This window comes from Schistocerca piceifrons, chromosome 11 (assembly GCF_021461385.2).
Source record: "Schistocerca piceifrons isolate TAMUIC-IGC-003096 chromosome 11, iqSchPice1.1, whole genome shotgun sequence".
In the NCBI taxonomy this organism is placed as follows: domain Eukaryota; kingdom Metazoa; phylum Arthropoda; class Insecta; order Orthoptera; family Acrididae; genus Schistocerca; species Schistocerca piceifrons.
In genome coordinates this window covers 38,887,551-39,031,729 of record NC_060148.1, presented here as the reverse complement: position 1 = coordinate 39,031,729, position 144,179 = coordinate 38,887,551, and the positions used below count along the sequence as shown (strand labels likewise).

The 144,179-nt window shown below is 41.8% G+C and overlaps 1 protein-coding gene across 1 annotated transcript; it reads left to right on the top strand.

Moving 5' to 3' along the window:
• The first annotated feature begins 35,340 nt into the window (after nt 1-35,340).
• Nucleotides 35,341-138,212, top strand: LOC124720023. Its single transcript, XM_047245273.1, has 10 exons — nt 35,341-35,669; nt 58,448-58,531; nt 61,731-61,823; nt 83,489-83,560; nt 90,662-90,718; nt 97,021-97,062; nt 109,742-109,798; nt 114,152-114,192; nt 122,421-122,491; nt 137,366-138,212. Exons 1-9 carry the CDS (start codon nt 35,343-35,345, stop codon nt 122,422-122,424), a joined length of 777 nt encoding a protein of 258 aa, XP_047101229.1. The 5' UTR covers nt 35,341-35,342; the 3' UTR covers nt 122,425-122,491; nt 137,366-138,212.
• The last annotated feature ends 5,967 nt before the right edge of the window (nt 138,213-144,179 follow it).

Here is a 144,179-nt window from a genome sequence, read left to right as displayed (position 1 = left end):
GATGCTTTGTTAAACAGTGAAAGAGGAGGCATTTACGATGGCATTGACTGATACTTTTATTTAATTTTGTATCCGTTGTGAACAACTTAAGTTCCAGAATGAAAAAAATTATACATAGTTAACGTCATATTGTTAGCAATGAATGACTGGCAGTTGGAGCGTATTCTACTTGGAAGCAGTTCGAAAGGTAAGTTTATGCTCGTTTTTACTGCTTGCAGTAAATGTGCCAGAAGAGTTACTGCAATACAGTTAGCTTCATTAGAAGGGTTAGCACCTGCAGTAATCAATATGTCAGTGCAAATGAAGGGACCTAGTAAAGGCCTTAACAGTGGTTTGTGTTACCGAAAACCTGAATCTCTTTAAATCTGCAGTTAACTGGCCTTAAAAAACAGCATAACACGCATCCGTCAGAAGCAGTCGCTGGAACTCGTAAGATCCCTAGTAGAGGGGAGACGCCGTGACGTCACAGCTGCGAAGCTATGCGAAGCCGAGGGTAGCCATCTCAATCCGACCAAAGCATTGCTGCTGTAAGCTTGTGTGCATAGGCTTGTCGCTCGCTTTTGGAAGGATTTTGCGCTTTTATGGTGACTTGTGTGGTGTTCGGGTGTACGAATCGTTCTGATTGTGATGCGAAATCGAAGGGAATAACGTTTCATGTGTAAGTTGTCTCGCTAAATGTGATTTTACAACTTCATTGTGAACGAACGTGTACAACATCTCTACTTGTACTATAGTGTATTTTTCTCCTTTGATTTTAGATTCCCGAAAGATGGAAGTCGGAAAGCTCTGTGGGAGAATGCCGTGAGGAGGGGGAGAATGCCGTGAGGAGGAAGAATTGGCTTGCGTCTAAATGGAGCACTATATGTTCTCAGCATTTTCGAGATGACATTGACCGAACTTCCCTTTCAACAGTAAGGCTTCGAGAAAATGCTGTACCATCAGTTTTCCCTACACACCCAAAACATTTGCAAAAGGTATGTTAATTCAAAGAATTAAATTCTTAGTTTTCAAGTTCACGTTTCAGTATAATACGTACGTATCGTCGATAACCGAAGTGTTGAGTAACTCACTTTGTCTTCATCACGTACCAAATTAAAAGCTAACACTACATTAACTGGCGTAAAGTATAGGCCTAAACAGGACACTGTGTAGATTTGCCATTCTATGTACCGTATTTCAGTGAATATTGGTGGTAATGAACAGTGTTTCCCAGTAGTGTAACGTAACTGAAATGTCCCAGTACGTATTACAAACAAGATGTATTTATGGGGCTTTGGGGGGAGGGTATAGCTAACTTAGTTTTCAGTTTCTATTATTTAGCTCTAATTCCGAAAGTAATTGAATACACACGTGACGTAAATGTTATCAGTTATGTGAATTTACCACTAAATACCTGTCAGCTTGACAAGAAAGGCTTGCATTTAAAAGAATGAAAATTATAAAATAGGGAATGACATAAACAAAGCACAATGTAAAATGGTTTATGCCTAAGCCACCTAAAAACATTGGGATATTGTTGCCCTGTTAAGAAATCTCTTTCATACCAAAATAAGAAATTGGGACCTAAGGTAAGTAAGCAATAAGTAGAACTCCTTACTAATATTAAAATGACTCCCATAACAGATGAAAATTGGAACACTGTTATACTGCCTTGGCTAACAGACATGTCATGTAAGTGCTGCTGCCGCAGTTGATTTGTTAGTTACTAAAAAAAAGTGCCCTAGCCTCATACTAGAGCTGCTGCGTACCACTTAAGAGAAGAAATGTGGGTATGTGTTGAAGTGTGTATGAACTGTATGGAAAAGAGTTTTGTTTTCTTCCTCAGGGTCAATGTTATCCAAACTGAAAGTACCTTTTTTGTGTTTAACCAACACCTAATGTATATTTCTTGGGATTCCCCGCAGTTCTATTCCACTTGACAACAGAATTAAGTTGTGCACAATGTGACAGGTTGTTGGCTAAACATTAACTCACATTGAGTTATTTTATCAGACTTATTTATCTGCTGCTTCATTGTTTAAATAATTAACAACAAAGAGCGTCTTCAGATATGTGTGGTGGTCAGAACCGCAATCAGTCTGTTACACATTAGTAAATAGCTGCTACAATACATCATTCTGAACTCAAACAACTGAAAAGTTTTGGTTTGTATGTCACGAAAATCGGAAAAGACGTCGTCACTATTCGTAAATCTGACATTGCTTCGTCCAATCAGATGGTTGTATCAGGTGATCGTAAGAAAAAGTAAAGAAAGAACACGAGTTTGTGATACACGTTTATTACTGAATTAACAAAATTGTATCATTTACATTGAAGACCGGCATATACTACTAGCTATTCGTAATATTACATTAAAAACTATTTTTAATCAGAAGAAACGCTGAATTTCGCCTTTACGAGATTTTATTTTAAACAACTAATTTGATGATGTTACATGCGTATGTGGTGCAATTAGCGACTTTAATAGACACAGCGCTATAGCACACTGGCAATGTTTGTCAGTGTGTCATGGCAGCGAGCCACGCCCCCATGGCTTCAAAACGTAGTACGGCTGGGGTACGTAGCGCCATCTCCCCTTGCATCTAAAGCTAGCGAAATGAGGGATGCTCAACTACCTGACCTACCGATAGATGACTCTAGCGTCAAGCTACCATGATCCTTTGCGAGTCCAGGTGTCTCGGGTCACGCTCAACTACAGGATCTACCGATAGATGACTCTACTGTCACGTTACCATGATCCTTTGCGACGCCTGTAATACTGACAAGGGAACCTCTCCATCGCACCCCCCTCAGATTTAGTTATAAGTTGGCACAGTGGATAGGCCTTGAAAAACTGAACACAGATCAATCGAGAAAGCAGGAAGAAGTTGTGTGGAACTATGAAAAAAATTAGCAAAATATACAAACTGAGTAGTCCATGCAAAACATAGGCAACATCAAGGATAGTGTAAGCTCAGGAGCGCCGTGATCCCGTGGTTAGCGTGAGCAGCTGCGGAACGAGAGGTCTTTGGTTCAAGTCTTCCCTCAAGTGAAAAACTTACTTCTTTTTTTTTCGCAAAGTTATGATCTGTCCGTTCGTTCATTGACGTCTCTATTCACTGTAATAAGTTTAGTGTCTGTGTTTTGCGACCGCACCGCAAAACCGTGCGATTAGTAGACGAAAGGACGTGCCTCTCCAATGAGAACCGATAACATTTGATCGCAAGGTCATAGGCCAACCGATTCCTCCACAGGAAAACACGCCTGACATATTCTATACGACACTGGTGACGGCATGTGCGTCACATAATTGTCTGAAAATAAAAAATTAAAATTTTCACTTGAGGGAAGATTTGAACCAAAGACCTTCCGTTCCGCAGTTGCTCACGCTAACCACGAAAGCACGGCGCTCCTGAGCTCAGATTGTCCTTGATGTTGCCTGTGTTCAACATGGACTACTCAGTTTGTATATTTTGCTTATTTTTTTCATAGTTCCACATAACTTATTCCTGTTTTCTCAATTGACCTGTCTTCAGTTTTTCAAGGCCTACCCACTGTGCCAACTTATAACTAAATCTGAAGGGGGTGCGATGGGGAGGTTCCCTTGTGAGCGACAAAGAAATTTCAACTCCTGCTTATTCTGTAGTCTGATCTATGAATGATGGCTGTTCGCGCAGATTGAGATATGGATGGGGATTGCACTGTTTGCCGGTTTCAACCGACGATTGCCGTAAGCGCATAGACGTGCTCTGGGCTAGAAAAAAGCGTGGTTGCTGCAAATTATGATTCTCACTTGCCTGCGCGGAATTTGTTGCTTATCTCTACCATCGACCGTGACAGCTCGCAAGAAATGGAATAAAATTTTACTGAATAGCTCGCCACGGTCGCGTTTAATGCTCACGATGGCAACCACTTTCACAGCAGAGATCTGAGAACAGTACTGAACGCATATTGGTTGTCGGAGAATGCGTGACGTAGATGCGCAGAACAGGCTTGACGCAACTATAGTGAAAAAATCTTGCAAGGAAAGGTTCCTTTCCTAGTTCCGCCACACAGTTTCGACCTAAATTCTGTAGAACTGGTCTGGAGTCTTGGAAAGAATAAGATCTGTAGTTGTAATGCATAGAGCATCTCGCTCACTAAGCCGAAAAAATTCAGGCTGATGCTTCTGCTGTTAACAAATGTCGCCTATTCTGAAGCAAGCCTTTCACGTAAACAGTTAAGTTAGCGATTTGCGCATCAGTTTTGCCCCTTTTACATTCAAGTAGCTTTCCTGTTGGTTTCCCAAGACGGAAGGAACCTTCTTCCAAATCTTTCCACCAGATAAAAAACTTCAGTGAGTAGGTATTGAACCCATGACCTTGACATTACTAGCAAAAAACGGTAGTCGTTACGCTACGACGCCATTAGCGATATTTGGGCATTGTAATTGTAAGTAAACTACTATAGTATGGATCAAGACTAGGGTGTCTATTCGTCCCGTTTTTCCCGGGACAGTCCCGTTTTTTACCAAAATGTCCCGCTGTCCCGAAAGTTTTTTTGGGACGCTCAAATGACCCGTTTTTTTTATGATTCCGCTTGGCTAGAGTATTTTACGCTAGTGGTTGTTTGACTTGCTATTAACTGCGCAATTATTTACGCTAGGAAGCGTGTGATGACTTTCAGCATACCCCAAACATGTACCGAACTGTCAAAAGTCGCAAGTAATTATGAACGCACTATAGGTTACGAATAAGAACGAAGATTCTTCTCTTCTAAATCGATCCACTGAATCTGTCCTTTCCGTCCAGAGATACTCTACACCACTGATACTTGCTCTCTGGCTTTCGTCATCACACGGTTAATGTTTTGCACTGTGCAATCACTGTTTCATTATGCCAAAACGAAAGTGTAACTTTAACAGCAATATAAAAAGCGAGTTTCCTCTTATCACTGGTAGTGGAGAAACTAGAATGTACATTGTGCAGATCAAAATTTGCTATTGGTCATGGTGGAAGCTCTGACATTGTGGATCACATTAAGACGAAGAAACATCGCATGAGTGATCAAACGAAAAGAGCAAATAAATGCGTGAGTGACTACTATGTAAGCTTAAAATCAGTAACGGAAATGGATAGGCAGCTGGCAGCACAAGAAGCTACGTTTGCATACCACAGTGCAATGCATAACCATAGCTTTAAGTCAATGGACTGTACTACAGCAGTTGTTAAAAAACTTTTCAATCCTAAATTCACATGTGGACACACAAAATGTAATGCAATCGTTTCAAATGTTATCGCACCGTATGCAGCTCAGCAGGTTTTAAATGAACTGAAAAGTGCTCGTTTCATTTCTGTAATGATTGATACATCGAATCATCTGGATTTGAAGTTGGTTCCTCTCCTTATCAGGTATTTTCACCCTGAAAATGGCATCACGGTGAAAGTGCTCGAATTGGTTAATTTAGGTGAAGAAACTTCAGATTTACTTCAGAATCATGTGCTGGCGGTTTTAAAGAAATATGATCATGAGGGAAAGGTGATTGCAGTTTCTACAGACAACACTTAACACCAATTTTGGTGGTAAGCAGAGGAAAGGAAAAAACAATTTGTTCTATAAACTGCAACAGACCACAGTGAATAATATAGTAGGTGTTGGCTGTCCAGCACATGTGGTGCATAATTCCCTACAAACTGGCTGTAAAATATTTGCTTATTTCAAAAGTAAAAACATTAACATGAAAAACATGATTCATTTGGTGGAGTTTTGTCTGGCAATTCCTGGGTCAAATGCTGCTGCGGAACGTGTGTGTTAGTTTGTGAACTCTTTGTGGTCATATGGAGAGAAAAAAAAAAACAATGAAAGTTGAAACAGTGAGGGCCTTGCTCATTGTCAAAACACACGTTAATGGTGTATCAAGAAGTGCACTTTCAAATGAAAGTGCACTTCTTGATAAAGTACATGAAAGTGTAAAGTACGGTGATAGTGTGGCAGAATACTTGTAAAAAGTGATTTGGGATCATCTGAGAGCACGTTGTAAAGGTAAACTTGTATGTGTATTAAATTTAGTCAATACAATATTTATGTCCCGTTTTTTCCTTCATTGTCCCAGGTTTTTCTCTAATTTATTTCAAATGTACCCTTTTTCAATGAAAATGAAATGGACACCCTAATCAAGACTGTCACATACACAAAAATGGTGTGTGCTAACTATTGGAGAAGAAATACTTTGACGGGCAAGGGAACTAAAAATATAACAAAATCACTCGGAATAGATTCAAGCAACGGATCGGCGTTATCATTCGCGACGAATCAACATTCACAGCTATAAAAAATAACTACATCACCAGAGAAGATAAGTTAACTGCGGTTTTGACGGATACTGCCAGTGAAGAGTCGTTAGCAGCGAAATTAAGGTATACGTACTGTTTCTGTTGTCTTAAAAAATGGGCACCTATTTGTGTGGCGCATACAGACACAGGCGTCTACAGCTAGCGGTAGCTTGACGCTAGAGCCATCTATCGGTAGGTAAGGTAGTTGAGCAGCCCTCATTTCGCTAGCTTTAGACGCCTGTCTTATTCTTACCTCGCTGCGTGGGCAGGAGGAGGGCAGATCCACCTAGCGGCAGAAGCTGAAGCTCAAAGGTGTCGGCGGCGGATGGGGGGGACGTAGATGTGACGTCACGCAGCGAGTTAGGCGGGTCCTGAGGCGGCTGCCATGCACGTGACACTGCAGGTCTTACGAGTTCCAGTTGCCGTCTGCGGGGAGCGAGTAACTGTTTCAAACGGTTTAATAATTCGTATCTCCGTGTTTAAATACGCTCTAGCTCTCAGTAACACACGTTACGACTTTTGGTATGTACAGTTTGACATACTGATTTCCGTGGACCCTGCACGGGATACATTGTGCAACGCACCGCGAGGCCCACGTGAATGGCACGTCACGGAGTGTACGTCACAGCACGTGACGCAGTAGGAGAGCGAGTAACTGTTCCAGAGCAGCTTAATAATTCGTAACTCCGCGTTTAAATGCATGCGAACTCTCGCAGCACACGACTAAGTTAAGACCTGTAGGGGGAACTTTTTCATTGACATATTGATTTCCCGCGGGCCCTGCACCAGCCGAGCGTTCGCGAAGTATGGCGGACAAGGCGACTAGCGTGACGTCACAAGATCGTTGCGGGCCCGTAATTTCCCGCGGGGCGCCGTGTATTCGTGACCGCATCTCCGATAGTCAGTGCTGCGAGTTGCCGCGTATAAACCACGCGTGTGCGTGGATTGCCCGCTGTTTCTTAGACAACTTAATGCGCCTGTTGGGAGTTGATTACGTAGTATTTACTCGTGTGTATATGTCGTTATTGATTCCTGCGTTTCAACTCCGAACTGCGTAACAGCATATTCTTTTGTGAGCGGCGTGTGTGTATTCTGAAATCTTTTTGCAAAGGTTTTCCAGCTACGTCGCACGTTCTGCGGTAGAATATGGAGCTTTGCTAGTTCGTTGTGATGGATACTGCGATATTCTGTTTGTTAGCCTTGGTGACACCTCAAAATGCCGCACAGGTGTAGTGTGTTTGGATGCCGATCTAATTACGACAAAGAAACTAAAAGAGTGACGGTATTTTCATTGCCAACTGACGTCACACGGCGAAAGGTGTGGCTGGACCACATCCCGACGGACTTCTCCAAGATAAAAACACCTGGCGTGTGCATAAAACATTTCGACGAGTCATACATCGTTAGAATAGACCGAGTTATGGATAGGGGACAATTGAAGGAATATCCCAGAATAAGGCCGAAACTGACTGAAAACGCAGTGCCAACTATTTTCCCGAGTATATCATCTACTTATAAGGTAAGTGTCTAAAGGACAATTTGGCAAAAACGATTCGAAACAATATAGACTAGAACGCTAAGCGCGCAATTCTTTAAAAAAAGAAAAAATCGTACTTCCGTGGATAAAATGTTTGTAACTCCTTGATTACTTTACAAATGGGTTTAATATTTCATGTTAAGCATGGAAGTACGAGAAAACGCTCGAAATAAAATAAATTTTTGATGGTGTACAGCAACCAACTGCAAATGGGTTTCATGTTACTTTTTTAATAAAGTACGGTTGCCAGTTTCGAATTTTTTGCCATTCATCATCAGACGTTTTTTTCATACTTTCATCACAACAAATTACACATTTTCCTGTGAGTTGCTCTAGGATAAACAATTCACAATGATCAATGTGTAACCAAATGGTTACGCTACATGTCGGTGTTGGAATGCGGCTTATGAAATTTTCATCTGGCGCATTTGTTTTCGCAGTTTTCTTGCAGGCCAGCCGAAGTGGCCGAGCGGTTCTAGGCGCTACAGTCTGGAACCGCTACGTTTGCAGGTTCGAATCCTGCCTCGGGCATGGATGTGTGTGATGTCCTTAGGTTAGTTAGGTTTAAGTAGCTCTAGGGGACTGATGACCTCGGAAGTTAAGTCCCGTAGTGCTCAGAGCCATTTGAACCTCCCTTTTTTTTTGTGAATACATTCTCAAAGATGTTTGTATTTTCGGAGTCACAAACGTTGCGCTGCATTGTAAACCACTTTCGTTCGGTCACAAAACGAAGTTTCAGTGTGCACCACATGTTTTGATTTACAACATACGAAAACAAATACACACTGTAAAAGGTACATGAGTGTCAAAAATTTTGCAATGCAATGATGGCATATCTTTGTATTTTTCGGGAGAGGAAGCGTAAAGTATTTTCATGTTAGAAGGACAAGGTGTTTCACATTAAGTCTATGGCATTAAACGCAGAATATAAACTTCGATGATGAACAACGGATGAAATAATTTTTAAGGGTAGCGGATATTGCTAAGTGGTCTCAAAACAGAAACAGAGGATGTGTATAGGCTGTCTAATTTGCGCTCCATTTTAAGCAAACCCAAATTTTTCACACTTGTCAGTGTTTATAGTGTCAAATATAATTTGGCGTGTACATTCAGTGGTTAATATGTGGATAGTGACTGCAGAATGTGCTGTGAATATGAGTTAGTACTAAAGAAGTAATAAATTAAAACGTTGTGCCTGATGCTGGGAATTCACGGCCTGATTACCGAAAATGAAGTAAGCGAGAAGCTATTTTTCTTTCATCGTTTAGTGAGAGGTGTCGACGAGGGGGAAAAAACTCGAAATTGTATGTAAAGTCTGTCGGAAGTCGCTAAGTTCTGTCATTCTCAAGTATGCTGTATGAGTAAAGTTTGGGTATTTGGGCGCCAGTGGTTTTACATAATAACTGTTGTGTTGAAGCTTAAACACAAGCTTATACCTCTAGATGTATATAAGTTTAAATTGCGTCAATAATTTTTTGTTGCCTCTGGAAGCCATTAGGCATTGGGACTGTGAACCACGAACCAGATTAGCAGCTTTTTGTAGTGGCCTTCAGATATTAGACAGGTCCAAGGTATCTCCCGTTCTTGCAGCATTACCTGTTAATAACTGCAGAGGGTAGTAAAATCTCCGGAAAAAATATTAGACATACCTGTTTTTAGTCTCGAATGTGATGGACTACTTTCCAAAAGAAACTTATTGCCTGTTGAACCGCAAAAAACACGTTGCAAAAATTTAAAAAAAATTACCTCACGGCATTGAAAAAAAAAGCCTAACCTATTTGGAATTAAAAAATTCGAAGTTTCTCGAAGTTTATAGATGCGTCATACATATTATATCGTGAAAACAAAAAAAATACTCTGAAATAAAGAATAAAATAGGTGTGAAACTGTTTCGCCCGTGTAACAAAAATTACCGTCGCTAATGAATTCGCATTCTGTTACCCTCGTAGAAACTTCAGCGGAAAAGTTGTTAGGGAAAATATAAAATTAATTTTGGCAACTTGTAAGGCGTGATCACTATATCTTGTCACCTGTGAAAGCAATTTATTTACAGAAACTGTGGGCGACAGCGCGCGAGTATTTGCATCTACATCTACGTGATTACTCTGCTGTTCACAATGAAGTGCCTGGCAGAGGGTTCAATGAACCACCTTCATGCTGTCTCTCTACCGTTCCACTCTCAAACGGCACGCGGGAAAAACGAGCACCTAAATTTTTCTGTGCGAGCCCTGATTTTTTTATTTTATTTTGACGATCATTTCTCCCAATGGAGGTGGGTGCCAACAGAATGTTTTCGCAATCGGAGGAGAAAACTGGTGATTGGAATTTCATGAGAAGATCCCGTCGCAACGAAAAACGCCTTTGTTTTAATGATTGCCAGTCCAATTCACGTATCATGTCAGTGACACTATATGCCCTATTTCGCAATAATACAAAACGAGCTGCCCCTCTTTGTACTTTTTCGATGTCATCCGTCAGTCCCACCTGATGTGGATCCCACACCGCACAGCAATACTCCAGAATAGGGCGGACAAGCGTGGTGTAAGCAGTCTCTTTAGTAGACCTGTTGCACCTTCTAAGTGTTCTGCCAATGAATCGCAGTCTTTAGTTTGCTCTACCCACAATATTATTTATGTGATCGTTCCAATTTAGGTTATTTGTAATTGTAATCCCTAACTATTTAGCTGAATTTACAGCCTTCAGATTTGTGTGACTTACCTCGTACTCAAAATTTAGCTGATTTCTTTTAGTACTCATGTGAACGACTTCACACTTTTCTTTATTCAGAGTCAATTGGCACCTTTCGCACCAGACAGATATCTTACCTAAATCATTTTGCAAGTCGTTTTGATGATCTGATGACTTTACAAGACGATAAATGACAGCATCATCTGCAAACAATCTAAGACGGCTACTCAGATTGTCTCCTATGTCGTTAATATAGATCAGAAACAATAGAGGGCCTATAACATTTCCTTGGGGAACGCCGGATATTACTTCTATTTTGCTCGATAACTTTCCGTCTATTGCTACGAACTCTGACTTTTCTGACAGGAAATCACGAATCCAGTCGCACAACTGAGGCGATACTCCGTAGGCACGCAGTTTGGTTAGAAGACGCTTGTGAGGAACGGTGTCGAAAGGCTTCTGGAAATCTAAAAATATGAGATCAATTTGACATCCCCTGTCGATAGCACTTATTACTTCATGAGTATAAAGAGCTAGTTGTTTCACAAGAACGATATCTTCTGAAACCGTGCTCACTACGTGCAGATTTATCGCGTCAGCTGTAACTTAACATCCATGCACGCTATACAGTACTTCTTTGGTACTTTCAGACCAAGATTTCCATATGTTTGGATGGTTTTATGAAACGCAAGTTTCAAAAATGGCTCTGAGCACTATGGGACTTAACTTCTAAGGTCATTAGTCCCCTAGAACTTAGAACTAGTTAAACATAACTAACCTAAGGACATCACACACATCCATGCCCGAGGCAGGATTCGAACCTGCGACCGTAGCGGTACTGCGGTTCCAGACTGTAGCGCCTAGAACCGCACGGCCACCCCGGCCGGCAGACGCAAGTTTCATCAAAGTGTACAAGAAGACTACTGCCTCAGCGTGCAATACGTCCATTGTGCGCAAATACTTCGCCCTCCCAGCTGCAGCGTGTCTGCATTCCGTTTCAGATTTTCGTCTATTCCACTTGCGGGATCGAAAACCAGAGAGAGAGTGGAACAGGCGAAGAACGCAGTTCTCTGAGCCAGAATAATTATTTTCTTTGTTGAGATCACCCTGTATTTTACTGGCTGGCCTCTATCTTAACGAAGTACAGTTCTCCGCGCTAACTTTATGTTTAATTCGCCAAATGCCGTAGATATCCGTTCTCGCACGTATCCCTTTGTTGGAGAATGAAAACGCGCGCCCACATCCGAAGACTGGTGATGTTAGAGCGCAGCTTTGCCACCGACAACGGTCGTCAGAGGTCACCCGATAACATCGGGCGACAACTGGTCATGTTGTTGTTGTTGTTGTTGTTGTTGTTGTTGTTGTCTTCAGTCCTGAGACCGGTTTGATGCAGCTCTCCATGCTACTCTATCCCGTGCAAGCTTCTTCATCTCGCAGTACCTACTGCTAAATTTGTGATCCCTTGATGCCTCAGAACATGTCCTACCAACCGATCCATTCTTCTAGTCAAGTTGTGCCACAAACTCCTCTTCTCCCCAATTCTATTCAATTCTTCCTCATTAGTTATGTGATCTACCCATCTAATCTTCAGCATTCTTCTGTAGCACCACATTTCGAAAGCTTCTATTCTCTTCTTGTCCAAACTATTTATGGTCCATGTTTCACTTCCATACAAATACTTTCAGAAACGACTTCCTGACACTTAAATCTATACTCGATGTTAACAAATTTCTCTTCTCCAGAAACGCTTTCCTTGCCATTGCCAGTCTACATTTTATATCCTCTCTACTTCGACCATCATCAGTTATTTTGCTCCCCAAATAGCAAAACTCCTTTACTACTTTAAGTGTCTCATTTCCTAATCTAATTCCCTCAGCATCACCCAATTTAATTCGACTACATTCCATTATCCTCGTTTTGCTTTTGTTGGTGTTCATCTTATATCCACCTTTCAAGACACTATCCATTCCGTTCAGCTGCTCTTCCAAGTCCTTCGCAGTCTCTGACAAATTACAATTTCAACGGCGAACCTCAAAGTTTTTATTTCTTCTTCATGGATTTTAATACCTACTCCGAACTTTTCTTTTGTTTCCTTTATTGCTTGCTCAGTATACAGATTGAATAACATCGGGGAGAGGCAACAACCCTGTCTCACTCCCTTCCCAACCACTGCTTCCCTTTCATGTCCCTCGACTCTTCTAATTGCCATCTGGTTTCTGTACAAATTGTAAATAGCCTGTCGCTCCTTGTATTTTACCCCTGGCACCTTTGGAATTTGAAAGAGAGTATTCCATTCAACATTGTCAAAAGCTTTCTGTAAGTCTACAAATGCTGGAAACGTAGGTTTGCCTTTCCTTAATCTATTTTCTAAGATAAGTCGTAGGGTCAGTATTGCCTCACGTGTTCCAACATTTCTACGGAATCCAAACTGATCTTCGCCAAGGTCGGCTTCTACCAGTTTTTCCATTCGTCTGTAAAGAATTCCTGTTAGTATTTTGCAGCCGTGGCTTATTAAACTGATAGTTCGGTAATTTTCACATCTGTCAACACCTGCTTTCTTTGGGATAGGAATTATTATATTCTTCTTGAAGTCTGAGGGTATTTCGCCTGTCTCATACATCTTGCTCACCAGATGGTAAAGTTTTGTCAGGCCTTTCTCTCCCAAGGCCGTCAGTAGTTCCAGTGGAATGTTGTCTACTCCGGGGGCCTTGTTTCGACGCAGGTCTTTCAGTGTTCTGTCAAACTCTTCACGCAGTATCATATCTCCCATTTCAACTTCTTCTACATCCTCTTCCATTTCCATAATATTGTCCTCAAGTACATCGACCTTGTACAGACCCTCTATATATTCCTTCCACATTTCTGCTTTCCCTTCTTTGCTTAGTACTGGGGTTTCCATCTGAGCTCTTGATATTCATACAAGTGGTTCTATTTTCTCCAAAGGTCTCTTTAATTTTCGTGTAGGCCGTATCTATCTTACCCCTGGTCATAGTGCGTCCGATCTCCATTGTCAGGTTTTGAACGTCTCAAAGGAGGTTAGGTTAGAATTTATTCTGTGTCTGAAGTAGGTTATAATTTATTCTATGTCTGAAGTAGGTTAGATTTTAACCTCTGGGGGTGGATACGACATTCCTGAGTTTGGACACGAGTGCTGCGTAGCGGCTTTTGCTATCAAAGAGACGCCGAATGCATGTGAATGAGCTTTCCTGTCTCGCACAGAACGTGGCGAGTGCTATTCACTGGGTCGTCAGTTATCGGAATTAATGGACAAGTGAAACGTCACCTTAGAAAACTTAATTAATTCTGTGCTGATAAAACTCTTACGCTATTTGATTTTCAAACAGCTGAGCAGAACTGATCGTACTCAGACATCACTCTCTTTACCTATTCTGATCATCACTAAACTGACACACAATATTTTTAGCGCAACGCAGTCTGACTTTCAGTAATCCCTACAAAAGAATGGCCCTGACTAACATTAACCTACACCTTTCACAAATCACTTACCTCACAAAAATCTTCGTTACTCGAACTACTGCAATACAGCGAGCGCCACTACTGCCAGCTAAATAAGAGATTCAAACTACTGAAGGCACTAACTACTGATAGGCATAGTTAGCAAATGAAAGATTTTGATAGAGAACAAACAATGTATTTACCTTAATAGTCTTCAAAAGTCATAATATATATATAGCAGTTCATGACATCCAGTCTTACAAAATTTACTGTCTGTGATGGGCACACGTCCAAATCGTACGCTCTCAAAACTCCGCCATCTCTCTCCCCACATCCACCACTGCTGGCGGCTCACCTCCAACTGCGCAACGCTGCGCGCTGTTCACATCCAACTGGCAATATTCTTCAAAACTCCGACTGACTCTGCTGTGGGTTTGCTCTGTTGTGGCCCATTACCTGTCTGCATGTCAAGAGTCAGCACTGTCTTTCTGTTGGAAGGACAACACTACTTATTCAAGACTGCATGGAAATCCACTACTTCCGTGCGCATTTTCTTTTACTGCTCAGACTTTGTGCATAAAATTGTAATTAATATTGTGATGAATGATCGGGACTGTCTTTATGGACTGTGAGAAAATCTGCTTATGACCAACATTGTATCGATAAGTGTGTGCATTTGATATCTTTGTTATTGTAATTATGAAATTTTTTTTCAAATCTGTATAGACCACTGCCCAAAACAATTTGTAAAATTCTTTTTGGGGAGCATGGGGGCTATGTAAGTAGGCTGTTTAGGTTTTTATGTTGGTAACGCCAGGTAGCGCTCTGTATGAAAATCACTGGCTGTGCTGTGTGCAGTCTGTGACTGGTTGCCATTGTTGGAATATTCGCTATTGTAGTGTTGGGCAGTTGGATGTGAACAGCGCGTAGAGTTGCGCAGTTGGAGGTGAGCCGCCAGCAGTGGTGGATGTGGGGGGAGAGACGGCGGAGTTTTGAGAGCGGACGATCTGGACGTGTGTCCGTCAGAGACAGTAAATTTGTAAGACTGTATATCATGAACTTATATATGATGACTTTTGAAAACTGTTAAGGTAAATACATTGTTTGTTCTCTATCAAAATCTTTCATTTGCTAACTATGCCTATCAGTAGTTAGTGCCTTCCGTAGTTTCAATCTTTTATTTAGTTGGCAGTAGTGGCGCTCGCTGTATTGCAGTAGTTCGAGTAACGAAGATTTTTGTGAGGTAAGTGATTTGTGAAAGGTGTAGGTTAATGTTAGTCAGGCCCATTCTTTTGTAGGGATTACTGAAAGTCAGACTGCGTTGCGCTAAAAATATTGTGTGTCAGTTGTGTTGATCAGAATAGGTAAAGAGCGAAATATCTGAGTACGTTCAGTTCTGCTAAGCTGTTTGAAAATAAAATAGCGGAAGAGTTTTATCAGCACAGTAATTCATTAAGTTTTCTAAGGGGACGTTTCACAAGTTTTATGAATATATGCGGTGACGGGAGAAATGTCGTTCCGCTACATTCTCGAGATAATTCGTGGTGACCTGGAAAACCGAGGTATAAACACTCTAGCTGTATTTATTCAAAGTCGTACTGACGTACGTGAATAACCCTCAGGAACTGTCGTGTAGTACACGAGTGAAAGACGAGCACAAAATGTAGCATAAGGTACTCTGAAAACCTAAAGCACTTGAAAGTGGAAATACATACTATACACCACAATTGCAAACCACTTCATATTATAACAAGATCACTACCCTGCTGGCATAAAACGCCAGACATCTAATGACAACCATTACAGTAGCTGTAAGCACATAACACACGCCATCCTCTTCAATTGAACAAATTAATTTTTGAGGTTATAATCCATGCCCTCAAAAATTAATTGTTCCATTGAAGAGGATGGCGTATGTTATGTGCTTACAGCTACTGTTTGAGATATAATCCATGTAGAAATATAAACTTTGAGGTTCGCCGATGGCATTGTAATTCTGTCAGAGACAGCAAAGGACCTGGAAGAGCAGCTGAACGGAATGGACAGTGTCTTGAAAGAAGGATATAAGATTAACGTCAACAAAAGCAAACGTAGGATAATAGAATGTAGTCGACTTAAATCGGGTGATGCTGCGGGAATTAGATTAGGAAATGAGATGCTTAAAGTGGTAAGTGAGTTTTGCTATTTGGGGAGCAAAATAACTGATGATGGTCGAAGTAGAGAGGATATAAAATGTAGACTGGCAATGGCAAGGAAAGCGTTTCTGAAGAAGAAAAATTTGTTAACATCGGGTATAGGTTTAAGCGCCAGGAAGTCGTTTGTGAAAGTATTTGTATGGAGTGTAGCCATTTATGGAAGTGAAACATGGACAATAACTAGTTTGGACAAGAAGAGAATAGAAGCTTTCGAAATGTGGTGCTACAGAAGAATGCTGAAGATTAGATGGGTAGATCACATAACTACTGAGGAGGTATTGAATAGGATTGGGGAGAAGTTTGTGGCACAACTTGACAAGAAGAAGGGATCGGTTAGTAGGACATGTTCTGAGGCATCAGGGGATCACCAATTTAGTATTGGAGGGCAGCGTGGAGGGTAAAAATGGTAGAGGGAGACCAAGAGATGAATACACTAAGCAGATTCAGAAGGATGTAGATTTGCAGTAAGTACTGGGAGGTGATGAAGCTTGCACGGGATAGAGTAGCATGGAGAGCTGCATCAAACCAGTCTCTGGACTGAAGACGACCACAACAACATAATCCATGCGTAAAATTTCCAATAAAGATTTTGCCTATTTGAAGTTTCGAATAAACCTGCGATTTCAGTCCATAGATTCCGAGCTATATCTGATTATGATTTTTTTCTTCCTCCGGATGCCACAAGCCACTCTTTCTCAGACTAAACTGACCAATTTCTCACGCTCCATATTTTGTGCGCGAGTACGTCGATCGATTTGACCGAAGAAAACAAACTGATTTGAATTTCACCTAGTGTCGTCCGAAGTCTGTACATTCTGACGACAGGGTCGGCTATAGTGTGACGCCGCGTGTAGCGGGAGAACTGATTTGGGAAGATCGGTCGTCGGCGGAATCCACCGATACCGGAGCCACAGTGACCGCAGCATAATACGGTGTAATGTGGATTCCGAAGTACCGCAAGCTTTTACTGTCAGTTTATGAATTTTACGCAAAATTCCTGTTATTCTTGGCTTCTCCGTTCAACAGATCAATTAAAAAAAAACTTTCGATGGCACAAGTTTACTTTTTTTAGAATGTGTAGTGCTCGCCTTTTCTCAGAGTCTGCGCATAACTCTGCAGGAAGATCTTTTGGTAAAACCATGTGGTATCGCACAGGAACTCTGAACATTACGCACAGCTGGCGCTTCACCTCCGTCACTACTACTCTACGTTCATCGTAAGAATAAACCTGATGTAAACACAACGCTACGCATTCTTCCGCGTTTGCTGGAACTATTTTTTGATTTCACGCCACCTACATCTTCCTGGCTATTAGGCCGTGGTCGACGTATAAAGCTCTCTCCTGACGTTTCCTCACCGACTACGGGAGACATCTTCAGAGGTAAAATGGCGAACTGCGTCCAGAACTCGAGGGAGCAACGAATATACACTGAAGAGGCAAAGAAACTGGTACACCTGCCTTCCATCGCGTAGGGCCTCCTAAAATCTGAAGTAGTGCTGAAGGGAATTGAAACCATGAATCCTGGAGGGCTGTCCATAAATCCGTAAGAGTACGATGTGGTGGAGATCTCTTCTGAACAGTACGTTGCAATGTGTCCCAGATATGTTCAGTAACAGTCATGTCTGGGGACTGTGGTGGCCAGCGGAAGTGTTGAAACTCAGTGTGTGTACCTGCGCCCACTCTGTAGCAGTTCTGGACGTGTGGGGTGTCGCATTGTCCTATTGGAGTTGTCCAAGTCTGTCGGAATGCACAATTGACACGAATGCATGCAAGTGATCAGACAGGATGCTTACGTACGTGTCACCTGTCAGATTAGTATCTAGACGTTTCAGGGGTCCCATATCAGTCCAACTGCACACGCCCCACGCTATTACAGAGCGTGCACCTGCTGGCACAGTCTCCTGATGACACACAGGGTCCACGGATTCATGATGTTGTCTCCATACCTGTACACGTCCATTCGCTCGGTACAGTTTGAAACGAGACTCGTCCGACCAGGCAACATGTTTCTAGTCATAAACAGTCCAAAGTCGGTGTTGACGGGCCCAGACGAGGCGTAAAAAAAGCTTTGTGTCGTGCAGTCACCAAGAGTACACGACTGGGCCTTCGGCTCCGAAAGCCCATATCGATCATGTTTCGTTGAATGGTTTGCGTGCTGACACTTGTTGACGGTCCAGCATTGAAATCAGCAGCGATTTGCTTAAGGGTTGCACTGCTGTCTCCTTGAACGATTGTCTTCAGTTGTTGTTGATCCTGTTATTGCAGGATTTTTTTTCCGACCGCTACCATGTCGGAGATATGACGTTTTACCGGTTTTCTGATATTCAGGTTAGAGTCGTGAAATGGTCGGACGAGGAAAATTCCCACTACAGCGCTACGTCGAAGGTGCTGTGTGTTATCACTCGTGCGCGGCCTGCAACACCACGTTCAAACTCACAAGGGGACCCTCCATACTGTAAATAACGGATTTTGATGCGCTTCAAATATGTTGTAGACGCACTTACCCTGAGTACGTGGCTATCCGGTTTTTTTAGCGCCGGGCCTTGGTTTTTGAGAAAATTGATTTTGAAGTTCATTGCGCGCATTGGATACCCGTAATATTGCATGAATGCCGAGCAAATCAGCGTAGCGCAGCGGTAGAGATTTCACGGCTACCGCGTAGGAGGTTCTCTGTTCGAATCCTGCTCTTGTACTTTCTGTTTTTCAAAATCGACCGAATTTTTCAATTTTATTTCAAAGAATATTAACAAACAGTGTAAGGTGTGCGAAATTATAAAGATATATACAATTTTTAACTTTTTCTGTCATACAATATTACAAAATCTTATTTTTTATCGTCCACATTGCTTGATGTGCCAGATCAGCATTGTGGGTGATACTTCTCATAGAAAAAACCGAAGCACAAATTTTCGCAGCACCACGCACATTTTATGAAAGCAACCATCTTGCAGGCGCACGGTTTCTTCATGACCGATACTGGGAAACGCAATTCATTTGCATTCAAAAAGATTTGTCTTTCAGCCGCTAATTTCGATGCGAACCATGCGTATCTAATTATCCTTTCAAAATTAGGTGCGCTGAATTGATGTAAGTTTAGCGAATGTAATTTTATCGAATCTTCTCTAGAAGCGATCCCTCTATTGTCTTTCATCAAGTTGTGGGGCAGCGGGTGGAATAATAGAATAAATGTTTTGTATTTATGCTGTTGTTTGCCGTTCTCAACACTGGCTCTCTAACTGCAACATTGGCAACCAGAAAGTGATTAGCAAAACGTGAAGCCTGTAATTAGAATTCCTAGTGCCCACTTCATCTGAGAAATACATTTATAGCTACAGCTTATAGCTCTGAGGAATTAGGAGATTGTCTGGGATTCATAATCAAAAACCATTCTCTCTAAAACAGCTCTGAGGAATTAGGAGATTGTCTGGGATTCATAATCAAAAACCATTCTCTCTAAAATGTTCACTACATTCAGAAAGTCACAGACCAAAAAGAATCCACACAATCCAACTACCAGAGCAGTTCAGAGTCTATTGCGCTGATGCAACTATAACTGTTGAAATTAAATGTGTAAGGGAATGCTCGCCATAATTTGATGATAATGTTCATCAAACGCCACGCTAATAATGGTAGAATCTGCAGCGGCTCGTGAAAATACGACATACGCAAACTAAAGATAGATCATTAACGTCATCCCAAAATTAACACTTCACTCGTAAACGATTTCATGGTTTCGCGTATCCCGAGTAACTTATCACTGCATCCGAGGCTGTTTATAGCAATGATACCGACGAGACGCGACTCCCGGCACAGGCGGAGCGCTAATCAGCGTCTGGAGAGAACTGGGGCCTTCTTCTTTCGCGCAGCGTTCTTATATACAGGGTTATTACAAATGATTGAAGCGATTTCACAGCTCTACAATAACTTTATTATTTGAGATATTTTCACAATGCTTTGCACACACATACAAAAACTCAAAAAGTTTTTTTAGGCATTCACAAATGTTCGATATGTGCCCCTTTAGTGATTCGGCAGACATCAAGCCGATAATCAAGTTCCTCCCACACTCGGCGCAGCATGTCCCCATCAATGAGTTCGAAAGCATCGTTGATGCGAGCTCGCAGTTCTGGCACGTTTCTTGGTAGAGGAGGTTTAAGCACTGAATCTTTCACATAACCCCACAGAAAGAAATCGCATGGGGTTAAGTTGGGAGAGCGTGGAGGCCATGACACGAATTGCTGATCATGATCTCCACCATGACTGACACATCGGTTTTCCAATCTCCTGTTTAAGAAATGCCGAACATCATGATGGAAGTGCGGTGGAGCACCATCCTGTTGAAAGATGAAGTCGGCGCTATCGGTCTCCAGTTGTGGCACGAGCCAATTTTCCAGCATGTCCAGATACATGTGTCCTGTAACGTTTTTTTCGCAGAAGAAAAAGGGGCCGTAAACTTAAAACCGTGAGATTGCACAAAACACGTTAACTTTTGGTGAATTGCGAATTTGCTGCACGAATGCGTGAGGATTCTCTACCGCCCAGATTCGCACATTGCGTCTGTTCACTTCACCATTAAGAAAAAATGTTGCTTCATCACTGAAAACAAGTTTCGCACTGAACGCATCCTCTTCCACGAGCTGTTGCAACCGCGCCGAAAATTCAAAGCGTTTGACTTTGTCATCGGGTGTCAGGGCTTGTAGCAATTGTAAACGGTAAGGCTTCTGCTTTAGCCTTTTCCGTAAGATTTTCCAAACCGTCGGCTGTGGTACGTTTAGCTCCCTGCTTGCTTTATTCGTCGACTTCCGCGGGCTACGCGTGAAACTTGCCCGCACGCGTTCAACCGTTTCTTCGCCCACTGCAGGCCGATCCGTTGATTTCCCCTTACAGAGGCATCCAGAAGCTTTAAACTGTGCATACCATCGCCGAATGGACTTAGCTGTTGGTGGATCTTTGTTGAACTTCGTCCTGAAGTGTCGTTGCACTGTTATGATTGACTGATGTGAGTGCATTTCAAGCACGACATACGCTTTCTCGGCTCCTGTAGCCATTTTGTCTCACTGCGCTCTCGAGCGCTCTGGCGGCAGAAACCTGAAGTGCGGCTTCAGCCGAACAAAACTTTATGAGTTTTTCTACGTATCTGTAGTGTGTCGTGACCATATGTCAATGAATGGAGCTACAGTGAATTTATGAAATCGCTTCAATCATTTGTAATAGCCCTGTATAAAGCCGCGGTGCGGACGGCTAAGGGAACGCCTGATCAAATCTGCTCTCCTGACTAGCCGCTGGGATAGTAATGCACCACTTTAAGTTATCGAATAAATCTTTGCTTCCTTTGCTGATGGCCGATGAAGCTCTCAATTTAAATGTGTAATCAGCACACAGGTAAGTAATCATAATAAAAGTCTGACGTGGCTAAGTCAAGTATTTTGGGCGAGAGAATTAATTTAATTACACTACACGCAGTAGACGAGCTCTGAACTTGCCCTTTGGAGATACGCTATCGCTATAGTTTTATAGTTATTCAGTTGAAACTTCTCACAGTTTTATGAATATAGCGGATCTCCCTTGTACTTAAATTTAAACATCCTAACTTTATTTATTCGCCTACTTAATCTATCTAGCTTCCTTAATTTTTTAAAACAAAAACCAGAAAATCATGAATTTCAACTAAAATTTTAATTTGTGAGATCCAGAACACTGTTTCTACTAAATTATTGTGCAAAAGGAATCTAAATATAAATTTTTAAGTTTCTAGCTCTTTTCTGTTGCGCCAATGATTTTTACAGAAAAACGTCCAAATTTCGAAAATGGTTAAAGTTATTGAACTGACATTCAACACATATTGATTTAGTACACAATGGAAGGACTGATGTGAATTTTATAAGGCGTGAGTAGGCTGCTTCCCTACAAAGTCGGGAGCATTCTGAATAATTTACGTGAAGATTTCCACCTGTCGGTAAAAATCAGCATCGCAGAGCTGGCAATAAGGAGTGCACTTTGGTGGGACCACGTGCTCGCTTTCCTTTCATCAGTGAATAGTTGAATCGGTTTGCCCACCCCACGAGTCGATAACGTACAAAAAATTTTTGTCCCACGTACGGAAGAATTGCAGAACGCAAAAATTCTTCCTACACAAGTTTCGTGAACTTCCCGTATTTCGTGTACTTCCCAGTTAATTGGTCTACTCGTTTTTGAACGTTAGGACCAAATTTTCCGGACGGTTCTTGCATACATGAAAAAACATATGGGAGCAGGATTCGAACACGGTACGTCCAGCGCGGTAGCCGTGAACCTTTACCGCGGCGCTACGCTGACTTGCTCGGAATATATCTCCATTCCTTCCGAACTGACTATGCAAATGTAGACAAGATGTGGCTCAAATTCAAATATATAGTAGCAGCAGCAATTCAGAGATTCATACCTCATAAATTGGTAAGAGATGGAACTGGTCCCCCGTGGTACACCAAACAGGTCCGAACGCTGTTGCAGAGGCAACGGAAAAAGCATGCGAAATTCAGAAGAACGCGAAATCCCGAAGATTGGCTAAAATTTACAGGCGCGCGAAATTCGGCACGGACTTCAATGCGAGATGCCTTTAATAGGTTCCACAACGAAACATTGTCTCGAAATTTGGTAGAAAATCCGAGGAAATTCTGGTCGTATGTAAAGTACACAAGCGGCAAGACGCAGTCAATACCTTCGCTGCGCAGTGCCGATGGTACTGTTACCGACGACTGTGCCGCTAAAGCGGAGTTATTGAACGCAGTTTTTCGAAATTCCTTCACCAGGGAAGACGAATGGAATATTCCAGAATTTGAAACACGAACAGCTGCTAGCATGAGTTTCTTAGAAGAAGATACCTTAGGGGTTGCGAAGCAACTCAAATCGCTTGTACGGGCAGTCTTCAGGTCCAGATTGTATACCTATTAGGTTCCTTTCAGATTACGCTGATACAATAGCTCCCTACTTAGCAATCAATACAACCGCTCGCTCACCGATAGATCTGTACCTACAGATTGGAAAATTACGCAGGTCGCACCAGTGTTTAAGAAGGGTAGGAGGAGTAATCCATCGAACTACAGACCTATATCATTGACGTCGGGTTGCAGTAGGGTTTTGGAGCATATACTGTATTCAAACATTATGAATCACCTCGAAGGGAATGATCTATTGATACGTAATCAGCACGGTTTCAGAAAACATCGTTCTTGTGCAACGCAGCTAGCTCTTTATTCGCACGAAGTAATGGCCGCTATCGACAGGGGATCTCAAGTTGATTCCGTATTTCTAGATTTCCGGAAAGCTTTTGACACCGTTCCTCACAAGCGACTTCTAATCGAGCTGCGGGCCTACGGGGTATCGTCTCAGTTGTGCGACTGGATTCGTGATTTCCTGTCAGGAAGATCGCAGTTCGTAGTAATAGACTGCAAATCGTCGAGTAAAACTGAAGTGATATCAGGTGTTCCCCAGGGAAACGTCCTGGGACCTCTGCTGTTCCTGATCTATATAAATGACCTGGGTGACAATCTGAGCAGTTATCTTAGGTTGTTCGCAGATGATGCTGTAATTTACCGTCTAGTAAGGTCATCCGAAGACCAGTATCAGTTGCCAAGCGATTTGGAAAAGATTGCTGTATGGTGTGGCAGGTAGCAGTTGACGCTAAATAACGAAAAATGTGAGGTGATCCACACGAGTTCCAAAAGAAATCCGTTGGAATTCGATTACTCGATAAATAGTACAATTCTCGAGGCTGTCAATTCAACTAAGTACCTGGGTGTTAAAATTACGAACAACTTCAGTTGGAAAGACCACATAGATAATATTGTGGGGAAGGCGAGCCAAGGGTTGCGTTTAATTGGCAGGACACTTGGAAGATGCAACAAGTCCACTAAAGAGACAGCTTACACTACACTCGTTTGTCCTCTGTTAGAATATTGCTGCGCGGTGTGGGATCCTTACCAGGTGGGATTGACGGAGGACATCGAAAGGGTGCCAAAAACGGCAGCTCGTTTCGTGTTATCACGTAATAGGGGAGAGAGTGTGGCAGATATGATACGCGAGTTGGGATGGAAGTCACTAAAGCAAAGACGTTTTTCGTCGCGGCGAGATCTATTTACGAAATTTCAGTCACCAACTTTCTCTTCCGAATGCGAAAATATTTTGTTGAGCCCAACCTACATAGGTAGGAATGATCATCAAAATAAAATAAGAGAAATCAGAGCTCGAACAGAAAGGTTTAGGTGTTGGTTTTTCCCGCGCGCTGTTCGGGAGTGGAATGGTAAAGAGATAGTACGATTGTGGTTAAAAAAAAAGGTACAAATGGCTCTGAGCACTATGGGACTTAACATCTGAGGTCATCAGTCCCCTACAACTTAGAACTACTTAAACCTAACTAACCTAAGGACATCACACACATCCATGCCCGAGGCAGGATTCGAACCTGCGACCGTAGCAGTCGCGCGGTTCCGGACTACAGCGCCAAGAACCGCATGGCCGCCTCGGCCGGCCGATTGTGGTTCGATGAACTCTCTGCCAAGCACTTAAATGTGAATTACAGAGTAATCATGTAGGTGTAAATATGCAATGTTAATTCATGGAGAAGAAATAAAAACTTTGAGGTTCGCCGATGACATTGTAATTCTGTCAGAGACAGCAAAGGACTGCAGTTGAATGGAATGGACAGTGTCTTGAAAGGAGGATATAAGATGAACATCAACAAAAGCAAAACAACGCTAATGGAATGTAGTCTAATTAAGTCGGGTGATGCTGAGGAAATTAGATTAGGAAATGAGGCACTTAAAGTAGTAAAGGAGTTTTGCTATTTGGGGAGCAAAATAACTGATGGTCGAAGTAGAGAGGATATAAAATGTAGGCTGGCAATGGCAAGGAAAGCGTTTCTGAAGAAGAGAAATTTGTTAACATTGAGTATAGATTTAAGTATCAGGAAGTCGTTTCTGAAAGTAGCCATGTATGGAAGTGAAACATGGACAATAAATAGTTTGGACAAGAAGAGAATAGAAGCTTTCGAAATGTGGTGCTACAGAAGAATGCTGAAGATTAGATGGGTAGATCACATAGCTAATGAGGAAGTATTGAATAGGATTGGGGAGAAGAGAAGTTTGTGGCACAACTTGACCAGAAGAAGGGATCGGTTGGTAGGACATGTTCTGAGGCATCAAGGGATCACCAATTTAGTATTGGAGGGCAGCGTGGAGGGTAAAAATCGTAGAGGGAGACCAAGAGATGAATACACTAAGCAGATTGAGAAGGATGTAGGCTGCAGTAGGTACTGGGAGATGAAGAAGCTTGCACAGGATAAAGAAGCATGGAGAGCTGCATCAAACCAGTCTCAGGACTGAAGACCACAACAACAACAACGGATATACAAAACGCGCAATAAACTCCAAAATCGATTTTCTGAAAAACCAAGGGCCGTCGCTAAAACACCGGATAGCCAAATACTCAAGTTAAGTGCCTAGTGCCTGTACAATATATTTTAAGCGCATCAAAATCCGTGATTTACAGCATGGAGGGTCCCCTTGTTAGATCTTGATAACGTGCCATTGTAACAGCGGTAACCGATCTAACAACTGCGTCAGACAGTTGTTATCTTATATACCGCAGCGCCGTATTCTGCCTGTTTACATACCTGTATTTGAATACACATACCACTCTGGCGCTTCAGTGTAATATACACTGAACACGGCCTAATAACCCGGAAGTCGTAAGTGATGTCAGTATCAGCTTTGAAAGCTTACACTGTATGATCTCATTTGATTTCGTTTCACGTGGAGCGGTAGCCGAAATGTCTCGAATAGCCATGTGCGATAATACGGATAGGTTTTATGGTGTGCGTTACGCGCACGTAGACTCGGCGATAATACGAGGCAACAGCTCTACCGACGCATTTAACTCTGACAGCACTGGTCCACCAGCTGGTTCAACTAACTTGCAAGCAGGTGCAGTCACGATGTAAAAAAGGGACGAACAGAGAAACAGTATAGCGTCGAATATCATTTAATTTTGAAAAAGAACGAAATAACATACAGGGTGTCTATGAAGTCCCTTTACAACTTCAAAATATTATTACAACCACAGTTGTTGAAATATTTTAACATCCAGCCACACATGGGGAAGACCGACACATGCATTAAGGACTCAGGACATTTCATTGAGAAGCTGAAGAAACTGAAACTTGCAGCAAACGACATCCTGGTCAGCTTTGACGTTGTTTCGTTGTTTACGAAAGTGCCACTCAGCGACGCTCTGGAGCACATCGGTTCCATTTTCCCGCAAGTCATGACAAAGCTCTTCCACGCATGTCTCACCACGAGCTATTTCACGTGGAATGTCGATTTCTACAAACAGCTGGAAGGCGTGGCCATGGGTAGTCCTCTCAGTCCAGTGGTAGTCAACTTCTTCATGGAACATTTCGAAGCACAGGCACTGGACTCGGCGACTTGCAAACCTAAGGTGTGGTACAGGTACGTCGATGATACTTTCGTGGTGTGGAGCCATGGTGAAGAACAGCTCGGTGACTTCCCAAGACACTTGAACAGCCTCCATGCCAACATAACATTTACAATGGAAGTAGAAAAGGACAAGAAACTGCCATTTCTAGATGTGCTGGTCACAAGGGACGGCGAAAACCTGGGACACAGCGTGTATCGAAAACGGACACACACTGACCAATACCTGCACAAACTGTCAAACCACCACACGAGCCAGAAAAGAGGCATGATTAGTACGCTCGTAACGAGAGCAGGACGAATATGTGAGCCGCAACACCTCAAACGAGAAACGCAACACCTGGAAAGTGTTCTGAGGAGCAATGGGTACTCCACAAATTATATTAGAACAGAGCCAAACACTCGGCGAAGTAAGGAACCAGAAAAAGAAATGTCGGGTACGGCCTTTCTGCCATACATTCCCAGAGTGACGGACAGAATCGGCCGTATATTGCGCAAACATGGCGTAAAGACGATTTTCAAACCGACAAGGAAGATCAAAGAGTGTCTTAGATCGGCGAAGGAGAAGAGAGACCCACTTGCAATGTCGGGAATATACCGTATACCGTGCACATGCGGAAAAGTTTATGTCGGAATGACTGGACGATCCATTAACACCAGGATCAAAGAGCATAAGCGACATTGCAGGTTGGGGCAGGTGGAGAAATCGGCCGTGGCAGAGCACGCACTGAATGAGACCGACCACGTGATAAAATTCGCCGACACGGAAGTTCTGGCTGTAGAGAAGCACTATCACACGCGCTTGTTCAGAGGGGCTGTAGAAACACAAAAACACGCCAACAGTTTGAACAAGAAAGAGGAAAGCCTTGAGGTAAACGGATCCTGGCTTCCCGTACTGCAGCGAACGACCGTCGCTGGTAGCAAGAGGAGAACCGCACCGGAAATGACCGCGGAGAAGCCCTCGGACGTCGGCGCGCCAGGTACATATAGTCTGCGGCCGCGAGCTCGGCTCCAGTTCACCACCGGCAATGGAGGGTGAAGCTTTGACAATGCCAGCCACTCGTGCTGGCGAAACGTCAGAAAAATTATCAGATGTACGTCGGCTGAAGAACCCGAGACAGAAGCCAATAGGCAGTTTGTCAACAAGTGGCCACGAAAGCCTTAATAATTTTGTATCGTTTCTTTTATTGTAATCATCGTTTATAAAAGTTTTTTTTTTTGACAGTGTTTAATAGACCGCCATATAGGTGCCTTTAATTGCAGGAAGCACGCAAAGACGGTACTCGATTTCTTGCCATATTCGCTGTAGCATAGTTTCATCAGTGGTGGCAATGGCATTACGAATCCTTTGCTTCAAGTCAGCAATGTCCCGTATCTGTGTCTGATACACGATATCTTTTACATACCCCCATAAAAAAGTCCAAGGGAGTGATATCTGGCGAACGCGGTGACCAAGGAATAGGCCCATCCCTCCCAATCCTTCTGCCTGGAAATGTTTCATTGAGGAACCGACGAACGTGCAGTCCCCAATGTGGACTGCTGGAAAATGATGGTTGTAGTCAATCAGTTGTGGTGCTACATATTCTATCAGAAGGCCGAGGTAAACGTCTGCAGTAATTGTTGACACGTTGAAGAAAAATGAACCAATTATTCCGGTTGCAAATGATTCCACACCACACATTCACTTTTGGACTTTCCCGGTGAAGCTCCCTAGTTACATGGGGGTGTTCAGATCACCAGATTCTCACATTGTGTCTGTTTAATGTCCCGTAAACATGAAAAGTTAAATGATAATTAATTGAAACCCTTTGCTGCCGACAGGTGTAGTTGATACACCTCGATGGGGACAGCTGAAAATGTGTGCCCCTACCTGGACTCGAACCCGGGATCTCCTGCTTACATGGCAGAGGCTCTATCCATCTGAGCCACCGAGGACACAGATGAATAGTGCGACTGCAGGGATTTTCAGCTGTCCCCATCGAGGTATATCAACAACACCTGTCGGCAGCTGAGGGTATCGATTACACTTCTGGCCATTAAAATTGCCACACCACGAAGATGACGTGCTACAGACGCGAAATTTAACCGACAGGAAGAAGATGCTGCGATATGCACATGATTAGCTTTTCAGAGCATTCACACAAGGTTGGCGCCGGTGGTGACACCTACAACGTGCTGACATGAGGTCAGGTGAGTTATATAGATTCCCGGCATCAGTTGCAACAATTATGAATATAATAAGTTGTTGAAAGTCGTTTGTCGTGGAAAAACTGGCGACTTCGAACATCATTATGTTTTCCGCAAACAAAGTTTTATTTTACAAATGTTATTAATTGTCTTCATAATGTTAACCACGTATAGTTAACGGAAGACGTAGAATCGATATTCCGAAACGAATACGTATAGGGTAAGTCAAACATTCGAATTAGAATAGAGACCCCACGAACACAAATTTGCTGTGGCAGGTATGAAATATAAACTCCGTTACTCGCTCGTTACACTTGAAGGACAGATGTTGAATGGGCCGAAACGAGCCGCCGCATAACAGCGTAGTTGCCTGCTAACTTCGAAAGAAGGTAGATGCGGTCCCTAGCGCAACTTATAACGTCGTTGAAACTCAGTGCGGACGTGAGAGCTTTGGTACACCCTGTTAAACAAACGGAAAAATGGAGGCGGTACAATTGGAGAGCGATCCGCCTTCACCAACATGCATAAGCAATTCATTAATGTTTGAATTACAAAAAGACTAATAATAAAAAAATTGCATGGCGCGAGATTTGATCCGGCGACTTTCGGATTACGAACCCGAGCGCTTACCGCTGCGCCGCGACACTGTAGAAAATTGTTACTCGTAGAGAGTATTTCACCGAAACGGTTTCTTTTAACTGTCGATTTTCTCGACAACTGCTGAGAAGTGCATCTTGGTGCTTTGCCACATTACACCTCTGGCCATGAGCTTTTATTATGCGCAGTATGAATCGAATCTGAATTTCACAATTGGCGGCCTCCCCTTGTTAGTTCAATCTATTCCCATGAGTGGCGCCGTCACAGCATGTCTTAAAGACGGCTGCTACACTTGACGTTCGTCAGACGTGCTGTCACAGAATTCCTGTGCTGTGAAAATGACACAGTGGGAAACATCCACAGTAGGTGTACGGAGATGCTGCTGTCGATCGCAGTACATTTAGTCGGTGGGCAAGCAGGTTACGTGACGAAAGCGGGCACGGCAATATTGAGGATTGTCCTCGCAGCGGCAGGCCTCGTACTGCACACACTCCAGACAATGTGCAGAGAGTTAACGAATTGGTGACTGCTGACAGACACATCACAGTGAACGAATTGTCACGCTACGTTGGGATACGGGAAGGAAGATGGCCCTCTTGTGCACGCTGCCAAACAATGGCTCCAACAGGTTGGTCCAGAATTTTACAGTGCGGGTATACAGGCGCTGGTTCCAAGATGACGTAAGTCAGTTGAGAGGGATGGAAATTATGTGGGGAAATGAAAATATTGTTCCTAAAGGATGTATCTACACACTGTAAAACTTTCAAACATGTAGAATAAAAGACGGATTAAAAAAAAAATTGTGTGCGTTTCTTTTGGAGTGACCTTCGTACAATCAAATATTCAAAAACAGGATCCACAAAACTGGGCAAGTTATGTCACCTAGAGTTCGCCTTCTATTTACTCTTAGTTTGACAGATAGTATTTATTACGAATTTAATGCATTTGTGTTTTATTACAAACATACCGGATTTGTGTTTACTCTAACAATAAAAAAAGCAGCTGAATCGTATTGCCATTTTACTTCCCCTTCTGATGAAAAAAGTAGTCGGTAAGTTCGTTTCGCACTTCGTTGGCCGACAGTGGCCAGTAATGTCTACTTAGCTGTTCCAGGGGTACACTTGTCTTCGCGCGATTCTCCAATTCGACACTGACGTTTTTCGTGACGGCACTGAACACACGAAACTTACGTAAGATTGAGAACTTACAGCTACAGTCAAGTTCGGCAAATACTTACAGCAAGGTGCAAGAAAAGTTTCCACGCTAGGGGGAACGCGCCTTTATATTTAAGATTTGCCAGCTATGTGCTATGACGGGGCGAGTGAGGATTGCGCGGGGGGGGGGGGGGGGAGGCGAAAGAGAGAGAGAGAGAGACGGAAGACGGAGAGGTAACGATCAGAGCGGCTAAACAGTATATACAGAACGGTAGGCCATTCGAAGCCACAAAAAAAAAAAAAAAAAAAAAAAAAAAAAAAGAGGTAGGTTGTTCAGGCGCCTAGCGAGCAAAAAATTCCCAGATTCCCTTGCGCTCAATGACGTCCGGCGGACTATAATGGCTGCGCATTCTTGTAAGTGCTCTCTAAACTACAGCAATTACTAGAATTGACCTATGTAGAAGCTCAGTTCTAGTTATCGATTACAATTAATTGTGATTTTACTGCAATAGTTTTAGAGAGCGTTTACGAACGTAGAACTGCTATTACGTTTCAGTGCACACAACTCTTGCAAAAATAGTTTACATATGAATCATGGGTAGGTTGGAACCGGTGACTGAAATTTACCCATACAGGGTGGTCCATTGATCGTGACCAGGCCAAATAGCGTACGAAAAAACTACAAAGAACGAAACTTGTCTAGCTTGAAGGGGGAGACCAGATGGCGCTATGGTTGTCCCGCTAGATGGCGCTGCCATAGGTCAAACGGATATCAACTGCATTTTTAAAAAAATAGGACCCCCCATTTTTTATTACGTGTTCGTGTAGTACGTAAAGAAATATGAATGTTTTAGTTGGACCACTTTTTCGCTTTGTGATACATGGCGCTGTAATAGTCACAAACATGTGGCTCTCAATTTTAGACGAACAGTTGGTAACAGATAGGTTTTTTCAAATTAAAATACAGAACGTAGGTACGTTTGAACATTTTATTTCGGTTGTTCCAATGTGATTCATGCGCCTTTGTGAACTTACTATTTCTGAGTACGCATGATGTTACAGCGTGATTACCTGTAAATACCACATTAATGCAATAAATGCTCAAAATTATGTCCGTCAACCTCAGTGCATTTGGCAATACGTGTAACGACATTCCTCTCAACAGCGAGTAGTTCGCCTTCCGTAATGTTCGCACATGCATTGACAATGCGCTGACGCATGTTGTCAGGCGTTGTCGGTGGATCACCATAGCAAATATCCTTCAACTTTCCCCACAGAAAGAAATACGGGGATGTCAGATTCGACGAACTTGCGGGCCATGGTATGGTGCTTCGACGACCAATCCACCTGTCATGAAATTTGCTATTCAATACCGCTTCAACCGCACGCGAGCTATGCGCCGCACATCCATCATGATGGAAGTACATTGCCATTCTGTCATGCTGCGAAACATCTTGTTGTAACATCGGTAGAACATTACGTAGGAAATCAGCATACATTGCACCATTTAGATTGCCATGATAAAATGGGGGCCAATTATCCTTCCTCCCATAATGCGGCACCATACATTAACCCGCCAAGGTCGCTGATGTTCCACTTGTCGCAGCCATTGTGCATTTCCCGTTGCCCAATACTGCATTTTATGCCGGTTTACGTTAACGCTGTTGGTGAATGACGCTTCGTCGCTAAATAGAACGCGTGCAAAAAATCTATCATCGTCCCGTAATTTCTCTTGTGCCCAGCGGCAGCACTGTACACGGCGTTCAAAGTCGTCGCCATGCAATTCCTGGTGCATAGAAATATAGTACGGGTGTTATCGATGTTGACGTAGCATTCTCAACACCGACGTTTTTGAGATTCCCGATTCTCGCGCAATTTGTCTGCTACTGATGTGCGGATTAGCCACGACAGCAGCTAAAACACCTGCTTGGGCATCATCTGTTGCAGGTCGTGGTTGACGTTTCACATGTAGCTGAACAATTCCTGTTTCCTCAAATAACGTAACTATCCGGCGAACTGCCCGGGCAGTTGGATGATGTCGTCCAGGATACCGAGCAGCATACATAGCACACGCCCGTTGGGCATTTTGATCACAATAGCCATACACCAACACGATATCGACATTTTCCACAATTGTTAAACGGTCCATTTTAACACGGGTAATGCATCACGAAGCAAATACCGTCCGCACTGGCGGAATGTTACGTGATACCACGTACTTATACATTTGCGAGTATTACAGCGCCATCCGTCACAAAGCTAAAAAAGTGGTCCAACTAAGACATTCATATTTCTTTACGTACTACACAAATACGTAATAAAAAATGAGGGTTTCTATTTTTAAAAAACGCAGTTGATATCCGTTTGACCTATGGCAGCACCGTCTAGCGGACCAACCATAGCGCCATCTGGTTTACCTCTTCAAGCTAGACGAGTTTCGTTCTTTGTAGTTTTTTCGTTTGATGCTTATTTCGTGAGATATTTGGCCCGGTCACTATCAATGGACCGCACTGTGTAGGTTAATTGTCGTTATGTATTCCAATATTAGTTGTATTTTTGTGTATTTTCTTTGGTTGTGTTCTGACTGTTTTTTAGAATTTAGTGTATCGGTTTCTCCACATTTCATGCTACTGTTTCGTATTTACTGTCATTCAATTCATTTTCGCGGTTTTCTGCTACTTTTTAGTTTCTCCCCGCCCAAAACCCCGAGGTTCCTACTCTTCTCCGGTTAGATTCAATAATTAATAGTAAATTTAACCCTACTTTACAATAGTATGACTTCACCATGCGCTTTACTGTAATGCATTTTAAAGGTTCTCTGTACTTTTCTACTCTCATAAATTACGAGATTAATTCTTCTGAGACGTGAAATTTTTTAAAAATTCTTGTTCTTAATTATTTTCGTTATCTTCATTGCGTTTCGGTGTAGTTCATGACTAAGTAAATAACGGCGTTAAATGTTATTGTAATTTTATTGCATGCTATATGTGTATGTTTACGAGTATGATCCGTTGCTTTCATAGATTGCGTATACGTAGCGCCTTTGCTTTGGGTATGACGTCATTTATCGAAGCCGACGAGTGGAATCGAACACTAGAATTGACCCAAACAACGTAATTCGTATATACTTTCACTTACATATTTCGCAGTAATAGTGACGATATACTGGTCTCCATCTGGTGATTTTGAGTTCTTTATGAAACAACTGTACTGCATATGGGTTGTAATCAGAATGACTTACTGTAAAGTGGGCATTATAATTTAAATGTTTAGGGCATGCCTATTGTATGCTTGTTTCATATAGCCCAATTCATCATCATTCGGTTTACAAGTATTAAGTCAGGAGCGCTGCTATTGACCTTTCCTATAGATGCTTCGAGATTTTCAAAACAATTCAGTTAAATTACGAGACTAATAAATGAAAAACGAATAGTATTATCAAATACGAAAAATATACACAACTCAATTTTCGTCATTTGAAAGTGTACCATTTTCTGTAACGTACGTACAGTTAGCAAGAGGAATGTCTGAAAGTTGCCCGTCTGCATTGTTGGGTCTACCGCCCGATTACAAACGATTCAGCCATCGATGGGACCAGGGCCTTAAGAAATGAAGTGATGTAGCCTTTAGAAGCAAAACAAATGCGCTCCGCCATGTCTCCAAAGCGGACAAAAAAGTCATTAATTCGAAAGACAGTCACATCACACAAAAGTATTTTGTAAAAACGTTTTATGCAGTGGTAAATACGTCTGTCGGAATAGGAACGTGAGCTTTATTGGAGTTCACACGACATGCCGTTGCATCCCCAAAATCGTAATCTCATGTACAGAAGGGAAAAGTCGCTTTGTCGTGAACTGGAGCAAAAAAAAAAAAAAAAAAAAAAAAAGGTGGGGACCGGATTTTATTAAAGGCTGAGTCGGACACGTGTTTGCTCTAGAGAGGCGAACAGTTTCGACATTTGACGTAAGTAGGTGGCGTGTTTTTGAAGGTTCTTTGGAGGACTCAGTAGTCGGTTCACATCCCAGTTTTCAGGTTGCCATGTTTGCCTGTGGAAGCAGCCAGTGTGTACCGATTTGGATACAGTTCTGACTGGTAGCTCGTTTCAGAGTATTATCAAGGCTGTCGAATAATCTAGAATACATGAAGGTAATTCAAAATTAACTTCGTTTCGAAAACGGCTGCGCACGACTGAAAAATCAGATATAAGTTTTGAGACAGCCCCCCCCCCCCCCTCCTCTCTCTCTCTCTCTCTCTCTCTCTCTCTCTCTCTCGGCCCTGCGGAGCAGACTTGCCAAACATGGCGTGTAATGGAGCGACGCGTTCGTTATGCGTCCTCAGATGCGGTGAAAGTGAGTCAATTGTGACGGTTCAGCGACAATTCCGCGCCAGATAAAAAGTCCCGATAGACCAAGCAATCCATGGGTGGTATAACATACCGATAAACGGGCTGCTTACGTGGCCAGAGAACAACACAGGCCGGCCGGTACTGTTGGGCAGTTGGCACTCAGGAGGTTCGTTGGGGCAGTTGCCAGAGTGCGCCAGAAAACAGGCCGTACTGCGCATGCGCAGCTACGATAACGTAGCCACCAAGGTGTATAGAAAAAGCAGGTAGGGGGTAGGCCATTCCGGCCCCAAGCGAGTAAAAAACTCCCAGACGCCCTTGCGCGCGTTGACGTCACGGAGAGGACGCTGCAGTGCTGTGCATTCAGTGGAACATGGAAGTGGTAGTGTAGTACATCCCATAAAAGTGATTTGTTTTGAGACAGTCATGAGCAAGGGTCACTGTATCTGTGCCGTGGCACATTGCACTAATTCTGCTCGCACGACGACGGACGTTATTTATCACGTTTTTCCCAAGGATGAGCACTTGCAACGTGAATGGATAGTTCGATGCAAACGCGAGGATAAAGTGAATGTGAAAACTGCACGTGTGTGTTCAGCTCATTTTCGGCCTGAAGATTATGAACGGGATATGAGAAATGAGCTTCTAGGGTTACCTTCAAGAAAGAAGTTATTACGAACAGCAATCCCCTGCATAAACATTCCGAGCTGGCATGGAGAAGAAATTGCGGAAAGTGGTGATGCAAACGAAAGGGTAAGACGTCTGCACATACATAACACTTTACATAATTGAAACTGAAAAATTACCGTAATTCCATCGAATTCCCGTAAACGCAACGCTTTTTGACGCATTACTATATAGCTTTACGGGAGTTAATGACACGCTATATTGTGCAGGCAATAAATAATATTGCTCAGGTGTATTTGCTTTTCCTCCTGGATATAATAGCTCCATTTGACGTAGATATAGCCGTTATTTTTACGTATTGTAGATATGTTAACTATTTTAAAGCTAGTATATGGTTCAAATGACAAAATCGGCATATTTCGCGTAATTTGTTTGGATTTACTTCTGTGAGAATAGGTGATACTGACCAATTGACTTCGTAGCGTAGTGGTGTGGTTTCTGATTCCCATGTTGGAGGTTATGGGTTCGTATACCTGCAGTTCTTCTTAATTTTTTATTTTTACATTTTATCAAATTAAGCTATTGCAGCCGCTTATGCCACTGATATTTAATCGCTTTTGTCAATTTATCTGATTTTTAGTGAGAAACTAATGCAGTTGCATAGTACTTAGTAAAAAGTTTTAGGAATAGTAGGCCTACTCGGTAAATAATTATAGGAATAATAAAATTAAAATTAAATTCATTCCTTAGGGATCCGGAAGTAGTGCACAACGCTGTGGAGCAAGAAGTTTGCAAAAGCGAGCTTTGACGACTTTAGAAACTGTCACCGAAATGCAGAAAGTCGACCGAACCACACGTACAGATTGCTTTCATGAAGTCACTGAAGTAGTGAATAAGGATTTGGAAATTGAGGAACTGAGGGCCGAGACCGAACTTTTAAAGCTACCACGTGCTTAGTGTACGCTCATTCGCTTTTCGTCGCATTTCTGTTTGGAATTTCATGCGTGCTGATGCATTATGCGTCCATGTGCAGCCTTGCGGCATGTTGGTAGGATTGTTTTATCATATCCTACCCATATAAGGAATACAAATACGGAAACAGTTCTCGGCGTAATATTCATTTTAAAACTAGACTCTACAGCTGGAAGAACCCTAACAACTTTTTGCTATGCAGTGACATCAATGTAATCTTTTTTTTTTTTTTTTTTTTTTTTTTTTTTTTTCGTGCTGTGCAATGTTATGTACCGTTTCCAATCAGGTTTACGTCTACACAAGATTGCAAAAATAAAAGAAACAGTGTCTTGTGTAGCTTACACCAGAATAAAGGACAATAAATTATTTCATGACTATTTCAAAATGTGTGAAAAATTAATAAGGTTCTGTGCGTGGCAAAGAAACTGTACAATTGACAGTTTATATTCTACTTTGGACTAAATATAAAGCGATGTGGGGAGTTAAAATCATAAAACGCGGTATGCTGCCATTCTGCAATTTAACATATAATGGTATTCCATAAATTTAAGATTTAAACAACACAAATTAAGAAATAACTCAAGTCTAGAGGATTTACTAGGCAAGTATCTTGTGATCGAAAAACATTGTTTCACAGAAGGCAGATTAGTAAAAGTCTGCCAAAGCTGTCAATATATTTGAAACATAATTTGTAATTCAAAACTACTGACCAAATTTACCTGCTTAGTCAGCTTCAAGTGAATATTTACATATATTCGTACGTATATAACATTAAGAGGTCTTACAGTGTCACCAAAGAAACAGGACATGAGAGCATCGGTATTTCGTAAACCATACTAAAATGCTTAATTCGGCATGAAGTGCACATTTATTTGTCCACATTCACACTGCAGTACCTGATATTCAACTTTTCTATGTGGTTTTCAGGATTCGTGGTTTTCAGGATTCCAATTCGCTTGGACTACCAGTGTTGTATTACGTATCTCATGTTTGGTTCTTTATTGTGGTTTTATGCCATTCGTGCCAGAAAACGAAAATGTTTGCTTGAAATTGAACGAAGTTGAAACAAGCCAATAGTGTGGTATAAAACACAGTTTCAAATAAATTGAATGTCTCGGCAGAAAAGATTAATAGAAGCAAATTTCTCCACCAAACTGACAAACATTAAGACTATGATTGCTAATAACGTGGAAATAATATACAATCAGAAAATTGAGACTAGTAACTTATTTTAGTCTTACATGATAATAGGAATGTATATTAATTCACTTGATGGCTCCAGGCCACAGAAATCTCTTGTTTCCATTTGACATGGGAACTGTAAACGAAGAGAGAACTGGAATATCAAGAAACATATACAAGGGTCACGCGAAGAATACCCCCACCCCCTATAAATCAGATTGCTCTGCGCATGCGCTAATCTGGTAGGTTGGGCGCGCCAGAAAAGTTTCCCCGGGTAGCAGCTGGCTACTTTTGCCACTGCAATTAGCCGAAAGCGGGAGAAGACGCTGCTCATACGCGAATTCAGCTCTGTGCATGCGCACGAACTCGCTGGTAACTGCTAAACAAGCCTTGGTAGAATCGCCATATTGCAGCGGGGCAATAGTACCGTTAGTTGTTTTTGTTTGTGACTTTTGATTTTTTTAAACAAATATGGTCAATAGTTGTCGCATACGGATGCAGTAATAGGTGGACAACAGGAAGCAGTATTCAATTCCACCTGTAAGTTACACGTGCTTTAATGTCTATCTGTATCCGGATCCCGCTCCAGCTACTGCCGGGTCTGGGTGCTGACGAGTCCTCTCCACGTGGCTCGGTCCTCCCACCACTTTTCTTCCTCCACTTGCTGCCAGGTCACACCTCTCCTTTCTGCAGATACTCTCACTTCCGTTTTCCACCGTGTTCTTGGGCGCCCTCTAGGTCTTTTTCCATCCATCTTTAGTTCTTTCATAATTTTGGGGAGTCTCTGCCCATGCATCCTTTAACATGCCCATACCATCGTAATCTGGTTTTTTTCAATTTCTTCTCGTATACTTTCTTGTTTAAGGTCCTTTCTAATCTCTACATTCCTTACTCTGTCCAGTCTTGTTTTTTCATTAACTGCTCTGAGAAGTTTCATTTCCCTTCCTTGCAGTCTGCTCCAGTCCCTTTCTGTCATTGTCCATGTTTCTCCACCATAGGTGACAATAGGGAAGTATAATTCTTATACATAAGGAGTTTTACTTTTTTCTGAAACTTCCTTATTCCAAATCGGGTGTTTTATTGTTTGGTATAAATTGCCTCCCTTCTGTAACATCATATTAATTTCGTTGGTAATCTTCCATCCTTACTTATTTCACTCCCTAAATAAGTGACGCTTTCTACCACTCTGAGGGGTTCTCCATTCAAGATATTTCCGTATATCCCTTTCTCTCTTCCAAATACCATTACTTCACTCTTATCCTCATTTATTTTTAATCCATAACTTTTCATTATTTCCTTCCACGCATCAAGTTGTAACTGTACATCTACCTCTTTATCACCTCATATTACCATATCATCTGCAAAAATCATCATTTTGTCTTTTTCTTTTACTATATCTTTAACTGTCCTACTCATTCCCTCCATCACAACATTAAAAAGGGCAGGAGATTGAATACTTCCTTGCTTAAGTCCTTGTCTTATATATACGGTAAGGGAAACAAGTGTTCGAGAAATTACAATCCCGTGAAAAGATATTGCAAGTGAAAATCAGTCAGAGACGGCAACTTGCTCGGAATAAACCATCAGTTTCTGAGGTAAAACTATGTATTTAACTAGTAACAAGGATAAACCTTGCTGCTAATGTGTCTTAATTGTTAACATATCCTGCAGAATGATTCGTGTTAACATTAAAAGATTTTTCCCACGTTAGCAACTGAAATTTGCAACAGATGAATGCTTTATCATATTTGTTGCCTAATGATGTGTACAGAACTTGTCCGTATAGAGAAATGCACTTGGCATCACAGCCTAACCTAACCTATTATGTGAAAGTTCGTCACATATCTCATGAAGTAACTATAATAAGAAATTTTTCATGTAAATGTTTTGGTTACTTTGTATCGCTATAAAGTTTCATCGTTCAGGAAATAAACTGCGAAAAGTGAAAGGTTCAAAAATGGTTCAAATGGCTCTGAGCACTATAGGACTTAACGTCTATGGTCATCACTCTCCTAGAACTTAGAACTACTTAAACCTAACTAACCTAAGGACATCATACAACACCCAGTCATCACGAGGCAGAGAAAATCCCTGACCCCGCCGGGAATCGAAACGGGGCGCGGGAAGCGAGAACGCTACCGCACGACCACGAGCTGCGGACAAAGTGAAAGGGGAAAAAAATATTTTGTACAGGTGATTTTTTGAGAAGCATAATTTGTCGGCAGCTTTAGTGGCATTATGCAAATTGCGTATGAAAATACAGCAGAGTAATTGCGAAATTGATCTTGCAGGGAAGGGTTAGAAGGTACAAGGGAATAGCAGACAGTGAACTATAGACACACACACACACACACACACACACACAGCATTATATAGTGTACATGAATGGTAATTGCATTTTTTCTGCGTGGCAGAACAGTTTGACACCTTGCCCCGGTTTAACATGGCGTGAGGCCCACGAGAAAATGGCTCTGAGCACTATGGGACTTAACATCTTAGGTCATCAGTCCCCTAGAACTTAGAACTACTTAAACCTAACCAACCTAAGGACATCACACACATCCATGCCCGAGGCTGGATTCGAACCTGCGACCGTAGCAGTCCCGCAGTTCCGCGCTGCCCACGAGGAAGACAGACCGACCGCGGCGCGTACGTCACGAAGGTAGTCCTGAACTCCCTCGCTCAGCTCAGCAGACAAAATGCGTTTCTAAACCTGTTAACTCGCAGCTGGGCGTGTGAGTACTAACGAGAATTGCATCTTCCACTGGAATCTGCTATTATGAGGTCTTACTGATTAACAGCACTACAGCAAAATTTAATTTAAGATCAATACTCGATATAAATGGTATAGCGACGTGTTTATAGCATTTAGTCTCTTCTGCTTAACAGTACTCAATACATGATGGAAGTGGTGCCTTATGCATCTGATAATCATAAGAGCATAATGTTATTTCATTGTACGTCAGTACAGCCGTAGCAAATTATAGGTAGGCCCATGGACTTCCCATCATAGCACTATTATTTAATAACAGATTCCATAATAGCGGATTCGAGTAGAAGATTCAGTTTTCGTTTGCACGGACACGCTTAGTTACGAGTTAACAGGTGCAGAAACTAGCTTGTCTCCTGATTAGAGCGAGCGGGCGCGGGACAACCTTCGTGACGTACGCGCCACAGCCTGTCTTTCTCGTAGGCCACGAGCATGGCGAGTGTGACCTCACAAGTCACTGATTTGCTTCATGTAGTCGTCTTTGCAGTTCAGTATTAAGGGGCTCCGGAACGCCCTATACTTGCAATGTTAAAATAACGCTTATAAATTACATCTTTCCTCACAAAGTATTTGAGGTAGGAAGTTGAACTTTTTACAGATTATTTATTGGAATATGGGCTACAACTTAACACAGGGATTTTACAAAATTTTAGTTCAGTTATTAAAGATGATTTTTTTTTTCAATTGTAATGAAAATTCACATTTTTTTGCAATTTTTTATTTATACAGGGTGATTCAAAAAGAATACCACAACTTTAAAAATGTGTATTAATGAAAGAAACACAATATAACCTTCTGTTATACATCATTACAAAGAGTATTTAAAAAGGTTTTTTTTCACTCAAAAACAAGTTCAGAGATGTTCAATATGGCCCCCTCCAGACACACGAGCAATACCAACCCGATACTCCAACTCGTTCCACACTCTCTGTAGCATATCAGGCGTAACAGTTTGGATAGCTGCTGTTATTTCTCGTTTCAAATCATCAATGGTGGCTGGGAGAGGTGGCCGAAACACCATATCCTTAACATACCCCCATAAGAAAAAATCGCAGGGGGTAAGATCAGGGCTTCTTGGAGGCCAGTGATGAAGTGCTCTGTCACGGGCTGCCTGGCGGCCGATCCATCGCCTCGGGTAGTTGACGTTCAGGTAGTTACGGACAGATAAGTGCCAATGTGGTGGCGCTCCATCCTGCTGAAATATGAATTGTTGTGCTTCTTGTTCGAGCTGAGGGAACAGCCAATTCTCTAACATTTCCAGATACTGTAGTCCAGTTACAGTAGCACCTTCGAAGAAAAAGGGACCAAAAACTTTATTGGCTGAAATGGCGAACAAATGTACAACTAAATGAAACTTTATAGCTCCCTTAATTCGCCGACAGATAGTGCTTAGCTCTGCCTTTTGTCGTTGCAGAGTTTTAAATTCCTAAAGTTGTGGTATTCTTTTTGAATCACCCTGTATATTCAAAAATATACAGTTTTTTGGAAAAAGGCTGTGTTAAATTATGCAGAAGGTACTGTGTAACATTTACTGAAAGTTTGAAACAAATATGTTTGGAAGATCCTTAGAAAATATGTAATTAGTATGAGAAAATAAAAGTTTTGGGAATCGAGCGACAAAGATTGGATTAACTTTTTAGTGCGTTCCAGGTCCATAGGATGGATTATCTTCATCCTCTGCAAACTACTCCTCCAGCTTCCTCTTGTTCCTCCTCCGGTTTACTCTTGCTTGTATTTCTAGACTCTTTACAGCCCTGTCTGCAGCCCGAAGGCGTTCCTTGTCTAAAGCAAGCATCGCTCGTTGTTGTGTTCGTAGATTTTGCTACCATTTTCTTCAGTTGCAGTTACTGCAACACTGTTCCAAAAGGTGGTCATGTATGAACACTTATCACATGTCAGTTGTATTTCACTAGCATGTCCTACGTGCTTTATTATGGAGAGTTCCAGACCAACTTCACTACAATGAATACATCTTACATAGTTTGAAAAAATTCCTTTAAGAACCGACATATCAAATATTTCATTCACATCCGATTCGCCCATAAAACATTCATAGTTTTCACTCATTGAACCAAGCTTCTTCTGTGAAGTATTTTCTTTCCCACTTTGACTGCTATGGGCAGGTGTACTTGAGAGGTTAGGTTCACTCGCTTGGTTATCGTCTTTATTGTTTACAGTAATAACACATACCTTTGGCTTTCCAACATTTCTCCTTTTCTTAAAAGCCTTCAGAGGATTTCTAATAACTTTACTTTTACTCATTATTATCCTTCAACAAAACTGAGACTCAAGAAACAGAAGTAATTACGAATATTTTCGAGATAACGACGGAGTAAATAAACATGAAACAATCGACAATCACACCAGCGATATATATTGAACCATCACAGGTTAGCCACAACACATACTTTATCTCACATCACTAAAATGTACCTGATGAACACGGACGTTAATAATAACACCATTTGACAGCAGTTTAACAGCGCCACAGTGGGTCACGCCCATGTAGAACACATTTCAAAAAAAATTTAAAAATAGTTGTAGTCTTCGGAATTGAATAAATTATATATCTATTAAAAGGTAATAGTCTGCAGATTCAGAAAACGCAAAAAAGTAAAAATTGAACTTTTCATAATTTTGAGCCATTCCGGAGCCCCTTAAACTAGCTGGAGGCGCGTGGTAAGAGTTGGACTTCACTTATTGTTTGCCGTGCCTGTATTGAGCGTAACGCTGTGTCCACTGACGCTGTTTCTTGTATTTTTTTTATTTTCAGGCAGTCGTCTTCTGAAACCTGGTAGGTATTTGTGAATGAATCAGTATCGTAAATGTGGTGACATTATTATGCGAACACTATATCGTGGCAGTGTTAAGTAAGGCAGTGTTTTGAACTATGCGTAAGGCCGGTATTACACTATCAAATTTCTTTGTCAAAGATTTGATCGCAGATGTGATCAAATATTCCGCCAACTATATTTGACAAAGATCTTTGACGTAGCGCTAGGAGGGGTATTACACTGTCATCATATTTTTCGTGAAAGTTCAAGATGGCTGACAACAACTTGTTATTCACCGCAGCAGTTGCACGTACCACAATTGCACTGTGTGCACATGCGTAAGAGAAGCGGAAAAAAAGTAAACATACCTAGGTGAAGCCGTGGGTGTTACGACGACACGACAAAAGCATTCAACAAAACTTGTTACGTGAGCTTATACTGGAGGACGTAAAGTCGTACATCAATTACTGAAGAACGGATGAGCATACATTTCTGTATGTGCTCAATGAAATGTATCCTCATATCACAAAGCACAATATTCACTTACGAACTGCTACATTTGCAGAAGACAGGCTCACTGCAACACACCGATTCCTTGCTACAGGGGAAGGTTTGTGTTTAGCGCGCCGCACGTTGTAAAGCGCCTCATCAGCTTCATACATCTCTATTAATTTTGTAGTTGTCGGCACACACGAATTGTATTTACCGCCAATGTTTATTAAAACACTACAGACGACAGAATGCTGCAGCTCCATGTTGTAACATGTCACATTGCAGTGAACAGAAGACAATCGACTTCTTTCATCAAATCTACAGCCAGGCCCTAGATTTGATCAAATATTGGACGACATTTGACAAAGTCCCCTATTACACCATCAAATATCTTTGACAAAGATCAAATATCTTTGACAAAGATATTGGACAAAGATATTTGACAAAGAAATTTGATAGTGTAATACCGGCCTAAGATACCGGCAGAGATCGGGTCTGAAATGGCATTGCAGCCGCAACAAACAAGTGTGCTATAGCCGCTGCCAGATGCGTTGCGTACACCAATTTGCTTTGCGTTGTGGATTAGTTTGGGTTTTTATTTTTTTTTCTCGCTGATTTTGATGAGTCTATGGAACTGATGACCTCATGTTAAGTCCCATAGTGCTTACAGCCATTTGAACCATTTTTGTAGCGCAGTCCTATGTCTAGGTTAGGTTAGAAGACGACAGTTTGGTTGTGAGTTGGCGAAGCCAACAAATGTGAAAGCAGAAACACTGGTTCTGACAAATTAATCTTCGCTATTGGTCAGTGTTTACATCCGCAGCACACTGAAAAATGTAGGGGGGTGGGGCGGGGGCACGCCATAACTTTTACCCCAAACTGGGTAAGTGCAAATCTGATGACTCTCAGAAAGGAATCTCATGTGAAATACATAGTTCACGTTTACATTCAAATATCGGATTTCTAACATACTTGTTCAAAATAGTCATCCACCCTAACAGTAAAACTGTGTGACTGTCTTGTGTCTGAACACGCATATCTCCAGAACTACTAAAACTGTGTTCATCATAACAATAAACTTGACACGATGTATTCTTCCGCGTTTGCTTGAATCTCGTTTGATTTCGTTGCACATGAAGCGGAAGCCAAGCTGTGCCAGTACAGTAAAGTACGCTCATAAGACCGGGCGAGGTGGCGTAGTGGTTAGCACAACGGACTCGCATTCGGGAAGACGACGGTTCAATCTCGCGTCCGCTCATCCTGATTTAGGTTTTCCGTGTTTTCCCTAAACCGCTCCAGGCAAATGCTGGGATGGCTCCTTTGAAAGGGCACGGCCGACTTCCTTCCCCATGCTTCCCTGATCCCATGAGACCGATGACTTCGCTGTTTGGTCTCCTCTGCCAAACAACCCAACCCAACGTTCATAAGCATATGTTTATGCTGTGACAGAAGTACATAGAATGAGCGGTAATGCAGGACAACAGCTTTATCGGCGGATTACCTTGTACAGCACTGGCTGGCTCCAGATCAGTTTTGCTGGGTTTATATTGTAATGGTACGGTAGCAAATGTAAAAGAAAAAATGCGGCGTTTGTATGGTGTGCTAGATCCTGTGAAAATGATTGTCATGAATCTACAACACCTATCGCTCAGGTTCATGTAAGAACAAATAAAGATTTGGTTTTTCATTTATGTCCAATAAAGTTGAACTGTCGTAATTTAAGCAACTTTCACGAACAATCTTTCATAAAACATCGATAATGAATAATTTATGTTTGAAGTGAAAACAGGAATTTTACGTGCAGTAAGTAATTACTAATTAGAAACTGGAAGATGTACATTATTCATAAAAAATGAATTGTACTCGTACGAGATGGTGTTTTAAATTGAACAAAAGAAAAAAAAAGGTGACCAAGGTGAGACTCGAACAAGCGATCGGTGAACTGCACCAGACAATCAATCTAATATAGTTCCTTAGAAAACTTCAAAGCTGATTTCTGATATTTCATGAAAAACATTAAGAACAACCCATTTCTCGGCATTTTTTAGTTCCACACGCAAGTTTCTCAACGGAGCTGGAAGCAGCCTGTGCCATTTTCATACTGCGTATTAACAGCAAGACATCAGAGACTGCGACTGTACACTATTTTTGAGATAAAAACTATATACGATGGACGGTCGAAAAGTTTCTAGCCCGAGATAGTTACCGTAATGTCTCACACCAACACCACCACCTACTTTTATGGTGATCCTTTGTGGGTATGCTGGTCAAATTTCGCGGCTCCAGCTTCGTTAGTTTTGCCGCTAGGATGGCGTTGTATACCGTAGTACATTAAAGTTCTGTATCACTGCCCAACATACGTTAGACTGTTCTGTATATAGGGAAGTGTGGCCATTCTATTACCCTGCATTTACAGTCTTCCGCAGTTCAGGGTTGGCTGGAACTGCGTCACGTGACATTAGCAGCCATTGTGGGCCCAAGCGTTACGTGCGAACCACAGGAAGTGCAATGTATTTTCGAAGTTTTAGGTAGAGTAATGCCTCAGTGCTGTGCAGTTGGCTGTTCGTTTCGAGGCGAAAAGGGAGGAAAACTGTACATTATTCCTTCCGAAGGGAGAGATGCAACAAGGAGGAGGATATGGCTGATGAAAATCAACAGAGCCAACTGGCAGCCCACAAGACACTCTCGCTTGTGTGCGGTAAGTTCAATTTTTATTCATTAATGCAAATCATCTTAAGGTTTAAGATTCGCTCTGTAACAAACTTGCTATATTTTGATTCACTTCGTGATCAGATTTGGTGCAACATTATACGTGATTAGCCTAAAACCGGTCAAGAGTTTCTAAAAGACTATTTCTTCGGACAAACTCTAATAAAAACGACGCGTTTTTAGTAAATCTGTAATGAACCGACTGGTATAAAGGCGTATTTTTGCAGCGCGAAAGGTGAAGTAGGTAAAAGTTTTTCGTTCCGTAGTTACACAGTGTAGGCCTGACTGTTGGAGACGGAAAGTGCAGTATATCTATGTTTTAGTTTGTGTTTACTGTTGCGTCCTCCGAAAAAATACGCTATTATGGCTAACTGTACTTCAAAGGTCAATTAACAACGTGTCGTTTTCAGTAAGTTTCGTGAAAATAATCGGCGTGATAATGACGTGCCTCCTTAAAGTACTGTTACTTGCATTTAATAGTGTAGGCCTACCGTTTCGACAAACAATGAAATAAAGGAAAAGAAAAACTTCAATCTTAACAGTACAATATATTTTTAATTACTACTTTTAAAATACAGCTTCTTGTACCCTCAGCAGTCTCAGATGCAAATACTAGGTAGGCCTAGAAGATGTGCATCATACAATATTTGTTGTTACACAGGAAATCTAAACCAATTGAAATTTAAACTTGAATGAATAATATACATTACCTAAAAGATGTTAGTTTTCTCATACATAAAATGAAATTTTTACAATTAGTTTGCAGGTAGAATCTGAGAGATTGGTAAGTGTTAACAGTGCTTGTGTATAGTTAATACTGTATCTAATTCATAGGCCTCCGAGCTTCTTGCACTGTATGTAGTTATGAGTAATGTGTGATCAGTTCTGTTGATATTGCAGATTCATATATAGGCCTATTTTATATTCTAAACTATAGTTATAATGTATAGTCTTAAATTTTTTATATCACTTAAATGAATGAGTTTGCAATTAAATTGGCTGATAGCATTGTTTCTGTTTACCAGAATCACTTCACTCCAGACCAGTTTGAAACCAACAGAGCTGATGGACTGGTAAAACTTAAACCAAATGCTGTGCCAACCATTTTTTGTCATCATCACCCAGTGGTATGTAATGCTGCTGCTTAGAGGAAACCTGTTGGTCTACTAGAGAAACGTACTGAGGATACATGCTTTTGGCAACGAGAGTCCATCTACCTCTCAGGGAGGAAAATAAAAGATATCGGGGTGTAGTGACACAAGGCAGAAGAAGCATGGCCATGAGAAAATTAGTGCAGAAACTGTGACTTCCAAAATCACTTTTTAGTAAATGATTTGTAAATTTGACATTCAAATTTATTTTGTTTGTGCAAGAAACAAAATATGTGTTAATATTTTCTTTTCAAATGGTCTCATTTTTGTTTTACTGATAGTGATTTTTATAATATTTTTGTTCTATGTTTCTTTCTCAAAGTGTGGAGTGTTTTCATTATCTCATGTAATATTTGTTACATTTTACAAGTAGACTATTTCCCTGTCAAGGGCTCAGAATGGTGCATATATAAATAAAACATCCCTCAACCTATGTACATATTTGACTTTTGTGCATTGCCACCACCTTTGTTTCGTCCTTGTGCTTCATTTGCTTTAATTTTTTTTCCTCTGTATTTCAACAGCCTTTTATACATACGATGTATCTACATTTTATGTAATATTGTAGATAGGGAGAAAGTATACATTCTTCCAGGAAGAACATTAGCTTGTACTTTATACTCTTTCGTAGCTCAGAATGAAATAGCACATGTGCAAGATACGCTGATGGTTGATAGGTTGGCCAACACTTCTTGAAGAATACTTGTTTCCAAGCATGGTGAAATGTGAAGGTCATTTCTCGTAAATGTCATGCACATTTTGTTCTGTAATTGCTACTTTTAATGCTGTTTTGTCAAAAACTGACATATTGAGCCTGTGGCTGCGTACAAAATGTAGGTTGGCTCTTACACAGAAGATTAAAGCAACCAACCACTTTTTACAATGCTATTCATTTATTAAAACAGCGCCATTGCCGGGTTCGAACCGATAGGTTCATCTTCTGGCGGCTAGTCCACATTTTACATTATATTTCGTTGTTTGTTTCCCCACCTGACGAAACTTTCTTGGGGGTGCTGATGCCAATGAAGAGTGCGTGCCATTACGTTCCAGTGCAGGTCACTTATCTTGCAATGCCGAAAACTGTATAATGCACTTTGTGTGTGTGTGTGTGTGTGTGTGTGTGTGTGTGTGTGTGTGTGTGTGTGTGTGTGTGTGTGTGTGTGTGTGGGCGCGCGCGCGTGCATACGTGTGCGTGCGCGCCAATACTGTAATGCACCACTCACACACTTAGAAGTTTTATTACATGGAGGTATACACAAAAAAGTGCTTTATACAGTTTTTGATGTTGCAAGATGATAAGCGAGCTGCACTGGAACGTAATGGCGCGGATTCTTCATTGGCACCACCACCCCAAGGAAGTTACATCAGTTGGGGAAACAAACCACAAAATGTAGTGTAAAACGCGAACTAGGCGTCTGATGATGAACTGGTAAGGGCGCTCTTTTAATAAATAAATAACATTGTAAAAAATGGCTGGTTGCTGTAATCTTGTGTGAGAGAGTCAACCTATAGTGCTATTTTTATTTCTCTTCATAATCTAACAATTTATGTTGAAAATCATGAATATGTCACTGGAAATGCAGGCAACTTGGGTAACTTTGCATCACTTTGGACCATTTTTTGAAAATACTGCCCACAACATATATTACCTGTTGGCACACATGTTGTAGTTAAAATTATTGAGTGCTTTTGTAATAAAAAATATAGACAAAGTGACCAATTGCTGTAATCCTTTAATATTTATACTGATAAAGTTACACTGCCATTCCTGCTAAGTTTAGGTTAGTCTTAGACAACACATTATTTTACCTACATAGAATGCCCTGAGTAACTTCAAACCATTCCAAAAGTAAATCACTGGTTGATAAGAAGCCTAAACAAATTGTTCTGTTCAGTAATGCACATTTACTTTGAAATTTAAAGATATTTATATCGACCAGTTATTAACGGTTTTTAAGTTGAGGGTATATAAATATAAAAATAACACACCTTCAGGATGTTTTTAATAACACACATTACAAATAAAAGTGCACACATTGTCTTCAAAGTAGAACAACACTTTCAGTAATGCTATATAGTAAATACATTCCCTCAAACATTCTCAGATATTGTGTGCAGATGTTCATTGCTATTATGGACTTTGCCTCTTTCTGTTAACAGGTATTGGGCAAGATTCATCTTTTCTATTAATACTTTGTCTTTACGATTCAAAACTCTTAGCTTTCAAGCCAAAACCTATTTCTTTTTTCCTTTCTTGGTCCTGCAATTGCAAATTATTTTAATTGAGATACACTTGCCTTACATCTCCGCTGCAGTGACTTTTCCGGTATGTGATTTACCTTCATACAGTGTAATGACATATTTATTTGAAAGCTGTATTCAAAAATTAATGTAAATTTAATGTAATCATCAAACCTAGAATCATTTTCCCTTATTGGTGGTGACAGAGTTGATGTTTACAAGTTCCCTGTGGTCGTGAGCACAATACTGCTGTTTACACCTAATTTCATGCTACTGTCAGGAGCATCTCCAGGCCCATTATTTTAATTTCAGTGTCTGATCACTACAGCATAAGTCATTGTAAATTTTCTTGTTTTTGGGTTAATCTTGGTTGCAATGGGAAGGGTTGCAGGAACTCGACTTCACCATTCAGTTAATTTTACTCATTGTCGTTGTCTCCTTTAAATTTGTGTTACTTTCCAATCCATTCGAACAGCAAAAAAAGTCAGATGAGCTGATAGGATGGATGGTAATTCAATTATAAAATAGAAATCTTGGAGATAAAACTACCACCGCCAGCACATAAAGTGGAAAAATAATGAGTGCTACTGTACAAAGTTACCATGATTGGTGAAAAATTTGACCTGATTGACTGTACAGTATGTTTTAAACTTATGTTTATGGTGCTCACAATAACAAATTGTACTTTGTTTCACACAATATAATGTACAAAAAAGAAAACAATTTTTGCAGTATGCTAGTACCGAACCTATGACCTTTCATTCAGTAACCATTAATGTTCACTGGAGACTATTATTACTGTTGCAGCCTGGCCGCTAATATACATTGTATTAATATGACTACAGTTGTTTCTGTTTCCTACAGCCTACTTCTGATGGTAGACCTACTTTTGTTCGAACACATTGTAAAAATGTTGTATTCTCTTGTACTTTTGTAATCATTTTCCTGATGTCATAGAACAGTTTGCAGACAAAATTTTATGGGAGAGATCTGACAAATATATAAAGCATCTGTAATCATAGTCACGTTTATCAGTTGTATTTACTAAGGTGCCACACACATATATTTGAATCTAATGCTTTATTTCATGTAACAAAAGAGACATTGGGTGAATTTTTGTACTACCGAATAGCAGGAACAACAAATAAGTTGATATAGAGCTTTAAATGAGTGATGGATTTTACTTGCATTTGCGAACTAATGTTGGTTCCCATTTGTCCTGCTGACTATTGGATAGGACCAATTTAACACTAACTATGAAAACAGGTGTTCAAACCCAATACCACAACAAGATCTGTGAAATCTGCTTTCGTTATTAACTAAGGATAGAAGGGAAAAACTTGTTTCGTCCTCGTCGCAACTAATGCTTTTCGACTCATTTGTCTTGAATTTGTTGAGATTTTTTTGTTGCTAAATATTCGACATATTCTGTTTGAAGCTACTGATCAGTTTTAGCAGTGCATTAGACGGTTAAGTGCAATTCTTAAATATATACGGCTAAATATGCTGCAGCAGTCAATGTATCACCAGCGGCGCAATGGGCCCAAAATGGCGGCCACAGGCAAGTTGGCCATACTTTCCCTATACAGAGCTTTATAGTGTAAGCAGAATGGTGAATATTGAGAGTGTCAAGAACTGTGCTGTGATTGAATATCTTCATTCGAAGGGAATGGTGCTCAAGGAAATTGCAGAGGATGTGCAGAATACACTTAAGGATAGTGCTCCATCTTATGAAACATTGAAAAAACTTGGTGTCCTACTTCAAATGTGGAAGAACAAGTGTGGAAGATGCACGAAGGAGAGGAAGGCCTGTCGCCGCCGTTGCCACTGATGAAACAGAGACTGCAATTCGTGATACGATTTTGCAGGATCATCGAACAATGTTGCACCACGTTGAAACCTCATTTGGAGGCGCGCTCGTGACATTGCTGTGGATATTTCGGAATGCGCAAAGTTTCATCTCGGTTGATCTCGAAAGACTCGAATGCAGATCAGAGACGAGACTGTGTGCAGTGTTGTGAAGAAATCGTCCGCCAATTTGAAATGGATGAAGACTGCTTTCTTGCAAGGTATGTGACAGTGGACGAAATGTGGGTTTACCATTTTGAGCCTGAGACAAAACAGGTCACAACAATGGAAACATCCTTCATCCCGTACCCTAAAAAACTTCAGAGTGCAAAAATCAGTCAGTAAGGTGGTGGCATTGGTCTTCTAGGATGCAGAAGGTGTAATTATGGTCGATTACTTGCAAAAGGGCGTGACTGTCAATGCATTATACTATTGCACCCTCCTGCGCTATTTGAGAGAAGACAGAAAGAAAGTGGCACATAGATCAGGATAACACACCAGCGCCACAAAGCCCTCGCAACATTGGAAAAACTGCCCGACTGCAGGTTCCAGTTGTTACGTCATCCACCATAGTCTCCAGATTTGGCTCCATCAGACTTTTTTCTTTTGCCAAACCTAAAAAAGTCCTCAAAGGATGGCGATTTGATAGTGATGATGCAGTGTTCGATGCTGTGAAAGCTTGGTCAGACTCGAAATCGAAGAACTTTTATTTGTGTGGTTTGCAGAAGTTAACTGAGCAAGCCCACAAGTGTATTAGTGTACACGGGTATTATATTGAAAAATAAATTGGTCTTATGAAATTTCTGTCGTTCTTGATTTGTTAGGCTAGAAACTTTTTGACCCCTCCTCATAGCTAAAGCGTAATTAAGAAAATGTTGACAATTGTTAATATGATAAAATATCACAGAGTTTCATTTAACGTAATTTAGTAATAAGATACCTAATTCATAAGTAGGACCTACAAAGTTTTCAAAGCAGAGATAAGAGGTTACAAGCCGACGAGCCAACACTTCAAAGATTCAACAGGCAAACTGATAATCAACAACGAGGACACATGTGAGCTACTAACAAAATACTTTAAAAATCTTTTAAACTGTGAGAAACGAACACATTTAATTTTCAGACGGCTTCAAAAGCAAAATCCACCTTCAGAACCTCCACCACTGCATCAAATTGAACAATACATTGGCCATCTGAAAAACAGAGCGCCCCATGAAGATGGCATATTAGCTGAGATGTGGAAATGGAGGGAAGCAGGCAGCTGAAACCATTTATGGGGTTATTAAAGATTGCTGGGAGAAGGAAAGAATACTGGACGTCTGGAAACAAGCCACGATCAATCCACTACAAAACAAAGGTGACAGAACAGATGCCAGGCGTGGTGGCCGAGCGGTTCTAGTCGCTACAGTCTGGAACTGTGCGACAGCTACGGTCGCAGGTTCGAATCCTGCCTCGGGCATGGATGTGTGTGATGTCCTTAGGTTAGTTAGGTTTAAGTAGTTCTAAGTTCTGGGGGACTGATGACCTCAGATGTTAAGTCCCATAGTGCCCAGAGCCATTTGAACCATTTGACAGGACAGATACCAACAATTACCGTGGCATATCTCTGCTTCCAGTCTCCTACAAAATTTTGTCAATAGCTGTACTGAATGTGATAGAAGATCAAGCAGAATACACAATTGGTGAATACCAAACAGGGTTCAGAGAAGAGAGATCATGCCCAGAGCAAATTTTTGATTTGAAAACTATCCACAGAATCCGAACAGTGCAGATTGTTACATTCTTTGATTTCAAAGAAGCATACGATTCCACAAGTAAGTCGACCGTTGCAGAAAAAAAGTAATCGGACTTAAACCAACGTATCTGAACATGGTGTAATACATCAAATAGCCAGTATGACACAGTTCTTTTGTACCACAGTGACAAACATATTTTTGGAAGTCTGCGTCAGTGACAGAATTAAGTGCTGTAATCTTCACAGATACAAACTAATATTGATTACATGTTTACTAATTTTACTCTGTATGCTATAAACTTAACGAAATTACTTTGCCTCTTTCATTAGGTTTTATTTATATTTTGCGTCTTGGCTAGGAAAACGAATTATTTAGTTGGTTTGATGTGGGTACCTACTTATTACATTTTTTGTCGTTCATGAATCAGAAGACCTACAAAATAGTAGAGTCTTTCTCAGTATACTAGGATGGCTGAAAGACTGATTAGGGCTATGCGGTCTCAGAAATCCGGTGAAGATCATTAGGCGAGACTTGCTTCAGTTAGAGTAAGTGAGGCGTGACATAATTGTGATAGAGAGCGTCATGCAGTAAATCACTCGTGGCTACATATAACGAATAACTCGTCCAGCCATAGATGTTCAGTGCTACCCGTGTGGCACCGGAGCAGATCGCTAGTAAGTAAAACTTCCTTAGTTACTATCCTTTTTGGTGTCGTAATTTTCGTGGTCAGAGGTATATTTTAAAAAATATATAGGGCTAGGATCTTCGTCTCTATTATTATTATTATTATTATTATTATTAATGCAAATTATTTGTTGTTGTTAATGCAAATTTCCATTTAAGTTTCTTATATATTGTTCTTACCACAAGAGTAGAAAAGAATGGTCAGTGTGACCTGGACATTGCTAAGGACTGCTATTTTTTACACGCACCTGAAGGATGTCAGATGTTTCTGCTGTGATGGCTACATCTTGATTTTCGGGCCGTATACATAAACTCGTGTATTGTCTGTGACCACAGTATTTGGAAAGTTGGTGTTCCTCGTTGTGTTTTGCATTATGTCCTGTGCAGTAAGAATTTTGTGGACACTTTCCTCATGCACCAACTGTTGGTATAAATTGAGTGTACCAATATAATGCTCACCCCTATCTCATTTGCAAGTTCTTATACTGTGACATAAGATGGCACTTTCTGTGTGACATTGTCATTTCGGCTTGTCGAGGGCTACCCGGACGCGGTTCACTGTCCATTGGTGTGTTACCATCTTTGAAGCTGTCCTACTAGTCCTTTACCACTGGACCTGACGAGGTACCAATTCGATTCTACACAGAGTACGCGAAAGAACTTACCCCCCCCTTCTAACAGCCATGTACCGCAAGTCTCTAGAGGAATGGAAGGTTCCAAATGATTGGAAAAGAGCACAGGTAGTCTCAATCTTCAAGAAGGGTCGTCGAGCAGATGTGCAAAACTATAGACCTATATCTCTGACGTCGATCTGTTGTAGAATTTTAGAACATGTTTTTTGCTAGAGTATCATGTCGTTTTTGGAAACCCAGAATCTACTCTGCAGGAATCAACATGGATTCCGGAAACAGCGATCATGTGAGACCCAACTAGCTTTATTTGTTCATGAGATCCAGAAAATATTAGATACAGGCTCCCAGGTAGATGCCATTTTCCTTGACTTCTGGAAGGCGTTCAATACAGTTCCGCACTGTCGCCTGATAAACTAAGTAAGAGCCTACGGAATATCAGACCAGCTGTGTGGCTGGATTGAAGAGTTTTTAGCAAACAGAACACAGCATGTTGTTCTCGATGGAGAGACATCTACAGACGTTAAAGTAACCTCTGGCGTGCCACAGTGGAGTGTTATGGAACCATTGATTTTCACAATTAATGACCAAGTAGATAGTGTCAGAAGTTCCGTGCGGCTTTTCGCGGATGATGCTGTAGTATACAGAGAAGTTGCAGCATTAGAAAGTTGCAGGGAAATGCAGGAAGATCTGCAGCGGATAGGCACTTGGTGCAGGGAGTGGCAACCGACCCTTAACATAGACAAATGTAATGTATCGCGAATACGTAGAAAGAAGGATCCTGTATTGCATGATTATCTGGTAGTGGAACAAACACTGGTAGCAGTTACTTCTGTAAAATATCTGGGAGTATGTGTGCGGAACAATTTGAAGTGGAATGATCATATAAAATTAATTGTTGGTAAGGCGGGTGCCAGGTTGAGATTCAGTGGGAGAGTCCTTAAAAAATGTAGTCCATCAACAAAGGAGGTGGCTTACAAAACACTCGTTCGACCTATACTTGAGTACTGCTCACTAGTGTGAGATCCGTACCAGGCCAGGTTGACAGAGCGAGATAGAGAAGATCCAAAGAAGAGTGGCGCGTTTCGTCACAGGGCTATTTGGTAAGCGTGATAGCGTTACGGAGATGTTTAGCAAACTTGAGTGGCAGACTCTGCAAGAGAGGTGCTCTGCATTGCGGCGTAGCTTGTTGTCCAGGTTTTGAGAGGGTGCGTTTCTGGATGAGGTATTGAATATATTGCTTCCCCTTACTTCTTATACCTACCGAGGAGATCACGAATGTAAAATTAGAGATATTTGAGCACGCACGGAGGCTTTCCAGCAGTCGTTCTTCCCACGAACCATACATGACTGGAACAGGAAAGGGAGGTAATGACAGTGGCACGAAAAATGCCCTCCGCCACACACCATTGGGTGGCTTGCAGAGTATAAATGTAGACGTAGATGTACCTGTGAGTTGCTCACAGCAATGGCACCCCCCCCCCCCCCTCCCCTCCTCCCACCCGAAAGCTCTCAGATCTTGCAGATTTTGTGAACGGTTTCCACTCGAGCATCTTCTGCGAAGTGTTACTACCAAAAGTATGATCATACAAAGTATCAAGTGACTAGACTGAGGATTTTTTGGCATGGAGTGCACAGCTTGTTATCTTGAGTGGAGGTATATCAGTAGATGTAACTGAGGTGTGTCCCAAGGAACTGTGATGGAACTATTCCTGGTCATGTTGTAAATCAATGGCCGTACAAACAATATTAATAGTAACCTCAAACTTTTTGCAGATGATTCAGTTCTCTTCAGTTATGTATTGTCTATAAAAAGCTGCACAAATATTTAATCACGTCTTGACAAGATTTCAAAGTTATGCAAAGATTGGCAGTTTTCTTTAAATTTTGAAAGATGTATCATTGCACACTTCACAAAGGGGAGGGGGGGAGGGGGAACCATTCTGTGACTACCGTATCGATGAGCCACAGTTGGAATTGCTAAACCCTACAAAACATTGACATTACACTTTGTAGGCATATGAAATGGAATGCTCACTTAAGATATGTTTGAGATGTAGAAGGCGCAGATGGTGGTTCAAAGGGAAAAAAAAAGAGAAAAAAGGTGGACTGGTAGGGAAATGCAATCGGTCCACAAAGGAGACAAAACTCTTGCAACCTATTCTAGAATATTGCTCAGGTGTGTGGTACCTGTTCGCAATAGGATCAACAGGAGATATTGAATATACACAGAGGAGGATAGCAGGGGTGGTCACAGGTTTGTTGGGCGTGTGGGAGAGTGAAGAAAGTGAGCTGACAGACATGTTTAACCCCGTATGTATCACTCACATAAGGGTCGTGACAATAAGTTTACAATAATACAGCACACACAGGAGCTTTTAAACAATTGTTCCTCTTGTGCTCCGTATGTGGCTGGAACAGGAAGAAGCCCTAATAAATGGTACAATGGGGCGTACCCTCTGCCATTCACTTCACATTGATTTGCAGAGGGTAGATGTGTCATTGAGGTTTTAGCAATTTTGTGCCATCATTTTTCAACTTAGATTGAATCCAATAAGCACTCTTTACACGTACTTCTTTATAGACTGGCTGATACCTTCTGCTGGTGGGAAAAATATTCACGGCCATGCACGAATGTCCTCCAAAACATTTCCAGTGACGAAAATCTCCCGCACTTCAAAGTTTTTATGCTGGAAATGAGGCTGTTCAATACTTATTGAAAACCCGTTGTACGTGGCCTGTGGCACCTCTTCCAACGGCACTGTGCTGCTGCTACACTCGTTGTTGTTGTTGTTGTTGTTGTTTTGGTGGTGGTGGTGGTGGTGGTGGTGGTGCACATATATATGATGGTGCCTCTTGATTTCTTCCAGTGATTTTTGTGTCAGAAGGTGCTTCCCCAAGCTCTTCATATGTAGTTCACATGTGTGGAAATCTAAAAATTTAGAAGGAATTGTGTGTCAATATAAATGAAACATACTGAGTGAACCTAGCAGACATCACTGTCAGCCATTTGTAGGTTTTTGTCTGATGCAAAAAATCTATACAAATTGAGTGAATCCATATGAAACTGAGCCTGATATTATTTTTAATTTGAATTATATCATAGTTTTCTGAATCTGCAGAAGTTAAATTTTGTTGTCCTGAAATAATTATCGAAGTTAAAAAATTAGATGAAGTTGGCACTTTTGTAGATGAGGATGAAGGACAATAAATTTGCTTGTTGATGTTGGTATCTATTTCAGTGTGGGTTATTTCAATTAATTTTTTAGAGCAGAATCCTATCTTTCAAACAAACTATTCATTGTTACTGTAAACGTCGAGAGGGAAAGATTTAACCTGGGATAAAGTTCGTGGTCCTTTTTGCTGTAGTAAATTGTAAACATATACTGTATGTTTTGTTTATAAACATACATCCATGCAGTTTCCTTGACTTTTAAAATATTTAGACTTGTAAGTCTAATAATTTTTTATGATTTTAAATGTAGAATGTGCTAAATAATGCAGAGCCACATTTAATGATGGTCTTAAGTGTGTCTACAGAAACAGTTTATTGCATCTGTATTTCGGTGGTTATGTATGTTTGGATTTTGATGAAACGTGTGGCATGCATGTGAATAAATTAATTGTGGGTGTAAGACTTCTTTGCTGAATTGATGACTGTAAAGACATTGCAAAAATCCAAGATTGAGCTAACAGAAACAAATTTAAAATTTCAGAAAGGAGGACGGATCAGAAAGAAGCTACGTCAGCGTGATGACGATGACGACAACGTGGACACTGCTGCACACCAAATACCAGTGGTGAGTTATATCATTTGTGCTCCTTCCATACAGGAGCAACATGATAGGGCACTGTAGCGATTACAGCTTATGGTGGGAACACTATTTTGTAATACATGGACTTGAAGTTTGTGTGTCAGATTCATGTGTGTATTACATCATCAGAAAATTTTTTCTATTCGGACCTCTTAAAAATGTTCTCCAAATAACATTCTAAACAAAAAAAAAAGATGATGCACCATGGAACAATTATCCAAATGGGATGGAAATCGGTAGATGGATGGTTTATTCAAGTGAAAGAGTATTACAAATTGAGCAAGTCAGTAATGTGATGGTTCAGCTATGTTCCTTATGTAAACAGTTACTTGGCTCGGCATCGGTTGAGAATTGTCGAATGTCCTGCTTACAAGGGAACCTCCCCATCGCTCCCCCCTCAGATTTAGTTATAAATTGACACAGTAGATAGGCCTTGAAAAACTGAACACAGATCAATCGAGAAAACAGGAAGAAGCTGTGTGGAACTATGAAAAAAATAAGCAAAATATACAAACTGAGTAGTCCAAGTGTAAGATATGCAACATCAAGGTTAATATGAGCTGGAGAGCGCCGTGGTCCCGTGGTTAGAGTGAGTAACTGCGGAACGAGAGGTCCTTGGTTCGAGTCCTTCCTCGAGTAAAAATTTTACTTACTTTATTTTCGCAAAGTTACGATCTGACCGTTCATTCATTGACGTCTATGTTCACTGTAATAAGTTTAGTGTCTGTGTTTTGCGACCGCACCGCAAAACCGTGCGATTAGTAGACGAAAGGACGTGCCTCTCCAATAGAAACCGAAAACATTTGATCGCAAATTCATAGGTCAACCGATTCCTCCACAGGAAAACACGCCTGAAATATTCTACGACACTGGTGACGGCGTGTGCGTCACATGACAGGAATATGTTGTCGACCCACCTAACTTGCACACTTGGCGAATGGGTAAGAAGATTCTTCTACCTTGCCCGATTTAGGTTTTCTTGTGGTGTGATAATCACTCCCAAAAAAGTGATGAAAACATAAGAGTTTGTCACATAAACGGCAACAAATGAATGCAACAGTTTCACAGTCGCACAGTTTTCCCTGTGCTCTGTCAAAACATAAGTTTTTAACGTTTTCAAGTTTTTCCGTGTGTAGACCATCAAATCCTGCATGTGTCCAAGCAAATCTGAACATATCCTGGAATTTTGGAGAGCGAAGTTGATCATCTGAGTGCATGAACTTTGATAATTGTCTGAAAATAAAAAATTAAAACTTTTCACTCAAGGGAGGATTGAACCAGGGACATTCTGTTCCGTAGCTGCTCACGGTAACCACGTGACCACGGTGCTACTCAGTGTACACGTACCTTGATGTTGCCTATCTTGCACACGGACCACTCAGTTTGTATATTTTGCTTATTTTTTTCACAGTTCCATACAACTTCTTCCTGTTTTCTCGACTGATCTGTGTTCAGTTTTTCATGGCCTATCCCTGTCCCAACTTATAACTAAATCTGAGGGGGGTGCGATGGGGAGGTTCCCTTGTTAGAAACATCGTGCGAAGTTCTGTCCAGTCAATACGTTAGATCATCAAATCCTGAGATGTCGGAGGGCCCTGCCCATAATGCACCAGATGTTCTCAGTTTGGGAGAGATCTGGTGGCCTTGCTGGCCAAGGTAGGATTTGGCAGGCACGAAGACGAGCAGTAGAAGCCCTCGCCCTGGGTGGGCAGGCACTGTCTCGGTGAAATGTAAGCCTAGGATGGATTGCCACGAAGGGCAACAGAATGGGATATAGAATGTGGTTGACGTACCGCTGTACTGGAAGTTGCCGCAGATGCCTACAGAATGGTTCCTGCTGTGAAAGGAACTGGCACTTCCCTGGTTGGTGGGCGACAGTCAGGCTGGTATACCGTCGCTATCCCAATTGTCTCCAAATACATCTTCACCGGTCATCGGGGATCAGTTCGAAGTGGGACTCGTCACTGAAGACAGTTCTGCTCCAGTAAATAAGATTCGAGGCTGAATTTCCACGACACCACTGCAAGTGGGCTCGTTTGAGTACAGAGGTCAATGGTATTTGGCACAAGGGGTGCCTTGAGGTCACCCCCCTTTCTGTGAGCCTTGTATTGTTGTTTGTTAAATCGATGATAATGACGAATCTGGGCCTATGAGTGCCTGTCTGACAGTTGCTCTGTCCTCACTGTAGAGGTTGACTGCCTCCTTCTGGGCACTGTGTTTTTGCCACGGTTCGCTCATTCCTGCCAGTAGTGTTAAATAATGTCACTGCTCTTATTCGGATGTCAAACGATTTCTCGGTTACTCCGACCAGCTTCTTTGAGCCTAACTATGTGCTCTCTCCCAAATGCTGACATCTGCGAATATTGTTCACGTGTGTGTGTGTGAGGCACAGTTTTGTCCAAATGACTACACGGAATGAAATTCGCAAAAACTTTTAAGCCCTGGTATCCCTGTGTCCCCTGTTTAGTGTTCTTGCCAACTGGGAGGTGAAATTGTGCCGCAGTCTCAAATGTTCATCCGTCGGCCACCAAAGTATTTAATTTTCATGTTCCATTGATACCTGTACGAATATAATTTTGTGACCAATTTTCGTAGCTCCTTGGTGGTTCATTGTCAATTTTTTACTGTCTTAGAGTGTATTGCAAACTTCAGCTTTTGCATCTGTGTATTCCCGTCCACTTTGTTTCCTGAATTGGTATATTCCTCTTTTTTGATGGGTCTTGAGAATATTGAATCCAGAGAAAAATTTCCATATCCTGTCTTCAGTTCGCCTGTCTATAGGCTTGTCATCCACTTCAGTTTGATAATTTACTCTGCTGCTGTTCCGTCGTCTTTCCCATTAATCTTCCGCATGCACTTCTTAGTTTTTGCAATTTTCTGTTCGCTTTAAGTTTAATTCTATCTATTTTTAACCTTCTTATTATGAGTACGATTTGAGTTGTAACACACAATACGTGAGTCTTTTGCGATGTGGTTTGAAAAAACTATTATCTAATTAGCATTTTATTGGGAATAAGGGACTCGATTCCTCTTGTGTCTGCCGTGAGAAGATTGTAAACCTAGCACTGTTTTGCCATTTTGTATTGGTGTGTGATTGTACAGTTCACATATTTATAAATATTAAACATTCAGTTTACGTTATTTGCCTCACTATTTACAAAGTTGGTGGTATTTTTGGTTGCAGAACCATCAGGATGTGGTCATAAAAAACGAAGTTGTTGTGAAGCGAGAAGTCGAGTCTGATCCTGATGACGTGTTGGGCGCGGATGGAAAACAGGTAGGGTGAAATGAAGATTGACATCTGTAAAGAACAATTACATTTGTTGCTGTATTACTGCTGAATATGAGTGTCTGTGTTAATATAAGTGCGCTGACAGTGGGTATTGTGCGGTGTCACTGACGGCTGATGGAAAATCCAACAGTTAGCCTTCCCTTATCAGTTGCCTAAAGTAAAAAAGGAAACCTCTGCTCCTCCAGACAACCTCTGGACATTGCCGAGAATGGAACAGGTCGGGAGCTGATATGGACACTTGGAGCCTTCAGCCAAATGTCACTGGGGTTGAGAGGGTAAGAGAGAGACTACTGTGGGACTAGAAGTTCAGAATAGAGAGAGGCAGCAGGAGAGCTAGGGAGAGAAGTCCTGCCTATGTTAGCGACCGTAGCGGACAGTCATTGAATGGGTTGTTAAAGAACTCGGCTCGTAGGATTTGGAATTGGCTTGTCACTATCTGAAGGCAGAGTGGTGGTACACAGTAACTGTCTCTGTGCTAGGACTCAGCCATTCTGTTAGAATAAAGCAATTAACTGTTAAAAAGCTGAGTCTCATGCCAAATGCTTAAATCTCCACATCAGATATTTACATCCACTCTGATCAGAGTATGTGTCAAAACAGCCAACCAGCTGCATCTTAAATCTTATCTACATAAATACTCTGCAAGCCACTGTAAAGTGGATGGCAGAGGATTAATCATACCGGTAGTCGCAGGTTTCTTTCTTGTAGTATTTGGTTTTTGAATGAGAGAAAATGACTGCCCAAATGCCTCAGTACAGGGTGGAGAAAAATTGACACAACATTTTAAAAATACTCCCAAATATTCTAAAACACCTTCCCAGCCTCTACACAGCTAGTAAATGACCACATTTCTGTCTGGGCTATTAACAGCAGCTGTACCTATTGTAATTCTACACTGCAGGCGTGATGGCCTAGCAATGAAACGCACACCTAGAAACCGGAAGGCTGTCGAAACGAATACCCGTCAGACCACCAATTTCTTCATCTGTGTTTAATGTTGCCTTCATTCTACATTGTGAAGATTCACCAGGGACGACAAATGATTTGGATTCCACGTTAAACTGTAGGTCTCATTTCCATTTCTGTGGCGGCGGTACTGAGTTGGGTTAACTCTTTCATTCCCAGTGCTGTTCTCAGACAACACGATATTAAAACATTTTGATCCTCGAAATCACCGTGTCGCTGAGGGACAATGTGCATTTTGCCACTTGGTGGTATATGTACCTACTGCAGATCAATGAATCTCTCTCACTTGGAGGTCACATTATGTTGCTGTCTATAGGTGGTTGCTGGTGTGGTGTGTTTATGTTCATTTTTATTTTACCAGTGAATTGTTATTTCTTTGGTATTGTGGTGAAGATTATGCTTGCCTTACTGCTCTGACAGTGGTCACTATCAACAAAATGTCTGAAGTAGTAATGTACCTTGATACAAATGCGTTGCGTCTATGAACAGCACTGGGATTAGGTTACTAATTGTCTGCACCAGTCTGTTGAGCTACACAAAATAATAAAAATCATTACAATAATAAAACTCCTCCAGCCTCTACTAAAAAAACACAGTATGCAATGCTTTCTCCTGCATGCAAATAAGTAATGCTTGAAATTGCATTTGCAGTACATAAAAGATACACGTAGTAATAACACAGAGGCTGTGGATCGTGTCACATCAAACTATACATACAAGATGGTTAAAACTGTACCTGAAGATGCATATCAACATGACCTTCTGGTTGGCAACAGTGTCACTTCCCTAACCTGTACTCCAGACAACCGAACAAGTATTATGCTACCACCAACATATATCTTGCATAGGGATCATGGGGAAAAGAGGGAGATTTCCGTGCATACAGGGTGGAGAAAAATTGTCACGAAATTTTAACCCTGGATAGCTGATGCCAGTAGGAACCAAAATTACTAATGTCAAGTAGGTCGACAACGCGCCATTTTTAAACTACGGAAACTTGGCGCCACGCACTCCTATTGGCCGTGGGATTGTCCGTTGCCGTTCGTCAGTTGATGGGCAGCACTATGGTTGTCGGTTCACACACACAAATGTCCCTCTCCCTGTCACTGCCTCAACGTGATACGAGGGCTATCCACAAAGTACATTACGGTTTGGAATTAAAAATAAATAAAGTATTGGCAATTTTTTTTATTACATACAGGTGAAAGCCACACTTAAATACAACATTTTTACATAGTTGCCATTTAAATTAAGGCACTTATTGTAGCGATGGATGGGCTCGGAAATTCCTTCGTCGTAAAATTCGGCCGCCTGTGCCTTCAACCACGTAATGACTGTCTTTTGGGACAGAAAATGTGTGATTTTTGTGGATTTCCTGGAAAGAGGCACTACAATAAACTCTCAAAGGTATTGCCAAACTCTGCACAACCTCAGAAGAGCAATACAAAACGAGTGCAGGGGAAAGTTGCTCTCAAAGATCTTGCCGATTCACGATAACGCCCGGGCCCACACGGCAAATGCCACTCGTGAAGTTCTCGAATCTTTTAAGTGGGAGTTGTTTCCTCATCCGCCGTACAGTCCCGACCTGGCACCGAGCGACTTCCACTTATTCCCAGAAATGAAGAAGTGGTTGGCTATGCAGCGCTTTGATAACGGCGCACAGCTTCCAGAAGAGGTAACCACGTGGTTGAAGGCACAGGCGGCAGAATTTTACGACAAAGGAATTTCCGAGCTCGTCCATCGCTATGATAAGTGCCTTAATTTAAATGGCAACTATTTAGATAAGTAGTATTTAAGTGTGGCTTTCATCTGTATATAATAAAAAAAAATTTCCAATACTTTATTTATTTTTAATTCCAAAATGTAATGTACTTTGTGGATAGCTCTCGTACGCGCACGTGTCCAATAGGTCTTGCTGTTTGTCTCAACCTCATGTCGGCAGCATTCACACGTAAGCTTCGCTTCGGAGCACACAAGCGTCTCCTGCGATTTAGTCATACAGTAAGCATGGCAGCACGGTTTTTGTTTACGGACTAGCTGACGGTAATGAAGCTCGACAGTTGTGCAAAGAACTGTACTCGGCAAGACACCACCCACACCCGCAAATGTTTACAGCAGTTCATCGGCCACTTGGTAAATCAGGCTCGTCAGCGGGATATCGTGGTGATGCTGGAAGACCTCGGACGTGACGGGCTGCTGCATTTGAAGAGACCGTTCTCGAACGCTTCGAGGAAGCACCTATGACAAGTACTCCAACAGTTGAACATGACATGGGGGTCACTCATTGGTTACTCTGAGAGGTTTTGAGGGATGACGACCAGCATCCATTTAGTTTCCATCCTGTGGCGGGCTATGAACGCAGGCCGGGGTTTTGCCGGTGGTTTCTATGACGTGCTGCACGAGATCCCGACTTCCCTGCTACTTTGTTGTTTACTGACAAGTGCACCTTCCATTGGGATGGCCTTTACAACACTCGAAATGTTCATTAGGTGGGCAAGAGGAAATTGTCATGTCACGTACATCCACGGACACCAGGAACAATTTTTGCTCGACATTTGGGCAGGCATTGTGGGTGACCACCTGACTGGGGCGGTCCGTCTACCTCCTCGACTTACTGGGACTTTTTGCAAGAAACTCTGCCTGCGCTGCTGGAAGACGTTCCCCTGGACAAACTGCTTCGCATGTGGTTGCAGCACAATGGGGCACCCACACGTAACAGTCGTGCTGTGCGTGGGTGTTTAAATGAACTCTTAGACAGCCAGGTAATTGGCAGAGGTGCTCAAAGGTCGTGGCCACTGTGATCACCCAACCTCACGGCACCGACTTTTTCCTGTGGTGGTGGTTAGTGTTTAACGTCCTGTCGACAACGAGGTCATTAGAGACGGAGCGCAAACTCGGGTTAGGGAAGGATTGGGAAGGAAATCGACCGTGCCCTTTCAAAGGAACCATCCCGGCATTTGCCTGAAACGATTTAGGGAAATCACGGAAAACCTAAATCAGGATGGCCGGAGACGGGATTGAACCGTCGTCCTCACGAATGCGAGTCCAGTGTGCTAACCACTGCGCCACCTCGCTCGGTTTTCCTGTGGGGACTCGAGGTTCTAGTTCACCCTCCCGGACGCGAACCACCGAGAAACAGGGAGGAATTAATGGATTGCATTTAACATGCCGCCAATCACGTCAGGGCAATCCCAGAAATCTCTGAATAAGGTTGTGTAAACGTTTTGTACCTGAAATGTAGAGTGCTCAGCCTCACTGTCATGTCAGTGGCAACAGGCTCAGGGACAGTGGCTAGTTGTGACAGTTGAGTACAAAATTAACAAGTGGCAGTGAATTGTTTATTGTGCCAGAGTTTTGTACCGTATAATGTGACTGGTTTAGAACCACCTACTGGTCCTCACGCAGCTGCTTGGACAGGGACCCCAGCCCGACATGTGGTACGTCGTCTTGCTACTTACAGGTGTTTCCTGCACGCTGCTCCATAATGTGACACCTAGCATTTCTTGTCAGCAGTTGTCACACACTGGGAATTACCCAGGAAAATGTGTTGTGGCCCTTGCTGTTCATCAGGGTGTATACGTTGTCGGAAATCAGGAAATTTTTTCATCTGGGAGAAAACTGGGAAAATCTTCAGAATTTTTTAGAATTCTGGGAATTTTTCATTGTTTCAGAGTTCGGTTAAATTTTTGTAATTTTGACTGGTAGGAGGTGATAAATAGCAAAATGTGTCAAAGGCTTTAGGGCGAATACTATGTAATACTTCATAACAATAAACTGCTGCCGACTAATGTAATGTCACAACTGTTTACATTAAGTTTGTTTGAGCAGCTGCCCGTGTTCTCATGTGCATGTGCAGTCGAGTTGCGTATGGGCCATAGCTTCTCCCGCTTACAGCTACTTGAAGTGTGGCTGTTAGCTGTATCAGCAGTAGCAACAAGCAGCCAGATGCTATCCAGAAAAACGTTTCTGCCGCGCCTGAGCTCTGCCAGATTGCCACATTTGCATAGCATTCTGGATTGTAGTGGGAAGGGGGCTAGTCTCCAAGTGAGCCATGTTTACGTTTAGTCATTTTGCTGCTTCCTCTTAGTTCACACCAAATGAAAACAAAACGGATTTCTGTGATTGGGAGCTAGCAAGTGAATTAAAATTCAGTCACATAATTATGGAAAGATAACGTATGTTACTAGTTTGTTGTTTTCTGATTTTATTTTATTTCCACTTTTTTGGCAGTCAGTTGCCTCGCAGAACAATGAAGTTATTTTTGTCAGTTTTGCTAAATAAGTGTGCCTTTAATAATCATTTCTCCAGAGGCGGTCAATTTATTAGAATTGAAGTGTTGCATTTCGCACTATTGGCTATTTTCAACTGCTCCCTGAATTTTCATCTTCTGGTATGTATGGCATAATGCCATAATAAAGAACCAAACGTGAGATAATACATTACAGGTACTCCCAGAAAATTTACATCTCGAGAACCACACTGAAATCTTAATATCAGGTTGGGGCCTACTTCGTTGTGAATCTGGATGTATGGATGTGCACTTTCAAGCCGAATTATGCATTTTAGTATGGTGTACGAAATTTCGATGCTCTTGGAGTATCGTATTTCTTTTGATGTCATACATGACATACATAATACGTACGAACATATGGGCTTCCACATGTCACCATAGCTGCCAACGCGCAATAACATCTCGTGCAATAACACCTGTTTTCTGCTGCTCTGTGGCACCTGCTGAAATGAAGCTATTTCTAACAGGTCACGGGAAAATATTGCGATTGGTGCTTTGAAAAGCATTAGTTTCAAAGTAAATTTCCTTGTACGCAAGATGGATTAGGTTATGAGTGTGAAAGTACAATTAATTTCTTAAATCACAGAGCATTTGACTCTCTTTTAAAACTTAGCACATTGAATACTAGCCACTTAGAAGAATTTTGTCCCCAGAAGACCAGACATTAATGTCATCATTAAAAATTTTACTTGCACATTTGTGAGATGTATCTTAACTGTAACACATGCAAAAAAGACTAATATTATATGTGAAAGCTTAGCCTTTCATGTAGCTAATTAATCTTCAAGACCAATACTATATGCGAAAGCTTAACATTTCTCGTAGCAACACTACGTACATTAATTTAAATCATTAACTTTTTCTATTTATGTGTTCACATTACTTAACAGTGATATTGCTATTGCCTGGCTATGTCACGTGTCCAATGCTTTGAATATCTACTGACATTGGCTGGCGAGATCACTTGACATGAGCCATGACTGGTTTACAAAAGTGCGTTTCAATCTGGATTTCAGTGCTTCCGAAACTAACGTGCTGTTTCGAATCTATACTTCCGTAATACAAATACAAAAATATGCAGCATATCGTAATATATACATTTTGTTCAAGGAAGTCCCATTTTTTTCGGCTCTAAGGGAAACAATATTGTCACACTTCATGGAAAAAGTGTATTTTTCACCTTGGAAGAAGTGTATTTTCACATGGGGAGAAAGTGCATTTTTAAGTGAGAAATGTGGGAAAAATCTTAGAATTTTTTTTTTTTTTTTTTTGTCCACGTATATACCTTGTTCGTGTTGTATGTTAATGACCTCACAGACAACATTAATATTAATCATACGCTTTTATCTCTTTATGAAGTCATTTATAGTGAAGTACAGTCTGAATAAAGCTGTACAAATGTCCAGTCAGATCTCAATGAGATTTCAAAATGGTGCAAAGATTGGGAATTGGTTTAAGTGTGTGAAAATGTAAAATTGTGCTCTTCACAAAATGCAGGAACATTAATTGAACAATGGAAGATCCAGGATGGAATTTAACAGTATTATGAAAAGGAAAGTTGCCACTCACCATATAGCAGAGATGCTGAGTAGCAGATAGGTGCAACAAAAAGACAGTCACAAATAAAGCTTTCGGCCAGTAAGGCATTTGTAAAAAGAGAGAGAGGGGGGGGGAGAGAGGGAGAGGGATGGGGGGGGAGAGAGGGAGAGGGATGGGGGGGGAGAGAGGGAGAGGGATGAGGGGGAGAGAGAGAGGGAGAGGGATGGGGGGGAGAGAGAGGGGGAGGGAGGGGGAGAGAGAGGGAGAGAGAGAGGGAGGGGGAGGGGGGGGGAGAGAGAGGGAGAGAGAGAGGGAGGGGGAGGGGGGGGGGAGAGAGAGAGAGAGAGAGAGAGAGAGAGAGAGAGAGAGAGAGAGAGAGAGAGAGGGGGGGGGGGGGGGAGAGAGAGAGAGAGAGAGAGAGAGAGAGAGAGAGAGAGAGAGCGCTACTGAAGCCACACTGTGAGCAGCATCACCAGTGCATGATGGAAGTGGCGACTTGGTGTGAGTAAGGAGGATGTTGGGGTGTGGTGGAGGGTTAGGGATAGTAGGGTAGGGGTGGCGGACAGTGAAGTACTGCTGGGGAGTGCGCAGGGGTGAAGTGGAGACAGGGTAGGGCAGCGGTGTGCAGTCGTGTCCTCTGGTCCAACTGAACCGATCATTGATTGGAAATGATTATGTTCAGCTACTTGGAGATCATTTGTGGACTTCATGTTCCCTAATGACAATGGAATTTTTATGGATTTCAAAGCACCATATGACTGGGCCACAATTAGTTTTAAGAACATTCTGGACTGTTTGAATGAACGATTTGACCACCCAGGTCACCCGACGTGAATCCCGTCAAATGTTTACGAGACATAATCGAGGAGTCAGTTCGTTCACAAAATCCTGCTCTGGCAACACTTTTGCAATTATGGACAGCTATAGAGACAGCACGGTTCATTATTTCTGCAGGGGACTTCGAAGGACTTGAGACCGTGCCACGTGGAGTAGTTGCACTACAACGGGCAAAAGGAGGTCCATTGCGATATTAGGAATTATCCCGTGACTTTAGTCACCTCGGCATAAGAGGAACCCGTCGTAACGATGATGAACACCCCCATCTGTAACACCACCGCCTGTGTATCTCACCGTTGGCGCTAAACGTGTTGACAGATAACATTATCCAGGCATTTACCAAACCCAAACCCTTCTGTCGAACTGCCGCATCGCGTAGTGTGATTCGTTCACTGTCCAGTGGGTTGCTGTTCACACTGCCTGAAGTGTAGCTTACAGGGTGTATACGAACCGGGAAAAACCCGGGAATTTTTTAGAAATATGGGAAGCTTTCATTGTTTTTGTTTTCAGTTAAATTTCTGTAATTTTCACTGGCAAGAACCAATACTCTAACAAAGGATATTATTGTATACCGCTATTTCAGAATAATACTGCAACAATAAAACATGAACGAGAGAAAAAATGAAAATAAAACTTAAATTGCAAAGGAAATGTGCCATATACAGCAACAAAACACGGTGCTTGTACAAGCGTCTGCCAACAGCAAAATGTGTCAAAGGCTTTAGGAAGAATATGGAATGTTCCGTAACAGCACATGTCTCCGATGAACGTGACGTCACAACTGTTTACATTAGATTCGTTTTAACAGTTACAAGTGGAATCGTGCGGATGCACAGTTGAGTAGTACCTTCTCCCGCTTCTGGCTACAGAAATGTGGCTGTTGGCTGTGTAATAAGCAGTCACAGCAGCAGCTAGATACTACCGAGAAAAATTTTACTGGAGTGCCCAAGCTGCTAGATTTTTGCATTCGCAGCAGGCCCAGTTTTAGGAGGGGGTGGGGGGCAAATTCGTACTATTGAGGGAAAAAACCTTGTTGCACAAAGCGACTAGCATCCAGCGCACGTTAGTCTATCGATTATTAATATGACTTTGAAACGCTTCCCTGTCAGTTTTTGAACATTTTTGAACACATTCGAAGTTGATTTCTGAATCAATCGTAAGTTGATTTGTGAATGTGTGCATAGTGTACATGATGTCTGTCAGGGAAATCCTCGTCGCATGTAGAAAAAAAGTTTCCTACAGACAAAAGGGGCTGTACGAGCTGAGTGGAGTAAGGCAGAACGGATGAATGACAACCGCTGTCTGATTGTGTGGTTGATTGGGTTTTTACAGATGATGAGCATTGTTATAATTACTAGCTAAATCCAAAGATTCACACTACACTAGTGGAAATAAACGAATAACAGGTAAGAAAGATTACGTATTACCTTCTCGGTGTATCTAAGAAAATGAAATTTTGACAGAAAATTTTTGAGCAGATCGCTATACTAGTAAGGGCCAATTGTACAGTCCCCGGCTAGCAGCAGCTTTAAATTCTGTTCTGGAAGAAGCACGGATTACGTGTTGTACGAACATGTAGCAATGCCTAACCGGAGAATAATCATGGGATAACTAAACCTGTGATTCTAGCAGAGTTTGTGGAGTTAACCTGCGAATAAGCTTTGACATTGGCAGGAACAGTTACAGAACTAGTGCTAATAAGACTGTTTGTTAGAACGAGGAAGGAGAAGAAATGGGGACATCGTATACATTATGGAACAATATGACGATTCCAAGTTTGTATAAAAATTTCATACTACTATTTTTCGATCTCATACTTGAGAAACTGGAGCGTATGAATGAAGTGTGAAACTGCTTCCTAATGTAAGGCTTTTTGCTTGTAGTAGGCCTAATAGGCACTTGACTATATTCTGTCATTACAAAAAAGACCTTTTTTGCCCAAACAGTCTCGTTTATTTGGTGTGTATTACGATCGTTGCTGTATTAGAAAGGCCTATTTAGTTTTATCTAGCAGAGAGTGACAAAATAGATGTAATCAGATCGCAAAACCACACCAGTCTTGGGTCCTATTTGCATTAACAGCTTTTTCCGTATTAGACAACGACATTTCGACTTTTCATGTAGCAAAATATTTCACGAACTTTGATGAGGTAATAGATTCTTTCGCAGAAAGGACAGCATGCCATGTAAAGCTGTAGCAAGATTAAAGAGAAAAAAATTCTAGGAGCTAAGGATTGAAGAAATGTGTATTGGCTTGCTTGTCTCGTGTCTTTACTGGGTTTATGTATCCTATATTTAAATTTATGTTACACAGGGCAGCAAGTTGTTAGCTGATAGGGAATAAAGAGTGCAAATTTTCTGAAGAGGGACAAGATTTCAAACTGGCCAAATGTAAGCAGGAGAGGCACCAGAGGACATTTTAATTTCCACTGTCCTGAATATGGTTTGATGGCATCCGTTACCAAATATACACTTCCACAGAGCGAAGCACACTGATATACGATAGAAAAATGGTGTGTGAGGAGGCGAGGCAATGCCCTTCGGCACACTTACAACCAAATAATATGTCTTACATTTCCTCGAACACACGTGTTTTATGCATCAGACTCTTCAGAAAGATGTGCGCTACAAAATGAACATATTTTTGAAAATTCAATTTTTTAAAATTTTTTATGTCCTATCTCAAACACTCGAGGGAGTGGCGGGGTATTGCACCGGTTCGGAAATATCATAGATCCGGGGCTGATGCGCAGAGCAATCTGAGCTACAGTGGGGTAGTGGGTAGTCTCCACGTGACCCGTGTTTACATTTAGTGATTTTGCTGTTTTCCTCTTCGTTAACAGCTCTCACGTCAAATGAAAACAAAACAGATTTCTGATTTCCACCTTTCTGACAGTCAAGCATTAATTGCCTTGCAGAACAATTAAGTTATGTTTGTCAGTTTGCTAAAGAAATTTTCTTTATAATTCCACACACTGTTCTCTGCATTTCAAATGCACATTTTCAACTTCTAGCACGTTTGGCATTATGCCATAATAAAGAACCAAACATGAGATAACACAGTACTGGTACTCCAAGAAAATTTACATCCCGAAAACCACATCGAAAAGCTTAATATCAGATCGTGGCCTACTTAACTGGGAATAGGGACATACAAATGTGCACTTTTAATGTGGACATTTTAGTATGGGTCTCGAAATTCCGATGCTCTTGGAGTATCCTCTGATGTTTTGTTTTTCTTCTATGACATAATGTACGATCTTTTAATGTTTCACGCGTACGAACGTACGGGCTTCCTGGGACATCGTAGCTGTGCAAGCAGGGTGACACCTGTCATCTGGCGCTCTCTGGCGACTGCGGAAACAAACGTATTTCTAACAGGTCACGGGAAAATATTCTGAATGGTGGTTTGAAAAGCGTTACCATCAAAGTACGATTCTGGCAGTTACAACGGAGCTATGTGCGATAATGTAGGATGAATTTCTTAAATCACAGAGCGTTTGACTCTCATTTAAAAATCAACTCTTTGATGATGAGCCATTTAGATGAATTTCGAGCCCAGAATATCAGACATTTAAGTCGTTATTACAAATTTTACTTGCACATTTGTATGATATATCTTAAATTGTAATACGTGCATAGAAGACCAACATTGCATGTGAAAGCTTAACTTCTCTTGCAGGGTATTAATCTTACAGACCAATATTATATGTGAAAGCTTTGTGTTTCGTGTAGCAACACTGTGTATATTAATTTAAACCATTAACTTTTTCTGTTTGTGCATTCGTGCTACTTAACAGTGATGCTGCTATTGGCTGACTACATCACGTGTGCTGAGCTCTGAATACCCGCTGTCATCGGCTGGCAAGATCACGTGACACGAGCTACGACTGGCTTACAAAAGCGCATCGCAATCTCGATTTCAATGCTTTGGAAAGTAACATGCTGTGTTTGGTGGAATTCGAATTTATACTTTCGTAATACGAAAATATGCAGTGTATATGTTGCTGCACATCAAAGATCTTTCCAAAATGCGTTTTTTTTCCTGTGTTTAGTTTTATAAAGCGCCGGGAAATTCTACTCCTGTGTACAAAACCATAATCATTCAAAAGACTTATACAGTTCCAAGAGAAAATATACTGTCAGTTAACAGGGAAAAGGTATGTTTTCACCCGGGAGAAAGTTATTTTTAACCAGGAAATCTGGGAATTTTTTTTCCCTGTCCACGTATACACCCTGAGCTTAGCATTGACTGCAGAAGTGTGTAGCTTATGAGGAGCTGCTAGATCTTGGTACCCTGTTTTTAATTTCCTGTGCACAGTTATTGTGCTAGCTGGGTTGCACTGCTGGAAGCACTTCGGACCTCAGAAGTATTTGTCAACTGATTTCGTGCAATGTTTTTTTACAATCATTCTCCATAATGATCTGCAGCTCCTGTCTGTCAGTGTATGAGGTCTGGCTGCTATCTGTCTAGTAGCTATTGTTTATTCCTCGACTGAGAATGCTATCTACACATTCCTGCATCAAATAGTACGAGCCCTGAAAAACAAATTATCGCCGGTTGGTATTTTTTGTGATCTCTCAAAGGCATTTGACTGTGTGTATCATGTGACACTTAGAAAAACTCAGGTTTTATGGAATTGAAGGCTATACACACAGCTGGTTTGAATCATACTCAATGAACAGAAACCAAAAAGTTGTGCTCAATAGCACAAATAATGTTGGGAGGTTGGTAAATTCTAGTGACCGGGGAGTTATCACAAAGTGAGTCCCACAGGGTTCAATTTTAGGTCCTGTGCTGTTCCTCATTCATGTGAATGACCTCCCACTTAACATTCAGCAAGCGGAACTAGTAGTTCTTGCGGATGACACGAGTCTTATAATAAATCCCATTCCAGAAAAAGCAGCTGAAGATATTGTTAAGGATGTCTTTCAAAGAATTATTAAGTGGTTCTTAGAAAATGGACTCTCCCTTAATTTTGAAAATAACTCACTATATCCAGTTCTGTACACCGAATAGAGTCATACTGACAATTGATGTAGCATATAAACAGGGCTCAGTTAACAGGGTAGATTCCTCCAAATTTTTGGGTGTTCACATTGATGACAACTTGAACTGGAAGAAGCATATTACTGAGCTTCTCAAACAACTAAGTTCAGCTTCTTTCGCTCTTCGTCTAATCGCTAGTCTTGGTAATAAACAGATCAGCGTCCTAACGTACTTTGCATATTTCCATTCAATCATGTCTTATGGTATACACTACTGGCCATTAAAATTGCTACACCACGAAGATGACATGCTACAGACGTGAAATTTAACCGACAGGAAGAAGATGCTGTGATGTGCAAATGATTAGCTTTTCAGAGCATTCACACAAGGTTGGCACTGGTGATGACACCTATAACGTGCTGACATGAGGAAAGTTTCCAACTGATTTCTCATACACAAACAGCAGCCTCGTGTAAGGAGGAGAAATGCGTTCCATCATGTTTCCGACTTTGATAAAGGTCATATTGTAGCCTATCGCAATTGCTGTTTACTGTATCATGACATTGCTGCTCATGTTGGTAGAGATCCAATGACTGTTAGCAGAATATGGAATTAGTGGGTTCAGGAGGGTAATACGGAATGACGTGCTGGATCCCAACGGCCTCGTATCACTAGCAGTCGAGATGACAGGCATCTTATCCGCATGGCTGTAACGGATCGTGCAGCCAAGTCTCGATCCCCGAGTCAACAGTTTGCAACACAACAACCATCTGCACGAACAGTTTGACGAAGTTTGCAGCAGCATGGACTACCAGCTCGGAGACCGTGGCTGCGGTTACCCTTGACGCTGCATCACGGACGGGAGCGCCTGCAATGGTGTACTTGACAATGAGCCTGGGTGCATGAATGGAAAACGTCATTTTTTTTGGATGAATCCGGGTTCTGTTTACAGCATCGTGATGTCGCGTCCATGTTTGGCGACATTGCGGTGAACACACATTGGAAGCGTGTATTCGTCATCGCCATACTGGCGTATCACCCGGCGTGATGGTTTGGGGTGCCCTTTTGTTACACGTCTCGGTCACCTCTTCGCATTGACGGCACTTTGAACATTGGACGTTTTATATCAGATGTGTTATGACCCGTGGCTCTGCCTTTCATTCAATCCCTGTGAAACCCTACATTTCAGCGTGATAATGTATGACCGCATGTTGCAGGTCCTGTATGGGCCTTTCTGGATACAGAAAATGTTCAACTGCTGCCCTGGCCAGCACATTCTCCAGATACCTTACCAATTGAAAACGTCTGGTCAATGGTGGCCGAGCAGTTGGCTCGTCACAATACACCAGTCACTACTCTTGATGAACTGTGGTCTCGTGTTGAAACTGCATGGGCAGCTGTACCTGTACTCGCCATCCAAGCTCTGTTTGACTCAATGCCCAGGCGTATCAAAGCCGTTATTATGGCCAGAGGTGGTTGTTCTGGGTACTGATTTCTCAGGATCTATGCACTCAAATTGCGTGAAAATGTAATCACATGTCAGTTCTAGTGTAATATATTTGTCCAATGAATACCCGTTTATCATCTGCATTTCTTCTTGGTGTAGTAATTTTAATGGCCAGTAGTGTAGTTTTCTGTTATAACACACCTCTTAGATATGAAGTTTTGATTGCACAAAAGAGAGCAGTGAGAATAATTAGTGGTGTTCACGCAAGGACGTCATGTAGGCACCTTTTCAAGGAGTTGGGTATTTTAACTGCACCATCAGAGTACATATATTCGCTAATGAAATTCACTACAAATAATCCATCTCAGTTCGCAAAGAACAGTGATGTTCATATGTACAACACTAAAGGGAAAAATGACCTTTACTATCTGTTATTGAAGCTGTCAGTTACTCTAAAAGGAATACATTATTCAGCAGCAAAAATCTTTGATCATTTGCCCAACAACATAGTGTCTGGCAGGTAGCAAATCAATTTTTAAATCTAGCTTAAAATAATTTCTTTTGGACAACTCCTCCTACTCCATGGACGAGTTTCTGTTTCAGAAATGGTTAACACTAGCGCTATTCATGTGTGTGTGTATATATATCTTGTAATCTGACTTGTTCCACATCATATCGGTAAAATAATCGGGAAAGTCATCTACGGATCATGACATAACTAAAACTAAACCTATCCATTTCACAATCACATCAGCGACACTCGACTTGGGCATTGTCAGAGGGATGAGTGTGTCCCTGTCAAATTTGTTACTCTGGTTATATCAAGTGACTATACTTTGTTCATCATAAGAAGAAACCTGATGTAAACAGACATGATGATTGATCAGCAGCTGCAGCTCTCATACTTTGGTGGTGGTCTGCTCTTGGAAGTAGGTTCAACTTAGGTGTTAAATACACTATGTGATCAAAACTCTCTGGACACCTGGCTGAAAATGACTTAGAGGTTGGTGTCGCCCTCCAACAGTAATGCTGGAATTCAACATGGTGTTAGCCCAAGGCCTTGATGACAACTTCCATTTTTGCAGGCATACGTTCTATCAGGTGCTGGAAGGTTTCTTGGGGAAAGGCAGCACATTCTTCACGGAGTGTTGCACTGAGGTGAGGTATTGATGTCAGTTGATCAGGTCTGGCACGAAGTTGGCATTCCAAAACATCCCAAAGATGTTCTATAGGTTTCAGGTCAGGACGATCTCCAGGCTGGACCATTACAGTGATGTTGTCGTGTAACCACTCTACCACAGGCCGTGCATTATGAACAGGTGCTCGATCGTGTTGAAAGATGCAATAGCCATCACCAAATTCTCTTCAACAGTGGGAAGCAATAAGGTGCTTAAAACATCAATATAGGCCAACAAGGGGTGAAAGCCCCCTCCATGAAAAAATAAGACCACACTGTAACACCACCGCCTCCGAATTTTACTGTTGGCACTACACATGTTAGCAGACAACTTTCACCAGGCATTCGCCATACCCACACCCTGCCATCGGATCACCACGTTGTGTACCGTGATTTGTCCCTCCACACAGCATTTTTCCACTGTTCAATCATCCAATCTTTACGCTCCTTACACCAAGTGAGGCGTCGTGTGGCATTTACTGGCGTGATGTGTAGCTTATGAGCAGCCGCTTGACCATGAAATCAGTTTCCTCACCTCCCGCCTAAATGTCACAGTACTTGCAGTGTACCCTGATGCAGTTTGTGATTCCTGTGTGATGGTCTGGATAGATGTCTCCCCGTTACACATTACAAACCTCTTCAACTGTCGGCAGTCTCTATCAGTCAACAGACGAGGTCGGCCTGCACGCTTTCGTGCCGTACGTGTCCCTTCACGTTTCCATTTCACTGTCACATTGGAAACAATGGACCTAGGGATGTTCGCAAGTGTGGAAATCTCGTATACAGGAGTTTGCTGAAACTGACACCCATTCACGTGACCGCATTCGAAGCCCGTGAGTTCTGCGGAGCTCCCCATTCTGCTCTCCCACAATGTCTAATGACTACTGAGGTCGCTGATATGGAGTACCTGGCAGTAGGTGGCAGCACAATGCACATAATATGAAAAACGTATGTTTTTGGGGGTGTCCGGATACTTTTGATCGCATAGTGTTGTTACTATTATTGTCACTTTAAAAGAACCTGTGACATGTATCAATATATTAACAGCTCTCAATGTTTTTCTTAATCATACTTTAGCTGCATAATTTTTATTTAAAAAGTCATGTACAGTCAGTGTCCGTAAATGTTTCTTGTGCGCAGAGTCTCACTGTTAATATGTACTGAGAGAATGGATGACACTGCTTCCTGCTTTCATAGTGAAACACACATGGAACAATGTTAATGGCAAGAAACAAGTTGTTCTTAATTTTTTTCACAAGGTTACAGAGAAAAATCAGCTGCAACTTTCTCGAGAAACAATGTGCAATAAATATAAGGGAGGGTATTTTAATTATATGCGCGGCATAAATGGTAACATTGTAGAATGATGATCGTGTATGCTGGTGGGTGGCAGTTCGAAACTAGTTGAGGTCCACAATTTGGAACCTAAATTATTTAAATATGAAATTCATCAAATATATGTGAATTAACACATACATAACCATCATTTTTCAAGGAAAAATGCACTACTTCTAGTTATATACCGCGTGCAAAGTTGCGGTTTTCATCGCAAATAAACATTCTTGTAAAAGATTGTGGAAGTTGAAAAAACATTACACAGTTTTTTTGAAGAAAAATGAAAAATCAAATACTTTTTATTTAAATATGTCCTTGTTTTGTAGAACATGAGCCAGAGTGATAAGCGTTGTAGAAACATGGAAAACAATAATTTTCGCTGTGTAACACACTGTAGAAATGCTGCATTTTTATACTTGTCATCATAACACTGCAATCTGAACGCAGTAGAATTGATCTGGAGCTAAGTTAAGGGATTTGTTGCAATTAACAAGACATTTAAGCTGCCAAATGTACTGGAACCGATGCACAAAACTTTGTAAGATGTCACTGCCAAATGACGGTGAAATGCAGAGCAGCACGTCATAAAAGAAGAGGAAATGTGGACTTTTTAGATGGCTTGGGATTGTGTTGCTGATCGCCTCGTTATTGACATAGCATTACTGAAATGGACGGTGTTTGTTGGAGTCCAATATGGAAGGACTGCAGGGATTATCAGACAACTGAATGAAGTACCTTCAGTGGCTTCAGTAGTTAAAAATTTGGGAAATTGGCAGTGTGCTTTTACACCACACAGTTCATGCAGAAAATTACCCTTATTAAAGTCACAAATTTTAAACGCTCTTGGTTTTAACTACAATACTATGTTAGCTAAGATGAGGGCATGTTATGTTTTCTGTCCAGTCACCTCAGAAGTATATTGTATGAGTTTCACCATAAATTGACACTCAAAGCTATTTTGTTCCTCAGCTTGTATCTTTTTACTTCTTTACTGCAGCTGCTTACATCATTGCAGGTTAGTTGAATCACTTGCCTGGTCAGTGCTGTCAAAAGTTTAATGTGCCGGTAAAGATGTTGCCCCGAATCGATGTACATGTAACGCACAGCATAAAACGTATCCTCATTATTGTACTTGTCTGTACTCGACACATCTTGGCTTCTACTTGACGTGAAATGAAATCCGATGAGGTTCCAGAAAACTCAGAAGAATACATAGTGTAATGATTACATGAGGTTTATTCTTGTGTTGATGAATGGAGTATAGTCTATGTTCAAAGTCACTGAGATCTCGTGACAGATCCATACTGCTGTTACTGCTTCTGTACTAACGTAATACTCCCCACCTTCTTTTATACCGGCAGGTCCGCCTGTTAATTGTTAGATTCCTCATTGCATTGGAGTGTCGAGATGCTTTTGATCAGATAGTGTTCACTGCACCACCTATATAATGCTCCTATAGAGACTGGGAAGACACACACACACACACACACACAGAGTGTTTTTATTTTAAGCACATGTGTATACTATTATTACATTCAATAAAATTGCCATGCATACAGAATCCGTGAGTCACTTGGTGTGTAACATGTGGGTTAGGTCCTTGTTTACACACATGTTAAGTTTAAAATAGTGGAGTTTCTTAGCAGTTTTGCAGAAATAACCATTATGAAACACATTTTAATGCAGAATTTATATACTTCGAGATTTAAAACCTAAACACACAATAGTACATGAAACTTCAGCAATTTTCTTTGTCATCTTTCTAACAGGCTGAATTTCTCGAACTTGTTTTTCTTCTGTGTCATTGTTCTCACTTAAAACTATCAAATCTATATGTCTCATATTGTCAAAGTGAGAGTCTAGGAAGTCACACACATTCTCTTTGTGGACATCAGTGAATCCAGTCTACCTTGTAATTGCGACTTTGATGTCACTTCATCTTCTAGCACTGACACAGCATTGGGCCACAGTTTCCGCTTTATACCATTCGTGCCTTTTGGAATGATGTCCGTTCACATGTCTCTAGGAACGTGGATTGCCACCTTAATATTAAACTGATGTCAGAAACTCTTGATGATAAATTCGTTATTCGAATCACGTATTCATCTGCAGCGGACCGATGCCCGTAACGGAAACGGTTTTCACACCAGCTTGTGAGCTGTCGCTCTTTTTCTAGCAAAAGTCCAGACATTCGTATCCAAATGCACATTACTGTGAGCACGACGAGACAGATAATTGATACTCGATTACTGAAAGCAGTTGCCCACGTGATCGAGGTGGGGAGAGGGTAGCGGGAAAGAGGCGGGTCTGTGAGCAAAGGCTGTAGTGAGGTTATCCGTATATTTCGAGAGCTCCTGCTTTTCACTGCAGATGATGAGGCTGTAAGAAAGAGACTTTGTGTCGTGGAACAGGTGACAGTTATGTAGATGTAAACAGCTGCAGAATCAGAGTGGTGGGTGCGTGTTACACGGGCAGACGTATTTACGAAGCAGTCGGAGAGGTTGATATTGACACTAATTTAGAATAGCAGTCCTGATGATGATGAGGTTCTGCAGCCGATTCCGAAATACTGCGAAATGTTCGGCAACCACCCTATCGAAATCAAGTGTCCCTGCTTTCGCAGTATTTGTTTTGGAATTATAGAATGAACTTAATGTTCTTCAGTATTTTTGCAGCGATTTTCTTCTTTCAGGCTCTGTCACATTTTTCAGTGCAAATGAAACACTCTCTTTTGAAATTGAATGGATGAAATAATGATCATCTTAAAAGTTGTATCATCTACTTGTGCAGGTGTCTGGTTATTAAGTTTCTTTACATTGCATTGTTTAATATATTCACACTGGCGTACCTTCTGCACTTCAATTGTTTCATATTATGTGTGTAAGAGTATGAGCCTCATCCTCGCATTCCTTGCGGACCTGTAAGGAAGTTCCTAATCCCTTTGTCTCTTTCGATGTCTCTCCTTCTGGAACAGATTAAACACAAATAAAAATGTTGGTATAATCCAGCATTATTCTTCTCGTAGTCCACAAAATAGGAAAGAGAGTAAGAAGAAACACTTCGTAGCATAACAACCTGAAATGCCCCACATGGTTTAAATAAGATCGTGTCGTAAACTCAACTAAACTGGACACGTGTAGAAAAACGGCAAAGAACAGACGATGATAAAGTGGGAAGGGGAATTTAGCATTTTCGTTGTGGGCACCTAATCCCGATTTCAACAATATATATTTATGTTAAAAAATATGGAACCAATATTGATGAAAATGTATTATAGGTTATCTATCAAACAATGGGAAAGCGATGCTGGAATGTAACAATATTGTGAAAAGAAAAGTTGCTACTCACCATACAGCGGAGATGCTGAGTCACAGATAGGCACAACAAAAAGACTCACTCTCACAATTAAAGCTTTTGGCCAGTAAGGAATTCATCAATAATATACGACACACACACACACACACACACACACACACACACACCTCCACAACTGCAGTCTCAGGCAACTGAAACCACAAACCACACTGTGCTGCCTTCTATTTGGCTATAACAACCAACAAGCTATCTGTCGACACAAATGGCCACTGACAAACTGTGGCCAGAAACAAGTGGACCACCCTGTTGCTGAACATGCTGCCAAACGTGATACCCCTCATCTCAATGACTGCTTCACAGCCTGTGCCATATTGATCCTTCCCACTGACACCAGCTTTTCTGAATTGCGCAGGTGGGAACTTTCCCTGCAATACATCCTACGTTCCCGTAACCCTCCTGGCCTCAACCTTCGTTAGTCACTGTCCTCACCCATCCAGCCCCCTCCCTGTTCTCATTCCAGCACTACACAGCCGTCATTTCACCGTCACACCCAGTCTTTTTACTTCTCTCCATTTCCGCTACCCCCCCCCCCCCCCCCATCTGTCTAACCTGCAGCACTTCACTGTCCGCCACCCCCACAATACTATCCCTCCCCCAGCCTCCTCCTTACCCCCACCCAGTCGCCACTCCCATCATGCAATGGTGCTGCTGCTCGCAGTGAGGTTTCAGCTGCCTGAGACTCCTGTCGTGTGTGAGAGTTGCGTTTGCGTGCGTGGACTGGCCGAAGGCTTTGTGACATTATTTTTCTTGTGCCTATCTGCGACTCAGCGTCTCCACTATGTGGTGAGTAGCAACTTCCCTTTCCATAATATTGTTATATTAGGGTACCTGGTAGATATCTGAAGTAAATCAGTCAAGAACTTTCAAGATTTTTGGTAATAACATTAAACAAAGACTTGTCTTGGTGTAGTAGTAGTAGTAGTAGTAGTAGTAGTAAGCAGTAGCAGTATAGATGACAAGGAGTGGGTAACTGAGTAATCCTTTACTTGTGTTTTGAAAATCGGGTGGTTTCCACTACCCTGTCTGAGGTCTGCTTGTGCCCCACAGTAAAAAACTCCATTCTGAACTGCAGAGAGGGACTTGCAGTCTGAACTGAAATCATTTTTACGTGCAGTGTTGTGACTCAATGGTGGGGTGCAATGAGAAGACGCCAGACTTAATACTTTCCTCATCTGGTCACCCAGATTTACGTTATCCACAGTTTCCTAGACTTGCATAAGGCAAATTCTGGGATGGAACAATTGCTGTGTCTATTATGGCATTGATGGAATTGCAAAACCCTAATCTTCCTTTTTACTTTTATCTTCTGGCTGTGAATTTCACAGTGCATCTTAAATTTACTCTTGTCATTAACAATGAACACTGTGAGGATGTAAAAGTGCTTCAGCACATGAATGTGAGAATTCCTTGGTCCCTGAAGAGAGTTCTGCAATAGCTTTGTCTGGTGGATATATGCAATACCTTTACTGGACACTTCTGTTGAATTTTTTTTTGGGGCTTAAGCTGCATTGTCCACCGAATATTGTGTTGTAGAATAGCATTGTGTGAATGCGTTGACTATCTCGTCTGTAAACGAGCACAATTTTTATTATTGACTTTCATTTGGAACTACATTTCTCAGAATTGCTAGAGATTTGTCACTACTCTAACTGCCTCTGGTGCAGACTTAGTATATCAAAGTTCTGTGTTTCAGGAATTTGAGTATGTGACAGTCGAGGAACAATTAGGAGACCGTGACAAACCCACGCGTTCAGCAACTGAAGAGGTGAGAGCTACACGTTTTTAATACTGTTGTAGTTTTTCCGAGTCTATTAGCAACGCCATACCCTTGAGGATGGCAATAAGAATGTAGAATCACTTAGTCTAAGGAAATGAAGCATTCAAGACTAAACATTAATTCAGAAATGTCAATAATTAATTTCTGGAAGGAGTTGCACGCCAATTTATGTTTGATGCAAAATGTCTACGTTGATAGTTAATAGACAATAAAGATACATAGGTATAGAGGTAGTTTTGTCATGTTTTGATAGGTCGATATCTAGTTGTGTTAAAAAGTTACTAATTGGCTGCTACTTGTTACCGAGATGGCAGCTTGTGATAAAATTTCAGTCAATGTAGAAAGTTAAACACTTTAGTGCATAGAGATACACCTTCAAGGGAAAGTTGCCTATTAAAAGCAAGTCCCTGGCAACTTCACGTTTCAGAGGTGTTGTTCCAAAGTTGCTGGTAAAGGCACATAAAAAGTAGTATAAGTTATATAACATTTTCTTGGTGTTCAAACAAATCAGATCTGTGTTATAACTCTAGCTTTAGAAGCTCTGGATAAAAGTAACCTGACCGTTTTTAACAGACCAACAGCTCAGTTCTTGATGCCAAACACTGCACTGCTGAAGCACGTGACGCCCCCCTCTCTGTTCCTATCACACATTCACCTCCTGCTCTCTCAGCCAGCCTGTCAACTTTGTCTGTGTCAGGCTCAGTCTCCACAGAAAAATAATGTTTAGTGTTTTGAAACAATAACAGATATAACATGACATTTTGTAGTAAAATTTGGGAAGTCCACCACAGAGGCCCACCTATTCTTGAAACAGCTGTACTATGATGAATGTGTTTCACACACTCAGGTTTAAAGTGGTTTAACCAAGTCAAGAGAGGGAGGAGAGGAGATTAAATATGAGTCACGTCCAGGGTGACTCTCGATGTCAACACAGACTGAAGCATTGAAAAGAAGTGGAGATGTAATAAAAAAATAAATGTCAGTTCAGGATGAGTGTGGTTATTGATATTGTAAGGATTGACAGAGAAATGGTTTGATCGATTTTATCTGAACATTTTCATCTGAGGAAAGTTTCTTTATAAAATGTGTCAAAGAAGCTAATGCCTGAACAAGAAGGCTTTTGAATGACACTGTGAAACCCATCAAACAGTATCCTAAATTTCTTGAGAAAGCAATAATGTCATGAATTGTGATTTTTAACTTACAGTTACTATAGTGCCAATCAATGCACTAGACAATGCCCGGTTCACTAAACCTGAAGAAGGCTCGAATGTGAAAATCGTAACTCAAAGAACTGACGGTTTTGTTTTTCTACATTCGTGGGGTTGTGCACGTCGAGTGTCTGAAGCTTGAACTGAAAACTATGAGTATTATACCCTGTGAGTGAGTAGGAAGGAAACAACCTGAGTTTGGAAAAACAAGTTGTGGATTCTGCCATACTGCTTGAGTTGTCAAATCGTTTTTGCATTAAGTGTGGGATCCCTGTTCTGCAACATTAACTCTGATTGCCAGATCTTGCTCAGAGTGACTTTCTTCTGTCCCCAGAAATGAAATCTGCACTGAAAAGGGTGAGATTTGAGACAGAGGAAGCTGTGAAAGAAAAAGTGATGGAGACTATTCACGTGCTTTCAGAAGATAACTTCAAACACTGCTTTGAGCAGTGGAAAATGTACATAAAGTGATGTATGGATCACAGAGGGATATATTTCGAAGTTGTAAAGAAGTAAAACTAAAGAATGTTATATCCCTAACCTGGTTATTTTATAGCCTCGAAATAGTCATCTTCATAAAGAGATGACTCTGTCAAGAGAGAGTCTGAACACCAAGAAACATGTATAGAACACTGCCACTGCGGAAAACTTAGTTTTTTTCCTTTTCTTCATGGGCAAAGGAGGACAACATTCTACCAGAAACTTGTCTTTGCACGGTAGTTCAGGCTGTCGATAGTCCTAAGGTCCAGTTGCATTGTTACTAGCAACAGTGCATCTTTCTTTATGTATTTATTGTCAGACTCTCTCTACTCAATCATGGCAATCATAACAGATATCACACATAGATATTCAATGAAAGAATTGGCATGAGGCTTGCTACTGAGTATTGTTCATCACTTTATGAGGCACTTGCTGGGTTTCATTGCATAACAGTGTACTGTGTGAAATACATTACAGAAAACACACACATTGTGTGTGGGCGGGGGGGGGGGGGGGGGGGGCCGCGATAACAGCTTGCAAAAGCAAGAGTTCTTACAAAAGATACAAGGCATTATAGGGGCATACTCTTCAAATAGTGCGAGCCCTAAACAAATTCAGTGAACATATTGCTCCCTTATGAATGTGCCTGGATTGATACATTCATTAGGTGAGGTGTCCAGGAGTGGGACTGACTTTTTGATCGTGGTGTAGGGTAGGGTCCCAGCTGTTGTACCTGCGGCCATTCACCCGAGTGGTCCCTCGTATGCGAATAATTGACAATATAGGAACCATGGACCTTGCCATTGGTGGGGAGGCTTGCGTGCCTCAGCGATACAGATAGCTGTACCATAGGTGCAACCACAATGGAGGGGTATCTGTTGAGAGGCCAGACAAACGTGTGGTTCCTGAAGAGGGGCAGCAGCCTTTTCAGTAGTAGCAGGGGCAACAGTCTGTATGATTGACTGATCTGGCCTTGTAACACTAACCAAAACGGCCTTGCTGTGCTGGTACTGCAAACAGCTGAAAGCAAGGGGAAACTACAGCCGTAATTTTTCCCGAGGGCATGCAGCTTTACTGTATGGTTAAATGATGACGGTGTCCTCTTGGGTAAAATATTCTGGAGGTAAAATAGTCCCCCATTCAGATCTCCGGGCGGGGACTACTCAAGAGGATGTCGTTATCAGGAGAAAGAAAACTGGCGTTCTACGGATCGGAGCGTGGAATGTCAGATCCCTTAATTGGGCAGGTAGGTTAGAAAATTTAAAAAGGGAAATGGATAGGTTGAAGTTAGATATAGTGGGAATTAGTGGTGAAGTTCGGTGGCAGGAGGAACAAGACTTCTGGTCAGGTGACTACAGGGTTATAAACACAAAATCAAATAGGGGTAATGCAGGAGTAGGTTTAATAATGAATAGGAAAATAGGAATGCGGGTGAGCTACTACAAACAGCATAGTGAACGCATTATATTGGCCAAGATAGATACGAAGCCCACACCTACTACAGTAGTACAAGTTTATATGCCAACTGGCTCTGCAGATGACGAAGAAATTGAAGAAATGTATGAGGAAATAAAAGAAATTATTCAGATTGTGAAGGGAGACGAAAATTTAATAATCATGGGTGACTGGAATTCGAGTGTAGGAAAAGGGAGAGAAGGAAACATAGTAGGTGAATATGGATTGGGGCTAAGAAATGAAAGAGGAAGCCGCCTGGTAGAATTTTGCACAGAGCACAACATAATCATAACTAACACTTGGTTTAAGAATCATGAAAGAAGGTTGTATACATGGAAGAACCCTGGAGATACTAAAAGGTATCAGATAGATTATATAATGGTAAGACAGAGATTTAGGAACCAGGTTTTAAATTGTAAGACATTTCCAGGGGCAGATGTGGACTCTGACCACAATCTATTGGTTATGACCTGTAGATTAAAACTGAAGAAACTGCAAAAAGGTGGGAATTTAAGGAGATGGGACCTGGATAAACTGAAAGAACCAGAGGTTGTACAGAGTTTCAGGGAGAGCATAAGGGGACAATTGACAGGAATGGGGGAAAGAAATACAGTAGAAGAAGAATGGGTAGCTTTGAGGGATGAAGTAGCGAAGGCAGCAGAGGATCAAGTAGGTAAAAAGACGAGGGCTAGTAGAAATCCTTGGGTAACAGAAGAAATATTGAATTTAATTGATGAAAGGAGAAAATATAAAAATGCAGTAAATGAAGCAGGCAGAAAGGAATACAAACGTCTCAAAAATGAGATCGACAGGAAGTGCAAAATGGCTACGCAGGGATGGCTAGAGGACAAATGTAAGGATGTAGAGGCCTATCTCAGTAGGGGTAAGATAGATACTGCCTACAGGAAAATTAAAGAGACATTTGGAGATAAGAGAACGACTTGTATGAATATCAAGAGCTCAGATGGAAACCCAGTTCTAAGCAATGAAGGGAAATCAGAAAGGTGGAAGGAGTATATAGAGGGTCTATACAAGGGCGATGTACTTGAGGACAATGTTATGGAAATGGAAGAGGATGTAGATGAAGATGAAATGGGAGATATGATACTGCGTGAAGAGTTTGACAGAGCACTGAAAGACCTGAGTCGAAACAAGGCCCCCGGAGTAGACAACATTCCATTGGAACTACTGACGGTCTTGGGAGAGCCAGTCCTGACAAAACTCTACCATCTGGTGAGCAAGATGTATGAAACAGGCGAAATATCCTCAGACTTCAAGAAGAATATAATAATTCCAATCCCAAAGAAAGCAGGTGTTGACAGATGGGAAAATTACCGAACTATCAGTTTAATAAGTCACAGCTGCAAAATACTAACACGAATTCTTTACAGACGAATGGAAAAACTGGTAGAAGCCAACCTCGGGGAAGATCAGTTTGGATTCCGTAGGAACACTGGAACACGTGAGGCAATACTGACCTTACGACTTATCTTAGAAGAAAGATTAAGGAAAGGCAAACCTACGTTTCTAGCATTTGTAGACTTAGAGAAAGCTTTTGACAATGTTGACTGGAATACTCTCTTTCAAATTCTAAAGGTGGCAGGGGTAAAATACAGGGAGCGAAAGGCTATTTACAATTTGTACAGAAACCAGATGGCAATTATAAGAGTTGAGGGACATGAAAGGGAAGCAGCGGTTGGGAAGGGAGTGAGACAAGGTTGTAGCCTCTCCCCGATGTTGTTCAATCTGTATATTGAGCAAGCAGTAAAGGAAACAAAAGAAAAATTCGGAGTAGGTATTAAAATTCATGGAGAAGAAATAAAAACTTTGAGGTTCGCCGATGACATTGTAATTCTGTCAGAGACAGCAAAGGACTTGGAAGAGCAGTTGAATGGAATGGACAGTGTCTTGAAAGGAGGATATAAGATGAACATCAACAAAAGCAAAACGAGGATAATGGAATGTAGTCTAATTAAGTCGGGTGATGCTGAGGGAATTAAATTAGGAAATGAGGCACTTAAAGTAGTAAAGGAGTTTTGCTATTTGGGGAGCAAAATAACTGATGATGGTCGAAGTAGAGAGGATATAAAATGTAGGCTGGCAATGGCAAGGAAAGCGTTTCTGAAGAAGAGAAATTTGTTTACATCTGGTATTGATTTAAGTGTCAGGAAGTCATTTCTGAAAGTATTTGTATGGAGTGTAGCCATGTATGGAAGTGAAACATGGACGATAAATAGTTTGGACAAGAAGAGAATAGAAGCTTTCGAAATGTGGTGCTACAGAAGAATGCTGAAGATTAGATGGGTAGATCACATAACTAATGAGGAAGTATTGAATAGGATTGGGGAGAAGAGAAGTTTGTGGCACAACTTGACCAGAAGAAGGGATCGGTTGGTAGGACATGTTCTGAGGCATCAAGGGATCACCAATTTAGTATTGGAGGGCAGTGTGGAGGGTAAAAATCGTAGAGGGAGACCAAGAGATGAATACACTAAGCAGATTCAGAAGGATGTAGGTTGCAGTAGGTACTGGGAGATGAAAAAGCTTGCACAGGATAGAGTAGCATGGAGAGCTGCATCAAACCAGTCTCGAGACTGAAGACCACAACAACAACAACGGTGTACATACTTCAGAATAGTGTGATACTCAGAGCCATAGCATAGCATAGTGGTTAAAATACTTTCCTGATGCGTAGAAGTTGTGGGTTCGAATCTCGTTCAGTGATTTAAAATTGTTGATTTTGAAATCCTATGAAAATGACTTTGGTCTTAACTTTTCTTAAATTAATTGGTTAAAATGTAATTTCTAACCATTTGCACCTAACTTTAATCATCATTTGAACTTTAGTCATCATTTGAACTTTAGTTGATCTAATTTTTTTTCTTCATATAATTTTTTTGTCATTTGGCATCTTCATGCATGTGTTTTTAATTATCTTTATTTATCTATCATAATACTTAAATGTTTGAAAATGCTGCTCTGTCATTAAAAAACAAAAGACAAAACAATCTATTTCTATTGGCTGAGCAGTGGTGTCAAAAATGTATATGTTAAAATATGTTCATTTCTTATGGCAATCTTTGTACAAACACACATTTTCCTGTTGCACTGTGAATAAAATGGTGCAGATAAGGATTTGAATGAAAGAAAGGCTTATGGATAAATTGAAATTTATGGAAATTGAGGAATAAAAATAAGGAACATGGATGAAAATGTAAAATAATAAAGTGGAAGAAATGAAATTGAAATTAATATACAAAAATAATTATAATCACACGTACAAAGATCCACAATGAAAAAAGTTAGGATGAAAAATGAGAGCAAATAAGAGTGTTTATGCAATGATTAAAATGATGTTGGGAAGGATTAGAAATCAAAACAATGCATTTAAACCAATTAACTGACTAAAATTTGTCAGTCATTTTGATAAGGATTTAAAAATAAAATCCTCTAACCGTGTGATGAGATTAAACACACAGCTTCCAGTGCATCAGGTACGTATCTTAACCACTACCCTACACCACCACTCTCAAAATTACAATTATTTTGAAGGCGCTAAGAGTTTTTCATCGATTACTCGCAAAAGACAGCCTGCTAACGTGAATGGCTGCAGGGTGTGATACCTGCAACCCTGACCTACACTACTGTATAGGTGGTTTCAAAAAGTCGATCCCTCATGTGAGGACTTCTGCTTGTCAGAGAAATTGGAGCTTAGATGAAGATGTACTGTAATTTCACTAATTTGCAAATGAAATAGCAATGGATGAAAAAATGATCCCATGGACTTTTTGACCACTCTCACATGCTGTGTGGTGGCTTGCAGACAGCACGTGTTGTAGTTGTAGTAGTAGTAGTAGTAGTAGTAGTAGCAGCAGCAGTAGCAGTAGCTCTATTACTGGCGTTGTGTATCATTGGAAACTTAAGTGTTTGTGTTTGTTTTCAGTCATGTGAACAAGTGGGTCATGATCAGGAGCTGCCAGTTATCATCAAAGAAGAAATTGTAAGTACATGGTGGCCACATTTGTTGGGTATCTTCTGCAATGGGAAACTATTAGTTTCTACATTGTAGCACCAGTATAGAGTATATGAGCAATTTATTGATACATAGGAGGTGTACATTGTGCTGTTGTATACCGGAATTTTTCTGTCTGTATACAATGTTAAAGTAACTTACGGGAATGCAGCTTTGTGGTTTGATGCCTTTCTGTTTCTCTTGTAAGTTGATATGTTATTTACAAGCCCATTTTTGTTAATTTCTCTTGATATGTTCATAAGAAGCCTACAGAGGTTTACTGGTATCAAAGAAAGGCCTCAGTTTGAGGATGACGTTTCTCAAAATGTACATTTGGAGCACAGCATTGTACAGAAGTGAATTCTAGGCTGTGGGAAAACTGGAAAAGAAGAGAATTGAGGCATTTGAGATAATATTTATAGAAGGCTGCTGAAAAATTAAGTGGACTGAAAAGAGAAGACGTCAAATAGTTGTCTGCAGAGTTGGTGAGGAAAGGACTGGGTGAGAAACACTCAGTTTAGGAAGGGGCAGGATCATAGGCCACTTGTCAGGCTTCGAAGGCAGAGACGTCAGTAGCATCCGGGGCTCGAGATTCTGTCCAATTGCAATGTAGGCAGTACGTAAGCTGGGTGTACCCTATGGCGAGCAGGCGTGAGCCACGTCTGGCCTCTGTCAGGTGGGCAGGAGGCTGTCAGCTCCGTCTGGCCTCGGGAGAGAGGCTTTGAAGTCCCCTGCAGCTTGCTGTCTGTATGTGGAAGTATTGACCGTGTGCCATTACAGTTCCCGTAAAATGGCCCGGTATCGTTATCCCAGAGGCAAGAGGTTTGACCCAGGTATAGGTAGAAGTGCAACCGTTTGGCAGTTGCTGCAGTACGGTCGAGAATCTCTTGACACGGCCGAGTGTATCCCAGAAGGAGTTTGTGGGTGGAGTTTTCAGATTGATCGGCAGACACAAACTGAGCTTGTACCAGTCAGAAAATATACGTCCTGTGAAGTTAGCGAACTTCAGATAGACGACAGGTAGTCTGAAGGGTTACTGCGAGATTTGTGCGAGGCTTGTGTTAAGGACGTGTACTCGTTTTGCTAACTGTAATCCTGCCTGCAGTTTATTCAAGCTACAGGAAGGCAACAGAACTGTAACGGAGTAATGCAGCAGGTGCGTGGCTGTCTCACACATGTATGAAGCCAACAAATGCTTTACACAATGTATCTAAGAGTCAGTATGTTGCAGACAACATGTACAGAAATCTATCTCAGTTCAGTGGACTCCATTCCTGCATTTTTGGTGTTGAGCTAGCCTAAAGGTCTGTGTCAGCAGTCCGTTTACTGGCTGGACTACGTCTACCTCGTGGTGTCTTGTGTTCCCACAGTTTCTCTGTGTCAGCTCACAATTTCCACAGCTCTGTCGCTCGATGCCAGTCGCTGGGTGTGTGTGTGTGTTCCTGTGGTGGTCGATAAAGGACAGAAAGGTCTTCCAATAGGAGACTTGCAGAAACATTGATCCTATAATCCGTTCATTGTAAGAATAAACCTGATGTAAACAAACACAAACGCAATGATTGATTGGTCAGAAGCGGTAGCACACGTGCACTGGTGTTGTTACGCTCTTGGAAGTAGGTCCTACTTATGTATGAGTTATCTTATTACTAAGTTATGTTAAATGAAACTTCTAAGATATTCAAATGTGTTAACAGCCATCAACGTTTTTTTTGAACCTGCTTTAGCTACATCGTTTTGCTCTGATTGTGGTGCTGTTAATGCCCAGTATGAAAATGGCTGAGGCTGCTTTCTGTTCATTAGTGACACACACATGGTAAAAAAAGTGCCAAGAAACAGGCTGTTCTTAATGTTTTTCATAAATTTACGGAGATATTTGGCTTTTAAGTTTTCCCAGCGTTGTAAACAATGCAGTCTATACACGAACGTACGTTGAACCTGTAGCACAGTCAGTAGCGTAATGGAATGTGAACCAAATGTGGTTATACGTCCTTTGATTTAAATCTCCCCAGTATAATCCCCCCCCACCGCATGCCTCGTTCAATTTGAAATACCTGCATCCCGTAGTTATAAAACTCGTTGTTTTTTATGAATAATGCATCTTCTTGTTTTTAATTATTCCTGTTTCAATTTCAAATACAAGTTCATAATTATCGATGTTATATGATAGACTGTTCGTAAGTTGTTTAAATTAATAAAACATCACAATTTATTTTTAAGGCAAAACTGAAAACCAAATCCTCGTTATTTGGACTGTGTTCATTGTTTTATACCACAGAGGTAGATAAGTATCGTAGAAACATGAAAAACAATCATTTTCACAGCATCGAGCACACCGTACAAATGTTTTTTGCTACTGTACCATTACCATATGAACCCAAGAGAACTGATCTGGAGCCAAGCTGCGGGATTTGGCCCAAGAGGCAACAAGACTGTTAAGCTGCCAAACGTACTGGAACTAATGCATGTAGCTTTTTCACACGTCACTGCAGACCACTTGAACGATATAGAACGGCTCGTCATAAAAGAAGTGAAGGCCTGGTTGTCTTTGTGGATTCTGTTTTCGATAGGCTTGTTATAAACGACACTTCCAGAACTGAAATGTATTCCTCGGATTCGGATAAGGAAGGAGCTAAGAGATTACCAGATGACTGACTGTAAGTAATAGCTTTGGTGGCTTCAATATTTAACTATATGGTGAAAAACTTTAGTACTCGCATACATTACACACAGCTTATGCAGAAAAATTACCCTGTGGTTAAGTCAAGAATTTTCATCATTCTTATTTTGAATTACAGTAGTACATTAGCTAAAGACGATTACGTGTTGTGTTTTCATCTAGTCGCCTAAGGAGCATATTGTGGAGATTTGCAATGTATTATTTCATTCTGCTTAAAAATTAAATGACATTCGAAGCTGTATTGCTCCTCTGTTTTTACGTGTGAACTGCAGCTGGCGACGCCACACCAGGCTAGCTGTACCAGCTGACCGGGCAGTGCTGTCCAAGTTAAATGCGCCGGTAAAGTTCTTGTCCCGTATCATTGCTAAGTTGATGTGCGCTTAACGCACAGCACAAAATGTACCCTTATCATCACGCTTGACAGTTCTCGGGACAGTTTGGCTGCAGTCCCACTTGAAACGGAAATCCAATGAGGTTCCAGCAAATGCAGAATAATACATAGTGCAATGTGTACAGCAGGTTTATTCTTACGATGAATGAATTATCGCACACAGCTCTGGGCTGAGAAATGATTATGGGCTGTTGATAGTGAATAGTCAGCTGGAAACTGTATAGCCATTAAACAATCGTGGTCACTGACATAACAAACTTGGCTGATAATCTTTGCAGTAGTGTAGCAGATGTGAAGAAATGTACAGGGTGGCAGCTAGTCAAGGAAATTTTAAGGAATGGGCTTAAAAATTCAGAGGCCTTGGTCAAGTGTTTGCAGGTTTTCTCCCAGAGTCACTTCAGCATGTGCCTACATGACTAAAGCTGCCTGGCTTTCAGAACTGAGGCAGTTCTGTCTAGTAAAAGCTCCTGGCAGGACACCTTCAGTCTTATGCTGAACTCGCTATCAAATTCCCGCAATCGGTTTAGCCGGCAGCGAGTGTGGATTCTGGAAGGTTCTGGAGAACATAATTCTGTCGCTTGTCTTTCTAGTGATTCAGACCTAGAATAGAACAGGCATCTTTCTTGGGAAGCAGAGCCTCTGGCACTCTGCCCCATGACCAGCCAACAACAGAACTTAACACGAAGTGCCATCTCTCGTGTCACAGACTTCCTTTAGTTTCTTCAACGTCTTAGACTGGCCTGTGTGTGTCCCATGTATCCTGTATATTGAAATACATTTTCTTTATTTGACCAGATTTCCTGGGCACCCAAGTCCCGACACTTGACTATCTGTACACAAAACAGGTGGTACTGATAGGTATTAGAATAAGAAATCTGACTAAATGCAGTAAATGAGTTCTGTTACTTGGGCAGCAAGATCACTGGCCATGTCTGAAGTAGGGGAGATAAAAATGCAGGCTGGCAGTAGGAAGAAAAGTACTTTGGAAAATTAGGAATTAGTGAAAATTTAATAAAAATTTAAACATTATGAAGCCTTTCAGAAACTGTTGTGCAGAGTGTAGTCTTTAATGAAAATGAAATGTGTGCAGTAAGCAATTAAGGTATGAAAAGACGAGAAACTTTTGAAATCTCTCTGGTAATCCATTGTGACAGTGGGACGGCAATTGTACACAAAATATTTGAATAATGTTAACTAAACCAGCAGTTGTACTGTTAGCCAATATTTAATAAACAGTGTTAGGCTACAATACAGTTTTTGGTTGTAATTATCATTGTTCAAGTAATTTTGAAATGTGTTACGACAGAAGACAGCTGAAGATTTAGAGATCCGATCAAATAACTGATGAGGTACTGCATCAAATTTGGAGAAATCAATGTATGTGGGAAAATCTAACCGAAGGAAGAGGCCGGTTGTGTTTTGTTTTTGTGGATGGTGTTGTGGAATATGTTAATAACTAGCAAACCCAGCAATACTTTGCTATTACTAAACAGGTATGCGAATTGTATACTGATTCTGATCATCCCCCCCCCCCCCCCAATCCACCCCACCCCCGGTCTCTCTCTCTCTCTCTCTCTCTCTCTCTCTCTCTCTCTCTCTCTCTCTCTCTCTCTCTCTCTCTGTGTGTGTGTGTGTGTGTGTGTGTGTGTGTGTGTGGGCCTTGTTTATCATTACTGTAAATGAAATCTTGATAGGGAAATGAAGTCACTTTAAATAAATCAATAAATTGGTTTACTGTAAATGGATAGATAGAGTGTCTGTATTCACCAAGTGGTAGTGCCAAGAGAACTCACCTGTATTAAAAAAAAAAAAAAAAGTACTATGTATGCAATTTTTGGAGGTGCTGGTATGTGTGTGTCACTTGTGTGTTTTCCTGCTGCTGCTTGTTGAATAGCTTTTTTTATCTATACAACTACATTATATTGCCAAAAATTGATTATTTTCGTGGCTAAATTGGTTGGATCATTAATGTAATGGGACAGGAGAGACATTTCCAGCTGGTGGACCTGCAAGGCTTGTAGCTTCAATGACAGTGTGGCTCACAGTTTTAAGCTGTGAATGGGTAGAGTTGCAAAGTTTTGGATGATTCATATGGCGCACTGTATAGTAGTATTCTAATCAAAGTCGATAAACTGTAAATACAACATTTCTCTTTCCTCTTAAAACTGACGGCAGTGAAGAAAAGAGCACACTAAGGTGTATACAATCTTTGTTTAAAATTATGAATAAGGAGAAGTTTGTCTAATGGTTTAAATGCCCCAATATCAGAGTTTGGGTTTGGCAAAGTAGAGAGAGTGTTACCTGTAATAGGGTATGGAGTTGTTTGTCATGGTTCCAGTGTGCTCCACTTATTGTACTTCAGAAAATACTAAATGCCAAAGGGTATGAACAGATTTCGCAGCAACCGAGCGAGGTGGCACAGTGGTTAGACACTGGACTCGCATTCGGGAGGACGACGGTTCAATCCCGCGTCCGGCCATCCTGATTTAGGTTTTCCGTGATTTCCCTAAATCGCTCCAGGCAAATGCCGGGATGGTTCCTTTCAAAGGGCATGGCCGACTTCCTTCCCCGTCCTTCCCTAATCCGATGAGACCGATGACGTCGCTGTCTGGTCTCCTTCCCCAAAACCCACCACCCACCAGATTTTGCAGCATTGTGTATTGATTACATTAGAGCAGCAGTTCAGAGACTATTGTTGATTTATCAGAATGACAGTGCACCCTGTCGTACAGCATCATCTGTGTGGCAGTAGTTTTTTGACAGATAACATTCCTGAAATGGTCTGACCAGTCCTGAGGTCCAACCAGAACCCAATGAGACATCCTCGGGACAAGTTAGAATGTCGACTTTGCTTGGGACCCCTGTTTTGGCTCTTGGGGGATAGTGGGCTGTCGTACCTTCACAGACATTCAGACATCTCACTGAGAGTGTATCCCACAGAGTTCCAGCCGCCGTAAAGCTGAAGGTTGTGCACGACACATATTGAAGTCCACCAATAGGTGTCCAGGCACTCTAGATGAGATAGTGTATGTGTGCTTTATTTCCACTTCAGAGGACTGTTATTAATGCCTTGATTAATATTGTGTTTGGATTGTGGTTGAATATCTGTTCCTTTCGGCCAGGTGCCTTTGTGATTCCAACATTTTTTATATATGACTCTTAGGTGTTCTGCAATTAATGTGTGTTACATGTTTTCCAATATATGTGTGTTGTTTGTTGCAGGACTGTGACGATTACATCGATCCGTTCGGCATTTCGGGAGAGGTAAGGTGTATAATAGCTAATGTGCTTTGTGTTGATACTTACGATAATGATAGGAGTGGAGACAACGTGTTGAGCAGTGTACAATAACATAAGCGAGACATTTTGAAGTACTGGGCTGTGCCCTTCCTAAGAATAGTAAAAATGTGTTAAACCAATTAGCTGTCACATTACGTCATAGAGATTATTAATCTGGTCAGCTCACAAACTCCCCTCAAAGTTGTAACTTGGTTCCCAGGAAGGCCTACAAATGGAATTGGAATTGGTGAAATACTCATTATGGAGTGTAGAAGTGAGGCTGTACGTGGAACAATTCACTGAGAAATACTGAAATTCTAGAAGTTGTTCATACCCTGTAAATTGTCGATTTCAAATTAGTTGTCAGAATAAGACACTAGGAAGCGACTTGGTATTACGTGTTGAATACTTGCTATCAGAATTTAAGTATCTGACAAGTTAATTAGTATATGGGGGGCTTAATCTGTAGATCACATTATATGACCATGTGGCACGAATAAATACGGTAGCTGTCAAATTTCCATGGCAAAATTCTATACTCTTTGGAGGAGGAGATTTGGCATAAGAAGAGTTTCATAGGTAATTTTCACTATTGTTTGAGTTCATTCTAAAGCAGCAGTCATACACACTCAATTTAGAAGTAACAACTCTGTCTTTCACTATTAAGTCCATTTCAAGTGATGTGGTATTGGAAGTCCTTCCAGTTAAAGTTAGTTAGTTCGCTGTTGTAAATAAATTGCCCACAGTTGCAGAATTTGGTGAATGTTTAAGAAAGAATAAGAACAGTGTGCTAAACCCGGTCTCGAACCTGCCTTTGTCTTTCGTGAGAAAGTGCTCTACCGACTGAACTATCCAGGCACGACTCACAGTCTGCCTTCACAGCTCCACTTCCACCTCTACGTCATCTCCTATCTTTGAAACTTAACAGAAATCCTCCTGCATACCTCACAGGATGTGCAAGAGAACCTAAAGATTGGTATGAAAACTGCTGTGTTTTACTAGCAATGGATCTTGTGGAAGTGATTATAATGTGAATGACCTGAATTTTACCTCCATAGTAGTGCTGCTTCTCATTGGTGCAGATCTTGCTGCAGTTATGTAGTTTATTGACAAGTTTTTAAATGATGAACATATCGAGCCAAAAATAGAAAACAAGTTGTGATGTATGAGAGTTTGTTCCCCCCTTCCCATATAGTTAGATATCATACACTACTAGCCTCATATAGAGCAAGAACACTTGCAAGTCTTTCCTTAATTTTTATGAATTTTTGAAATTTGAAAGTTTTTATTTTTTGTTTGGGGTTAGTTATCTCAGGTGGGACTGAACACAAAAATGATTTTTGCAAAGTTTGTGCACCTATATGATAGAAATGTACTGTAAAAAATTCAACATTGATATCTGACTGTGAACAAAGATATGAATTTTTGAAAATAAGGAGATAATTCACATTACTCTACAGCTGATCCTATTGCTGTTGCCTATTCATGTGTGACATTGGTGAGATATAATCAATTGAAGTAAGGTACTGAATTATATACAAAAAGTGGAAACATCACTGAAATTAATTTATATTATTTTGACGTACTTAAAATAAATATTTTCAGTTAACATCCTCAGAGATGTGACTGTTCCTGAACCTGGTGGGGAATATTAAGAACACTTATTTCTTCAGACAGCATGGAAAACATTTTTCATTGGTATCCGGACTTTGTCATTAGTAGATTTCTTGAATGATGTTCTTGGGCCAGCAGGGTGGTAAAAATGCACAAAAACATCATTGTTTTCCAAACTTATTCTTTCAACCACTGCAAGCTACCACTGTCCATCATACACACATGCCACTATGTCATTCAACGTTAAAGCCAGAAGAGATGTAATTTTACTGACACAATGATCCTCATTAATTTTGGTTTCTGATGTTACATAGCATCGAACTAAGTTTTCTGCAGTGCCAAGGAATTTGTGGAAATGCTCTGTTCCATTTATTGCTATACAATTTTGAAATCTGGTTTGAAGTGTTGTTTTCATATGCAGAACCATTTCTTCTTTCTTGATCAGAAAATAGGTAATGCCTATAATATTATCCTTACAAAAGACGCACGTGTCCTGTACTGTGAGAATTTGGTCTGTGATTGGTCTTTGTAGGCCGGCTTTACTTATTTCACGCTTTGTTATACCTCCTACTCCATCACATGCATTTTTACCATGGCAAGATGCAAAAAAGTATCATTCAGCCTCCAACCCAAAGTCTATTTTGTGGTTGCACTTATTTGAAAAATTCTCTTTGTTCTTATACAGACTACCACTTCCATTTGAAAAGTATATCAGCTTCTCAACCTTGGGAAAATGTTCCTTTATGTAATTTATTACATACTTTTGAAACACATCTACAGCCTAAGTGTTGTGCTCCAAGTAGTCACTTAGAATACAAATTGAAGAATTGCAAACTTCATCTTTCTCATTTTTAAAGTAGGGAATAAATGGATGCACTGTTGCCTGGTCATTGACCCAGTGGTACCCTTGTATTGCATCTTGGATCACCAATGTAAAATTTTTTGCAAAATCAGCTAGCACTATGCATTCAGTTTCATGAAGTTGTGCTTTTTTGTCCTTCAAAAACTTACTTTGGATTTTAGAAACATATTGGTGACTTCTGAGTTTTTGTAAATTATCAATTAGAGATTCCAAGTACTCTTCCTGGGATTTAACCATTGTTATCATTTCTGCCCTGTCAGTTGTGATCCACTGTTGGAAGTTAATACTGTTTGGCATTTCCTCATCATATTCGTGAAACAATCCAATAACTATTTCCTTACCAGGGCATTTATTACACAAACCCATCATGTAGTCATAACTGTTAGTGTTACAGACAATTAAATCTAGTAATTCTTTGTGCTTAAGATCACTTGAGTTTTGCACCCGCAATCATCAGTTTGTCGATTTGATGATATAAACAAACACATACGGAGTGTGTCCCTGAGGATCCAGCCAAAATATTGTGAATTATACCACTACAAACTTATTTTACATAACGACACACAAATGTGGGCAAGAACTGTGTGAAATCCTTATGTGCTATTTGAACATCAGTGATAATATATTATAATTTATTAGTATTTAGTTCCATAAGTAATACTATTCTAGGTACATACAATAAGACTTTGTTTTGTATAAGAGCCACTGTCTTTAACCATGTCTTTATTTGACAAAATTGCAAACCACAGCGGAGGTCACAAAATTTTGACCTTCCAATTTTGCATTTAGGGTGAGAATTTGTGAAAGGTACATAAAGTTCATTTAAATTTGACAGCACTAGTCGTTTCTGCTTTGTTACTTTAACTCCATTTATAACAACTATTTTGCTGACTTCGCAACCAGGGCACATTCTACTGTTTTCATCATCTTCAAAAAAACTACTGGATCTTTTTAATTGTTTCTTCACTTATACCTACTCCTTTCTTCTTTCCTAAAACTGGAAGAATCCCTTGCTCTTTCACTAATTTTCGAGTTAGTGTAACCAAATGATGAGAAACGTTGAATTCATGAACAATTTTTTTCTCTTGACCATGAGTCAGGGAGCAAACTTAAAATTTTAACTTTTTCCTCTTTAGATGTCCCTGAAGATTTAATTTTTAATTTCTCTATTAACCTCAAATATTCAGTGTCAGATGATGCTGGTGGTAGGTTTTCTTCTTCTTTAGAAATAATGTTGGTATCTGCAATATTAAAGCATGATTCCAAGTCTTTTCTAATTTTGTCCGAAATTTGTTGTACCTTATTTTCAATAGCTGCTTTTCTTTTTCTGCTACTTAAGTCAATTATTTTCGAAGCACGAGATACATCTAACTTAGGACAAGCAAAATCCAATATTCTAACAGCTTCCTCATTAGGAATATAAATGTCATTAACTAGGTTACATGATTCTGGTTCTGGATTCACAACAAATATTTTTGAGTAACAATTTGGGCACAAGGCATTTCCAGGAATCTCGTTACATTTCATTTGGGACGCTGTTTCACTCTCACATAACAAGGACAAATGTTCAAGTTTCATTTCCCTCAAACCTTTAGTAATAGGCTTTTTATGAACTTTAAGTGGACCACAGAACTTTCTTACAAAAATGTGGTTGTACTTCAGAATATATTTCTTCTCATGATAATCACACACTGATGTTACAGAAGAACTTACTCGAAATTTAAACAAAGTTTGTCTAACTTCATCACAGTCATTGACATCTTTCAAGTTTTTTGAAACTGAACCATAAACTGTTTTGTGATACACTTCACTTGCTATCTGTCCAACAGAGCACTGTTCATCCATGTTATTGCATTCCAGTTAATCTCTCAAAGTTAATTACAAATTGAAGTATGTACATCCAATCCAACAGAGGTTTCAGAACAGACTGGCTACAACAATGCCACACCCAGCGATAATGTATTTCTTTATTGAGAATAAACCTAAACGTAAATGGGCATTTTTATTACCATAGAACAAAAGCGAAAGCTCCTATTGTTCAATATTTCATTATTGAAAATAAATAAACTAAATGAATGTTGGGTTATAGTGTTAATTAAATAGATGTCACAATTAAATTTTATCACAATGAAATAATAAACCATTCATATAGGCAACAGCATGAGATCAGTTGTAGAGTAATGTGAATTATTTCCTCATTTTCAAAAATTTGTATCTTTGTTTACAGTGAGATAGCGATGTTTAAAGTTTTACAGTACATTGCTACCATATAGGTGTACAAACTGTGCAAAAATCATATTTTTATACTCAGTCCCACTTGAGATAACGTAACCCCAAACTTTACAAAAAAATGAAAATTTTCAGATTTCAAAAATTCATAAAAAATTAAGGAAACATTTGTAAGTGTTCTTGCTCTATATGAGGCTAGTAGTGTGTGATATCTAACTAAAGGAAAAATAGACTCTTATAAATAGCTCCTTGTATGTTATTTTTGGGCCTAAAAAGTAGAATTTTGAAATTTGGATACCAAGCTGTGCAGGTCATTTTGACCGGTTATTTTTGAATTTAGGGTATTTTGTGTAATAGATAATGTTGTAGAGAACACTTATCCTTAAAAAAAAAAAAAAAAAAATCGTGTCAATTGCAGTGTAATAACGTAACCCAATACAGAGATATTCAAATTTTTGCTAATGTCTACAGACTGAAAAATCGTCGCTCGCCTACAAATAAAAATGGCCGCCATCCATTAAAGGTGCAAGATAAGTTATTTTAAATAACTCTTTTGAACTTCTCAAATATAGTGCAATCACACATAAAAAAATTAAAATATTTAAAAATGGTCAAGTAACCATCACTGGACCACATCATATGGGTTCACCCTTATGTTTACAGTAACACAATTTTAAAATGCTGACCACCTTATACTGCTCTTCATTTCTATCTGTGTCTACATGTACATGACTGCTCTGCAATTCACACTATAGGGCCTGGCAGAGGACTCATCAAACAACTTTCACTCTCTTTCGTTGCCTTTCCACTCTCGAGCGGTGCACAGGTAGAACGAACACTGAAATCTTTCCATGCGAGCTGTGATTTCTCTTACTTTATTACAATGATCACCGACCCCTGTGGCCGAGTGATTCTAGGCACTTCAGTCTGGAACTGCGCTGCTGCTACGGTCGAATCCTGCATCGGGCATGGATGTGTGTGATGTCCTTTGGTTAATTAAGTTTAAGTAGTTCTAAGTCTAGGGGACTGATGACCTCAGATGTTAAGTCCCATAGTGCTTAGAGCCATTTGAACCATTTTACTACAATGATCATACCTCCCAGTGTATGTGGTTATCAGCAAAATATTTTCGCATTCGGTGGACAAAGTTGGAGATTGAAAGTTCGTGAAAAGATCTCTCCACAGCAAAAACACCTTTGTTCTAATGATTGCCACCACAGCAAAAACCCCTTTGTTCTAGTCATTGCCACCCCATTTCATGTATTGTGTTCACGACAAAGTTTTCCTTATTTTGTGATAACCCAGAATCAGCTGCTCTTGTTTGAACTTGTCCTTTGTCAGTCATACCTGGTAAGGACCCTATACTGCACGGCAATACTATTGCACAGGATGGACAAATATAGTGTAGGCAGTCTCTCTAGTGGATTTGTCGAATCTTCTAAGTGTTCTGCCAAATAAAATGCAGTCTTTGGTTCGCTTTCCCCAGAAGATTATCTGTGTGATTGAACGAATTTGTTTGTAACTGTAATCCCTGGTATTTAGTTAGATTGAAGCTTTTAGATTTGTGATTTATTGTGTAACTGAAATTTAGTGAATTCTTTTTTATTGCCCATGTGGATGACATCACACTTTCCATTATTTAGGGTCAGTTGCCACTTTTTGCGTAATGGAGATACCTTGTCTAAATCATTTTGCAACTGGTTTGGATCTCCTGGTGACCTTACGAGACAGTAAATGACAGCATAATCTCCAAACAAAGTAAGAGGGCTGGTCGGATTGGCTCCTAAATCGTTTATGCAGATCAGGAAGAGTAAAGGGCCATAGAACACTTCCTCTGGGAATGCCAGACATCAGTTCTGTTCTACCTGATGGCTTTTCATCAGTTACTATGAACTATGACCTTTCTGATGGGAAATCACAAATCTGATTACAGAATTGAAAAGATATCTGTAGACATGCGATTTAGTTGGAAGCCACTTGCAAGGAATTCTTTGAAAAGCCTTTTGGTAACTTTGGTAATTGGTAGCTTACCATAGTAATGTTTAAGCCAGGGGCCTGAGATTAATTACACCCACCATTAGGAAAGGAAGCTGATAACCGGATCAGTTGGTATGGCAGTTGTAAGGTAGCAAAACCGAGTAGCACTGAGGTAGTGTATTGCTGTGTTCATGTTACTTAGTAAAGTGGAATACACTCTTTGAAATTCTGACCATATCGAGGATAGGATACAGGGATTGGAATGTTATCTTAGAATTGTACAGAAATGGGACTGCGGATATGAGTCAAGGGATGTGAAAGGTAGGCAGTGGTTGAGAAGGGAGTGGAGCAGGTTCTGGCCTATCCTCCATGTTATTGAGTGTGTGCACCAAGTGTGTTTGAAAGGGAATTAAACTTAAAGGAAGAGAAATAAAAACTTTGAAGTTTGCCGACAACATTGCGTTTTTGTCAGAGATGGTGAAGAACTAGAAAGAGCAGCTGAATGGACTGGATAGTGTCGTAAAAGGCGTTGTCATACTGAAGCCATTCATCTCTTCTAGGTCGTTTAGAATTTCATTTATCTGCTTATTTCTTTCTTTTTGTCCTGGAAATATTGGAATTCCTCCATTTTTTAATTTTTTTTGCGTCCAAGTAAATGGATACTTTTAATTCAATGACTTTTAGCACAAAATTTGTTTAATGTTTCAAAGAGGTATTTTTTTCTGTGTTTTTATTTTATTGTTTTGAAGATGCTCCAACTCGTCTTTGCACAGTGTTTCGGACTCTCGATAGTCCTAATGTCAAATTACATTGTCACTGGCAACAGTGCATCTTTCTTTATATATTGATTGTCATCTTTGTTTGTATTGTTATATAAAACACAGGCGCGCTCTACTCAATCGCAGCAATCATAACGGAAATCACACCTAGATATTCAATGAAAGAATTGTCATGGGGTTTGCTACTGAGTATTGGGGGGGAGGAGGGGGGGGGGGTAGATGTGTAGGTGGGTTTCTGCCGTGCATCGTAGTGGCGTTATCTTCAAATAGTGCAATCCCTAGATCAATTCAGTGAACATATTGCTTCCTTGTGAATGCCCCTGGATTGATACATTCATAAGGGAGATCGCCAGGAGTGGGATTTATCTATCATAATATATAAATGTTTGAAAATGCTGCTCTGTCATTATAAAACAAAAGGAAAAAATAATCTGTTTATATTTGCTGAACAGTGATTTCAAAAATGTGTAAGTTTAAATATGTAACTTTATTATGAGAATCTTCATACAAACTTTTAACACACAATTTCCTGCAGATAAGGATTTGAATCAAAGAAAGCCTTGTAGATAAATTGAAATGCAAGGCCATTGAAGATTAAAAATAAGGAACATGGATGAAAATGTAAAATAATGAAGTAGAAGAAATTAAATTGAAATTAATATACAAAAACAATTATGATCACATGTACAAAGATCTACACTGAAAAGGGAATGATAGGAACCACGGACCTTGCTGTTGGTGGGGAGGCTTGCGTGCCTCAACGATACAGATAGCCGTACCGTAGGTGCAACCACAACGGAGGGGTATCTGTTGAGAGGCCAGACAAACATGTGGTTCCTGAAGAGGGGCAGCAGCCTTTTCAGTGATAGCAGGGGCAACAGTCTGGATGATTGACTGATCTGGCCTTGCAACATTAACCAAAACGGTCTTGCTGTGCTGGTACTGCGAACGGCTGAAAGCAAGGGGAAACTACAGCCGTAATTTTTCCCGAGGACATGCAGCTTTACTGTATGATTAAATGATGATGGCGTCCTCTTGGGTAAAATATTCCGGAGGTAAAATAGTCCCCCATTCGGATCTCCGGGCGGGGACTATTCAAGAGGACGTCGTTATCATGAGAAAGAAAACTGGTATTCTATGTATTGGAGCGTGGAATGTCAGATCCCTTAATCGGGCAGGTAGGTTAGAAAATTTAAAAAGGGAGATGGATAGGTGAAAGTCAGATGTAGCACTTTGGTGGCAGGAGGAACAAGACTTCTGCTCAGGTGAATATAGAGTTATAAATACAAAATCAAACAGGGGTAATTCAGGAGTAGGTTTAATAACAAATAGGAAAATAGGAATGTGGGTAAGCTACTGCAAACAACATAGTGAACACATTATTGTGACCAAGATAGGTACGAAGCCCACGCCTACCACAGTAGTACAAGTTCATATGTCAACTAGCTCTGCAGATGACGAAGAAATTGATGGAATGTATGATGAGATAAAAGAAATTATTCAGATAGTGAAGGGAGACAAAAATTTCATAGTCATGGTTGACTGGAACTCGATAGTAGGAAAAGGAAGAGAAGGAAACGTAGTAGGTGAATATGGAATGGAAGTAAGGAATGAAAGAAGAAGCCGCCTGGTAGAATTTTGCACAGAGCATAACTTAATCGTAGCTAACACTTGGTTCAAGAATCATAAAAGAAGGTTGTATACATGGAAGAAGCATGGAGATACTGGAAGGTCTCAGATAGATTATATAATGGTAAGACAGAGATTCAGGAACCAGGTTTTAAATCGTAAGAAATTTCCAGGGGCAGATGTGGACTCTGACCACAAGCTATTGGTTATGAACTGTAGATTAAAACTGAAGAGGTGGTAATTTGAGGAGATGGGACCTGGATAAACTGAAAGAACCAGAGGTTGTAGAGAGCTTCAGGGAGAGCATTAGGAAATAATTGACAAGAATGGGGGAAAGAAATACAGTAGAAGAAGAATGGGTAGCTTTGAGAGATGAAGTAGTGAAGGTAGCAGAGGATCAAGTAGGTAAAAGGACAAAGGCTAATAGAAATCCTTGGGTAACAGAAGAGATATTGAATTTAATTGATGAAAGGAGAAAATATAAAAATGCAGTAAATGAAGCAGGCAAAAAGGAATACAAACGTCTCAAAAATGAGATCGACAGGAAGTGCAAAATGGCTAAGCAGGGATGGCTAGAGGACAAATGTAAGGATGTAGACGCTTATCTCACTAGAGGTAAGATAGATACTGCCTACAGGAAAATTAAAGAGACCTTTGGAGAAAAGAGAACCACTTGCATGAATATCAAGAGCTCAGATGGAAACCCAGTTCTAAGCGAAGAAGGGAAAGCAGAAAGGTGGAAGGAGTATATAGAGGGTCTATACAAGGGCGATGTACTTGAGGACAATATTATGGAAATGGAAGAGGATGTAGATGAAGATGAAATGGGAGGTATGATACTGCGTGAAGAGTTTGACAGAGTACTGAAAGACCTGAGTTGAAACAGAGCCCTGTGAGTAGACAACATTCCACTGGAACTACTGACAGCCTTGGGAGAGAAAGGCCTGACAAAACTCTACCATCTTGTGAGCAAGATGTATGAAACAGGCGAAATATCCTCAGACTTCAAGAAGAATATAATAATTCCAATCCCAAAGGAAGCAGGTGTTGACAGATGTGAAAATTACCGAACTATCAGTTTAGTAAGCCACGGCTGCAAAATGCTAACATAAATTCTTTACAGACGAATGGAAAAACTGGTAGAAGCTGACCTCAGGAAAGATCAGTTTGGATTCTGTAGAAATGTTGGAACACGTGAGGCAATACTGACCCTACAACTCATCTTAGAAGAAAGATTAAGGAAAGGCAAACCTACGTTTCTAGCATTTGTAGACTTTGAGAAAGCTTTTGACAATGTTGAGTGGAAGACTCTCTTTCAAATTCTGCAGGTGGCAGGGGTAAAATAGAGGGAGCGAAAGGCTATTTACAATTTGTACTGAAACCAGATGGCAGTTATAACAGTCGAGGGGTCTGAAAGGGAAGCAGTGGTTGGGAAGGGAGTGGGACAGGGTTGTAGCCTATCCCTGATGTTATTCAATCTGTATATTGAGCAAGCAGTGAAGGAAACAAGAGAAAAATTTGGAGTAGTTATTAAAATCCGTGGAGAAGAAATAAAAACTTTGAGGTTCGCCGATGACATTGTAATTCTGTCAGAGACAGCAAAGGACTTGGAAGAGCAGTTGAATGGAATGGACAGTGTCTTAAAAACAGGGTATAACATGAACATCAACAAAAGCAAAACTAGGATAATGGAATGTAGTCGAATTAAGTCGGGTGATGCTGAGGGAATTAGATCAGGAAATGAGACACTTAAAGTAGTAAAGGAGTTTTGCTATTTGGGGAGCAAAATAATTGATGATGGCCGAAGTAGAGAGGATATAAAATGTAGACTGGCAATGGCAAGGAAAGCATTTATGAAGAAGAGAAATTTGTTAACATCGAGTATTGATTTAAGTGCCAGGGTATAGTTTCTGAAAGTATTTGTATGGAGTGTAGCCATGTATGGAAGTGAAATGTGGACGATAAATATTTTGACAAGAAGAGAATAGACGCTTTCGAAATGTGGTGCTACAGAAGAATGCTGAAGATTAGATGGGTAGATCACATTACTAATGAGGAGATATTGAACAGAATTGGGGAGAAGGGAAGTTTGTGGCACAACTTGACTGGAAGAGGGGACTGGTTGGTAGGACACGTTCTGAGGCATCAAGGGATCATAAATTTCGCATTGGAGGGCAGCGTGGAGGGTAAAAATCGTAGAGGGAGACCAAGAGATGAATACACTAAGCAGATTCAGAAGGATGTAGGTTGCAGTAGGTACTGGGAGATGAAAAAGCTTGCACAGGATAGAGTAGCATGGAGAGCTGCATCAAACCAGTCTCGGGACTGAAGACCACAACAACAACAACGGTGTACATACTTCAGAATAGTGTGATACTCAGAGCCATAGCATAGCATAGTGGTTAAAATACTTTCCTGATGCGTAGAAGTTGTGGGTTCGAATCTCGTTCAGTGATTTAAAATTGTTGATTTTGAAATCCTATGAAAATGACTTTGGTCTTAACTTTTCTTAAATTAATTGGTTAAAATGTAATTTCTAACCATTTGCACCTAACTTTAATCATCATTTGAACTTTAGTCATCATTTGAACTTTAGTTGATCTAATTTTTTTTCTTCATATAATTTTTTTGTCATTTGGCATCTTCATGCATGTGTTTTTAATTGGTGTCAAAAATGTATATGTTAAAATATGTTCATTTCTTGTGGCAATCTTTGTAGAAACACATATTTTCCTGTTGCACTGTGAATAAAATGGTGCAGATAAGGATTTGAATGAAAGAAAGGCTTATGGATAAATTGAAATTTATGGAAATTGAGGAATAAAAATAAGGAACATGGATGAAAATGTAAAATAATAAAGTGGAAGAAATGAAATTGAAATTAATATACAAAAATAATTATAATCACACGTACAAAGATCCACAATGAAAAAAAGTTAGGATGAAAAATGAGAGCAAATAAGAGTGTTTATGCAATGATTAAAATGATGTTGGGAAGGATTAGAAATCAAAACAATGCATTTAAACCAATTAACTGACTAAAATTTGTCAGTCATTTTGATAAGGATTTAAAAATAAAATCCTCTAACCGTGTGATGAGATTAAACACACAGCTTCCAGTGCATCAGGTACGTATCTTAACCACTACCCTACACCACCACTCTCAAAATTACAATTATTTTGAAGGCGCTAAGAGTTTTTCATCGATTACTCGCAAAAGACAGCCTGCTAACGTGAATGGCTGCAGGGTGTGATACCTGCAACCCTGACCTACACTACTGTATAGGTGGTTTCAAAAAGTCGATCCCTCATGTGAGGACTTCTGCTTGTCAGAGAAATTGGAGCTTAGATGAAGATGTACTGTAATTTCACTAATTTGCAAATGAAATAGCAATGGATGAAAAAATGATCCCATGGACTTTTTGACCACTCTCACATGCTGTGTGGTGGCTTGCAGACAGCACGTGTTGTAGTTGTAGTAGTAGTAGTAGTAGTAGTAGCAGCAGCAGTAGCAGTAGCTCTATTACTGGCGTTGTGTATCATTGGAAACTTAAGTGTTTGTGTTTGTTTTCAGTCATGTGAACAAGTGGGTCATGATCAGGAGCTGCCAGTTATCATCAAAGAAGAAATTGTAAGTACATGGTGGCCACATTTGTTGGCTATTAAATTATAGAGGGAGACCAAAGTTGAATACGTTAGGCACAGTAAAGTGTAGGTGGGGACAGTAGTTATCAAAGAGACTAGCATAGGATGAACCATCTGTGTGTGTGCGTATGTGTGTGAGCGTGTGTGCTTGTGTGTTTGTGGGGGGGGGCACGTTCTACCTCCTCCTCCTCCCTCCCTCCCTCCCTCCCACACACACACACACACACACACACACACACACACACACACACACACACACACACACTCCAACTTCTGCATTCCCTTAGAGTTCTCAGTTGCAATAATTGTTCCGCTTCTGCTTAATCTTCCTCTCAAACCACCCTTACAAAGTACTATCATCTCCGGAATGTAGTTCATCTCAGTGCTTACCAATGTGCTATGTTTGACGTACTGTGTTTCCTCCCTTTTATATTTGTTCCTCATCACTACAATAGGTAGGTCATCCTCAACTGTCCTCCTATCCTCACTGAGGATTCCACTGACAGTTCTGAGGGTTGATCTAGTTTTCTTTTTGGTATATTTGTGTGTCTATTACCAGTACACGAACGCCTGTTGAACATAGCTACTGCACTCTTGTATTTCCTGTGTCATTTTTTCACTGGATTCACTGAGCTCTGATTTTGCAGAGACAGTCTTTCGAACTTTCAGGATGTTTACGACTGTACAGAAATCGAACAGCTGTTATTTCCATTCTGTGCACAGGACTTGCGTGCTGCCACGAGCACCTCTTTATATGCAGTACACCTTTTGATCCAGAAGGTGGCGGCGGCTGATGTGTTGTTAGCAGAGGAGCAGTAACAGGAGTTCGGGTCTGTCAGGACAACTCGGTGACTCTGAATGTGGACCAGTCGTCAGACATCACCCGAGTAACAAATCCGTCAGGGGTATTTCGACCCTTCTCGAGCTGCCAGAGTCCACGGTCGGTGATGTGACTGTGAAGTGAGAACGTGAAGGAACGACCGCAGCTCAGTCGAGACACGTAGATCTCATGTACTGACGGACGAGGACTATCGAGCGTAGCGGAAGGAGTCACTTGTGAGTTCCAAAGTGCTCCTAGCAGTCCAGCCAGCACAGTGACTGTGCATAAGGTGTGGAAAAGAAGGGGTGTAGTGGTTGAGCATCTCCTGATAGCCGTGTGTTTCTGTAGTCACTGATAAGCGACACTTCACGTGGGGTAAAGAAAACGCCACTGAACAGTGAATGAATGAAGTGACACTGAAACAAGCAGTGTGGAGCGAAGAATCGTGCTATACCCTGTGGCAATAGGATGGAAGGGTTTGGGTTTGGCAAATGTCTAGAGAATGTTACCTGTGATACGGTATGGGGTGGTTTATCACATGTATTATGTGCTCCTCTTATTGTGCTTAAAAAAATGCGAAATGCCTAAAGTTATGCACAAATTTCGCAACATTGTGCATTACCTACATTAGAAGAATAGTTCAGAGACGATTGTTGACTTATCGGTACTACAGTGCCCCCTGTCATACAGCAGCATTTGTCTGGCAGTAGTTTTTTTTGGCAAGAAACATTACTGAAATGGTCTGCCGACCAGTCCTGAGTTCCGACCAGAACCCAGTGGAACATCTTTGGTACGAGTTAGAACATCGACTTTGCTTCAGACCCCAGCGTCCGACATCACACATCATCATGTATCAGCTCTTGGGGATACTGGGCTGTCATTCCTTCAGACATTCAGACATCTCATTGAGAGTGTATCCCGCAGAGTTCCAGCTGCCATAAAGGTGAAGGTTGGGCACAACACACATTAAAAGTCCACCAATAGGTGTCCAGATACTCTTGATGAGATGGAGTATATGTGTGCTTATTCCCACTTCAGAGGATTGTTATTAATGCCGTTACTGCGAATGTGGTTTGGAAAGTTCTCGGAATAAACATGACAAATCGCCACTAGCGTAACGAGTTGTTCACGTGATATTCATTTGACTGTTGCCTGTAAACACGTGCCACATCAGTGCTCTTGGAAGAGAGCTGTGGCTGTGATGCGGCTCTGTTGTTGTTCCCACATAGCGATTTGCGAAGATGGAAAAAAGTTGAGATCTGAGCAGTGATTAAGTACTTTATAAAGAAGGGCATGAAAGCAAAGGACATGCGTGCTAATTTCCAGAATACACTGGAGGACTCTGCTCCTTCATATTCAACTGTTTCCAAGTGGACAGATGAATTCAAATTAGCTCAGGAGAGCTTAGATAATGATCCGTGCAGTGGTTGGCCAAGATGTGTCACTACTCCAGAAATCATTGCAAAAGTGCACAAAGTGGTCACAGAGGATCGTCAATGGAAAGTGCGTGAAATTGCTCACACTTGCCAGATGGCATCTGAAAGGGTATATCACATTTTAACTGAAGAAGTAGAAATGAAAACATTATCTGCAAGATGGGTGCCGCAACAAGACAATTTGCACCCACACACGTGCTGTCGCCGTGGCAAAATTACACAAACTAAGGTATGAATTGTTGCCACACCCGCCTTCTTCACCTGATACGGCTCCGTTAGACCTCCATCTCTTCCCAAAACTGAAAATTTTTCTTGGTGGATGAAGATTCGCTTCAAACAAAGAACTGATAGCTGGAGTTGACAACTACACTCCTGGAAATGGAAAAAAGAACACATTGACACCGGTGTGTCAGACCCACCATACTTGCTCCGGACACTGCGAGAGGGCTGTACAAGCAATGATCACACGCACGGCACAGCGGACACACCAGGAACCGCGGTGTTGGCCGTCGAATGGCGCTAGCTGCGCAGCATTTGTGCACCGCCGCCGTCAGTGTCAGCCAGTTTGCCGTGGCATACGGAGCTCCATCGCAGTCTTTAACACTGGTAGCATGCCGCGACAGCGTGGACGTGAACCGTATGTGCAGTTGACGGACTTTGAGCGAGGGCGTATAGTGGGCATGCGGGAGGCCGGGTGGACGTACCGCCGAATTGCTCAACACGTGGGGCGTGAGGTCTCCACAGTACATCGATGTTGTCGCCAGTGGTCGGCGGAAGGTGCACGTGCCCGTCGACCTGGGACCAGACCGCAGCGACGCACGGATGCACGCCAAGACCGTAGGATCCTACGCAGTGCCGTAGGGGACCGCACCGCCACTTCCCAGCAAATTAGGGACACTGTTGCTCCTGGGGTATCGGCGAGGACCATTCGCAACCGTCTCCATGAAGCTGGGCTACGGTCCCGCACACCGTTAGGCCGTCTTCCGCTCACGCCCCAACATCGTGCAGCCCACCTCCAGTGGTGTCGCGACAGGCGTGAATGGAGGGACGAATGGAGACGTGTCGTCTTCAGCAATGAGAGTCGCTTCTGCCTTGGTGCCAATGATGGTCGTATGCGTGTTTGGCGCCGTGCAGGTGAGCGCCACAATCAGGACTGCATACGACCGAGGCACACAGGGCCAACACCCGGCATCATGGTGTGGGGAGCGATCTCCTACACTGGCCGTACACCACTGGTGATCGTCGAGGGGACACTGAATAGTGCACGGTACATCCAAACCGTCATCGAACCCATCGTTCTACCATTCCTAGACCCGCAAGGGAACTTCCTGTTCCAACAGGACAATGCACGTCCGCATGTATCCCGTGCCACCCAACGTGCTCTAGAAGGTGTAAGTCAACTACCCTGGCCAGCAAGATCTCCGGATCTGTCCCCCATTGAGCATGTTTGGGACTGGATGAAGCGTCGTCTCACGCGGTCTGCACGTCCAGCACGAACGCTGGTCCAACTGAGGTGCCAGGTGGAAATGGCATGGCAAGCCGTTCCAGAGGACTACATCCAGCATCTCTACGATCGTCTCCATGGGAGAATAGCAGCCTGCATTGCTGCGAAAGGTGGATATACACTGTACTAGTGCCGACATTGTGCATGCTCTGTTGCCTGTGTCTATGTGCCTGTGGTTCTGTCAGTGTGATCATGTGATGTATCTGACCCCGGGAATGTGTCAATAAAGTTTCCCATTCCTGGGACAATGAATTCACGGTGTTCTTATTTCAATTTCCAGGAGTGTATTTTGCAAGCCCGGAGGAAACTCATTTTTGAGATGGGATCCAGGCACTGGAACACCGTTGGACTGAGTGCATTAATCTACAAGGCGAATACATTGAATAATTATAAAAGTTTCAATGATGTAAGTGCTTTTTTTTCTATTCTGTTCTGAGAACTTTTCAAACCACCCTCATAACATTGCCTTTTGTTTGTGGTTGAATTTGTGTTCCTTTCAGCCGTATACCTTTGTTATTTCAACATATTTTATATATGACTCTTAGGTATGTTCCAATTTATGTGTTTTGTTTGTTGCAGGACTGTGACGATTACATCGATCCGTTCAGCGTTTCGAAGAGGTAAGGTGTGTAATAGGGAATGTGCTTTATGTTGGTACTTAGGAGTACGGTCATAGTGCGGACAAGGTGTTGAGCAGTGTACAAAAACGTAAGTGAGACTTTCCGAAGTACTGGGCTGTGCCCTTCTTAAGAGCTAACTAACAAAAATGTGTTAAGCTGATCAGCTGTTGCTTTACATGATAGACTATTAATCTGGTCAGCTCACAAACTCTGCCCAAAGTTATAACTTGATTATCTACAATTGTGGAACACTTCACTGAGTAATACTGAAATTCTAGAAGTTGTTCATACCCTGTAAATTGTCAATCTCAAATTAGTTGTCAGAGTAAGGCACTAGGAAGCGATGTAGTATTACATGTTCAATACTTGCTGTTGGAATTCATCTGAATTTAAGTATCTGACAAGTAAATGAGTAAATGGGAAGCTTATTGTGTAGATCACATTATGTGACCATGTGGGATGAATAAATATGATAGCAGTTAAATTTCCATGGCAAAATTCTATACCCTTTGAAGGAGGAGATTTGGAATAAGAAGAGTTTCATAGGTAATTTTCACTGTTCTTTGAGTTTATTCTGATACAGCAGTCATACACACTCAATTTAAAAGTACCAACTCTGCCTTTCACTATATGTCCATTAGAAGAGAGATGGGATTGGCAGTACTTCCAATTATAGTTAGTTAGTTCGCTGTTGTAAATAAATTACTCGCCGTTGCAGAATTTGGTGAATGTTTAAATGTTTCATAAGAATCATGTTTATTACTTCAAGAATGAATTCTCATTTGCTCTGAAATGTGGCCGATTTGGAACTTCGAGAAAGAATAAGAACAGTGTGCAAAACCCGGTCTCGAACCTGTCTTTCACTTTCGTGACAAAGTGCTTTACCGACTGAACTATCCGTGCACAGCTCACAGCCTGCCCTCAGAGCTCTGCTTCCACCTCTACGTCATCTTCTATCTTCGAAACTTAACAGAAATCCTCCTGCATACCTTACAGGATGTGCAAGAGAACCCAAAGATTGCTATGAACTCTGCAGTGCTTTATGAGTAATTGGCCTTCTGCAGATGATTATATAATGTGACTGACAGGAATTTTGCCTCTATAGTACTGCTGCTTCTCTTTGGAGCAAATTGTGCTGCAGTTATTTGGTTTAGTGACAAGTTTTTAAATGATGACCACAACACTCGTATTTGAAGACCTTTGTAGTAAACGGCACTATAGGACAAGTTGGCGGTTTTGAGAAATTGCGGAGTAAAGTTTCAGTAAAATTTCATAAATAAAATATTTCACCTATGTACAGTGTGAGTTATAAAAAATTGGAGTAAGTCATTGTTATCAAATATGTTTACAGTAACAAAATATTTTTAAAATGCTGAACTCTAAACAAAAATTGCATGTTTAAAAATTTGCCAGTGTGCACTTGATATTGTTTCCCTGCAAACTTAGTGTACTTAAAATGGGTTAATATGGACTTCCCACTGTTCTTGCGTGATGAATTAATGAAAAATTACTGTGAAACAAAAAAAATTAAAATGTTAAAGTTGCTTCATTCTTGATACTAAGATTTGTATTAACAATTTTCTTAGTAATAAAGTATAACAACCTTGAAAATTAATTTGTGTTCCAGCACATTACAAAATTAATTTTAGCAAGCAGCTTACTGCAACATGTAAACAATGCTAAGAGTATCCCGTAACATTTCTGTTATCACTCCCTCACGTAAAATCACATTAACCATGGTAAAGGAAACAATTTGACATTGTTTACACACTTCATTAAATATTCAAATTTATCTGGTTATAACCCTGAATTGCGGTTGTATTTGAGAATATAGTCATAGCATCCTCAGATATTCAAATTTATCTGGTTATCAACCTGACTTGCGGTTGCATTTGAGAATATAGTCTCCCACAGCATCCTCAGTTTTGTACAATTCGCCTCTGAAAAGCATTTTCCTGGCATGTACACTACTTATTACCACTGATCGCAGCAATGCTTTTGACACTTCACACTGTTTATTTCCACACATACTGACAAAATTGTCATTAGCGAAAATAAAAAGTTTCCTTCGCTCGGTTTATCGTGCAATTTTTAACTGGTAAGAATGAAGCACATCACTTACCACATTTCTTACTGACTGTCCCTTACCACTGTTTACATACGAGGTCTTCATTCATTCATTGACACTAGTAATGTGATGATGGTCAGCTTTGGTGTAGAATGATCTGGGTTCTATTGCCAGTACGCTTTTCTATCACCTCCAGCCATTTACTGAGAGACCTGCAGTAGTGTGTTGAAATCCTTGCTCGAGGGTGAAAGAAGTGATGAGTGGCGGATAAATTCTCCTGACTGGCAGTCAAATTGAGACTCTTATGAAGGCAGTGAGCTGGGAGGTCAATTTAATAGTTATTTTTGAATTATTTCAGAATGAATGAGACTATAAAATTTAGGTTTTGCTCATAATTGTTGTTTGGTGTAGCTTATTGTCCTGGTTATATTTGAATGTCTGTGTGTACGTAAATGTAGAGTTGTTCAGGTGCCTTGTGAATGAGTGTACCGATGCAAGGGACACTCGATTGCTGGCATCTCATTGCAGGTTTTTGTCCCAATTAGTGTGGCATCTGTATTGCACTGAAAACAGTACACAACTGTGTAAATGTAGACATTATTCGCGATTGCCCACGGTGCCTGCTGTTGACACCTGTAACGCCCTCCGTACCTCGTTACCCTCCTGTTTGCTCGGTTGTGTCGAAGGTTTTGTTTTCTGACAGTCCCAGTTGTGCATTAACAGTGTTACGTGGCAATACTATGGGTGGGTTCACTAGTGAAGAGTTGGCCCACATGCGCCTCTTACGCAGGTTCACTAAATGCAGTGGAAGAACAGCACAAGGACGCCATGTCGAGCTGTTCCCTCGACGACGGCAGCTGCACTGAGCTGCAGTACAGCGTTTAGTCTGAGGGCTGCTGCAGCATTCTGTCGTGTGCCGTACATTCTGGTTATTCCATATTGCAGGCATCTTCACTGCTGCAAAGGTATTTTCACAGGAACGGTGGTGTCTGCTGTACAATCCGAATAGCTCGCAGTTACATTACTACTCCGTAATTGGCCATTGGAGTCCTCGGTCCCTTATACCAAAATACTCGGGAGATATCCCTGAACAACCTCTGAAAGTTTGTAGGCGGAGTTCTGGTTCACCCATTATAATGTTTAAGCATCTTCAGTGCATATCTTTAGTGCTTCTGGCCAACATAGTTTTTTTACTCCATTGCGTATTGTTTTTGTGTCGCCAGTGATAAATGCAAGACACAAAACACTTGTAACTAAGAGCATTATTATTCAAGAAATAAAACTGTGTCATAAGCTGTTAAACTTGATTACTCTGTCCAGTTCTCTCTCTCTCTCTTTCTTTCTTTCTTTCTTTCTTTCACTCTCTCTTACACACACACACACACACACACACACACACACACTCCTGGAAATTGAAATAAGAACACTGTGAATTCATTGTCCCAGGAAGGGGAAACTTTATTGACACATTCCTGGTGTCAGATACATCACATGATCACACTGACAGAACCACAGGCACATAGACACAGGCAACAGAGCATGCACAATGTCGGCACTAGTACAGTGTATATCCACCTTTCGCAGCAATGCAGGCTGCTATTCTCCCATGGAGACGATCGTAGAGATGCTGGATGTAGTCCTCTGGAACGGCTTGCCATGCCATTTCCACCTGGCGCCTCAGTTGGACCAGCGTTCGTGCTGGACGTGCAGACCGCGTGAGACGACGCTTCATCTAGTCCCAAACATGCTCAATGGGGGACAGATCCGGAGATCTTGCTGGCCAGGGTAGTTGACTTACACCTTCTAGAGCACGTTGGGTGGCACGGGATACATGCGGACGTGCATTGTCCTGTTGGAACAGCAAGTTCCCTTGCCGGTCTAGGAATGGTAGAACGATGGGTTCGATGACGGTTTGGATGTACCGTGCACTATTCAGTGTCCCCTCGACGATCACCAGTGGTGTACGGCCAGTGTAGGAGATCGCTCCCCACACCATGATGCCGGGTGGTGGCCCTGTGTGCCTCGGTCGTATGCAGTCCTGATTGTGGCGCTCACCTGCACGGCGCCAAACACGCATACGACCATCATTGGCACCAAGGCAGAAGCGACTCTCATCGCTGAAGACGACACGTCTCCATTCGTCCCTCCATTCACGCCTGTCGCGACACCACTGGAGGCGGGCTGCACGATGTTGGGGCGTGAGTGGAAGACGGCCTAACGGTGTGCGGGACCGTAGCCCAGCTTCATGGAGACGGTTGCGAATGGTCCTCGCCGATACCCCAGGAGCAACAGTGTCCCTAATTTGCTGGGAAGTGGCGGTGCGGTCCCCTACGGCACTACGTAGGATCCTACGGTCTTGGCGTGCATCCGTGCGTCGCTGCGGTCTGGTCCCAGGTCGACGGGCACGTGCACCTTCCGCCGACCACTGGCGACAACATCGATGTACTGTGGAGACCTCACGCCCCAAGTGTTGAGCAATTCGGCGGTACGTCCACCCGGCCTCCCGCATGCCCACTATACGCCCTCGCTCAAAGTCCGTCAACTGCACATACGGTTCACATCCACACTGTCGCGGCATGCTACCAGTGTTAAAGACTGCGATGGAGCTCCGTATGCCACGGCAAACTGGCTGACACTGACGGCGGCGGTGCACAAATGCTGCGCAGCTAGCGCCATTCGACGGCGAACACCGCGGTTCCTGGTGTGTCCGCTGTGCCGTGCGTGTGATCATTCCTTGTACAGCCCTCTCGCAGTGTCCGGAGCAAGTATGGTGGGTCTGACACACCGGTGTCAATGTGTTCTTTTTTCCATTTCCAGGAGTGTATATATATAAAAACAAAGATGATGTGACTTACCAAATGAAAGTGCTGGCAGGTCGCCAGTGATAAATGCAAGACACAAAACACTTGTAACTAAGAGCATTATTATTCAAGAAATAAAACTGTGTCATAAGCTGTTAAGCTTGATTACTCTGTCCAGTTCTCTCTCTCTCTCTCTCTCTCTCTCCCTCTCTCGCTTTCTTTCTTTCTTTCACTCTCTCTTTCATACACACACACACACACACACACACACACACACACACACACACACACGGACGCGTGTGTCTGTCGACCTGCCAGCACTTTCATTTGGTAAGTCACATCGTCTTTGTTTTTAGATATATATTTCCTACGTGGAATGTTTCCCTCTATTATAAATATATATATATATATATATATATATATATATATATATAAAAAACAAAGATGAGGTGACTTACCGAACAAAAGCGCTGGCAGGTCGATAGACACACAAACATACACACAAAATTCAAGCTTTCGCAACAAACTGTTGCCTCATCAGGAAAGAGGGAAGGAGAGGGGAAGACGAAAGGAAGTGGGTTTTAAGGGAGAGGGTAAGGAGTCATTCCAATCCCGGGAGCGGAAAGACTTACCTTAGGGGGGGAAAAAAGGACAGGTATACACTCGCACACACGCACATATCCATCCACACATACAGGCACAAGCATATATAATTTTTCCCACGTGGAATGTTTCCTTCCATTATATATATATATATATATATATATATATATATATATATATATAAAAACAAAGATGAGGTGACTTACCGAACAAAAGCGCTGGCAGGTCGATAGACACACAAACATACACACAAAAATTCAAGCTTTCGCAACAAACTGTTGCCTCATCAGGAAAGAGGGAAGGAGAGGGAAAGACGAAAGCATGCGGGTTTTAAGGGAGAGGGTAAGGAGTCATTCCAATCCCGGGAGCGGAAAGACTTACCTTAGGGGGGGAAAAAAGGACAGGTATACACTCGCACACACACACATATCCATCCACACATACCTTATACCGTATGTGTGGATGGATATGTGCGTGTGTGCGAGTGTATACCTGTCCTTTTTTCCCCCCTAAGGTAAGTCTTTCTGCTCCCGGGATTGGAATGACTCCTTACCCTCTCCCTTAAAACCCACTTCCTTTCGTCTTCCCCTCTCCTTCCCTCTTTCCTGATGAGGTAACAGTTTGTTGCGAAAGCTTGAATTTTGTGTGTATGTTTGTGTTTGTTTGTGTGTTTATCGACCTGCCAGCGCTTTTGTTCGGTAAGTCACCTCATCTTTGTTTTTATACACTCCTGGAAATGGAAAAAAGAACACATTGACACCGGTGTGTCAGACCCACCATACTTGCTCCGGACACTGCGAGAGGGCTGTACAAGCAATGATCACACGCACGGCACAGCGGACACACCAGGAACCGTGGTGTTCGCCGTCGAATGGCGCTAGCTGCGCAGCATTTGTGCACCGCCGCCGTCAGTGTCAGCCAGTTTGCCGTGGCATACAGAGCTCCATCGCAGTCTTTAACACTGGTAGCATGCCGCGACAGCGTGGACGTGAACCGTATGTACAGTTGACGGACTTTGAGCGAGGGCGTATAGTGGGCATGCGGGAGGCCGGGTGGTCGTACCGCCGAATTGCTCAACACGTGGGGCGTGAGGTCTCCACAGTACATCGATGTTGTCGCCAGTGGTCGGCGGAAGGTGCACGTGCCCGTCGACCTGGGACCGGACCGCAGCGACGCACGGATGCACGCCAAGACCGTAGGATCCTACGCAGTGCCGTAGGGGACCGCACCGCCACTTCCCAGCAAATTAGGGACACTGTTGCTCCTGGGGTATCGGCGAGGACCATTCGCAACCGTCTCCATGAAGCTGGGCTACGGTCCCGCACACCGTTAGGCCGTCTTCCGCTCACGCCCCAACATCGTGCAGCCCGCCTCCAGTGGTGTCGCGACAGACGTGAATGGAGGGACGAATGGAGACGTGTCGTCTTCAGCGATGAGAGTCGCTTCTGCCTTGGTGCCAATGATGGTCGTATGCGTGTTTGGCGCCGTGCAGGTGAGCGCCACAATCAGGACTGCATACGACCGAGGCACACAGGGCCAACACCCGGCATCATGGTGTGGGGAGCGATCTCCTACACTGGCCGTACACCACTGGTGATCGTCGAGGGGACACTGAATAGTGCACGGTACATCCAAACCGTCATCGAACCCATCGTTCTACCATTCCTAGACCGGCAAGGGAACTTGCTGTTTCAACAGGACAATGCACGTCCGCAAGTATCCCGTGCCACCCAACGTGCTCTAGAAGGTATACGTCAACTACCCTGGCCAGCAAGATCTCCGGATCTGTCCCCCATTGAGCATGTTTGGGACTGGATGAAGCGTCATCTCACGCGGTCTGCACGTCCAGCACGAACGCTGGTCCAACTGAGGCGCCAGGTGGAAATGGCATGGCAAGCCGTTCCAGAGGACTACATCCAGCATCTCTACGATCGTCTCCATGGGAGAATAGCAGCCTGCATTGCTGCGAAAGGTGGATATACACTGTACTAGTGCCGACATTGTGCATGCTTTGTTGCCTGTGTCTATGTGCCTGTGGTTCTGTCAGTGTGATCATGTGATGTATCTGACCCCAGGAATGTGTCAATAAAGTTTCCCCTTCCTGGGACAATGAATTCACGGTGCTCTTATTTCAATTTCCAGGAGTGTATATAATTTTTCCCACGTCAGTGTATGTGTCAGTGTATGTGCGGATGGATAAGTGTGTGTGCGTGCGAGTGTATACCTGTCCCTTTTTCCCCATAAGGTGAGTCTGTCCACTCCCAGGATTGGAATGACTCCTTACCCTCTCCCTTAAAACCCACATCCTTACGTCTTTCCCTCTCCTTCCCTCTTTCCTGATGAAGCAACCGTGGGTTGCGAAAGCTTGAAATTAGTGTGTGTGTGTGTGTGTGTGTGTGTGTGTGTGTGTGTGTGTGTTTGTGTTCGTTATTGTCTCTATCAACGTACCAACGCTTTTGTTTGGTAAGTTACAGAATCTTTGTTTTCAGATAGATATATATATGGGAAACATTTCACGTGGGAAAAATATATCTAAAAACAAAGATTCTGTAACTTACCAAACAAAAGCGTTGGTACGTTGATAGAGACAATAACACACACACACACACACACACACACACACACACACACTAATTTCAAGCTTTCGCAACCCACGGTTGCTTCATCAGGAAAGAGGGAAGGAGAGGGAAAGACGAAAGGATATATATATCAACTAAGGATAAGCATCATATAATCCCTTTTGTTTATTTTTGCAGGTGAACTGGCAGTAGGGAGTGATAGCCTGTCTACCACAAGACGGATGAACTGAATGAGTTAGAAGAGGCAGGTATGTGTATAAATGTTTAGTGTTTTAATGAGTCAAACTCGGCCCAGTAAATTTTCATCCAACTAGTACTACACGATATCAAAAGCTGTGAGCAGTTGACGAGCTAGTTCACTGGTGCACGGCCATAGATCAGGCACGGCATTTCAGTGAGGTGACCAAATTTCCACCATCAGATGCACCGATGAACTAAATACCCAGGAAATGGCGAAGGCATGAGGCGAACGGCTCCTCTGCTGGTGCAGCTCGTCGAGTCTCTCACCGGCTCCTCGGCAGGCAGTTTGTCGGCGCGCCTCATGTCGACGAACCGGTCGCCAGCTGAAATATTGTACTCGCTATTGTCCATCCGAGAATTATGCCGGGAGATGTCGAAGAACCACACAAGTGACCAGTTGTCGTCGTCGTCGTCATCTTCAATCGAAGATTGGTTTGGCGCGGCCTCTTTTTGAACTGATACTTCCCATCCGTAATATTCCCTTTGTTTAAATTTTTTTCTCCCTCTTCTTATAGTAATAGGAAAAATTTTTGACCTTTCTTATCACGTCATATATATATATATAAATTTTTGATTGGCACACATACCAAACGTGGGTCACTGCACTGCAAATCTGGACTAGTAAACTGTACAGGGAATATTAAATATTGGCACGAAATAGTGCAGGCAAATCCAAAAAGTGTTTAGACCTTAGATTATCACTGAGCAGCAGCACTAAGGTCGGTTTGACACACGCCTCCAGGTCTGCCGCTAGCTGCCCGTCCTGTTTGTTTCGGCAAAGGTGACACAGCTGTGTCGAAACACGTTTGAGGCTTACGTACTGGGAATAAAACCAGTCGCAGAGCTTTTTTGGTGAATGGTGTGTTCTGTGGAATGGTGTATGTTCGTGGTGCTGTAAAATCACACATTAGAACACAGTATTGGGACGAGGTGCTGTATTCGAAAACAGTTTAATTCTACAAAAGGACCAGACATCGAAACCACTTGCAAGCCTTCGGTAAATTCGAATACCCACGCAGCGTCCCCCCGGGCCGGCTGTAGCTACTCCAGAAAATGTTGTCTCAGTTTCTGGACTTCCTCGGCAACATCAAAGGAAATTCATACGAAGAACTGCAGCAGAGACCAGATTGAAACATTCCAGTGTACATACATGTCAGGGAAACACTCTACGCATTTATATTTGAAATCCAAAGTAGTAGGTCTTCCCATAACCACTGTGTGACAAATCAGATTCTCATAATGACTGATAAGGAAGGGTTTGATGTTAGCTGCATCTGGTTCACAGACGAAGTACACTCATATTTGAATGAACTTGCGAATAAGCAAAACTGATGATTTTGACATTTCGAAAATCCCCATTTGTGTGAAACAAAACCTCTACATTTTTCCGAAGTTAATGTTTGGCCTGTGGTATGCAGCAGATACATTATCAGCCCCTTTTTCGTGCGAGAATTAAGGTAAAGTGAATTTACGCTACAATTTTGAAACAGTTTGTCACCTCACCGCAAGTGATTTAGGATCGACCAGGCGCCGAGTGGTTTGTGCAAAATGGGCCCTGATGACATTACAGGAAACAGATGTTACTTTTCTGACCAGTATTTTGGGAATACTGTCAAAGTGATGGGTTGTCCCAAATTCATTGATGCAGGCATGGATTGGCCTCCGTATTCATCCAAATCTTGACTCCTAGTGACTAGGAGGGGCAGTGTGGCTACATGACAATAACATCCCTATAATGGACTGGCCTGCACAGAGTCCTGACACGAATCCTATAGAACACCTTTGGGATGTTTCGGAACGCCGACTTCGCGCCTGTCCTCACCGATCGACATCGATACCTCTCCTCAGTGTAGCCCTCCGTGAAGAATGGGCTGCCATTCCCCAAGAAATCTTCCAGCACCTGATTATGCTTGCGAGAGTGGAAGCTGTCATCAAGGCTAAGGGTAGGCCAACACCGTATTGAATTCCAGCATTACTGATGGAGGGCGCCACGAACTTGTAAGCCATATTCAGCCAGGTGTCCGGATACTTTTGATCACATAGTGTATGTGGGAGTGTGTATTGTAAAATACACTGTCTCTTATCAAATAATGTGAAGTCCAGCTTGTAACCTTAACTCTTATGCAAAGGATAGGTAGCTACTCACAATTGGCTATACAGTTGCACAATGTACATCTGAATGTTGTTGTTGTTGTTGTTGTTGTTGTGGTCTTCAGTCCTGAGACTGGTTTGATGCAGCTCTCCATGCTACTCTATCCTGCGCAAGCTTCATCATCTCCCAGTACCTACTGCAACCTACATCCTTCTGAATCTGCTTAGTGTATTGATCTCTTGGTCTCCCTCTACGATTTTTACCCTCCACGCTGCCCTCCAATGCTAAATTTGTGATCCCTTGATGCCTCAAAACATGTCCTGCCAACCGATCCCTTCTTCTAGTCAAGTTGTGCCACAAACTTCTCTTCTCCCCATTCCTATTCAATACCTCCTCATTAGTTACGTGATCTACCCACCTTATCTTCAGCATTCTTCTGTAGCACCACATTTCGAAAGCTTCTATTCTCTTCTTGTCCAAACTGGTTATCGTCCATGTTTCACTTCCATACATGGCTACACTCCATACAAATACTTTCAGAAACGACTTCCTGACACTTAAATCTATACTCGATGTTAACAAATTTCTCTTCTTCAGAAACGATTTCCTTGCCATTGCCAGTCTACATTTTATATCCTCTCTACTTCGACCATCATCAGTTATTTTACTCCCTAAATAGCAAAACTCCTTTACTACTTTAAGTGTCTCATTTCCTAATCTAATCCCCTCAGCATCACCCGATTTAATTTGACTACATTCCATTATCCTCGTTTTGCTTTTGTTGATGTTCATCTTATATCCTCCTTTCAAGACACTGTCCATTCCGTTCAACTGCTCTTCCAAGTCATTTGCTGTCTCTGACAGAATTACAATGTCATCGGCGAACCTCAAAGTTTTTACTTCTTCTCCATGAATTTTAATACCTACTCCGAATTTTTCTTTTGTTTCCTTTACTGCTTGCTCAACATACAGATTGAATAACATCGGGGAGAGGCTACAACCCTGTCTCACTCCTTTCCCAACCACTGCTTCCCTTTCATGGCCCTTGACTCTTATAACTGCCATCTGGTTTCTGTACAAATAGTAAATAGCCTTTCGCTCCTTGTATTTTACCCCTGCCACCTTCAGAATTTGAAAGAGAGTATTCCAGTTAACGTTGTCAAAAGCTTTCTCTAAGTCTACAAATGCTAGAAACGTAGGTTTGCCTTTTCTTAACCTTTCTTCTAAGATAAGTCGTAAGGTTAGTATTGCCTCACGTGTTCCAACATTTCTACGGAATCCAAACTGATCTTCTCCGAGGTCCGCTTCTACCAGTTTTTCCATTCGTCTGTAAAGAATTCGCGTTAGTATTTTGCAGCTGTGACTTATTAAACTGATAGTTCGGTAATTTTCACATCTGTCAACACCTGCTTTCTTTGGGATTGGAATTATTATATTCTTCTTGAAGTCTGAGGGTATTTCGCCTGTCTCATATATCTTGCTCACCAGATGGTAGAGTTTTGTCATGACTGGCTCTCCCAAGGCCATCAGTAGTTCTAATGGAATGTTGTCTACTCCCGGGGCCTTGTTTCGACTCAGGTCTTTCAGTGCTCTGTCAAACTCTTCACGCAGTATCTTATCTCCCATTTCATCTTCATCTACATCCTCTTCCATTTCCATAATATTGTCCTTAAGTACATCGCCCTTGTATAAACCCTCTATATACTCCTTCCACCTTTCTGCCTTCCCTTCTTTGCTTAGAACTGGGTTGCCAGCTGAGCTCTTGATATTCATACAAGTGGTTCTCTTCTCTCCAAAGGTCTCTTTAATTTTCCTGTAGGCAGTATCTATCTTACCCCTAGTGAGACAAACCTCTACATCCTTACATTTGTCCTCTAGCCATCCCTGCTTAGCCATTTTGCACTTCCTGTCGATCTCATTTTTGAGACGTTTGTATTCCTTTTTGCCTGCTTCATTTACTGCATTTTTATATTTTCTCCTTTCATCAATTAAATTCAATATTTCTTCTGTTACCCAAGGGTTTCTATTAGCCCTCGTCTTTTTACCTACTTGATCCTCTGCTGCCTTCGCTACTTCATCCCTCAGAGCTACCCTTTCTTCTTCTACTGTATTTCTTTCCCCCATTCCTGTCAATTGTTCCCTTATGCTCTCCCTCAAACTCTCTACAACCTCTGGTTCTTTCAGTTTATCCAGGTCCCATATCCTTAAATTACCACCTTTTTGCAGTTTCTTCAGTTTCAATCTGCAGCTCATAACCAATAGATTGTGGTCAGAATCCACATCTGCCCCTGGAAATGTTTTACAATTTAAAACCTGGTTCCTGAATCTCTGTCTTACCATTATATAATCTATCTGATACCTTTTAGTATCTCCAGGATTCTTCCAGGTATACAACCTTCTTTTATGATTCTTGAACCAAGTGTTAGCTATGATTAAATTATGCTCTGTGCAAAATTCTGCCAGACGGCTTCCTCTTTCATTTCTTAGCCCCAATCCATATTCACCTACTATGTTTCCTTCTCTCCCTTTTCCTACTGACGAATTCCAGTCACCCATGACTATTAAATTTTCGTCTCCCTTCACTACCTGAATAATTTCTTTTATCTCGTCATACATTTCATCAATATCTTCATGATCTGCAGAGCTAGTTGGCATATAAACTTGTACTACTGTAGTAGGCATGGGCTTCGTATCTATCTTGGCCACAATAATGCGTTCACTATGCTGTTTGTAGTAGCTAACCCACACTCCTATTTTTTTATTCATGATTAAACCTACTCCTGCATTACCCCTATTTGATTTTGTATTTATAAACCTTTAATCACCTGACCAAAAGTCTTGTTCCTCCTGCCACCGAACTTCACTAATTCCCGCTATATCTAACTTTAACCTATCCATTTCCCTTTTTAAATTTTCTAACCTACCTGCCCAATTAAGGGATCTGACATTCCACGCTCCGATCCGTAGAATGCCAGTTTTCTTTCTCCTGATAATGACGTCCTCTTGAGTAGTCCCCGCCCGGAGATCCGAATGGCGGACTATTTTACCTCCGGAATATTTTACCCAAGAGGACGCCATCATCATTTAATCATACAGTAAAGCTGCATGTCCTCGGGAAAAATTATGGCTGTAGTTTCCCCTTGCTTTCAGCCGTTCGCAGTACCAGCACAGCAAGGCCGTTTTGGTTAGTGTTACAAGGCCAGATCAGTCAATCATCCAGACTGTTGCCCCTGCAACTACTGAAAAGGCTGCTGCCCCTCTTCAGGAACCACATGTTTGTCTGGCCTCTCAACAGATACCCCTCCGTTGTGGTTGCACCTACGGTACGGCCATCTGTATCGCTGAGGCACGCAAGCCTCCCCACCAACGGCAAGGTCCATGATTCATGGGGGAAGTTGCTAAATTTCAATTGCTGCTTCACAACTTTGGTTAACTACGCAGATAGGTGTTATCACCTCCTCTCAACTCGCATCCCCTCACCCTCAATCTGCCCAGCTCTCTGCTGGTACACCCACTGGATCATCCCATTCTTTGCTCCTCTCCTTTCCGCTCCGTTTCCTCCCCCCCCTCCCCTGCCCCCCCTCCCGACACTACAGGAGTAGCTTTGTCCTCCACCTCTGGTAGCTTTGTCCTCCACCTCTGGTAGCTTTGCCCACCACCCCCTGGTAGCTTTGCCCACCACCCCTGGTAGCTTTGCCCGCCCCCCCCTGGTAGCTTTGCCCGCCCCCCCCTGGTAGCTTTGCCCGCCCCCCCCTGGTAGCTTTGCCCGCCACCCCTGGTAGCTTTGCCCGCCACCCCTGGTAGGCCGTCCACGTTCCACCGAGCAGCAATGTTTCCTCTTCCTCCTTTCCCATTCTAGTACAGATTGTTGCTCCCATTCGGTGCATTTGTTTCAGCCTGGCCTGATGAGCGAGAAATAGCAGTCCCTTGTGTGTGTGAGGTCTGCTTGCTTGTGTGTTTTTTTTTCTTCTGATGAAAGCTTTGGCCAAAAGCTTGATGTGCAACAGTCTCTTTGTCGTGCCCGTCTGCAATTTTACATGTCATCTTTATTGTAGTAGCTGTCTGTCCTTTTCGTAATTACTGGCACTGTCTCACATGTAATGCTTGAGGGCATGTTGCAAACAGTTAATAAAATAATGTTGACAAAATGGTGGACGGTTTAAGATCAAAATTATTACAAGGTGTACAACTTTGCTTCTGCTGTTTCTCCCCACATTTGAGGCTTTAATGAAACAAATTGGTTACACATGTATCATTCAAAGTATTTTCCATCGCTGGCCACTACTTTCTCCCATCTTCCGGGCAGTGTACGAATTCCGCATCGAAAAAATTGTTCATCTTTTGAAGCGATCAACAAATCGATCCAATTTGTGACTTCGTCTTAAGATCGGAAGTGTTGGTTAGCCAGGCCATATGCCATTGATCTAACTAGGTGATAGTCGGAGGGAGCAATGTCTGGAGAATACAGCGGGTGGGGTAGGACTTCTCATTTTAACGTTTCCAAGTACGTTTTGGCCTCTTTCGCAATGTGGGGTCGAGCGTTGTTGTGCTGCAGAATCACTTTATCGTGCCTCTCTCTGTATTGAGGCCTTTTGTCTTTTAATTCTCTGGTTGAACGCATTAATTGCATTCAAAAACAAGCACCTGTGATTGTTTGACTTGGTTTTAACACCTCTTGGAGCCGTGAATATTCGGTTCGGCCGACGACGTGGAAGTGTGACCAGGATATCCCTGTGATATTTTGCGTTTAGGGTTATCGTAATGAACCAATTTTTCATTCCTGGTTGCAATACGATGCAGAAATCTCTTCCGTTTTTGCCTCTGAAGCAACTGTACACACACACACACACACACACACACACACACACACACACACACACACACACACCGTTCAATGTCTCTCGGTTTCAGCTCACATGGGACCCAAGTTCCTTCTTTCTGAGTCATGCCCATAGCCTTGAGACGTTTTGAAATGGCTTGCTGTGTCACTCCCACTAATCGTGCCAGTTCTCCTAGAGTTTGATGCGAGTCTTCACTCGGCAATGTTTCCAATTCTGCATCTTCGAAAACATTCTCTCTTCCACCACTATGCTGGTCTACGACATTAAAATCACCGTTCTTGAAGCATCGAAACAACTCGAAGCATGTTCTTTCACTAATATTGTCCTTACCGTATGTACTTGAGAGCATTCGATGAGAATATAGTAGCATTTTTCAGCTTTAAGAAATAAAGTTTGAAATGAAGTATATAGAAATCTGTGTTTTTCTATTTGGCTGGTAAAACTTTTAGTGAATATTGTGACTTTATGTCAAGGAGTGTGACTGGTGTGCAGCTTAATGTTTTCGTTTACCATTCTCTGTAGACCCCATTGAGGAGGAGAGCCTTCAGGGATGGAGAACAATTAAAAGTCTACGTTAACACGAGACACAGAAATTGTAGAGAATGTAAGGGAGGTGTTTTTGTTGTTGCCCCGGATGACGATTACACAAATATTTTGTCAGGATTTGTAAGCGGCAGGTTCTCGAGGTACGGCAATACGTGAACACTGAGAAGTAAGTTTAAACAGTTTTATTAACAGAGGCGGATTATAAAACATGTGCGCTACGTGTACCCGTCAGCACTGTGTCTGACATCCTAACACCGGCTAATTACGGTCGTATCGAAAGGCTCCACGGTGAGCTAAGAAAAGAGACATACTCACACCCGAGGCCGTGCTAGTTAATACTGCACGCTGCAGGCAGCGGCCAGTCGCGTACTTTGCCTCGCACTGCGGCCGGATTCACATGTACTGACAAACAAATTGTCAGCATTCCAGACGGGTTGGCTGGCAAGCGCGTGTTACGTACTGTACAGCTGCGCGCAATCTGTAGACCCTTACGAGAATTAATTTGTATACTGTGTGAACAATAACTGCCGAGTGCTGTTCGTGCTCGTGCTGTTTAATTGTAATGAGAAAATTTAGAGGACAGCTGCTACTTCAAAAGATCTGGTGCCTCCTTGGTTTTACCATTAGTTAAAATTTGTGCTGCTAGTAGCTTATTTTTCCAGAAAACTATTTTTCTAAACTATTTGATGCTGAATGCTATTTACAGTACTTTACTGGAGTGTAGCTTTGTAACGGACACTGCTACTTGCTGTGTAGCTAACAGAGCTTTTCAATCTGTGTCTCGATATTCGGGCACTGTGTGGAAAGCGTGGCTAATGACATATGACTGAGGAGGCGGTGCAATTATTAGCACACTGGATTCGCATTTAGGATGACGGCTGTTCAAACTCGCATCCGACTGTTCCGAGTTAGGTTTTCTGTGATTTCTCTAAATTACTTTGGGCAAATGCCGGGACGGTTCCTTTGAAAGAGCACAGCCGACTTCATTCCCCAGCCTTCCTAATCCAACGCTCCCCCCGGTGGTGTTCCGTTCCTTTTTCCGCCAAATTTTATGGGAGTTTCGGGATGCTGTTGTTTTTTACACTGATGGCTCTAAATCTGCTGATCACGTTGGGTACGCCTTCACGTCCTTTGTTGGAACGGAAAATCATCTACTGCCACCCTCATGTGGGGTGTTTACTGCGGAATTGATGGCAATTTCCCGGGCCCTTACCTTTATTAAACAATCCCAACACAACCGCGTTTTGTTATGTACGGACTCGATGAGTGGCCTTCTTGCTATTGACCGGTGTTTTTCGCGCCATCCCTTGGTCTCTGCCATCCATGACCATCTCGCTGATCTTCACCGTGCTGCTTGTTCCATTGACTTCCTATGGGTCCCGGGCCATGTGGGTATCCCGGGTAATAGGCTCGCTGATCGTTTGGCTGGGGGAGCAGTTACTTACCCCCCGTTTTCTGTAACCCCTCCTGCAGCGGATTTACGGCTTCACATCAAATCCCACTTTGCACAGTCATGGGCGAATTCTTGGGAGGCTACTCCACTGTCTAATAAACTTCGTGCCATTAAAGTGAATCCAGGCCCATGGCGTTCTTCCTTTCGCCTCTCCCGCAAGGACTCGACCACACTGTGTCGTCTCCGCATTGGCCATACCAGGCTGACCCATGGTTTCCTTTTGTGTGATGAGCCACCCCCGCTATGTGGTTGTGGAGCCTTCCAGTCAGTGGCCCACATTTTGGTTGAATGCCCCCTTCTTTTGGCTCTGCGTGCTAAGTACAGACTCCCCCACACTTTACCTTTGATGTTGGCTGACGATTCCCGGATGGTCTCTCTGGTTCTAGGTTTCCTCCGGGAGAGTGGTTTTTATTCTCAGTTTTAAAGTTTTTAATCTCCCTCTGGTGTTGGGGCAGGGCGGTGAGTGTTTGGGTGTCTCCCACTGTAGGCAGTGTTCAGAGATTCCCGATTCACCTCCCTGACCGGAATCCTCTTTTCTTTCCCTTTTACTCTGTTTTTACCCCTTCTTTTTAAGGCTTGGTTAGTTTTTCTATTCCCATACGTACTTTCTGCATTATAGCAGTTGTACCTTTTAAGTCACAGGTGGTCTTGCCTATGCTGCTTCAGCATAGTGTTGGGTTCGTTCTCTTGCCAACTTCCCTCATTTGTTTTTACTATTGACAACGTGACTGCCCTTTTACGTTTCCCCTTTTTCCGTTTTCTTGTTCTGACTTTTCTGAGATGTCCCGTTAGCAGAATGGAGTCTATTTGAAACAAGGGACTGATGACCTTGCTGTTTGGTCCCTTTAACCTCAAACAACCAACCAACCTAATCCAACGGGACTGACGACCTCGCCGTTTGGCTTCCCACGTATCACCTGACCGACAGACGGTGTACATGTATTAAAGAAGTACAGAGTGGTCCTCTTTGCGCACCAGGGTTGAACACAATTCAGAAATTCGAATTAACTGGATATTTGGAAATTGCTCCTTATAGAGGGCGATGGCTAAGTGCACCACAATGTTACTGTTGCCACGGCTGAGAATACTGGATGCAGTGTGCACTCTTCCAGCTACGTCACAATTACTGAACGTTCCACAGTTAGAAAAGTGCTGCGAACAGTTGTGAAATAGTGTGTCTACTGTAACTACTCGAATCTAAGCTGCACGTGAAAAATGAGACTCGAAATCGAGGGAAAAAAAAATTCCAGAATCTAAGCCACACCGAGAATCTGAGACTCGAAATTCAGGGGGACAGAGAAGTTTTAGACCGCACCTCCAAATTGAAACAAAGTTGGTCCATTGTAATGCGAGACACAATTTAGGTCGAATAGATGAAGATACAGCTACAGTAGTTTGGTTCGAGTCACAAGCTTAGCAGTTAAGCTTTACCAGTTAGCCATTGCTATGCGTCAGGCACTCTGTCCGTATTTATACGGGTACCCTTCCTTTTTCATGTGCTTCGTCTGGTTTGAATTGATTGCTTATTTTTCTTTGATCTGATAAGTGCCATTCTCTTTGTTATAAGTGTTTATGTCACTCAAAGCTGAAAATGAATTACTGTACTGTGTCACGCATTGTTTGTCGCATTCTGATAATGAGTGTTTACAACCTGTAGCCGCTCGCGGCATGGCTTGCTTTTGTGTGCACTACCACTGCTTACAATAAAAAAGAGAGGAATTGTCTCATTAGCAAAACAATGGCAAGAGACTGCTATTTGTTGTTACTTACACTGCTGCTTTCTTTGATAATGATCAACAAGAACCAAATAATAGACTGTGTATGATAGAAGATGTTCTGAATGAGAGTTTAGCAAAAATTTTGCAGGCACCTCTTTGGTGCATTACATTCTGCACAGAAATTACTCATCTTAGATTTAAAAATCTAGTCAGTTGCCATGATTCATTTCTGATAATATCAGTATTCAGCATAAGAATAATACGAATATAAATATGACACAATACCTATATTCTTCAGTGTTTGCTGCTGTCTCACTCTATTTTCATAGTTTATTAGCCAGACAGGATTTAAATGAGATAGAAGCAAACACAAAAGAATACAGGGCGTAATGTTTAGATTCATATTATTCTTATGGTGGACTACTGCATGTAATTCACAATTTTGTAAAGGTTCCTATTAGCAACCATCTCTTGTCACAGGTAGGAAAATATTCAGAATGTAGAGTTGGTCATATTGACATACGTCCCCAACAGTCTTGCCAGTCGGATTTTAGTAGTAGATTTTTTTAGTGATGACTTCAAATGCAGTGTTGGTGTTGCCTTCAGTCCATAGACTGGTTTGATGCAGCTCTCCATACTTTTCTAACCTGTGCAATGAAGAGTAGCCACACTTATAAAATACCAGTGAAAGTAACTTAGAAATTAAATGCTGAAATTTAAAATAAAATTGTATTAGGTTTTTAATACATCTTATACGAAATGTTTAAAATATCAGTCACAATTCTAAATCACTATCACTCGATTCTTTGTTGCTCATTTCTTCATACAGAGCATAGTTCTATGTACCATCTAGTGCATTGGATACCGAACATTTTTTTATATGCTTGTTGCACAGTCTGATTTGGAACACACTTCCGTGCATCATAAACCCACTGGCACACTTGCGACAATCTTGCGCCATTCACACATCCCGTTGGTGTCAGTTGTCTGTCGCTTTTCGAAAGCCAGTCTGTGTACATGCATTTAAGCTTGTCATTAAATGGTTCATTCAAGAAGACGTCGAGTGGTTGCAGAATTGACGTCATCCCGCCTGGAATTACTGCCAAGTCCGTTTTGCTTTCCTCTAATTTTCTTTTTATTGCAATTGTTGTATGCCCTGCGTACACATCTAATAACCAACAGACTGCGTAAACCAAGCATTGCGCCAGGACAGCGATTCCACACAGGCCTAATCCATTCCAGCACCATGTCCTCCGAAAACCACCCAGTTCTGTTTGCTCGTACAATTACACTTTTTGGAAACACTTCTGATTTCAGTAAAGTCTTTCGCTTAAAAACTACAAATGGGGGTAATATACGTCTATCTGCTGTGCAAGCAGGCCTGAGGACATCCGCTGTTTTTTCACCCCCTGATGTAAGAACACTTATGTCTTTCTTTCCATTGGCGTCAACAGTATAATTTGATGGCATGTCGAAAGATACGGGAGTTTGGTCAGCATTTACTGTCTGACCAAGAAGGTATTGCTTTTCTGCTATTTGTTGTAAACTTACACTGCTGCTTTCTTTGATAATGATCAACTAGAACCAAATAATAGAAGTGGTGAAATTCCACAAGTTTTCTTCATAATTTTTCGGCAGCTTCTGTGCAACTGAAGGTCGCCTCCGAAGTGAAAAACCCCAGCGCTTCGTAAACAGATCACTCCAGCTGCGACTAGCCTTAAAATTTTCGGTTTTTTGCTCTCGAGCAGTTTCATGTGCTTTAATTTTTAAAATTTCGGTGTTCACAGGCAGGAATTTCTGACACTGTTCCTTAACAAATTCATTCAAAATCACTTCTAGTGCATGGTATCGGCCGCACTTTGACCCACTAAATGCTTTCTAGCTACTTGAACATTCAAATAATTTGTCTCTCTGCAGTCGCCATGGCCTGATGTTGCTCTCGTCAATCCAGTATTGCAGACCTGCAGCACGATTAGAACTTTGTTCCGCAAAAGAAATAACTCCCCTCTTGAATTTGGAACTATAATGAAAGTGCTTCACAAACACCAACAAGCACTTCACAAAATTCCACAAAGTAATAGGTGCCGCTATGTGAAATCTTAATGAGCCCCAGCGTATCAACTTGTGCAACAATCATAAAGCCTTGTGCATTGTTGGTATTTTTGTCTAAAGAAATTTATTTTTGTAGCTATGAATATTTGAAAGGCTGCTACATTCAATGACGAATACTATGGAATTTCTGTTTACTTCGTTGGATAGTGTACAAAAATGCAGTGGTCGAAATTTGTGGTGGAGAAAAAAGCTCGTATTCTACCCCTTTTAATTTATTTACTGGCACAGGGGTTTTGGCACCAGTATTTATCTTTATGCCTGCAAAGCATGCGTCTGTAGCGCTACATATATGTGACGGCAGAAGTTAGTTGTGGCGGCACCTACCAGCATTTTACAGAACTTCCGCTTACTTTGCACAGGTGGTTTTTTGGATTACAAAAACTGGAAAAAAGTGCGGCTTAGATTTGAGTAAATACGGTAGTGCAGTTCTAGGCTGCTGTGGATGCTGATGATCATTACATTGAGCAACGTTTGTAACTTGGAACATAGACATGGAATGCAGTTAACAAATATTACCCTCTCATGGGGGTATTTAAGTGTGTGTGTGTGTGTGTGTGTGTGTGTGTGTGTGTGTGTGTGTGTGTGTGTGTGTGTGTGTGTGTGTTTCCCCTCCCCCCTGTCATTTATTCGTTACCTTTCATGCACATATCATTACAAGTGTATCCACATAGTTTCATTGTCCTACAATCACATGTTTTTCAGAGGGAGTCCTCTCAAGCAGTGAAAGCTTTATTCTAACCATCTTGTACTTTTCTGTATAGGACTAATGGCTGGAACACAGAAACATACGAGGGTAATCCCAAAAGTAAGGTCTCCTACTTTTTTATAAGTACAGAACTCTGTGTGGCAGTTGGTCACACTGTTATGAAGAGTGCCTCACGTGCTGTGTGTAAACATGCACACTCCGCACTGAGTCGCTCAGTCTTGGCTTGGCAGCCGTTGAGAATGGAGCTCTCGTTGGATGTTACCGCCAAGTGCGAATTGCGTGCAGTTATTGGGTTTTGAATGCAAAGGGCACTGCACCGATTGAAATCCATCAGCAATTGATGGAAATGTATGGTGAGTCGTGCACAGATGTCAAAAATGTTCGTAAGTAGTGTAGAGTGTTTTGCTGCTGGTCGGACCGCAATTCGTGACGAACAAAGGAGCGGGAGACCGTCAGTTTCTGAGGAGGGGTATTGCTGGTCGACTTTATGCCCACTGGGACCACAATTAATGCTGACAGGCACTGTGAGACTCTGAAAAAACTCAAACAGGCAATTCAAAACCGGAGAAGAGGAATGTTGGGCAAGGGTGTACACATTCTGCAAGGCAACGCTCGCCCACACGTCGCTCGGCCAACTGTTGCTCTCCTGCAACAGTTTCAGTGGAACATAATCACCCACCCACCCTATAGTCCTGACTTGGCGCCCAGTGACTATCACCTGTTCCTTAGGTTAAAAGAACATTTGACCGGAAAATGATTCAGCTCCTATGACGAGATGAAAGAAGAGGTTCGTAACTTTCTGAACAGCATGGCCACGAGCTGGTTGACATGGGCATACAAAAACTGCCACAACGTCTAAAAAATGCTTTGACAGAAATGGTGATTATGTCAAATAATAGCTGAATGTTCAATCTGTAAACTGATGTAAACCATTGTAGAAATAGACAGGAGACCTTTCTTTCGGGATTACCCTCGTATAACAGAAAACAGCTTTCATACTAGCTCTTTTTCTAGCAAAACTGCAAACATTCTGTGTTCCAGTCGTCAGTCTGCTATAGTTGAGTGGTTGCTTTTCCCTTATTTTATGTATTGCTCCATCCAGACCTTCCCATTATTGTTAAAAGTTATTTTGTGTCTTGTGTTGTCATTGCATAATTCACAGTCAAATTGAAACTTTATCAGCAGCAACAAGAACCATTAAGTAATACAGGTATTATGTATAACAGGAATGTAAGAATTCAGAGATGCTCGAGTAGGCTTCTGCAAGATTTACAGTGTATGTCCCACTTCTCGTGAAGCAGAAATATTAAATCTTTGTTCCAGTTTTGGGAAATTACCAATTTTTTTGTAGAAATTTTGCGTTGTGTAATACTTTCCTCCTCTCACGTCACTTTGTTTATCTTCATTCCCACAGGCAACAAACGGTTCTGCAGCTATACGAAGAAGACGGCTCACCGTGACGTGAAGACAGGTAGCAGTGACAGTCCAGACGATGACACGTACTGTTGCTGAGTGTCTGCACCAGAATGTCGTGAGTCACAAAAATATGAAACTCGGACATTACACTCTGGAGATGGAAAGCATGTTTGTAACGTGTAGGAAGTACAATTTTGGTTGTCCTGGATCCTACACTGCTTCGATCGTAATGGGGCACGTACAGTGTTACACGCATCTGAGGTTACGTGCAGAATGCCATTTGTATTGTGAGAAATCAATATGCAGTTGGCTACAGAAGGCTGCAGTGTCTGAGTCGGGTTGTTGGTGTAGAGTGTGGGACAGCGCCTGCTCGTGCGAGATGTGCGAGATGTGTGAGATGGCATTTGGATTGTCTTTAATCATGTGACACTCTGTACAAAATTCAGAGAGTTCTTTTGTATGTGCTAGAAAAGAATCCACACACTGTGTGTGACAAGATTTTTGTTGTGGTACGTAATACACAGTACCACTTGCGTAGTACAATTTGTTAGAGACCAATTTCTGCTGTGAAGCTTCCGTTTTTTGAGTTTAATGTGACAGAATAAAAGCTGAGGTTAGTGACACTAATGTACAAAGAATTAAATTCTACTACACAAGTGGCATTGTGAATTGCATACCGTTCTCTGACCACTTGGTGTTGCTCTGTGCAACTGTGGCAAATATTACCAAACTGTTGCTTGCACCTGGTTGAATGACTTTACTTATGTGAAGATATGGGATATTTATGGTAACTGTATTGCTGTGTGAGAAGAGTGTAAGCTTCTGAAGACTATAAGGACTAACTTCAGCTCTGTTATTGTGTTTCTTAAATGTGTTATATTATTAAGTATTTATTTTTTACTAATCAAATGCAGTTTTTGGCAATTCAGAATTTAGTTTTGGAAGGAAATGGAGCAGATTGTGTGCTTGGTCAAATTTGCTGGGCTCAATCCAGTCTGTGTGTTCCCCCTAAAGTTTTTACCTTTGTAACTCCCTCTAGTACCATAGAAGGTATTTGCCAATGTCTTTACTTAACTTGTTGAAAGACAAAATTTTGCCAAGGTTAGAGCTAAAATGAAAATGATGAGTGTTTGCTTTTAAACGTAATCCTCATCATCTCTGAATTTTTGAAACCAACAACTTTATTATATACAGGGTGTTTCAATAAATGTGTTTGCCTCTGTAAGTTATGAAGTAATAGGCGACGGAAATATTTATTACGGTAGGTCACCATAAGAAATGTTACACTGTCAGCGGAGCTATGAACATAGTTTATTGTATTATTATCCAAAGAATTACAGTAAAAAGATACAACTTTTTAAATGGAACAGTAGTTGTTTCTGTCAGGCACTGGAATCGCAACACCAGCTGTGTATACATCAATTTAAATTACATTCCTATCACTTCAGTTTGGGAGCTACAACCCTTAAAAGTTTCAGGGGACGATACCTCACATGCTGTGTGTAACACAGTGCACCTTCTAACTGTGGTACGGCCAAGTTGTAACGTTGCCGGTGTCACAGAGCGAGAAGGCTTCCACGATGCGCTGTTGGACTGCCGACCTGCCGACTGTCGCAACACGTGGCCATATACCCGACAGTTCCAGCCACACAAACAAACGGGGCACAGTTACTGGCATCGGATGAAGATGGCATACACGAACAACGAGTATGTTGACGTGTTCTGATGCTCGGCGAGCGCCGACGCGGTGCCACTGGAGCAGCCGTGGCGTACGATGTGAGATACCCTAGGTGGAGAGCTCTGGCAGCCGTTACGTTCTTACGTGCCGAACTACGACTTCGGGAAACGGGCAGCTCGGTAATGTGTCGCAGTAACAGACGAAGAACTGCAGAAAGTGAGGAGGTGGAGGTGTTCGTTTTAGCTGCAGATCCTCGTGTCAGCTTACGGGCCTTTGCTGCAGTCGCTGGTGTCAGTCTCACATCTGCGTGGCGTATAGTACACGGCCAGACGTTTCACCCGTACCGCACGTCACTGACCCAGGAGCTGCACGGGAACAATTTCCGTGCGAGAGTTACATTCTGTGAATGGGCCACGAGTAATTTCACGCTTGAGTCTTTATGAGGTGTTAAGCTTCACTAGTCACGCCTTTTAGCCAAAGCCTTTCAGCTTCATTAATCCTAAGTGCACTTTCTACCGTTACTTGTTCTCTTGAGCAAACACAACTGTGCTGCAGTGTCTGTCAATAACTTCAAATACCTCTACTCTATGCAATACAGTACTAAAACATCATTCTCTGTTGCACAGTCGATTATCCAAACTGTGGGTTTACCTATCGCAACAAGGCCCGACTGTGCGGCCTTGCCGCCTCTTAGTTTCCCTGCACCACTTTGATGGTTTTACTGGATACTGGCACGCTGCCTTTTTCCCCAGGCGTGCCAGGGCCCTTCGTGGCAACCTTTAGCTTAGTGGCCCTGCTGCTTACACTTGTAGCAGGCTACGTCTTTTACCCTTGTACATGGGTATCCACGGTGCCCTGGTAAATTACATTTTGGACATCTACACTCCCGTAGCCCTCCATCGGTTTCTCTGTGACTTCCTCAGAAATCTCTTGCATCTATCGGACGAACCTTCCTTAACCTCACCCGGCATTCTGCGCCTGTGTGCCCCGGCTTGTCGCACCCGTAGCGAAAGTTTGTAAATTCTTTGCCCGTAGTCTGCCCTTTGGCCTATTCTTCCTACACTTGCTTGCAATATGGCCTCTCAACCCGCATGTGAAACATTTCAATTCTTTAATCTCTCTAGTGCTCTCCACTGCTTCCTTCCCACGGTTGAAGGTTACCCTCAGGACTAGTCCCCGCTCTTTCGTGGACAGTATTGCACACTCTTCCTGCAGTGCCAACTCCACTGCTGCTGCTAACGTAATTTCGTCACCTCTGCTTCTCACTATTGTTTGTACTCTATTGTTGCTTAACCCCTGTATAAAGCAGGCACTTCCTAATGTATCAATCAGTTCTAGACACTGGACTCGGATTCGGGTGGACGACGGTTCAATCCCACAGCCGACCATCCTGATTTAGGTTTTCCGTGATTTCCCTAAATCGCTCCAGGCAAATGCCGGGATGGTTCCTTTGAAAGTGCATGGCCGACTTCCTTCCCCAATCCGATGAGACCGATGACCTCGCTGTCTGGTCTCCTTCCCCAAACAACCTAACCCCAACTCAATCAGTTCTATCGCACCCTTCAAGTTTTCTCTAGCTGTAACTCTGTTTACTGCTTCTCTAAAATCTCTCTGCATTTTGTCTATTCGGCTTGCCCACATTGCGATTGGCTCTCCCTGTTCCTGTCTTGCTTGGGAAATCTTACATGTGCAGTAGTCTATGGTACTCTTACTCGCATAGTTTTCGTCTAGAACACGTTTCACCTCCTGCCACGTACATGTGCGTTTGTGCGCTTGCAGTTTCGATCTGGCGTCATCGGTTATTTTTGCTTTAACGAACTTCAGTAACGTTCCGTGTTCCTCTGGCTTTACTAGTTCAAATGGCACACCTACATTTTCAATAAATTCCCTTGAATCCTTTTTATTCCCTTCAAACACTTTCGAAACAAGACATAAGACTTCCTTCACTGACATCTTACCTTTAGTGGAGGATGATGGATCTTCCTTAGTCTGGGGCATCTTAACTATGTTAATACTTTACAATACAAAGATACAATATTCTTAAGACAATCTTGTAAGTACTGCTTCTCTTGGGGTGCGCCGTTTGTTCTGTCGATCCGCGTTGTACCGCGCTGCTCCGCTCCGTCTCTGTACCTGCGCTGCTGCGATGTATCGGCCACCGCTCTGCTGGGCTGTGCCGACCCTGTCGCTCGCCTCGGCTGCCGCTGCTACGGCTGCTGCTGCTCGTCTCGGACCCTCGGTCTCGAACACTGGCTGCTTAGGCACCACTGTGCCTCGTCACTCTGCGTCTCGCTGCCACTGTCCTGCGTTCCTCTGCACCCGCAAGGACTACCTTTCTGCACTCTGCCGTAGTGGGGCTACTAATACTGAAAGTTGCGAGTCACCACAACTTCCTGCCAATTGCTTATGTGCCTTTGTGCCTTCTCTTGTTGTGCACCCAAAATTTTTATTTGTGTCGCGGCCCAAGCGTGGGTATTGCAAGAGATTGAGCGACACGGTTCACGAAAGGGATTTAGCCACCTGTTGACCTTAGTGAGAGGGAGGCTTTTTGATCTGGCTAAGAGGTGGAAATCCCCGATGTGAAGGTACCAGGCCAGGAAGCGGGTGGAATTGAAGTCTTGCTAACTTTAACAAGTTGCAGTTTATTCCGAAGAATTACACCTCACCCTAACTGCGTGGTGATAGCGTTCACAGGAAAGCAGTCTAATACAGAGGCGGTGACCGATTCCACCGTTCCGACTGCCTACTAGAAGCTCTGCAGCACTTCCTAGCTCTCTACGTCAGAGTCCCGCGGCTACACCCTGACGCTTTTCGGTGACTGTCTCCGGCTGCCTGCCTACGGCCCGTTCCTCGGCCCGAGTCGGCTGCCGCTATCACGCCGACTACTGTCGCTGCCCGGGGCCTAACACCGAGAGTCGCCGGAGTGGCGTTCTCCCGAGTTTTTTTCAGCTCTGCCCGTCTGACCCGTCCGGCGCTCGGCGTGACGTGTCGAAGGCGACTTACCCTCATTTGGTAGCGTTTAAGTATTATTATTGTTATTTTTCTTCAGAGGTTGGGGGGAAGGATAGAGGCGCCTCTCCCAATACGGTCACGCACTGCGTCCTGGGCCCTTCGTTGGCTGCTCGTGACGTAGTGCGGTCCCCACCGAGGGCCCTCTTTCTTTCTTGCTTTCTTTCATTCTCTCTCTCTCTCTGATCCCAGACTTCTCTCTCTAACCAGAAGTTTTCCGTTGATATAGTTAATTGCCTACTTGTCACGAGTCCCTACACAGAGCTTCTTTTGTCTCGTTAAGAAGTCTGTTTCTTTTCTTATCACGCGTAGCTGCCCGACAGTTTGGACCTCCGCCTTGGCTCTCCAGTTGTGTTCCTTTATGACCCCTCTGCCACGCCCAGCCTTTACCTTACATTTTATCTCACCTACTGTTTACGGACTATTTCTGTCGTACTGCCTGAGAAAGACTGTATTTAGACTTGGCTTGTTCCTGCAGTTACGACACCTGGCAATAACGCAATTTTAATTTCATCTTATTTTGGATTACATATAAATGTAATGAACAACTCTGGTCGTTTGTACACACGCACAAAAGTTATGGTGTCTGGAATATTCTTGCGTGGGCTACCAATATATGATGAATATATGAAGTACCGATGTCGTTGGTATTAGTTATTCCATCTACATTACCAACAATAGCATCACACAAATGAATGTATTCCTCATTTCGAAGTTTCGCTTGATTATACCTGATGTATCGTAATTGCTTGCTTTCAGTTTTCGCATACATATCAACGATATATTGATGAAACAGCTGGCAGCATCGGAGAACATTATTGTCTTTATTGGCACGAATCATCAGCCGATATGCATAGAAGTTCATTGTGCTCACTTTCTTGCTGGTTTCTGCACCTGCAAAGTAAAAATATAATTAAGACAAAAAGAAATTAATTGTTTATAAAAATAAAATATTTGGTAATGACATGTAGATTGTACCTGTTGCTGGATTTCTTTGTTTGATATTTAAATGATATTAATCTTCTCCTTCCCAAAATATCAATGGATATTGCAAAGTGTCGTAAGAGCGATGACTGTCTTCAATAGTATGCACTGTGTTATCTCTGCGTCGGATTCGTATATCTCGACGTTCAAATGTGTCGCCAACCGTAACAACTGCAACTTCATTAATGGTCGGTGCATTATATAGGCCCGCGTGCTGCCCAGATGGTACTTTATCTCCTTTGATGACAATTGTATAGTTGTCATTTTGCAGTCTGTTTGAAACGGTATTGAACAACTGGACCAACTGGTTATGATTGTGTAAAAACGATTCTGAAATACCCACTATTGCTCGCTCCTCCATCTGCTCGATAGGGTTGTACTGGCAGCGTGCATTTATTTACTGCTGCTCATCACCCACGAAGTAGATTTGCAGAAATTTTGAATCGGTATCAGGCATCGGCATTAAAGGGCAAATTTGATGATACACTTGGCCCTGAATCTTGTAGCTCCAGCCAGAAGTGTTTTCAGTGACTCTGGCGGCGAATTCAGTGGTGGCAATACAACTTTTCCAGATGCGCAGCAGAAACCAGCAGATTCACCTTTGTATTTGAGTGTATGACAGTGTTGGCAGTGTTTGTTCATAGCACCGATTACAATTTACGAATGTGACGAATAGTCAGTGTCCGACTCGTATTGAAACGCAAGGCAAAGAAGTGATGCACATGTCAATGTGCGGCGATACACCAAAGCTGAACACGACTTCGTCACTAAAAATCGCACTCTGTAGAACTGCATCATCCTCCATCTTTGCTAGCACATAACCACAAAATAGAAGACACTTCTCTTTGTCATTGGGATTGAGAGCCTGCATGAGAAACTCTGTCTCAGAACTTTCCATACAGTCGGTTGGGGCATTCTGAGTTCTCGACTGGCTCTTTTGGTAGACTTACAGATACTGCCCACGAAACTTTCTCGAATCCGGTGGACATCATCCTCTGATGCATGCAGTTGGCCTGTGCTTTTTCTCTGTTTAAACTGCTTTTGCGAGTCGGTGGTTGAATTTCAAATTTGGTACGAAACACTCGTTGAAGTGCAGTTTGTCACTCCCTTTTGCAAACTCGGGAATGCAGAAGACATTGTG

Coding starts and splice junctions, on each gene's coding strand:
- LOC124720023 (XM_047245273.1), top strand. CDS start 35,343: ATGAGCAAGGGTCACTGTATCTGTGCCGTGGCACATTGCACTAATTCT. Junction 83,561..90,661: donor CGCGTTCAGCAACTGAAGAG/GTGAGAGCTACA, acceptor GTTTGTTTTCAG/TCATGTGAACAAGTGGGTCA. Junction 97,063..109,741: donor CGTTCGGCATTTCGGGAGAG/GTAAGGTGTATA, acceptor GTTTGTTTTCAG/TCATGTGAACAAGTGGGTCA.